Source organism: Carassius gibelio, chromosome A9, assembly GCF_023724105.1.
Source record: "Carassius gibelio isolate Cgi1373 ecotype wild population from Czech Republic chromosome A9, carGib1.2-hapl.c, whole genome shotgun sequence".
Lineage (NCBI taxonomy): Eukaryota > Metazoa > Chordata > Actinopteri > Cypriniformes > Cyprinidae > Carassius > Carassius gibelio.
The window spans coordinates 11,994,118-12,116,013 of record NC_068379.1 but is presented as its reverse complement, the minus strand read 5'-3'; the positions used below and the strand labels follow the sequence as shown (position 1 = coordinate 12,116,013).

The 121,896-nt window shown below is 38.7% G+C and overlaps 1 protein-coding gene across 2 annotated transcripts; it reads right to left on the bottom strand.

The window, feature by feature from the left end:
- Window positions 1-1,310: 1,310 nt before the first annotated feature.
- Window positions 1,311-67,677, bottom strand: LOC128019635 (neuropilin-2). 2 transcript variants are annotated; one of them, XM_052605718.1, is made up of 17 exons: window positions 66,812-67,673; window positions 58,344-58,518; window positions 48,600-48,781; window positions 39,671-39,898; window positions 37,868-38,023; window positions 37,420-37,589; window positions 34,685-34,840; window positions 25,983-26,127; window positions 24,320-24,669; window positions 23,502-23,646; window positions 14,911-14,988; window positions 13,579-13,722; window positions 11,137-11,402; window positions 10,925-11,021; window positions 9,386-9,418; window positions 3,747-3,809; window positions 1,311-3,202 (listed from the first exon to the last, which is right to left on the bottom strand). In XM_052605718.1, exons 1-17 carry the CDS (start codon window positions 66,879-66,881, stop codon window positions 2,898-2,900), a joined length of 2,763 nt encoding a protein of 920 aa, XP_052461678.1. In that variant the 5' UTR covers window positions 66,882-67,673; the 3' UTR covers window positions 1,311-2,897. The 2 variants fall into 2 exon arrangements, with proteins under 2 accessions (XP_052461678.1, XP_052461679.1); XM_052605719.1 differs by lacking the exons at window positions 1,311-3,202; window positions 3,747-3,809 and adding an exon at window positions 3,826-7,708 and having other exon boundaries at window positions 66,812-67,677.
- Between the last annotated feature and the right edge of the window lie 54,219 nt (window positions 67,678-121,896).

Here is a 121,896-nt window from a genome sequence, read left to right as displayed (position 1 = left end):
GAAAAAGATCAGCAAAATCATAAAAAAATAAAAGAAAAAAATAAATCATAGTTATACACAACACAACCCAGAAGGGTTTTTTTAATTAATGTGAAATGTTGCCTGCAGTGCCTATAGAGCATCTACGAATCAGATCATTTATTTTGTCTTTTGCAGTTTTGTTGAACAATTATTATATATTATAATATATATATTTTTTACGTATTTCATTGACCTTAGCAAGGTTGTTTAAACAGAGCCCAATGTGAGAGTGTCGGCCCAAGACAACTTTTCTTTCTAGAAAGACACATAAAATAGCAGAGGGAAGCAATCCCACCCAGTAACACTAGCTCTTGGGAGTCCGATTCAAGGCCTTCTCAACTATTATCAGAGAAACCACAAGACAGAGTCAGCAAGACTTCAGCCATGATCACTGACAAATTTTCCATTCTGTTCCCCTCTCTCCTTCTTAATTGTTGGTGAATTGCATTTCTCAGACGTGGCGTCGCTGTTAATGAGGAACGATAGCAGGCATCCACATGACGGCACATTCCTGAATAAGCCACATAGCTGACACTTCATGATATTACTTGGTCGGGGCTGTCAGGATTCAGAACAAAATAATTATGCACATGGACCATTAGTCAAGTCAACTTCAAACAGGAAACAAACAAATGTGCCCTTGTATCTGCAGGGATCTGGGTTTAGACGGAGACAGAGACCACTGCTACGCCGTGATGCCCAGCGAGCCACTCTACAATGAGAGTTTTGAATGTATGCAAAGCTGAATATCTTATTCATGTGGTGTGATGCTGTTTCTCTGTGTTAGTTATTTGCTATGTTAATGTTTAAAGTGAAATACAAGATCATGTGATATATTCAATGATACATTTTACTTCTGAGATTCTGTCCATGTATGGAGTTTACGTGTTTGGTTGGATCGTGTGGGGTCTAGTCTGAAGCTAACAGTGTTTTGGAGACAGTGGTGCTCACCTCTCGTCTCAATCCCTTGGAGGTTGTGACACTGAATTAAGATTGCAAACTGATTTCAATGGATCGTCTGTTCTCTCTCCACTTTCAATACCACGACTTAGGTGCCCTTGAGCAAGGCATCGAACCCCCAACTGCTCCCCGGGCGCCGCAGCATAAATGGCTGCCCACTGCTCAGGGTGTGTGTGTGTGTGTGTTCACTGCTCTGTGTGTGTGCATTTCGGATGGGTTAAATGCAGAGCACAAATTCTGAGTATGGGTCACCATACTTGGCTGAATCTCACGTCACTTTTTTTGTCACTTTTCACTATATATATCTAAAAATTCACAGCAGTCATAAGTATCGTTAATCATACTTTATTAAATAATAATAATAATAACAATAAAAAAGCATTTTTTTTCCTGTACAAAGTCTACAAATAACAATTTTTGAATGTTCTGACCAGTGCCGGGATCTCCATGTCTTTTGGTGTTGGCCTCCTGTCCCAGACAGTCGAGGTAATACTATCACAGCTCTGCAGCAAAGCCAAAACAGGCCAGAGCTCCAAGGCACTTGGAAAAGAGTCAACAGAGTCCAATGAAAACTGAACTGAATACACACAATCTCTCCCTCTTCATCACTCTGTCTCCCAACAACTGAACAATCCCGGTCTCCGGCTGCTTTCCGCACTCCTTAAGAAGACGAGCCCCTCCACCCCCCTCGCTTACCCACAAGTCAACAGAACTCGCAGTGTGGCTCTGGGGACCGAGAGGCCAGTCTGAGGTACAATAAAGACATTTACACACACTTCCCCCATGTGTGCACTCGTTCTCTCACTCTCTTCACCTTGAGGTGAAACGTTCTGTGAAATTCTCACCCTTTTCTCAGTCTTGCACCAAACCTGGTCTTGTCAGCCTTCATTTTCAGCAGCCCAAAATAAACCATGAAGTAAACAGACAGGTGAAATGAAAGAAAGCAAGCTCAAGGCCTGACCCCTCCGAGGCCCCAGTGGCTTCAAACCCAAGGACTGGTGTTTCAAAATGGCTCTCCTCCAAAACAGTTTGCTTAAGGCTCGATTGTTTGTACATGAAAGTGGCTTGGGGATTCTTCAGTTCCTTCACCATAGTCGCTCTGCCAGCTCGAGTCTTTGTTACTTCAGGAATAGAGTAAAGAGAGGAGGAGAGAACTGAAGATGCTCTCTCTCTTTCCACTCTCTCAACACTCTTTAGCTTAGTGGCTCTGAATCCTTAGCAATCCATAGGTTGCGATGAATTAGTTTGAACTGTCCGCACAGAGTCTTCAACGCTATGCTTGGAAATCAAACAGTAAAAAAACAAAAAAAAAAAAATCATAATACTTTAATCTAAAAGGATTTTTCAGAATGTAATACAGCATGTTTTCTTTTCCGCTGTCTAATAGCCACAACAAAAACATTATGCTACAAAATGACTGAACTGAAGTATAAAACCTTTATAAGAGGCATTGACGGTTCAAAACGATTGTGAAAAGTGGCAAAGATGGGAATGGGAACTTAAGTGGGTCAGCAAAGAGACACAAGTCTAAACTAAAGCAAATGTCCACAATATTCTAGGCCACAGCTTTCACACAATGGAGGCCGAAATTTCACAAGCAGTCTGTCTTCTAGTGCCTCTCTCTAACTTCCATCAAGCATTATTAGATTGCATTTTCTTTACAAATCTATAGCAATATACATTTGTTTGAAGTTATTTTCTTTTTTGAAGGGGGGAGAGTCATTAGGTTGATATGTGTTGATCACTATTCACTCCCATTGAGCTGTCAGCAGGAAGCCTCTATGCTCCCAGTGATCCTGTAACAATCCCAGTCAGAGATCAGCCCTATATTAGCGACATGGAGTCCATTCACAGTTTTGGATCAGGCCAGCACCCAGTTCACGAGCGGAAAGAGCACCTCTCCTGATTGGCTGCCGTCAGGCCTCGGAGCAGCAGCGCTGCTGGTTGATCTTCACCTTGTGCTTGATGCCATCGTACAGCTCGAAGTTGTAGTTCTCCAGTGTGGTGGTGCTGCGAGATGATAGGCCATTGTAGGAGCATGTGCAGTAGAGAAGAAGCCCGGCGCAAACCGCTCCCAACAGAACGCCCAGGGAGCTCATGACGATGATGGTGACCAGGATGGGATCAAGGGTGTACAGCCAGGCGTTGTCTTTCTCTGAAATCCGCGTCACTGGAGGTTCCTGTGGGGGGTTGGGTGTGGTCCAGGCAGGGAACGGGAACCCTGGAAACAGGAGAGACAAAACAATCCATTTTATATTGTGCTCTAATAGAATGTTTTTCAGTTATTGCATAGTTATTGAATGCAAGTACACTGAAAACAAAACGAATGTCTGTATAAAATACTGATAAATAAAACATGTATTGCACTGTTGTTTCAAAAGTCAGAATGATTGATGCAATAGTAGGTGGTATAGTATTATTGTAGTCAGTTTTCTCTTTTCAATCAGCTGCTATCATGGCAAAGCAATTGCTTTCTAGAAAGTTTGAAGTGAATCTTGCTGAGTGCGCTGTATTCTTGTATATGTCCCACTACATGAATAATATTACATTCTGTTATGGCACAGATATCTGAAGGTAACTCTATCGCCTGAGTAATGAAATTTGTTCCTGGCCGAATAATAAAGGGACTGTGCGCTTATAATGTATTGGCTAGGCATTCATGTCCACATTTGTGTGCTTGTGTACTTTCTGTTTCAGTCCCCCTTTGTGTTTATTATTAAAATACACCAGTCAATGCATGCATGTAGGTTGATGAATAGATTTACCTTGACCAATATGCTCTCTGCCATTGAATAAACGATTATTTCCAAGGACTTCGGGTCTTCGTTCTGTTTGGGAGACAAACACAATCCAAATGAAACTCAGTGTCAAAATGAGTATACAAATAAAGCTCTTTGGTATATTCAAACTAAAGAACATTATTTTTCAAGGAGCCAAAAACACCAGTATGATGTGAGAGCACAAAATGGCCAACAAAAACTGTCCAGTGGTGATCACACAGACTTGGTTACAAACAACTGGAGCTATGGAGGCATATTTTATTCATCATTAAATAGCCACAAAAAGGGTACAAACCACTTTGGCTGCAGTTTGTAGAAAAATATCATTTTATTGTAACATTCCATACAACATTTCCAAGACCACAAAATTCAACAAGCTAAAATATACCCCATACTGTATGTATCTGAACAGGCTGAAATGCTGTTGTAAAGAGAAACGAAAAAGCTTATATAGATGGCAAGGGACAAAAAAGTGCACACAACCACAAACCCATCAGAACTTGTATCTAACTGATGCAAATTAAGCATAATGTCGACATAATGAACATCCAAAAGCCATGTTCAGTAAACATGATTAAATAACTCAATAGACAAACTGTTTTAATCAAGTTCAAATTCTCTAGATGGAATATTTCACTTTTTTATGCAAAACATATACATCTTACAACCTGGAGTTTTTTGCACATTCAAATTCAGTTTCTCCAGACAGACACTTCAGACGTCTACTGCCTTTTCCGGTCTCTGTCTCTGAGGAGGGGTGAAAGCATATGCTGTTTTGTGCAGGTACTATCAGAGACAGACTCTTGGCATCATATGGGGCCCCTTTTGAGGGCTTTTGCTCATTAATATATTTTGAGACACAGCAAAGACAGATAAAAACAACAACAACAACAACAACAACAAAAAAAACCTCCCAGCAAGAATGCATACAATGGGTTTAATAAAATGTAATCTGGTCCATTACCTAATGAAAATTCAAACGAAGTCTCAGCCGCAGTAGATTTAAAAACATTTCATGATCAACTGAAGTCATTTATAAGCAACTCAGATTAAATAGTAAAGAGAAAAACTGAGAATGAAATTAAATTAATTAATATAGACAAAAAAAGAAAAAAGAAAAAAAGAAATACAGGATCACGACTGTTTAAAAGCATGATATAAATTCATACACTAATCATACAGGCATATGAACAACCAGGACTTTTCAGAAAAATGCACCTTGCTCAAAACAAATGTCAAAAGCAAGAAGTTAAATGATATAATTGCTCAAGACAAGACAAGACAGGCAAATCTGACACTGGTGTTAATATACATTCAACTGGGGGGCACAGAAACTCATAGAAATGTGTTGCATATCACAAATTCTGCCTTAAAAAAGCAAGACATTGCAAAATATGGCAGTGCAACAGAGAAGACATGACTCAAAATTGAGCTGAATTTATGTCTAGCATGAAAGCTGCCATGTGTCCCATCTCCCCAGAATACACTTTACTCTATAGAGGATTATGTCGGTAAAGAGGAGACAATGCTCTACAATGGGTCTGCCAGGTCAGGTGGTCTCTCATGCTGTCTACGAGGATCTTTCATGTGCTTTTGTGTTTTAAACAAACCCCTTCAGACCCTGGATTTTGCAGAGGAGGTCTTTATTTAGAACCGGGTTTTCTTTGATCTCGCCTTCCATCTCCCCACACATTCTTTCGCGAAGAACAGATAAACGAGTGAAAAAGAGCCAGCCCGTCCGTGATGAGGGATTATTTTCACCTATTGCCAGATGCAGGGCATAACAAGATATCAGGATTTACTTTCTCCTTTCATCCCAGTTGCTTCAGATGAAGCCAAAATCTGACGTGCCCGCCTGCCAGATGCTTTTAGCAATGGATGAAGCCTCAGATTCTTTATGTGTACAGAGGAAAATGTTTTGTTGGGGTAATTTCCACCCTGAGCTCTGATGGTGCCTATTTTTTGTGTTTGTTTAGCACAGAAGAGAACACTGAACACTATGTACTTGGACAAAACATCGCAGACCATAGCATGGTATTCTTTTCAGAGGTATACTGCTACGTTTCAAATGGCACACGAAAGAGATTAAGCAAATACTCGCAAAATGATACAGAGAAAATGATTCAGAAGTGCATTTTAAAACTTTCTCCTGCATATATATATAATATGTTTTGATATGTTAAATGATAAATAAACACAAATCTGCAACAAGATTGTCATATGCAAATAATGCTAATAAAACAAAATGCTGTTTATATTTTTCACTGTCTGCTAATTCGACTGATAGATTTGCAGAAAGCTTCCCAAAAAAATACAGATAAGAGGTTGGTTAGTAATTCAGTAAGACATCAGCAGGTGTACTGAGTGACACTATAGAAGGTGGACTTGGAAATGGGCTCCAACTACCATGCTAATGTGCCAACTGGCTCCCTGAAGCAAAATCAGCTAGCGAAGCGCTCTTGCACCGTCTGACATTTGGCAGATTTACAAAGCTCTCCGCTTCTGCTCTTTTACAAGACTATGTTTAATCAAAATCTCTGGGGAAACAACACACAAATACACACTGCTTTAGCATTAGCTATAAAAATAAAGTCAGCGCATCAGTAAGCTGCATGTGCACTTCGGTTCACTTCGGCTGAGTGTGAATACGAAAGGATTAAATAATAAATAAGAACAGTGATCGGCTTGAACTAGCCCAATGCCAATGAAGCGACCTAAGGCGGGGTCATGTGACCTTTGCATATAGGCAAAAAAACATTCTGTATCACTTCAGACATACTGTGAGTGCCAAAGCCCCAGTGACTTTCAGAAAAGAAGAGTTTATATATAGACACATATTGACAGATACTCAAAATGAACTCTCAGAGAAAAAAAAAAAAAAAAAAGCCTTCAAAATGCTTTTAAGAAGCTTCATTCAATAGTCAAAGGAGACCAAACAGATCACTGGAACGGACCGAATCCATTGCTCTGCTCAAGCTCTTAAAGAAAAATAAAAGGACCAGACCTCATAACTTTATAGAGGTACCAAGATTTTAACAATTCAGTACATTCCATGGTACCTAACCCTTCCACGCACATCCTGTGAAGAGACAGATTCTCTAGCAAGAACATGTGTGCTAGAGTGTCCAACGTTCATGCTTTTGTCTCTTTTAAACTTCTTGTCAAACTCCTCAAGCCTCAAAGCGTTCCTATGTGCACGAGATGCGGCTCACATGCAAGGAAAAGTTTCCTGGTTTTTCTTTTTTGCACCAATGCCTTCCTCCCGCCGCTGTTTGCAGGCTCTCCTCAGAGTTTGGCAATGCTGCTGAGTTCTCTTGACTGTACAATAGGATTGGTCATGAACAGGAGATTAGAGCTTTTCACAGTAAGGTTCCCGTCCACACAGAGAGAGAGATAGAGAGAGAGAGACAGAAGGGGAAAAGGGGTCCCTGCCAGTCAGGATTTTGGCAGGATGTGCATTCGGCACAGCAGATCTTCTCCTTCACTGCACTGGAGCTCCACATAAGAGTCACAGAAAACTCGTCAACTCTGGTGCTTGCACTTGTCTACATCTTCTTTACCTTATCCTAGACTTTAAAGGACACTACCTAGATGTCCTCTTGAAACAGCGGAAGTAAGTTGTTCATTGGTGTCATCTCAACACTGGGAGCAGGGTTCTTGCTTTTCTAACCTAATCGTTAGCATCGGCTCCACCCCAGGTCCGGAGAGACCCCTGGGGCCGCTGCCTGTGTACTGTCCCGTGAACGTGCTCTGGTAGGACACAGAGTGCTGACTCTTCTTGGTCGCCAGGTGGTAGCGATGGCAGCACAGCACCATGACCAACGTGACGCAGCCCAGGAGGAAAATGGCACCACCTCCGGCTATTAGGTAATACCAGTAGGTGGGCATGGGCTGCAGGGACACTGTGGTGTCAACAGTGGGGTCGCTCCAGCCAGGTGAGGCTCCCCCTGGTGGAGAGACACAGAAGAGTTGGCTTGGGGTAGAGAGGCATGCATACTGCATAGCTTCAAGCCATCTTGGATTGTACGTGAATGATTTTGCTCTGATTTGGTGCTGCATACAAACAAAACAAACACAGACACGCAAATGCACATGCACGTCGCCTGTTCGCGGGTGCTTGATAACTGTTCCAACTGATTTTAGAGTGAAGACATGTTTTATTGTTTGTGAACAGATAATACATCTCAGATAGGTTGTGCTAATTCTATGTGGAATCTGCGCCTAATTTCATATGCAACCAAATGCAAAGTTCATAAAAGCATATAGTGTCATAAGATACGGCTTATGTCATTCTTTTGTAATGCAGTAAACTGGCGACTGTGTGTTTGTGTGAGTTTATGTGTGTGTGTGTGCTCAGTAGTTTTTCTTTCTGAGGGAAAGTTCTGTTTTCTTGCATGCATGGATCTGTGCCAGCTTCATCTGCCTCAAGCCAAAGTCTTCCATGAACTCAACCCAGCAGTGCAGGAAACCTGCTCACCCATCACACATGTGTGTACACACACACATACCTCCACCAATCACTCTTTCTATTCCCTCCATTTCTTCTTTCTCTCATTTATACATAAGAACGCATGCAATCTAGGAATTCTGAATACTATAGGAAAATGAATCTACTTACACTGGGAATCATTTCCACTTCAGTTAAAAGAAATATGTTATTAGTGGGCTTGTGTGCTCCACAATCATTTAAAATGGAGTGTATGAGGATTATTCCACTGCAGCTGATTCTGATTAACTGCAATCATACAGCTGTTGGGGAATAAACATGACATCCATAGCAGCTCAGTAGCTCAAACACACCACCAATGCTATGCTCACACATTTGATATGTACCGTCGATATCAGAGTTTTGCTGTTCTCATTACAGTCTTTAACAATTGTTAGAATATAAACTTATGTATGCATATATTTAGTTGATAGTTTAAAATTTGATGAAGAACAACAGTAAGATGTCACCCAAGAGGAATGATATCATAGTTCAGGAGGCTGAAATAGTTTTAAAAGAGTTCTCATTGATGTTTTGTATCAACTTTGTCTCAGAAGATTCTAAAAATTCAGATGATGTGTCTATTTTGATCTGTGAAGCACCTTGAATAGCAATTTATTTAATTATGATGCAATACAAAATTATTATTATTAATATTACAGAATTTGGTGAGAAATCATAATGAAATCTCAGGGGTAGACATACATGCCAACTGAATCCACGGCCACATTTGATGATGTTTAGGCATGACATCGACACCATATAACACAGCATGTGATGTGGGGCTGCAGATGCATGCTGGGATATACACCATGCTCCAAATATCCAATAATAATAATAATAATAAATAATAACGGTGAGGACAATAATGATGACAGCAATGATTTGATATAAAGACACCAACGTCACTGAAATGCACAAATAAACACATAATCTGCACTGGTGCTAAATCTCACTTCACTTCAACTTTGTTGTGGGATTGGAAAAAGTCTCTACAGAATCTCTGTGCGCTGCTGGTGTGACGCTCAACCAAAAGTACAATGATTCTCAAAAGCCCTTCAGGTGATGCAAGCTGCTAGGCAACAAGCAGGAAGCACAAACATTGGCACAGGAAATGACAATATGCTAGAAAACTCACCAGTCATTTCAGGGGGGAATGCAGCAAAGGGTTCTGAAATGAGAGAAAAAAAGTAAGATTTAGTTAAAGAAACTGGCACAAATGAAATATATCCACATATATAACAATGGCGCAGATAGAATTCTGACACATGTGACTGAGTATGGTTAATATCATATGAATAAATGACTCTGAAGCTCCAATTCCTTGACCAAATGAATTCTGAGGTGCTGTGAGCGATGCTAACCATTTCACTAACTCTCCAAAATCCAACCTTTCAGCAGTCTGAATACATCCTGATATCCCAAGACTCCTATTTGAGTGATAACTGACATGTAGGAACATTTCCTGCATGACATTCATTAAAAAACGCTTACAGCCCCTTTGACTACATATGCAAAATGATTAACACAACTCCCCAGAAACCCTTTTGCTCATCATAAAGACTTGTGTCTTGTAGAGGGATTTGTAATTACAAACAAAGGTTAAGGAGAAACAGAAAATAGATAAAAAGTGAAGAAGGGAGGAGAACGGGTGTCATTTGGCGAACTGTGCTGTGAACACACTCAGAATGCCGGAGAAAGAATGTTTGGAATGCAGTCGCTTTAAAAAGGAACTCTGCAGAGAGACGGGACAGATTTGGCAGCTACGCGGGGCTGGCGCATATACATCGAACAGCTTTTATTAATAAGAGCAGTCCCAAAGCTGGGGGCCTGTGGCAGAAATGTGTACATGAGCAACTGGATGAAAGTGTTTGTGAGACCTCACATCAATTTTGATTCATAACTAATCCTACTTTTGCTGATCATAGTTTAAATATAATAAGTAATGGCATCCTCAGAGGGAACAGCAATGTTTTGCTCAGTAAATAACCTTCACCAGCATTGTGTGTGACTGGCTTTGTAGTTTTGTTCGACATTAATGTCTGTTCTGTGTTTGTGAACAGCTGCACCGTCGAGAGCAGGCCTGCCTGGTTATTCCCTGGCATGGCTCTGGAAAGCTCTGTTTACAAATAAAAGAGAAGAAGGAAACGAAACTAATGAAACATAGATTGGGATCAGAGCCCACAGGGTGAGTGCGGCCTAGTTTTCAGCTAGTTTTTGTGCGAGCTGAGCACTTTAAAAACACTTTCCATGTGAATTTTTTTTGTGAATAGGAAGAGTAGGGTGGGCATGGAAAGCAGAATGGATCATTAGGTGACATGCAAGGAACAAAATGAAGTTTTTTGTAAATTTCGAAATAAGTATGAACTTTTTTTTCTTCTTAAAATCTATAAATATTTTTAGTGGCCAAAAACAATATTTTCTATATTTCTATTCAAAAACAATAATGTAAACATATAAATAAATATATTATTACTTTTTTTTAATTATGTTTTTGCCAGGTTTACATTTTTTTTATTTCATTTAATTTTATAATTTATTGATATATTTTTTACTTGTCAAAGCAAATTTTACTTGCATTTGGTGCTTGGCAGATGCTAATTTGGTCCCTGGAGACAAATATGGCGGGTGACAGTGAAAGAAAGACAAGAAGGAAAGACCAGATGTTAATACTTACGTGTACACTGCTCGAGCTCGATGCTGGAGCTCATATGGATATTGTCGACCCAGATGTGCCCTCGACTGCCATGCTCGAAGAAGCCCTCGATGACAACCTTACAAATTAAAGAGAAAAGAAATAGAATTAAGGACCAACATTCAGATCGGCTGGTATCAGTTCATCCTGTCTTACTCTCAAGTCATTTTCTACCTTTATATAAACTGTCATACCTGATATTCTTTAGGAGACTGAGGCAGGATGGTGCGTCCTTCCCTCCACATGGGCCCCTGATCTCCTTTCAGCGCCCAGAGCAGCGTCTCCTCCTGGTCATCGTCCCGAAGCAGCACACGGAGGCTGTCCTGACCTTCACCCTGCAGCTGGTAGTAGAAGAGCAGACAGACGGGACGGCGCTCGGGTCCCACGGATGGGCTCATTAGCCGCGCACGCTGGGGCTCTGACTTAGGACTCGCCTCCACATACAGGAAATTTCCAAAATCTGTAGAAAAACAAGAGACAAATGGTGATGCTAAACATCTTTTGTTGGTCCTGGAACAACACTGCTGTCAAAGACGCATGTTCCTAACTCTCCAACACTAACCATTACCCTAAACCAAAACTTTAACCCTTAATCAACCAGGATGTAGATCCAGGAACATTAGGAAATCACTGATCAAGCCAATTTTCAAATCTCCCTTTTTCTGTTTCTTTCTCACTGTTACATTGCATTGAACATTCTGGTATGTCTTTATGTTTGCAAAGTGATAAATAATTGATTTACAATGTGTCCAGAGGAAAGAGTCCTTACAACACAATCTCTGTCACATCCCAATGTGGACATCTCAGTAAAGTGGAAGAAAAAGGAACGGGAGAAGAGCGGAAGAGCGGAAAGCGATGATCAGAGAGGAGGCTGGGAAACACTTTGTGAGTGATCTGACTGGACAGCATGGCACCAAAAATTATCATCATTACCCACCCTGCCTCAGCTATTCTACTACCTTCCACTGATGTACAGAGAAATGGCGTAGTCGTTTCTTTACGTTCGCCCTACTTTGACACATTTATCATCCCAAATATATTTAAAATAAAGCACTGAAATCAGAGATCAGATCAGGCAATCGCTGGTCCTCCTGAATGAGATGACTAAATAGATTATGCTTTTAATTAATGCCTAAGAGTTTCCTCTGTTTGATCTTGGGTATCCATATAAGAAAATTAATTACCCTTTTACAGGGAAAGTTCATCATAGCTCGGAGACTGTTTAGCTTAGGTTGCTGTGCCTGTGAAGTAACCAGAGGGCAGGGAAAGGTGCTTCTGGGTTTACTGATTTTAAGTGGAACCTTCTACATCTAGAGTTAATTAGGCTGACTGTGTATTAACCCTTTCTGGACCTCTGGTTTTCTGTTTCCTGGTTTAAACGCTGGGGTATAAACACTTTGGAGTGCTGCTCCAAGGGCCATAGACTATACACAGCTGAATGTGAAGTTTTATTGAATTGAGCTGTGCTATAAAGTGAATGAGTTGAGCAGTTTTTGTCCAGGGATGCTGGGAAGTGAAGCCAGCAACATACTCCACAAGTATGCAAAAAAAAAAAAAAAAAAAAAAAAAAAAAACCTTATAACAAGTTTTAACATACAATTGTGACTTTTTATCTCTTAATTGTGATTTTATATCTCACAATATTAGTTAATATAATTTTTTTACAGGCTTCTATACAAAACATCAACTCTAATAATATATAATTTGGATATATATATATATATATATATATGTATATATACATATATGCATATGTTTATATATAAAAACATATACATTTATGTATATATATACATATGACAATACACTCTGACACTTCAATAGAGAATACAATCAATGGAGAAGGTTACTTTTTGGCCCCAGATGATGTACTCTACACAGTTTGTTTGGAGAAGGTAAGAAATGTGAAGTCACACATCTGGTGTAAAAGAGATGGAAGAAACACAAGAGAAGGTCTTGGGCTTGGGGGTGCTCTTAATTTGGGAATGGTTAAAACAGGAGGGGATTTTTTTCATTTGACTCCTGGATCTCTCTTTAAAACCTGACATGTGGAAAACAGCAAAGATTGTTTTAACAGCCTCACTAGGCAGAGTTCTCCAAGAATTCATGGGGGATACATGGATAACTGTACATTTGTGTGTGTGTGTGTGTGTGTGTGTGTGTGTGTGCTCCGTGAAGCACTCAAAAAAAAAATTCAAGCGGGGTTGATAAAGGTCAGGGACATGAAGGAATGCACAAGAGGAAGAGTGAGGATGGACAGAGAGTGACAGATGCTGATCACATTAATTACACACCTGTAATGAGACGGATGGATGGAATATGATAGGTAAGAACATGTGCGTGTGTGCGTGTAATTGCTAGTATTGCTAAAGAGGACAAGGGCAAAGGAAGGTCTGAAAGCATCTTTCGTGCAGTGTTTTCACAGTAAGTCACCACAAGCACTTTCTACCACTGTCCCAGTTTATTTTCTCAACAATTCTTACTAGACAAGCACACTTGTCTTCTAAAGATTCCCTATATTCCCACTGCTATCCCTAGATTCCCAAAGTTTATGTTCATATTTGAAGAGATTAGTGTAAATATTTGTTTCTTTGTTTTATGCTATGTAATATAATGTATTAAGATTTGGGACTTACTGTCAGATCCCAATGTCAGGTCCAGGCTAGGACTAGAGGAACTATACAGAGACCACTTCAGATCAGACATGGGGTCGTGGGTCCATCCACACATACTATGCTCAAAGTCACACAGACCACCCAGAGACGAGAGAGTGGTGGGAGCTAGAGAGAGAGAAAGAGAGCAAACCAGATTATACTCATTTTCCTTGACCTCAGACTCTGCTGTAGGCTCTCCCATAACACACACATAACACAGACACTGTATGTGTCTCATGAAATCTATAGACACATTTGTCTAAATGCACAGCTGACTGAATTCAACCTACCCACTGCAGTTTATATCATTGCTATACTTTCTGAAAAAAATATCTTGGTGTGAAGCCTCCATATTCCTACTAAATATTTTTTGCACTTGTATATTTTATATACGTATTATACTGTGTATGAACATATGATTTGTCTAATTTACCATACACAGATTCCCATCTAACTGTACCTTTACAGATTTGTTGATGTATGTGACAGATTGCCTTTATGTAATAGATTCCTGATTCACTGTATGTTACAGATCCCAGTTTCATTGCACATAACATATTCCTACTGCATTGTATACAACAGATTCCCATACAGTATATATGACAGATTCTTGTATCACTGTACTTGACTGATTCCTGTCTCACTGTAAGTGACAGATTCCAGTTTTACTATAGGTGACAGTTTACAGCCTCACTGCATATGAAAGATTGCCATTTCAGTGGATATGCACAGATTCCTGTCTTACTGTACCAGACAGTTTCCAGTGTTCTGACTGCATGTGAAGGATCTCAGTCTCACTGCATATGCACTGACTGGTTCTGCTCCTGGTGATGCTGTTTTAACATGCAGACACCGACACATTCCAGCACAGCCTCATCTACATGGAGCACTGTGCCTCAGCATTTAGCAGGCCTCCATCAGCCATCCATCCAAAGGCATGCTGCTATGCTAGTTAGCATAATGTTAGTCTTCATGCTGCGAGCCTCTACTCATCAACACATAAGTGTGTACAAATGGAGGTGCGGCAATCTGTTATTAGAGCTCTGGGAAAAATAATGCTGCAATTACACTGCAGAGTACTGTAAATAAAAGTGTATGTGCGCATGTGTGATATACTGAAATGCTTGCTTATCTAAACACTCACGACTGAATAGAACAACATGCTATACTTGATATTCTCAATACATGTTAGTTAAGTTTTGAGTCTTCGTAATACACATAGATATGATTGAATTGATTGATTTCCACTCTGTAATGAGATCTGATCTCATTCACGACAGTAATATATTCATGTAAGGTGCCCTGTTTGATTACCTGGTGTCCTGTGGGCAGTATTCGTCTCCTCGTGAGGAGGGAGGGTAGGCGTGGCAGTGTCAGGAATGGTGGTAGATTCTAAAACAAAAGTAAAAAAAGAAAAACAAAATAGAATATTAGATATAAATTAGAATAAAGGCATTTACTGTGCACTGGAAAACATTGTAAGACAATATTAGTGTTCTCTAAAGAAGAGAAGACTTCTACCAGTGCTGATTTATACGCAAGTCTTACACACACAGGCAAACACTCCTTAAATATCAAATAACAGAATAATCACACATGATCGCACACAGGCATGCATGCACACCAGCATATGTCCTCTAAAAAGTGCCCACAACCACCAGACACACGCGAAACAGACTGAGTCAATTAAAAATGTGCACATGCACACATTGTGATTACATTAAGAGAAATATTGCAAAACCACAATTAGAAAAAAAAATTCTGAGCATCTGAGAACTACTTACTGGCTATTGGGTAGAATAAATGGTTCATTACTACTTCCATTACACCTCAGGCCACTGCAGTTACCGTACCAGTTACCCACAATGCCTTTTAATGTGAAACCACTGTTGCCACAGCTATTTTCCATGAGTCACCAAACTTTTAAGGAGGTTTCCACCTCTGACACTGTCTTTCACTGACTTTCATTTTATAAACAACAAAAAAGTTCATCCTTTTCAGCCTTTTTTCTCTTCTTTCTCTCCACATATCTCGTCTATGAATTCATGTTGAGTTTTGGCCAAGACAACACAAGCGAGACAACAACAAAAACGTCAGTGTCTGCGATTGCAACAGCGCTCCTGCATGGTTTCTGCCGTGATCATTTGTTATGACAGAAAATGTTGAATCAGCAGTTGCATCTCTCTTTCGTTCCCCGCGGGGGATCGAGCGAAAGAAGATTTAGAGACAACGAGGCGTAAATGAGTAATGATTGTCAGCTCTTAAAGTCATTAATGCCATTACTCTTAACAATTCCCAGCTTAATTGGCAACTATGTGAGTGGCGTAATACTAATCATGTAGCACAACATGAAAAGGAGAGGCCCACTGTAATATTAATTAATTAATTAATTAATTAATATTAATTTCTATAAGTGGGTGCGTACATGAAAGGAATGCACCATCTGGCTGCTTCTGACATTAAACTCTATTAATTTTCTGCCCTTTATAAATGCAATTAACTTCCTAGCAAGTCCTTGATATCTGGGAACTGAGCGCTCTCCCTCACCTAAAATACCTTTCATTCTTTAGTCTCACATGCATTAAGTGTGACACACTCCTGTCTCGACTAATAGACACCACCGTTCAAATGTTTGGTGTTGGTAAGACTTTTTTAAAAGTCTTGCTCACCAAGACTGCATTTACTTAATAAAAAATACAGTAAACACATTTATTTTATTCATTATTATCAAAACACTTGTGCTGCTTAATAAAAGATATTCAATATTGTTTAAGAAAATTTTAAGACTGGCAACTGATATTTCTCTTCAAATTACACTACTTTCTATTCACTCTATGTGAAATATGCTGCTGATTTCTCCTGATACCTGAAGCGCAAGCTATGGATAAGAGCAAGACATGGCAATAGATTTCCAATATGCTCCAAAGCTCTATTGACGCAGCCAATTGATCTGGATCCCAGAACTCTCTAGGCATCCTCTGAGATTTCCCCCGCAGCCTGACAACACATTAAAGCCATGAAATGTTTCCAGGTCTCAAAGACAGACCAGATATTTACAAGCAAGGGCTAGTTTTGGGGTCCCTCCTCCTCACCCTGAAGAATTACTTTTTTTAAGCTCTGTATTCAGAGCACAGAGTAGAGTTAGCTCTGTTTCCTCTCTCACGGGTCCTTCTGAGTCTCGGCAATCTCTGACTCAGCGTTTTCATAGCAAGACGGAAAAAATGTTCAATTATGTAGAAAGCCTTGGAGCAAATCTATGCCCCTGGCAGGCGGACCAGCTGTACTTCAGCGCCTGACTGAGATCTTGAGCAGACACTGCATTACAAGAGAAAACAAAGACTGATGTGCGTTTGGAAGATTGTGTGGCGTAACAAACAGAGGACAGGAGTCAAATCGGATGAAACAGAACAACAGTGAAAGTTATCATCAAAAGCTGATCTGAGTGTATTTAAACATTCTGTTCAAGTCACAAGAACATTAAACGAAATAGTAAACATGCACTGAAACACACGCACAAACACACATACTTCAACAATGATGCTTCTTCATAGGCAACCTAATTAAACATTTCCAACTTGAAAGATGAGGCTTCTGGCCTACAGAATTCAATATCAAAGCTTTTTTCCAGCAGGACTGAACTAATTAAAGCTTTTGTCTCCTTGTCTTTAGAACACAGAAAGTAATAGAAGGTTTATTGTGTTATCCCTCAGCCAGAAAATTCCCCAAATACACATGTACAGACACACACTGAGTTCAGACGGGCCTGTTTGCTTGGCCTCTGATAAGGACTTTCCTCGCAAGCTCAGTTAAACCAGCAAATCATCTCCAGGTGATGGATATCAAATATGCTTCGCTTGCCTAGAAATATATTCACATATATTCATATTCACATTGGATGTCCTCAGAAAGCCCTGCTTCAAAACAACAGCGGCAATTTATAAAACAAAAATTGATTTATAAAAATAATTTTCAACTGACTCAATGGAGAGTGAATACAAAATGTCAAATGTAAGAATATATAGTTACAAAAATGTAAAAGCATCATCTTCAAAACCATTTTTGAGGTTATATGCTGCACTTAATCCTGGCTAAAATGCTATAGTGGGTTGTTCAGACATCCAATCAAAACCTTCTTAATGCTTGTCTGATTAAATATTTATATGCAGATTTAAACAATGATAGCAAACCATTAATCTGAGTGATTAAGCTACAGTTTTATTTACTAGTATGTTTCAGTAAATTTTACCCAAAAAGTTTAGTCAAAAATGAAAATTCAAACTCGACCGCTTAAGAAATCAACTATTTTACGATTTGGTGTTTTCATATTAATTCATATGTTAGGGGCAGCTGTGGGCTAATGGTTAGAGAGTTGGACTTGTAACCTGAAGGATGCAGGATGAGTCTCAGTGCTGACATGAGATGTAGGTGGGGGGGAAGTTAATGAACAGTGCTCTCTTCCACCCTCAATTCCCCTGGCTGAAGTGTCCTTGAGCAAGGCACAGAACCCCCAGTTGCTCCCTGGGCACTGGATCTATAGCTGCCCACTGCTCTGGGTGTGTGTTCACTACTCACTGCTGTGTGTGTGTGCACTTGGATGGGTTAAATGGAGAGCACCAATTCTGAGTATTGGTTACCATACTTGGCAAATGTCATGACTTTCGTTATATATATATATATATATATATATATATATATATATATATATATATATATATATATATATATATATATATATATATATATATATAAATATATATATAAATACTAATCATAATGGTCCAGCCCTAAACATGGGGTGTAAGCAGACGAAACAAACACATACAAATCAGTACAAAAACAAATAACTGATTTGAATTAAAAAGAATAAACCAAAATATAAAATATTTACAACCATGAGCGTATGTAAAATAGATTATATTGGGTATTGCACATCTTTTGCAAAACACAGAAGATAATTGTGTTTTTTGTCTTTACAATGAAAGTTAAATTGGTCCAGTGTTGTTTAATACTCCACTGACTGCCATTGATTGGGCAAGAATAGATGAAACAGTTGATATACTCCTCAAATTTGTTTTATTTTTTGTGTTTCACAGCAAAAAAGAAAGTCATACAGGTTTTGACAGGATTATAATTTGTGGGTGAATTAAAAGTATACATGAGATTTCCAGTAGGAGAGCTGGACTGTACACTGGAAAGACCATAGTAGGCACACATTATATAAGGAAGAGCTGGGAAGATGTGCTGTATGGAAAAAGAGGAGTGGAGAACAACCTAAATATTTACAATGGGAGGATATGAAGAATGACATGGGGCTTTGTGGGTAAATGCCTGTGTGCAAACATGGATTGTGTAGGGGGACTACACTAAATAGAAACATGTGGTTGATAACATCAAAGAGTCAATTCAACTACTGCTAGATCACACGCTCACACTCATCCATACCAATAGAGAGATAGCAGTGAAATGGTGGGGCAGAGTCTCGGTTTTGGTAAGAGAGTGAGGTTGAGCCAGAAAAGCAGATAGAAGTGATTACACTCTCCTCGTCAAAGATCAGAAGAAGTGGAAACAATTTTCCATCACATCACCAAGCTGCCCATGCAAGGAACGTTGTGTCCTAAACCACACTGTTCCCTTGACGGACATCCACAGGCCACACCCACACATCTGAGAGTCATCAGTGAGCATTGCACATGCTGAGTCTCTTTCTCTCTCTTTAAGGTGTGTGGCATTCTTGTTCAGCCATGTACAGTATGGTGTGTTTGTACCGTGTGCGGGGAATAGGTTATGGCAAAACTGCAACTCAAAACTCAAGACATGTCAGCTCACACTCATTGACCATCGTGGCCTTTGACTGCTATTTAATGGAGAAGTATAATGCTATGTCATGCATTCCAACTTATTTACAATCCTAAAGAGTTGTATTCTCAAGCTAAACATTACCAAAGCAACAAAATCTAGTTGGATGTATGATGGAGTATTTCTGTGCCAAATACACTGCTTCAGGATTTGTATACGTTTCAGAAAGTTTCTTTCAAGTATGGCCCTGCATGACATCATAAAGGGCAGAATTCCTTATAAGGGCACTTCTCCTGAAAGAGCGCACCCGTGCACACATCAATCAGAATGAGAGCAAGAGCACGCCCGTCAACATGCTTCCTTCGGGTTACAGAAGTTGTTGGCAGCACTGCGCAGAACTTGCTAGAGAAGGATTTTACATTTTGTTTTTGACCACAAATTCAACACTGTCACCAAAGAAGTGTGTTTTTGGTTGTGAAGGAAAGATAACCCCATTCAGCGTCCCAGAGAAAACAGTGTTAGAGGAATTATTTGATGTTGATGTCACAGCTTGCAGAAGAGCAAGCTTTGCATGCTTGTGACTCTTTAGCTATGGCACACCTTGAGAACCTCGACTGTTTTCAGAGCTGTATCTGTCTTTTATAAATCTAATCAATCTAAAGACTCTTCAAAGACACGAAGTATGCAGTACTACACTATAGATATTTAAGATTAACATGAGATTGGGAGAAACCCTTTTATGTCTACAGTACACAATGGACATAAAATACAGCTCCTATATACTTGAATGGTATGTGGCACTGTAGTAATGTAGCACTGTACTGGTTATCTAGATAGATATTTTTACATTTTAACAAAACAATTATTTATAAAACTTTATTTATGTATCCATTAGATAAGCCTTGGTGAGAGAAGTCTACAGTAGGTGCTGTAGCTCCAGCAATTTTGAGATGCGTTGCACCCAGCAGAGGTCACTGTCCTCACTCTTTCTACCCCTCTCTTGTTCTCCCAAAGACAGGAACCTCTGGCTTGACGAAAGTCCAGTAATGAATAATAGACAAAGGTGACTGATTGAAATATCTAAAGTCCCTTGGTGTGTCTTTCACGGTCTTGCTCTCACAAGGTCTGTCTTCCACGCATCTGTTTATTTATTCATCAATTCATTATTTCTCTCCTCGTGACCCTCACTCCAAATGATCTTCCTCCGGGAGAGTGATGGGATTTGGGGACAAAATCATAGCTTAGCCACAGCTCAGGATAATGCAAGGAATACATGGTCTTAGTTTGTGTGTATTTGTACAGTATATAGGAGCTTTATGATATATTTAACAATATATAAATCCAGTTTGACATATGTAATTTAGTTAAATGGTAATTATCATCAAAAATGGACATTAAATGTAGATTTGGGTCTAAATTATTTTTGCATATGAGAAGGCAGATACTGTGGTATGAAACAAGAGAAATTGTTTGCTTGGGGACAATGGAAAATTTTACAGTTATGCCATCATTATACCACTCAGAATCAAGTATTCCAGAGCGATATGTAATAATAACTTGTAATACCTCACTTTTTATCAAATTAAATGTGTGTGTTCGGTCCGTAGACAACTATGCAGGCAGTGGCAGATGTGTGTGATTGGCGTAAACATCTCCGTGCAGTGGAGTGAGACTGATGTAGCCCTGTGAATATTTAACGTCTCTCTACGAATCCCCTTGGCCCTTCAAAATCAGAACAACAGCAGTCCCGGCCCCTGCGTCACTCACCCTCGCACTACAGCTGCAAACAACCACAATTTACTAAAGCAGAGTGTGCTTTAGAAAGCCGAATTAGGACAATCTCACTCAAATGAGATCTTTAACATACTGTAGGTCTGTATGTTTTTTGTTGTCAAATGGCTCCTTTGAGGACCGGTACTGGTAGTGATCACTGTGAATGTGCAGAACAGATGGTAGGAAACGAAACAGCCATAATATTATGCGAACGGTTGGAAGCAAAGAAAGTATAGAAGAAAAATACACACGGTTCAAAATCACACAAAAGTGTAATAGTGTATATAACACTGCTGTAGCTGGGGGCGTTGTGTTTATTTTTTATTAAAACTGATAACTCTGACTGTAAAATCTGGCTTTATGAGCAACGTTGAACTTGCTGCCAATAGCCAATGAATACACACATCTGTGATAACACATTTGTATCATATGAAGTTGCTAAAGGCATTGGCCTTCATGAATCGTTTAATGTTTATTGTGAATCCATTTGGTGTCATGCCCAAAGCCATGGTGTTAGAATTGTAAAAAACAAAACAAAACAAAACAAAACAAAACAAAACAAAAACACACAAACTCTGTGTCACTCACCCTGGAACCATAGCTGTAAACAATCACAAAAAGACAAAGACATAAAAACAAAAAACTAAATCAAAACAAAAATAAAATAAAAAAAACAAAACAAAACACGCACCATAACTGCAAACTGCAAAATTTACAAAAATAAAAACAAAACACACAAACTCTGTGTCACTCACCCTGGAACCATAGCTGTAAACAATCACAAAAAGACAAAGACATAAAAACAAAACAAAAAATCAAAACAAAAATAAAACACAAAACCCTCAAACCCTGCTTTCACTCACTCTCGTGCCACAGCTGCAACCAACCACAATTTATAAAAGTACAGTTTGCTTTTGCGAGCTGAATTAGGACGATCTCACTCAAAACGTAGGCCTGTTTGTTTTTTGTTGTCAAACGGCTCCTTTGAGGACCGGTACTGGTAGTGATCACCCTGGATGTGCAGAACAGATGGTAGGAAATGAAACAGTCATAATGTTGTGTATACGGGCGGAAACAAAGAAAGTACGAAAGAAAAATACACACAATTCAAAGTCACATGCAAGTATATATAACACACCAGTGTGTTTGTGTGTCTCGGGATCTGTACGTGATTAGATTTACTGTGGAGATTAGGAACTGGGGCTGTAGTTTCAACAGTGAGTGGGGTAGATTGAGCCCCCTGTGTCTCGAACATCTGGTGCACAGTTGTGCACTGCGGGGCCTCCCCGCACTGTCATTGCATTCCTTCACGCAAACATAACCATGTATACACAAACACAATCAACCGTCAGTCCATTTTTCGTCACTCTCAACTCACTGGCTTTGATCCCTCGTTTATTTCTTTCATCCGCTTTGATTATCGTCTCTTTCACTCTCTTGATCTTTTGCTCTCATTCATTTATGGCCCACAGGCTCCGTAAACCTGTGCCAGTAACGCACCAAGCTCCGCCGATGACACATGAAGCTTTCATCCCGGATCTCATCTTCTGCTTGCAAAGTGCCACCAACTAACCCCGAGCCAGCACCGGCTCTCTATCTGACTTTTCAACATGCCTTCCTCCTCCTGCAGTCTTGCCATGCTAATAAACCTGGGCACTGAGCCCTGAGGCTTCCCCTGTCCTCTACCCACATAGGCCTTTCTAGCAGCTCCTCTAATGCTCCTTCGCCCCCGGCACTCCTGCAGACACAGAGCCATGAAGACAGCCCGTTGATTACTGCCCCTTGGCCTGCCGCTTTATAGAGCCCAGGCCTGGTCCAGAGGGAGCAGCCGTGTGTTCTTTTGGCTGACTGTCATTCTGTGACAGGTAAAAGATTCAGGAGGAGGAGATATGAAGGACACCGTTGACAGAGAGCAAAGATGGAAGTGACAGAATTGTTCTATGACTGCTCTGCTTCTTTCAACTGCTGTAGCTAAGGGTGTTGTGTTTATTTTTAATAAAAACTGACCATCCCGACTGTAAAATCTGGATGATATGAGCCACATTGAACTTGTTGCCAATAGCCAATGAATACACACAGCTGTGACCGCACATCTTTTGCATTATATATTAATAAACGGCATACAGCTAAGCTAATTAACTTTTATTACTTAGCGGATTAACTGTTTATAATGACTACTATAAATCAGCTTTGTGTCAAGATACATAGTGTAAAAAGAGCATAAGCAATACAAAAAATAATAAAAATAAACAAATAACTAAAAAACTTACACAAAAACAAAAAATACAAATAAATAGATAAAAAACTAAACAAAAGAAACCATACAGAGGTCTTACCTGGCAAGTCACAACCCAGTATCTCCAGTCTCATTCCGATGCCGGCGGGAGACCACCGCTCAGGATACACTCGGATAAACTGGGCCACAATCTCGTCAAAGCGACGGATCTCTGGAGCGTCGTAATGCATGTTACCCTCAAAAATCTGGAGAAGCAGAATTCATAATAGCACTTTAGCCCAGCTGTGTGATTGAGAGAAGAAAGCTACTGTATATTCTCTGTATTTCTGAGTCTCTAATGCAGCTCTGCAGCTCAGGTTTTAATTAACACAACTGTGGATGATTTCACTGGAATGTTATCAAAGCTTGCAGCATAATTGAATTCTGCTCTCAGAGTGGGAGAATGAAATGCAGAGTCACTGAGATGAGCAGTAAAGAATGAAATGAGTCTGTTAATAATCTGATTCTGGTGAACTGTTCATTACTGTAGCCCTTTCACCAAACCACAATATTCAAATTTGCATGATTAACTAATTAACCTAATTCAACTCCAGTTATATTTTTTCCAGGTCAGTCCTTCTCTGCTGGAAAAAGATTATATATCATGCTTAAAGTGGTCAAGCTGGGTTTTTACTGGTCCAAGTTGGTTTAATTGGCATCAAGACCAGATCAAACCCCAGGTTCACCTAGATAATCAACTATTTCAGCTTGAAACAGACTGGGCCAATTACCACTTTAACTCTTTTAACTGTTTTATCGTCTCATTAAGAGACCTTAGTTTGGAAGCTTTCTAAAAATAAAATAAAACAACTATTAAAAAAATGAATGACTGTTGTGATTTTTCTAAGTATCATTAAAGAAATCCTGCGTCATTCTCACCTTTGGGAGATTGGTCTTGGAATCGATGATGTAGCTCCAGTCTTTTCCATTCAAACTATGGGAAAGTTTATACTTCCGCACAAAGGCCCGGTTCTCCGTGCTGCTACTGCCGTCCACCCCACGGGCCCCTTGTGTGATGATACCCCGTACAGTTTTGGGGACTCCCAGGTCCACCTGCAGCCATTCTTCACCAGCCACAGGCTGCGCTGGACTGGGGAACCACCCTGAGCGGCTGGCCACTAGCCGGGCCGCACCTGTGGCCCCGTGGATGTCCCTCATGGAGGAGGCCGAGATCTGCGAGTCTGGCAGGAGGCCAGATAGCATTCCCTGCATCTCAGAGCATGGAGCGTCTGGAAGGAGGATGGACACGCAGATGAGTTATGGTAAGGCAGAGAGGAATTGACATTTTAAGGCTGGAGAGATCAATGTGGTTTTGTCATGAGAGAGGGCTTAGGAGTAAATAATAAATAAACAGAGCATGTGTGGCTGAGTTTTTTATGTGTACATCCCCCCGGAGTGGGTGTTTGTGTAGGATTTATTACAGGAAAAATGTTGTGTTCCAGTATTTCTAGGTTCACCTCTACAGAGTTAAAAGCAAACCCACTCAGCCCAAAACAGCCATTCTCTGGCTCAGCCGGCACAAATACAAAAGGTACCAGAAATAAATGATTGATTTTGGCCTATGGCTTAAACACGGAACAAAGAACAGAAAAACAGGCTGGGGCATCTGGTTCAAGCCCATCCTAACAATCTCAGTTGAATTACACCCAGAGGTACACCCACACTCCTACTGAAAGAGCAGTAAAACACAGAACGAGGCTAACGGTGCAAACGTGATCGATGGCTTCACGGGCATCTTTATGGGCTCAGCTCTGCCAGATATCTCGCGGGCTGAAGCATCACTCTTCCATGGGAAAGACAGGAAGGGCAGCGACACGCCTCACTGAAAGCAGCTTGTTCTGGGCTGGATGCCCGAGGGACAACGGCCCCCGTGAGACTGCAGCAGGTCTAATATGGAGGCCAGCGGTGTGTCTGTGCATCGTTTGTGTCAGTGTTGAAAAAGACCCTATCTCTAAAAGCGCATTTTTCCTGCTCAGTGTCGATGAAAAAAGGAGTGAATCACTGTTTAATAGCGTAATGATGGAGTGTGATGTCTCTGATAACATCAGTGCAAAAGCAGCTCACCTCCTTCATCTGCTGCAGGACATGCTAACAGAATTAGGTGACTGCTATCTAAACATCTCCATAAATAGCAAATATTTAATCAGTACACTAAAGAACTGATAAATACACATCTGAGCTCACTTGACAGGGATTCAGTGGGCGTTTGGAACAGTATTTGTCACATGCAGTATCTATGGGCTTGCTGAGTATGAGTATATAGATCAATATATTTATATATATCTACATGTTTAGATAATATAGAGATAGAAAGATAAAGCTAAAGAAAGGTAAATATTGATAAATCTATTTTTATGTACCCATTTATATCTACCTTTCTATCAACGAACCAATTAAACACCCAACTTTTCAGCAAAATTGTACACAAACAAACATTCTAAGCTTGTCTTTTTCTGGCTCTTTTATTATTTATATCTATAAATCAGCTCCCTTAAGGGAAATGCAGACTTGGAGAAAGATGTGTGGTGTGAGTTTTACTGACCCGTGATTTGACAGCCGTAAAGTTCGAAGCGCAATGCGATTCCATTCTTCCATGTCTGAGGTCTTATCCGGACAAACCGAGCTAAGACAGGCTGGGGGATCCGGTTCAGGACCACCTCTGAGGGGTCTGCGTTTGCATGGAAAACCTAAGGAGGCAAAGAGAGAGGGAAAAAAAAGAGAGATTTACGACTATTCAGGAGCTGGTTTGGCTGAGGGCGCTCGTTCAAAAACAAACTAACCTTCCAAACAAGCACAACTCTCGCACAGTAAGAGCTTCCTTATAGGGGCCAAGTGAGATCGCAACCTTAATCGCTGTCAAAATACACACACCACTGAATACACACATAGACGCCAATGTTCGCATCGTAAATTCAAAAATGAAATGCTGTTTCCTCCAGAATGAGTTAAAGACCACAGACACTGGTGAGACAGTGTGAGAGTGTTTGAAGAATCAGTTGTGGAATGGAATTGGAACACATGGAATTGAATGTTATAACATAAAGACATTAAATCAGATGCAACCACATGTTTTGGGTGTTTTAATTGATTACAGCAGTATGTCAGATGGATCATTATATTTCAACAGGCAGGTCCCAGGGTATCAAAGAAATATGTCATGCTCTTCAGCCACTGCGTCATGGGATGGCAAGAATGGACAAGCTTTGATGGCAAATCTCCATCTCTCCTCCTTCCCCAGAGATGCAAGCCTCTGTCAGGGTCTTTGTCTCCAGAGAGAGGAAGCAGGAAAGAGGAGAAGGACTAGAAGAGGGCGAATCCTGCTTCACTGCACACAGAGAAACAAAGCTCGGACCCTTAGGACCTGACCCGTCTCAGGATCCAATGACATCCGGGCCAGGTGGCCTGGGTCAGGTCAGTGCTAGGCCGGCTCGTATTGAGAGTGAAGAAATAGATTAAAGACGTGTTAGGAAAATGTTCTGACATTTGGTAAATCACCCCAATATATCATGAAATAAAAGAAGAAAACTATGAACTGAGGACCTGTGGTCATTAATCACTGTGCGTATGGTTAGTTAAAAGCAGAGGAGACCCGGGGCAATTGTTAAATTTTCCACAAATTTCATCACGACTCTCAGATTACTACAAATCTACCCGCCATTTTTCGGTGTGTAAAACATTTATATGTGCCAATATTTATAATACTTTTAAAATATTAACACTGAGAAAACTTCAACCACAATATTGAATTTAATACAGTAAGTCAGAATTTTACACATCTCCTAAGTTAACAACAGATGGCAAATTTAGAAAAGACTAACATAAATAAATTGTGCCTTATTTAAATGGTATTTTTACATTAATATTATTATTATTTGTTTATATATTAATCATAATATTTATATATATATATATATATATATATATATATATATATATATATATATATATATATATATATATATATATATATATATATATATTCCCCATTTCAAATTGAAATTGAAACTGAGCAGAGCAATTTAGGTGGGGCTCAAACAGAAGAAAAGTGAAACCTTGGGAAAAAGTGGTTGTGTGTAAAGCTGATGTCAGTAGGAAGATTCAGACATGCATCACGGAAATCTGCTTTTGTTCAATGACCTTATGATGGAGTGTGTGACCTTGCCCCTTCACTGCCTGTGAAGTATTTCAACACAGCACAGTATGTGAGAGCCAAGTAGTGTGTGTGTGTGTGTGTCTGTGTGTGATGACTCGGGGTAAGAAGTGTGTGGGAGAGTTCTATTTCTCACAATTCACTGATATAACTCACCCTGCACTTCTGAGAAAAAAATACATCAAGAAGCTTGTGAAATATTCCAAAACTGTACTCTTGGCAGTGTTATTTTTTTTTTAAATATAGCCTACTATTATACACGTGTGTATGTGTAATAGTTTCATATATTAGCTTTATTATTTTATTCATACTTAAATGTAATAACTATTTAAATACATAAGTGTTTTCCTGTATTGTTGCCCATGGACGTCTCCTTTTCCTGGTTTCTGATTGGCCAATTTTTTTAATCCAAACCATCATGAAACAGATAAACAGACGTATATAATGGGATTTCAGACAGAAGACCCACTGATCATTATGGATGAAGTTCCAAGCACAGAGAGGAGAGTGTTAACCATGAAGATTCCAAAATGATAAAAAAGTACAGAAAAAAACAACAACAACTAAAAGGCATAGCAGGATTGAGAAGTCCAATTACTGTGAGGACGTTAGGGAGCAGGCTGAGATGAAGCTGAAGAATGGTGATTTCCCACTGGTCCTCTAAGGCAGAGGGAAAGCGAGAGGAATGACAGAAATGACAAAGTCCTGGACTCTGACAGCAGCGGTCAATCTGTAGAGGGGGCGGAGTCAAATATTGCCAAACATATATTAGCAAAATGAAACTATACCTTTATTGTTTCCTTCCCTCTTTCCCACACCCACAAGCACCTGCTAATGTTTTCTTTGCGTCCCTGAGATACAATGCCTCTGACTGGTGTTGTGTTGAAAGACACACAGGTGCTGGTAATGACACACTCCCACACACCGGAACAGGAGAACTGCTGTTAGCCCTGCTGTCTACTGATACAAGGCCAGCCTCGTACCCGTTACCCTCACACTGTCGGCTTTTCGCTGCTTCTCTTTCACTATGCAGTCTAGGCGTAATCTTTGATTGATGCACTCTCTGCGTGCCCATAGCCAGAGACATGACAAATGGACACAGCCGTCATCGGAAAGTTTATGCTAAATTACGATCATGAATCATGCATTTGCGTACGTTACTTATATCACGTTCCCTCAGGCATTGGTGCTAGTGTCTGTGGGGGGATCAGGTATCTGTTGTCTGTCTCAGTTGATGATGTTTTGTATGTGAGTGGGGGTCTGAATGTATCTGGTGTTAGATACAAGCGTACGTTTTCAGTTTCTTGTGGAAAAATCTGCTTTCATGTGGAGGGTATTTAAACATAAAGCTAAGGGGTACACTTACTGGCAGATGAAAGTATTGAATTAGCTAAATAATGGTATAAACAATATTATAAACTTACATACTAAGGGTATGGGAAGGATAATGTTTCACTAAACACAGAGAATGCTTCCCTATGGAAAAGCCAGGCTTTTTTTAAGAGACGAAAACTCAATATCCCATGTATAATCAAGCACAGCTGAAGCGAAAAGATGGTTCTGAAACTGATCACAGAAGAACCAACATCTCCACTGTCTGAAAGTGAGCACTCATTTCATTCCTCTACTCTCTTTCTGTTCCTGGCTCAGTCTCTATTAAGCTCTGACTCTGTGTCCACATGTGAAAAATGACTGACATGAGTAAGTGTTTCCTCATGCATGTTATATATGCCTGTGTATTGACCTGATGTCAGCAGAATGTGTCAGATTTTTTTCCGGATGCAATACAAATTGAGACATTTTCCAGAAATATATCCCCAAATCTCATGTGTGTTTTTATTTTATACATATCCAAAAAGACCCAATCCTTGCCAGATACCTGTGGAAAAACAGGAATTTGTTGTCTGTCTAGACACACACAGACAGATCAATGAGGGTGGACGTAGATTCGTTGTTATATTAATTATTACAAAAATCACATCTGATAGTCAAGAAGTAGTATGTATGTGTGAGGGAATATTCATGAGATGGGCAGGTTCCTGGGAAGGAGTCCCCAAAAAATGAGTTTGAATTATTCAAAATGTCTGGCAGTAGGACGGTCTACTTAAATAATAAACCACCCCAAAGCAGTCTCTCCATGAGTTTAAAGTGTGAGGACACACACATGACTCCTGTGAGATGTTATCACTGTTAATATAATAAAGAGACGGAAGAGAGAATTTGTGGTTGCATAAAAGTGGACACTCTCTCCCACAACTGCTCGGACTGGCTTACACAAAGCCACATGGCCACAACAGGGTCATGGGAGATGAAAGAGGTGTTGCGTTCCCTGCTCTGTCCATTTTTCTGCCTGTCAGACTTTTTGTCATTCATTCCCTCCATCTCTTGCTGCTTTGGATTGGCTCGCTGCCACATTTTTTTTTTCTCTCGGACTGATGGGGCCACTGGGAAATGTGGTCACCGTTCACAGCTCTGCTGGAGTCATTACTCTCTCTATCTCTCTCTGGCCTTCTCCTGCTCTCTCCCACACCTCTATGGCCCAGATGAAGATGTTGACAGAGCAGTCAGGCTCCAGTTGGCTGCAGGCCAGTGCAGGCTCAGCCTCAGAGGAGGAGAAACACGAAGGGAAAAAGGCAGACTCTGTGACAAATTATTTTATAAGTACAGATATTCCATGTAGCCTCTTGTTTAATATGAGTTCATAAAAAATGCATATAGAATAATTATAGAAGAATTAGAAAGTTTAGAAGAGCTTTAGATGAAGTACAGCTTGATGTATCAGTTTTTCCTTCATCAGTTTGGAGGCTGTGTGTTGGCTTTGGGCCCCTAGCAGCCCTTGGCTGTATGCTCTCCTGTCAAGGATGGTTATGACTGATAGTCTGCTGGTGGCACAGCAATGAGGGGCTCAGATACCTGCACACTGTGGCCAAATTTGGTGTGTTGCTGCCATTCACTGATTGCCATATGACAGAAGGCAGGTGTTTATTGTTTAGTAGGGCTTGTGATGTGTGATGAATTTTAAAAACTACTAAATACTTTCTGACCAATTTTAAGCATAAATCAAAACTTCAAGAGTGTGATTCTTCATGCTGTAAATATAAAACACAGAACTCCCTCTATAAAACTCCCTCTATAGTGTGGAAGCCCATCTTTTGGATTACAATGGCTGACAGACTAAATCCTGTTCAGAGGAGAGAAAAAAAAAAACAGTGAAAAGTGTTAATTTGGTTCCTGCTTTCCTCTTAATTCCCAGTTTGCATGTGACATTGAGTTGAAGGGATCAGAATGTGGAAGCCTTCCCTCCTTGCTTTACCCTGTGTTTCTGTTTACATCCTGACGCACGCTTTTTACTTCTTGTGATTGCATTATCTTGATTTTCAAAACCAACAAGTTTCATAAACCTATGTTGCTCACAGAGATTGTTTTCTGCAATAAGCTAAAAGCCAATGGACAAATCCTACTGTCTTTTCAAGGAAACTAGCAGATGTAGGAGTGTTTCCAAACAACTTTCTCAAACATGCATCATTTTAGCAATTCTGCTTCTATTTTGGTGAAACTAGGAGCATAAAAATGACACACTGCCGCTTTAAGCCAACTTGGAATCGGTACACACAGTAATTGGAAGAACAGACGATAAGTTTTATGACCCTCAGTGGTGTAGATGTTTCCTCTAAAATGACCATTTGTCACAGTGAATGAAAACCACATTTGCACGACCCCACTAAAGACAGGTAACTGTGTATTTTTGTTTGAGTATGTGTGAAACCATTTCCTCGCGTCACTGAACACATTCCACCGTCACACACTCTGGCTGTGCTTTATGCAGACAGCCCAACTCAAAGAGCATCTATTTCCTAGTCTATGACATCACTTAAGGTTAAACCCTCAGTGGTACATTCCTAAAGAACAGAGGAGTCCTCGCGGGATCTGGCAGCGGTCTTCCCTTATCCACATGCTCCATGTGAAGCGGAGGAATCTACAGAGATGGACAGATCTGTCAGGCTGCTGTTTTGAAGTCCGAGTTGATGTCATCTCCCATGACAGTGCTCTCTGTTACTTTGCCGTAGGATTTTACACGTTAACACACATACCATATGCTCTCTCGCTGTTTAACTCCCCTTGATGGTACTGTTAAACAGCAAGGAATTTACCAGACCTTCATGATGATTTCTGTCAATGACAAGACTACTTTAACATTGACCTTACGCGCAGGTGTAGGACCTTACATAAGGGATCCGCTCATTTTCCTCACCAGTGGAAATGGAATTAAAACCTTTTGACCACCTTGCGATTTGAAACAGTATGTTTGTGAAAATATTATCATTATTTTGATGCCTTTATCAGATAGTCTCAGGAGGGAGTATGTGGAAACGACACAGTTGTGGGATTGGCTGTACTGTATATGCATGTGTTTCTGTGTTCTGGGTTTACACTAAAAGGGAAGGGAATTTGTAATTCTGTTCAAAAAGAGCTAAACAGTATATTAAGACATTATAGCTGCCCTCACGATTATAAAGCTGTTTCAGTTAGTATAAATTGGCATAAATATGCTGCCTTTTTTGGTCAAATTCTAAGGCAACAGTCAATGTATCCTTACAAAAAGTTTCTTATTAAAAGTTTTGAACAAGGCTGTATTTATTGGATACAAAATTCAGTAAAAACAATTGCTAAATGTGATGGCAAAGCTGAATTTTTTGCAGTCTCAGTATTTATTTATTTCTTTTGTGGGAACCATGATACATTTCTTTTTCAGGATTATTTGATATATAGAAAGTTCAAAAGAACAGTATTTAAAGTAAATTCATCAGTTAAATGCACCTTTGTTGAATTAAATAATTCATTTCTTTAAAAAGAATCTTACTAAAAAGTCTCAAAAATTGTTCAAGCTAATTAAAAACGGAATATGTTTATGCTTATTAGTGTATTAGTAGTTAGCACAGCAATTTGATAATAGCAAAGTCTGTTTGAATCTTTCAATTATTTTTAATGAAAAAAAATAATAATTAATTTTCATAATTTTTTTCTGTGTATGTTGAAAATCAGTTATATGTAATGGAACCTAAATGGTTACATTTCAGTTAGGATGCTGTCTTCTACTGTAGCTTCCTATATATGCAGCACACAGGAAGGTTTTGAGCTGTGTGTGTGTGTGTGTGATCTTATCAGATCTGATTTAGTAGTGACTGAATGAGTGTGCTGCAGGTAATCAGTAGTGAACTGAAACCCTGCCACAGTAGCTGAGACAGTTTGAGAAGAAATTAGCCCCAGCTCTGCTGATATCACACTTACAACACACACTATCAGCCACCAGCCTACAGTGATCTCTTCAGCAGCTCTTCATGTTTGTCCATAAACACACACAATCAGTCAGTGTCCAGGGATACACACACCTCCACAATCATCATTTAAGACCAATGAGAGCCTGATGTGGTGCTGTCAACCCAAAACATCACCGCACAGCCCTGAAAAATAATAACCTGCCTGACTCAGAGTTCATTTACATGATACTCACATACAAAACAGTTTACAGTATTGCAGATTTACATTTCATTTCAATCCCAACATGCTATTTCCTGTTAATCTATAGGTGATATTAAAAAAGCTATGACTGGATGGATTTTGTCTGCATGAGTGAGGCATCTTGCTAGATAACTGCCAACTTATATATATATCTATATATATATATATATATATATATATATATATATATATATATATATGTTCCTTCCAGGCATATGAATAAACAGTACTTTACTAATAGTGCCATTTCTAAATGGACACTGACCGGTCACACCTCCCATAAGGCACGAATCTCCCATTCCGACATAGCCAGACATCTTAACAAAGCTTAGCTGAACTGAAACCAAAGCCGTAAAAACACTGAGCACATTAAGGGAGGACTGAGCTCGGAGATTTTCTGGAAGATTAAAGACAGAGGCTATTCCAGCAGGGGGTCCGGGGCTAAAGACCCAAATGCTAGTTAGTGCTGGATGGGGTTGTATCCGGCAGGTTATTCTCAGTGGAGGCTGATGTTTTTTACAAATTCTTCCAAAACCATCACACTAACATCAGAGCTTTCACATGTTCCCCTGTCAAGCAATCAACTCCATACAGGATTTCCAGGGGATTTGTTAATAAATGAAGATTAGAAGCATGTACCACATGGGACGATTAGTTTTACACAGGCCTTATCACCAATGTTCATCTTGTGTCGCGACCGCGCAGAAGAAATACTATGCCACGTACAGAACACACAACAAACTGAGTGGGGAAAGCCATTTGTTTGAATTTTAATAAAAACTAAATAATCGCATTGCTATGGAGTTGGTGTTGCTATAGAGTTAGAACCGGTGAATGCAGGTTTGCAGGTTTCATAGAAAGACAATGACATGTGCCAAATGAGTCGCTGCAAAAGTTGAATACTTTAATGCTTGCAGACAAAATTACAATGCAGAAAACTCATGTTTAAAAGAAGAGTGGCTTGATTAAGTGTTGGAAATAGCGGATTACTATTCTATTCTATTCTATTCTATTCTATTCTATTCTTTCAGTTTAAATATATATATATATATATATATATATATTATTATTATTTTTTTTTCAGGTAACTTAAAATGTGGATTATTTAATCACACCAAGGCCCAAATCAAATATAAATAGCACATTAAAGTTCAAAGTTACAAACTGTTTTTGTGTGCACTGTACAGGTCTAGAATAAAGAAGGTTTTTGCTCAAATTCACTTGGTTTCTAATAATGGAGTTCTGCCTCCTATCAGCCTACACCTTAATAATCTTCCAAAAAGAGCATTGGCATAAATTTTGATGACTTTCCAGTTTATGCTAGACCAGCATTGTCTTTCTTGTGGAAGTCTTAGCTGTTAAGCTAGGAGAGCCAGCATATCAACTTACCCTCCACAGAAACTACAGATACAAGTCAATTATGTCATCAGCTTTTGTCTTTTCAGATCTTTTCTGGCCCTCTGAATCTCACACACACAGCGTCTGACATTACTTGACACATCTCTATAACAGAGAACAACTGACTGCTTTATCTCTCACACATTCTCAAATGTGCCGTTCCCGATTGATCATACCTTGTGGTTCTTGCCATAGCGGTAGATCATCCAGTCCTCTCCGTTAGTGCTGACCTCCAGCTTAAAAGTGGTGACAAAGTAAGACTTGTGTGTCTCTTTGGAGACTGCACCCTGAGTGGCGATGCCCGTCAGGACCTTCAGGAAGTGCAGGTCCACCTAAGGAGAAAAAAAAAATTATTAAATGTGACAGGACATATTTTCGATCTCTTAGTTTCTCTTTCTGGGGGTTGTGCTAGGTAGCCCCATCCACCCAAAATCATGATCCACATTAAAGTGTTTTAACTGTCAAATATCTTCAGATTGGTTGTGATTTCATATCAAAGTTTGATGCCTAGTGTGGATGGACGAATTCACAAGTTTGACAAATGTCGCATACAAAATTTTTTAAATGTTTAGGAAAAGAAATTTGAACGAAGAATTAGTTGTAAATATGTTAACTAAGTTTTTAATATTTTGTATTTTTTCATATATATATATATATATATATATATATATATATATATAGAGAGAGAGAGAGAGAGAGAGAGAGAGAGATTATTAGTTGTCACTCTATGATTGTTTTTAAGTTTTTTAATAATTTCATATTATTTATTTTTTAATTTCAGTATTTTTGCCCTTTTAAAATTAAGTCACTGTGTTAAAGGATAGAATTTAACATTAAATTATACTAAAACTAAAGAAACACTTAAATAATGTTTAAATTATTTTAATTATCACATTTCTCAGAGCCATCTAGTGTAACACTATACTGTGTAAACTTTTAAACCAAAAATTGTTTCTGTTACATTTCAGTTTGTTTTGGAGTCATGAACATTATTTTAGTGTTTGATTTTCCAGTTATTTTACTTTTATTTATTTAAGGAAAACGTTTTTATATTGTTTTGGTTTCCTTAACAATCCCCACTAAAATCAAGATGATGAGAGAGTGAGATGAGTAATGAAGCAGAAGGAGAGAGCGATGTGAGAGAAATGAGATAGAGGGAAGAGCTGAAAGATGGATAGAACTGTGGGAATATGAGGCATCCCCTCTCTGCAGATCACGGGCGGCAGCGGAGGTGCTATCAGAGCCTTAAGATCAATCACCTGAGCACTGATCGATACTAACCACCTTCACTCAACTCTCTCTCACTCCACAGATTATCACCCTCCCTCGCTCCCTGGACCCCCCCCGCAACAATGATGATGATGATGATTGCGGTGCGAGAGCCGCCTCTCCGCCCCTCCGCCTCTAATGCAGTGAGCTCCTTAATCAGGCATTCAGCTCCTGTCCTAGAGGAGGGCTGTTACCCATGATCCTCGGCTCTCCCTGCTCAGTGGGATGTCATCTGAACATGAGCGGGAAAACTGCAGCGTTTGTTATCTGTCAGAGAGACAGGTGTATCTTTCACACACAAATACGTGCACACACACACACACACACACACACACACACACACACACACACACACACACACAAACACCTAGAACCTTCTATAAAGCTGCTTAGGGCCACAGAGAAACACACCTAGACAAAAAATCAATAGAACCCAGGAGTGCTGCTAACTATTTATTTCTACGAAAGGACCCTCATCAATCAAGTGGCTGTTACCATCAGAGTGGGCTGTGCATCATCAACCCTTGCATGCGCCCAGAGACCAGGAAGAGAGAGAGAGAGAGAAAGAGAGAGAAAGATGTAGCCTACCACGTCTGAGAAGTGAGTCCCTGATGAATAGTAATAAAGAGAGAGGGAGAGAAACAATGGGAAAAGACCATAAGAGAACATCTGATGAGATGTTAAATATTGTTTTGGGTTTAATACATTCAAGTTAAAAAGCCATTATTAGCATCTGTGGAATAATGTCGATTTTCTCAGTTACAAAAAAAAAAACTAAATCTAAAAAAAAAAAAAAAAACACTGGTTTAATTGGTCATAATACTGAACAGAAAAAAATATAATATAATATAATATAATATAATATAATATAATATAATATAATATAATATAATATAATATAATATAATATTGGCACTTGCAAGTGCCATACTGTAACCACTATTTTTTTTTAAATAAAATAAATTATTTAATTTATGTAAATTAAACTAAAATTTTGTAAAAGTTAAGAACAAATCTAAATAATCTTTAATTGTTAATAACATTATGCCACAGATGCTTTCAACAGAAGATCTTAACTCATATTGTGCCCACAGCATTCCTTTAAAGTAACTTCAGCAGTTAATTTACCCTGAAACCGTGGATGAATCGATGAATATCAATTGTATGCGGATCTCAGCTGCATGTTCACACCTAAAACAGAACAACCTCTCTTATTCTGAACACACACACAAAAGAGCCAAAGCGTCTGGGTGAAGTATGGTCCTTGGGCATGTTGGCATTTACGACAGCTGTTTGTCAAGATGGATGTCTGCGCCGTGGACCCTGAGAGCGAGACAGTGGTGTCAGGTGTTAACACAACACAACAGCTGCTCTACCAGAAGCCCACAACTCAGCAGCATCCTGACACAAATACGACACACCACTTAAAGTAACACCAAAAGTAATGAGTCTCATTCTGAAGGCATGGTGTAGTACCTAACCCGGGCCGACTTCCTGCCAGAACTAGACATCTCAAATCCACTTGTCCATTCACAAGACTTTTAAGATTCCACAATGCATGTAAGTAAGTTGAGAGCGATGGGAACTTGTTCCTTGTTCTCTCCCTTTTACCGAAACGCAAATGAAAGAGAGGAAACCTCACCTGGATGTATTCTTTATTGCTGTCCTCATTGGGCGTCCAAGCGTTATCTTCAAAGTTAAGCCGAGCCTGTCTTGGGGACCATCGGCCATCATAGAAGGAGGATGACGCAGAGATCTGGTCATCGCTGATCTTGTTTGACTCCATGCCAAGAGCATTACTGCAGTGGAAATCTGAGGAACACAAGAGTTTTTCTTATATTAAATATTAAATCTGAGATAAAAGACTGACATGCAAATAAACAGCAGTGTTGAACTTTGTACTCGGAGTCATTTTATTGAATCGTATTGAATTATTTTGTTAAGCTTATGCAAATGTATCTTTAAAAAGACATTCTTCTTAAGTAGCTTCCATTTAGTTTGCTACTTTTTTATTACTAGCAAACCACATTTTTGTATTGGTAGCTAGACCAACAGCTCAGTTTCCAAGCTAAAAGAAAAACATCACTTACTGTCATTGACCTCCTTGAGAGTCATGTTGTAGCGGGCAGAAAAGCCATCTTTGGCCACGGCCATATCCGTGTGAAAGGACAGAGAGAGGATACCAGTGGATGACTGTATTTCAGAGGGGATTTTGGTACCGCAATGCCGCCCAATCAGAGGTCCCACTGCAAAACACACAAGTGTAGATGGTTTCTCAGTGCTGGGATGTGAACAGGTCTCATTTTGATCCGGCCGGCCACTTGTAAGATAAGGCTGGTTATTCTGTTTATGTGCCTACAATCTATAGAACACCAGTTCTCTGAATTCTGGGGCATTTACCTTTCAACAAATGTATGTGATTTAGTTTGGTCAGGAAGTAATGCTGTAGAGAGGCTGCTGTCTCTCTGTAATGAATCCATCGTCCATCCTGACACACACATAGGCACTCTCACTCTCTCTCTCTCTCTCACACGCACACACACACACACACACACACACACACACACACTTTACCGGATGGATGAAATAGCCTTGTATCAATCAAGTACATTGATTTTCTTCTCTTTTGGAGAGGAAGGGGCTTAAATACCGCAAGTGCTCTCAAAGGGTAGCTTGAAATAACTCTTTCTCTCGCCTCTGATGGTGTTGATGATCGAATCAAATGGCTACCGTATACTACATTGATCAGGACGCTATCTGTGTGTGTGGGGGTGTGTGTGTGTGTGTGAATCTTGCTTTTCGAATGTTGCTTACAGCCCTCCTCAAAAATCACTTTTCATAAATAAAGGTAAATACAATCAGGCCCAAGTCTCGCACATTCACAGAAAACGCTTTACTTCTGAGTCGAAAAATAAGAAAAGTAAAAAATAAGAATATATTACCCAAATGAATATAATTATATATATATTTTTAAAGGAAAATTCATATGTTCTTCATAATAATGAATGAAAATATAGTGGAAAATATGTCAGAGAAATAAAAAAAAATACTACTAGCTGGTGAACCTGATGGTCTTGGCCAAGCTTGTTAGATTTATTTGACCACCTTGAATATACTGTTGTGTTTTAGTGTCTACAGTTATTGTTTGTCTGATTATATTTGCGTGTGCAGTGCTACAATATGAAGCCTAACCCAGAGGCAGAAGGGCGAGGGTGGGGGCAGAATGGGGGTCTCAGGGCTGAAGCATTAATAAGACAGCTGGGGGTAAAGAGTGTATTCAACAGCGCTCTGTTCCAGACAAAGATTAAATCCTATTGCAGTGTTATTCACGCCCCATTTTCACTCTCCTGATAAAGGCTACCATGGCTGCTGTTACCCCATCCTCCATCTCCTCCAACCTTGTGTGCAGAAGAATATGGGTTCTGTATCTTTTTGGCCCCGCCTGGGCTAGATAAGGCAAAACAAGGCCCTGGGCTCCACTTTCATCTGCCAACGCTTGCTACTAAAATAGCTCCAGCGGCAGCCGCAGTAACAGTATGACGGCAATGTGCCTGAGCTTCATACCGGTGGAGCTGCAAGCACAGCGGCCAACAGACGGGTGGTGCATGTCACAGGGCAAGAGCGAACAGCTGTATAGACTGGTGGATAAACCAACCAGATGGCCCATAGTGTGATAGTGAATGGTATGTGGATTAGAAATCATTAAGTGACCAAATTACGGATGGCAGACATGCAACATACTGATCTCAAAGCAGACAATGAGGTCAGAGGGAATGGGAAATGCAATCCTCTTAAAGTCACGGGTGGTCTGGACTTTGGAATACCGCGGTCTAATCCAAACCCCGACTGTAAATCCAAACAGAATTCTTCAGGATTACAACATCTAGACTCACCCTGCGGGAGGCCGTCCCACACCTCCAGCCAGTCGTACTTGCACTCGCCCTCTGAGCCTTGCAAGGGGTCGTTCTCCAGATCGAAAGTCAGGAAGGTGAGGGTGACGTCCATGTGAGGAGGGACGATGATGATGAAGGTGCACTCCAGATTGTGGGGGTATTTGTCAGGGAATCCAGGCGACTCGATCACACCTGATGGACTTGTGAAGTTTCTGGAACAGTCGGAGCCTGGAAGAAAAGATACAAAATATGTGATTACAGCAGCTGAAACACACCATAGTGTGCATATGTAAGACATGATGTGTTTGTATTGACCAAAATCTCAGAGAGTGGACTTGTTCTAGGTCAACGGTTCTCAATTGCAGTCCTTGCGCCACCCTGCTCTGCACATTTTGTATGTTTCTCTTAAGACTTTGTTTTATTTGAACGTAAGTGCCCTGCGAAGTGGACATCCCAGGATATTCTGTCATGATTCCAGTTTGAAGTGAACATATAAGTTCCATTCAAAGTGTAATGTAGGGTGTAAGATGTAAATTTAAATTGCATTTATTTACAGAGGTATATGATGGCACACTTGTCCGTGTGTGAAGACATTGCGAAGCGCAAATCCATGAATGAATGTTCCGAAGTGATGTAAACTTCAACAGATTTCCCCCGCTCAGGGAGTAGGGAGCAGTGAACACTGTTTGGGACCATGTCAATGGGAACACAGTTCATGCACAGAGCTCACTTCTAAAGAGCTGACTATCTTAATCAGGTTTGTTAACAGAGAGATGTGCAAAATATGCAGAGCTGGGGGGCGCGAGGACTGGAATTGAGAACCACTGTTCTAGAGGGACAGAGGAGACACATTAGTTGCTTTCTTTTGTCTTTCACACACAGAGAAACAGACACACTCAGTTAGCTTTCTGACAAAAAAGATATTGATGTAAATAAAAAAGCGGAAAATTCATCAAAGTGAAGCTTTAAATTTGCACGGAAAAATCCTTCATCTACAAAGTGTTGAATTAGAATGATTTTCCATCCTTGCAACTGCTGTCAATATTCAGCTCCTGGGACGGCACTCAGCGATTCTCATGCTGCATGTTTGTGTCCAATGTAAGAGAGATTTCGGTGACATAGACAGTCATACTGTATGTTAAGGTGTCATTTTAGGACATGATGTTGTATGATATGCATCTCAGTTTAACTTTGTGATAGAACTGTAAAAGCAAATACACTTTTTCACTCTCTTCAATTTTAGCATTGAAAAGTCTGATTCATTTCAGCGAAACGTTAATTCAATTAAACGGTAATTGAATTGTTAATTCAAATGGTTCTTGTAATGAACATATTCATAAAAAGGTTAACCGAAAGGAGTCCCATAGACAGCATTCTTTATAACAGAACATCCCTTTATTTTAGACTTTTATATAATTTGGATTTATTAATGCATTTTGATTAATGCACCTGTATAGTTTCAAGCTGTTATTAAGCCTATGCTGGATAGTGTTTGGCCTTGTATAACAGAGTTAGTGTTCCTTGTATGCTAACACATGCTTCACCTTCAGCCGTGACACACGTCCTACACACCAGCCTTTGACACGATGCACAGCATCTTTACGTGTAGAGGCATGACGAGTCACACTGCTCATACTAATGCACAGAAGGGCAAACACATGCACACATATCGACACACCACACATGAAGTCCCTTGGTATTTTCCTGTAATCTCAAAGGATCTAAGTTTAAGGCTCAGGAAGTGCCACTCGCATTATTTAAAATAAAAGTACAGATGAGAGACAGTAAGAGAGATAGTTTGAGGAGCTGTCAGGGACTGAGGGGGTAAAATATCAATGGATCAGAGAACAAACGCTCTGTGATCTGTGACTCTCAACTCTTCAATAACTGAAATGCTTTAACTATATCTGTGCTCGCCAAGCAGCTTTGTGGGAACTCTGTGTACAACCGTACAGCCTGGGAATGACAACTGTGCTTCACACAACCTCATATCACCTATAACACATACTGGGACTGATTTCTTCATTCCAGAATGTCACATTGCTACACGAATAGTCCCGTTTCAAAATTAACAGAGCACTATTTAAAGTACTACAGCCGTAGACTGCAGTATAATGTCTGAGGTTTCAATAACAGGTCAGTGACCCCATGTGGATGGGTTCAGACCTGCCCTTGAGACTCACAAACATGATCACTCACAGAGATGCTCTCACGGCCAATAGTCTGCAGAGACTTTAGAATGTGGCAGTTTAGAGGTCCTTTTTTGAGGTCGAAAGGTTATGAGTTTTGAACATTTTTAATAAACCAGAAGTAAACAAACCAAACCTCGACACCCTTGGTGGAACTTTACCTATACCCCTATACCATGTTCAGTCCAATCTGTGCCATGTTTTGGACTCGATGAGTGTATACAGAGACACTTTTCAGTAAACATCAGATAAAGATCACATAAGTGCAAACTTTAATTAAGGGTCTGACATGATCACAGATGGATGCATCAAAGCCACCTCAGAGTAAAAAAGAAATAAAATAAAAATTGACTATTAGTAATTGCAAATATTTTTCTAGAAGGAACTGAGAAATTAAAATGAAACTGTTTTTATTTATGTATTATTAACTACGAATTGTTATGTAATAGCTTATTTTTGTTAATAGCATTTTATTTTATAATTATTGGTTTATTATATTTTATTTGTATTATTATGAATTAATCTCAAAGGTGAATTTTCCCTTTGTCACTGCATTAATTTCCCTCTTTAATACACTTTAATACCACAAACATTTATTTTTCAAAATTGGAATTTTAACTCTCACTATCGTGGCTTTATATCTTGTAAATATGACTTTATATCTCACAATGTGAATTTATTTTATTAAGTGCATTCCTATAGCTCAAATATTTATGAATGGAGCTAGAAACGTCAAGGTCAAAGTTTCAATTCCCAGGGAATACACAGACTGAATACACTGCCAAACGCATAAATGTTTATTTGTTTTAAACTTTAGCTTACATTTTCCTTTATATTATTTCTTCTAAGGCTGTAACCAGCTTCCATAGAGTTTGGTGGTGACAGCTGCGTTAATCACATATTTTTAGGGATGCTAATATGTCAGACATAGGGGGCCTGAAGCCCCCTTAAATAGGGTGTAGAATCACTTCGGCTCGTGCACCCAGGAACACACAGGACACCAGGACCTGTCTGGCACCCAAACAGCTGAGAGAGTCAGGTCCCTCAGAGACAGCAGGCCAGGGTTAATATTACACCCTCCTGCATTGATACAGCACACTACATCTGTTCAAGGCCCCCATGTGTATGTGTGTGCGTGTATGAATGTGTCCGACTCACATCCTTGGCTAATGATCATGCATTTCCACTAGCACCTGCTTGCAGACATCTCATGTTTGAATGTAACAGTATTTCTCTGTTACACACATGTGCTCTCTTTCCTTATTGTTTCTCCCATTTGCAGTGATCAGTGATATAAATAGCTCATTACACACAGTATGTTTACATGGGTGAAACACAGCTCTAAAACAATTCCCAGCACAATGACAGGGACTGATCTTATTCCTGTCCACACAGCTTCTCTTTAGCAATGTTACATTTTGCAAAGTGTACTTTGGCTTACTTATAATTCTTCTTTTGGAAATGGGGATCAAATTAATTTCAATCACAGACATTAAGTAAATCTAAAACCAAAATTAATTGCCCTTTCATGCCTTGGGTAAAATTACATTCATATTTAATTTAATATAAAGTTTGTACCAGATGTCAATTCAAGAATTTGATATGAAATGTTTGAGTTCATATTTAGACTTTTGGTCGCACTGTGAAAATCGAATGATTTTGAGATCACATTGTTTACTAGAATTGTGATACTAATACTACTACTTCTCCTACTACTACTAGTAATAATAAATTATTAATAATTATTCAGTAAACAAATATAAAAAATAACCTTCTATTTGAATAAATAGTTATTTATCTAACTTTATTTGTATTATTAATTGAAAATTAATCCCATTTGTGAATTGTCTCTTCCTTTTATCGTTGCATTTTATTTCCCCTCTTTCACTGTCACTTTAATACCACATAAACACAGTTGTGTGAAAACAGCCAGACGGGCACGTTCCCTCCATTACTGGGTCAGTTGTGCTGTCACACGCCTTTACCCTGCAGTGGTGACGTTATGCTTTACTACAGCTTACTTCTCAGATGGGCTGTCTGTATGTGTGTGCATTTATCAGAGCGTATATTTGAGCGTATGAGACCCTGCCAGTCATGCGCTGACCCCTCATACTCACGCCATCTCAGACAGGTAGACAGTATGCCAGACCCCCGCTGAGCTGCTAGTGTACTTGCCTGAAGTATGCATGAGTAACCCCGACGCCATCAGCTTTTTTATTGGCTCTCATTAATTCATGTTAGTGAGCATGGTAAAAACAGCCCGTCTGCAGTAAGATGGGGAAACTCTCCCCCCATCCCTCTTCCAGCAAGGGAAAGCTGCGTCTTGGCTGTGCGTCGGAGGCTTAGCGCCGGGATTGGCGTGTGTGGCTGGGTCTGTCTGTGGCCAGAGCGAAAAGGGGGGCTGTTATTAAGAAATGTTGCTGGGTAGAATAGGAATGTTTGTCATGGATGAGTGAATTGTGTGTATGTGTGTAAGAGATTACAGTATATTATATGTGTGAGGTATGCTGGCACGATTTTGGCCTAAGCCATACAACATACAGTACATGTACAGTACATACAGAGCAATAATGCAGATGTGCACATTTGTTTATGAATATGTGTATGGGGATTCCTAGCAATTAAAAATCACTTGCACTTAAGCAAAGTTTGCCATCATCTTAATATTTGAAAATTTTGTTCAGCATTTGTTTCATTTCATTCCATGGACAAAACGCAAAGCGAGAAATGTCACAAACTCCTTTTCCACAACAACAACGATTCATAGTGACCATGTCTGTCTATGAATATATTTTAAAATGTCATTTATTCCTGTGATGACAATTTTATTAGATTTTTCAGCATCATCACTCGGTTGCATGATCCTTCATAAATAATTTATTATGCTGATTTGCTGCTCAAGAACCAATTCTTAATAAATCTTATCAATTTAATCAACATTGAAAACGACTGTGCTAAATATTTTTTTCCAAGATTCTTTGATGAAAAAAAAAATAAAATACACAATTGATTTGAAATAGAAATCTTTTGTAACATTATAAAAAGTCTTCACAATTTGATTCATCTTTTTTTTTTATAATAAAAAAAAAAAAAAAAAAAAACATTTAATTGGTGAATGTACCAGGGCATCAAACATCCATTAGCTCTTTATAATTCTAATAGTGAAAGTGATGCAGTGACTACTAGATGAGCATCACTATGACTGTAGGACGGTTGTGTTGTGAGCTGTAATTGGCTATTCTAGAACTCCACTGATGAAGACTTGATTGGCTGAGAGTTTTTATATTGTAACTGTGGCAACAGAACCATGTGGTTAAGTGTATGGTTGAGTAAGCTAATTGTTTATCATGAATGAAGTTCAGATGTAAGTCAGAATGTAAGGTCGCTGGGCTTTCTAACACTCTGAATGCAGGAACTAAACAGAATAATAAGGATGCCTGATGTTGACCATTTGAAAATAAATGTTTGTTTCGGGGTGTTTCCCATGAGCTCTTCCTACTGCGCACATTAATTCTGCAAGATAGGAGCTGGCCAAGCTTCAGACAGCTGAAGAAATAACACATCATTTTACTCTCAAGGGCAGCGGCTGAATCCCCAAGCGTGGTGGTACAGGTAGCTGTCGGGCAGCTCAAGGGCAACAGGGTACTGATTTCCTGTGTGCATCAGGCGCTGGGGAATTGATGTGGTGTTTCCACCCAGAAGGCTGTGCAACACAAGGCGGACACACCTCCAGGCTGTGTATTTACCCAAGATCCCTATCACTGCTAGAGAAAACTTTCCTAGCCAAGCCAGGACATGTCCAGTACACTCACCACCAATACAAATAAACAACAGTTGCACAACAGTTGGATTCTGGGATGTGTTTCAGTTGCTGCTGTTGTTTTGTATTTTCCTTTTTTATATCATTTCTCCTCTCTCTTTTACAAAATTTCTTTCTTTCTTATATTAATATACAATTAGAATATACATTTACATACAAACAGTATATATCTATGTGAGCATGTACAGTAGGCCTATATTATATACAGTACATACACAAGTGCTGCATTTATTTGATCAAAATATTGTAAAAAACAAACAAACTGAAATATAATGAAATATGAAACGATGATTAAACTATTTTAAAATGTAATTTATTCCTGTATTGGCAGGAATTTCAGCATCATTACTTTAGTCTTGACTGAGTGTCACATGATTCTTCAGAAATCATTCTAATATGCTGATTTGCTGCTCAAGAAACATTTATTATTATTATTATTATTATTGTAGAAAATCAGTTTTCACGATTATTCGATGAATAGAAAGCTCAAAAGAAAAGATTAGAAAATTTAATATTTTGTAACATTATAATTATCTTTACTTTTTAAAAGTCGAATAGTATTAATTTATTTTTAAAAACTGACCATAAACTTTTGAATGGTATATATACACATTTACACTTTTTAAACAAAAATACAAATCTTTATATAACACCAAATCATTAAGTCATAAACAAAAGGACTTCTTCAAATTCATCAAAATTCAGTCAAAAAAAAAAAAAAAAAAAAAGATCTCTTTGTCTTAGTGTTTGATCACGCAGACATCCACACACACGCTCCCACACATTTTCACATGCATCCTCTGAATATAATGAGATCTTGTTAATGCCATGGCAACTGCAAGCTTCCACAAGCCAACGGGTCTCATCATTATTGCTTGTTTATGATTTAAAAAACCTGCGACCTGCCGTTGTTATAGTGTTCATCACTGTCTCCATTCGTACCTCTGCGCGGTGTTAGCCAGGTTGCTATGGAGCTCTCACACTATCAGATCACACTCAACGGATTGTGTCATCACTTCCTCCGTGCAGCGGGAGGTGTGGGGGCTCTGTTCGCAATAAAACGTTCTGAGATCTCTCAACATCGGGTGTCCACACTGAGTTAGTTTAGCTTGTCGTCCATCTGGTGGATCTCATTAAGGACTTGCTTTTGTGTTTCAGTCCCTCAGAAGCAAATCTCCTCTGAAGACCTGAACCCACCAACTGCAAAGTACTAACTACTCATCTCCGACCAATGCCTTCCTCCAGCTTCATGACAGCTGCTCTGCACGGCTGTCCCAGTACACTACTGTGGGGAGCTAAGAGGAAAGACCATCACACATGTTTGTTAGTAACCCCAGCTGCCCTGCCCCAGCCGACCTCAGGGGAGGGTAGATCAGGAGTCAATTAAAGAGGCATTCCCGGAATGCTTTCAGAAGATTGAAAAAGGAACACGGGATGTCTCCATGCTGTTTATTTAGCCTGCCAGCAGCCGCCTTGATCTGAATTTGTGCCGGTGCGTGTCGATCAGGCTCCGTGAAGGAGAGAGAAATCGTACAGTGTAAGAAGTCACCAGAGGTCAGCTACAGTAAATCTGGCTGCCTAGAGGGCATTCATACATGCAGTAGCGACAAAACAACCCAAAATAATACCACTGCAAAAAAATTTGCAGAAAAAAATAGAAACATTATATATACAGTATATATATATATATAGAATATCCAAATAATCAAAACAAAATAAAATGGGCAGTTGCATGGACCATCAATAACATCTGGGCATCTTACATTTGGAGTGATCAGGGTTTAGAATTAGAATTGTTCCTTTTTAATTTGTAAAATAAAAGTCGTCACCCTACAGGAAGTTTAATTGGAGTTTGAATTCAAACAAAATAAAACAATTTAATTGCATTCTGTAAAAACAAAATGTTCCTTCACCCTAGAAGAAATAAATAAACTATATTTTTCTATAGACTTATAATACAATATCAATCGACTCAATCCAATCCACCTACCAATCCATCTATCCACCAATCTTCCATTTATCTACCCCTTTATTTATCCGTCCACCTATTCATCCACTCATCCATCCAAACTTGAAGGTTTACTTTCTTACTTTAGTCAACTTTTCTCTTAAAACTTCCAAATGAGACTCGAGAAAAAATATAAAGTCTAGATAAACTTCATTTTAATTTTACTTATATTCATATTCAAATTGCAAGTATGCATCCTGTTTGCTAACTCAATTCGAATTAAATTCAAATGAAATAACTCAATTGCAATTTGGAAGGCATTCTGAATTTAGTTCTGAACGATGCATAACCTTGCAATGACCTCCAGCGAGAAAAATACTCCAGAGGAAAGAAGCTTATGCTGACCACCACACTTGATCCAATAACAGGTTTTCCCTCAAATCCTTAAAAGCCATTTGGAACTTGTCATAAATGGTAATCCTGTCTTCCTGCTTCAGAATTCCCCAATCAGAGCCTTTCCCTCCAGTTTGAAAAAGCAAATCTACACTTCTACACCACAAGTAATAAAATAGGTGGGCTATCAATGACACCACACTGACCAATAGGGACTCTTCCCTCCTACTGACACAAGCCAATCAACACTTCTCAGGCAGGTGGGATTTGACACATAGCAGCCCATGCTGTAAGGAGTGGTGGGAAGATAAAGGAAAAGGTGAGGCATGTGTTTCCTGTGTGAAAGGAAGAATTTGTGATACGTGCTAAGAGAGACAGTTGCATCGACACAGAATCCTGCTTTCTTTACAGACTCAATTGACCCATGTGAACTCTCCCCACAGTTTAAATACTTTGTTAGTACAAGCGCTTGAACAGAAGACTCTTGCTTTAAGCACACAGGAGAGATGCATGAACAGCAGGTGAGGCATTGACACTGCATTGCTTATGATAAACGACACCAGGTTAGCACACACTTACCTGTCTTATAGATTTCATAACGCAGTGAAAACCCTGCCCCTTGGTGGGCATAGTCAGAGACGAATTTGATGAGCAGAACTGGGCCTGATGAGATGATTGCAGGGGGTGCGATGTTACTGCAGTGTCTCCCCAACAGATCAGCACTCTCTGAGTTCCCATCCCGGATCTCAATGAAGTCATACCTATGGAGAAGAACAGACACAGGGACGTTTATACAAGAGGTTAAGGGCATTAGGCTACCATCAAATCATTCCCCATGTCCCCAAGCTGTGTGACTCTAACTGGGATTGATCTTAGAGCTTAAGAGCGTTTTCTACAAGTCATTTTGCGATAGTTCGTTATTGTTTCACGTGCGTTTCCCAACAATGCACTTAACACAGTCACAGGTAGTTGTGCTTTGAGAGCTACTTAGAGTCGCTGTCCATTTATCAAGTGCTGAAATGTCAAGTTATAGAATGGCTCTTAATTGTAGTACACTATCGTTTATTGATGTTAACCTAATGCTGCGTTCCAGACAGACAACTTGGATATAATAACTATAACACAATACAATATTATAGTCTATAATTGTATACTTTACATAATAATATATAATATACTTAATATATTTATATATTATGTTAGGTAAAAAAATGTTAGCCTGAATGCACTGTAAGTCGCTTTGGATAAAAGCATCAACTAAATGCATAAAATTATTTAAATTAATTAATTTATACACAGTATAGAGAAAGAGAGTGAGACGTTATTTCAGATCAAACAAATAGCTGGTTTTCTTGCACTTCAGCAAGACATTGACATATTTTTTCCCCTAGTCTTTGAAACATTTCATTACTTATTTTATTCTTTTTTTTCAGGCATTTAATTTAAATGTGTATTTTTATATTTCTGACCTTTTTTTTACGAAACCCGGCCACGGCCAGTTACTGAAATTTTTTTTATTTAACATTTAAGTTTACATTTAGTGTTAATAAAATATTTTATAGCTTCAAGTGATGACAAAGGCAATATAAAAAAAAGAAAAAGAAAAAAAATGTTAATAAAATATTTTATAGCTTCAAGTGATGACAAAGGCAATATAAAAAAAAAGAAAAAGAAAAAAAATAGAAGAACGGGCGTATACTCAACATTAACTGATGCCAATAAATAAAAACACTTTAATACTGGCAGCAATATTTTGTGCATACTCAATTTGAAGGCAGTCCATAATAAGAGTTCCTCATAGAAACAAATTTAAATATTTTTTTCATGACTGTAAGCTCAACATCATGTGTTAGAGGTCTGTCTGTTCTGCTGCCTCTACATAATGAGTTTGATCTTTTCTTGTTTTGTTTTTTCCCCTCCTAAGTGTCAAGATACAAACAGCCTTGCAAGAAGAAATTAGAATGGGATTGTGTTTAAAAGGTGTTTGATCTCATTTAACTATGAAGCTATGTCACGCCTAACACGCTCTGCCTGCTTACTAAAATAGATTTTTCCTCTGAAAAGCTTTAAAAATTGACCTGATGGCAGGTAAATTAAAAACGAGAAAACGAGGGAACTAAAAAGAAAGCCAATAAAAGGTGTATTATCTCTCTTTTGAAATTGTGAATCAAAGAGTTTCTGTTTAAAAATAACACATCAGACAGAAGTGATTCTGGGTCCAGCTGGCAGGCAGCGAGGGTAAAAAGCGCTGTTACTTAGCACAGTGCTGTCGTGTTAATAAGGCTGAGGTTTATGTAGCTGTAGTAGCAGAAGAGCGTGACTCCACAGAACAATTTGAGCCTCAATTAACTACCAATTCAGCAAGCCTGTGGATCCTCCAAACATCTGTACACTTCAGCGCCAGAGAGTCATTGTCTAAAACACTGATCCAACTCAAGAGACAAGTGCACAGACAGAGAAATCAATGAGCCTTGAGTTGAAGAAACTATACTTTCTCTGCTCTGACATATTTATTCAGCATATTCTTAGAGGACAAATGCATTAATCTGTCATAGTTTAGTAGACTTAAGGGAGTTCTCAGTAATGATTCACCGACGTGCCAACTGAAGTCTCATAGGTTTCTCTTAAAATTTATTAAAAGAGATAAAAACAGACACAAATGAAACACAAAATAATGTGGTCAAATGTAAGTGGACTTCCTTGCTTGCTTGCTGAATGCTTTTGAAACATTTTAGGGTGATAAAGTCTTTCTTTTTCTTTCTTATAGGTTCATATACAGTACACTAAAAGTTTGTGGTTGATAAGACTTTACATTTTTTTTTTAAATAAGTTTCTTATGCTCATCAATGTAGCATTTACTTTGCAGAAAACACATTAAACATTAATGTTATGAAATATTAATGAAATATATTAATTTAAAATGACTGTTTTCTATTTGAAACTATTAAAATTTGTTCTGTGATGGTAAAGCGGAATTTTCATGCTCAGTATGAATCTTTTTTTTTTTTTTTTTGGAAACATTGATGCAGTTTTTAAGAATAGAACATTTAAAAGAACAGCATTTAGAATTAAATGAAGTGGAATTTACTGAATTCAACAGGCTGGGAATAAAGCGTTCCTCCATCATGGTGCATAATTTACATATAAATTCTTTGAATGTATCAAATTCCTATTTCTACAGCCTGTAGAGCCTACAAACTTTCAGCATTCAGTTAGTCTTGAGCACACTAGCATCTTAATTCCTTCAACCCTGTCTGTTTGTCTTGCATTTGTCAGGTTCTGGGATTCACAGATTCTGTAAGAGTAAAGACGGATATCTCAGGAGCCGAAGGCACCAGACACCCTCCGATCAAACATTTGTACAGCCCTCCTCAGTGCCTTTGAAAACACATCCCACCTCAACCCGCACTTCTGTCTCTTTCCTCAAAATGACAGGACACTCTGTTATAAAGGATGAAAACATGACAGCCAGAGAGATGAAAGTACAGGGGAACCATCTGACAGATGCCAGCAGCTGTCTTTAACCAGCCTTAAACACACACAAACACTCTCAAATCAGCTCTCATGCCACACACACACCATTCTGTTCTCTTTTGAACATTTTAATGCTTTTCATTTCAAATCAGTACAGAGTTCAAAGTTACTCTCACTTTTCTAAATTTCATCACAGTCACCAATGAGCTAAGACATAAACCCTCCCACTAAAACAGCATTCACCTTATGTAAAAAATGGCTTTGGCACCCTGAGCTTGTGAATGTAAGTGTATGTGTTTGACTTGATATCAGCAGAGTAATTATCTGTAGATGTTCCCATCCTCTACCATCAGTGCCACATGTTAATTGCCTTTCACGTGGACACTTTTTCCACATGCGCAAACCTATCAACTATCAAACGTCCCCTGCAGATCCAGGCATCTAGCAAGGCAAGTGCACAAATTTTTATATCATGATGATTGTACATTTTGACCCCAGTTTCTTTGAGTTTTAGATGAACACATTCAGATTTACTTCAGGTGAAAGACTCACCCCTTTGATTGAAAGTAAATAATCACAGGCTTTGCCTAAAAACCTCAATCTTACCCAGTGGAAGAATTAAACTACTAAACTGCCTCTAAAACATTAACTGCTTGTTCGAGAGTATTTTCAGACCGTGTTCAAATAGACCACTTATTTAGTCATAAACCAGGAAAGGTATGAAGAAAGGAACAGAGGTAGAGTTGTTACTGCAATCTGAAATATCAGAGAGCAATCTGTATTGAAGGCTACTGAACCTAATAAAGAATTAACATTTTCTGTTATATACCCGTTTATAACTGACCACTTTATGTTGTTATGTTTTATGTTGTCATTCTCATATCTGTTCTGTAAGCCCTTATGAAACAAAAATATATTGCAGTATATTGGAAAATATCATGTAATATATTAGCATATATTCTTATATATATTAATTTTTTTCCAATATATTAAAATATATTGAAAGTGGCAATCATTTGTATATTTTGCAATATATTATATAATATATGTATCATCAATATATTATTAAATGTATTCAAAAATATAAAATATTAGAAAATAAAAAGGGTAAATAATATATTACAATATATCACAATATATTTTAAGAAATATATTGGTAAATATATTTTCCTTTTGTAAGGGAGTGTATAGCAAGCCAATAATGGTCATAACAGATATGCCTGTACTCTGAGAATGATGTGATATGTGTGGGAGACCTGTGTGTCCCCCTTGAGTCCTGTCCGGCTTCACACAATCCATCGATTCTTCATTACAAGCGGAAAACTGGCATTGATCAGAAGTACCCCTGGGGAGCCGCACGGAGTGATGATATCATTCGCTAATGTTGACCTCACTCGAGAAGAAATCTAGCTGTGAGTTTAGACGTGTTCATTTGTCAAATCTATCACGGATAAAGCCCCACGCCGAGAGACAGTGGGGGGAACTGCTGTGTAAAATTGTTCCTTTCATAGACGTTCAACGTCAGTCATGAGCAACTAAGAGGCTAGTCTGTACACACGGCTAGCGTACTGTAGTAGTATCACTACCGTCCCCTGTGAGGTTACTACAGAAACAAAGGCAGCTGTCTCCACTCCCCAGCTGGAGACAGTGGGGTGTCCCGGGGTCTGTGATCATGGCTCTGCATGTGGCTGGAGTTGAGACGTCTAAAAATGCTCTCGGGCGATCGTCAGTTCATATATCCCTCATCACAGAAGATAATACAGAGATGTCACCGAACACGAGGCCTCGGCTCCCCTAGTTGTAGTCAGAGTGTGAAGTGTGTCACTGTAAATATACTATTTATATACTATATATATATATATATATATAAAACATGTAGAACGATGTTTGATGAATGATGACAGTCTGGAAGCCTCAGGATTGTTATTGCTGAATTTGTAAAATCCCCAGGATGAAGGAGAACAGAACAGCCATTCCTTGTGCATTAATATGTTGTTTAGATAATATCAAAAACTGGAATACTGTGCCAGAGGGAGGAAACGAAAGTGTAAAGAGTGGGGAAGAAGAAAAACAGATAAAGATGAAAGAGAGGGATAGAGTAAGAGAGTGGTAAAGGAGAGAGAGAGAACCATGACTTCAGTCTGCTCAACCCTGTTTCTTTAACCATGTCATTCAGACGAGCAGCTTTGCTGATTGCATTACAGATATATCATGATAAATCATCCAATGCTTATTATATTTATTTCACAATAATCTATTTATAACTTTTAGGAGCAGGACACATCTGATGCTGTGCCAAGAAGCTGTGGAACACTCTGGTGAATTCAAATGAAGCTGGTACGACAAGTGAAACTAGTGTCTTTCGTTTAAGTGCTGAGACAGGCTGGACCTGTAACCTTTGATAGATTTACTTTTTCTTTTGCATTGCATTGCATCTGGTCATTGTCATCCAACTGATATACCAGAGTGCTCTGGATTTCATCGAGTATAAATGGTGCACTTCTCTCCTCTCATCTTTACTCATCCTTTTCTTGACCTAATGGCTGTGTTCCAAAACAATTTAAAGATGAGCTACAGACACAAGGTCTTTTCCAAAAAGTAGGCAAGATAATTAGTGCACTCATGATGAAATGATGATGAAAAACATCTCTGAAAAAAAAATTGTGCTTTCCTCTATAATATCTTCTTTTGGCCAAATTCCTTGGTACCACTGCATGTATCCATAACAGAAAAGTGCACAGCAATAATTATTAATTTCTATCTATTATATCTGAAATATACCTAAATTACATTTAATACAATACGAATGATTTAATAAGCAATAAACAGAATACACAATACAACAACAAATTTTATTTAAAAATTTTAAAAGCACAGATGAAAATGAATACGTTTTTTTTGTATGTATATTGTGTGCTCTTTATTGCAATGCTTATTAGAGGATCACAATGTTAGCTTAGCAACATGCTAATTTCAGATTGTGAGTTGAGTGTCCCATGCTGATCTAAACACTGGATGCCTGGCCAGGTTTTAGAAAGAGGTACTGGCTCCAAAGTGGCATCGTTTGCTTTAGTAAAAACTGTTTGAGAGCCCACCTTCAGTCTCCCTGAAGAGCACTGGAAGATCTGTGGAGGAAGTGTTTGCAGTGACAGTGTGGCTGGATTATCAGCACTCTTTACTTCATCTATGTGTGATGAGAGAGGGAGCTGAATAGGAAATGTGGAATAAAGCAATGCTGAGAATGGGACGTGCCTTGGGAGATGAGTCACTTTAATCAGACACAATGTATGTGTGAGCGAGAAAATGGAAGGAGAGAGAAACCAACATCAGTGGATCTCATTGTGTTTTGCTTGTGGACTAACAAGTCCTCAGTTGACTAGCTTTGCTAGAAAAACAATGTTTGTATACCAACTTCGAGTTAACCAAAACTGATTAACCAGTACCAAACCAGCCTAGACCAATATGGAAATTCATATAAGAGCTGCCCTTTTGAAATTGGAGGAGGAGGAGTGAGAATTACATACCAATGAGGAAACAATGGATAAAAAAGGGAGATTATGATAGAGTTGAAGGAGAAATGAGTCGAAAGAGGAAACATAAGGGTGTGGTGGCAGTTGAGCAGACTAAACTTCATGAGGTCAAAGGGGAAACCTTGTAGCACAGCCAGTTTTCACACTTTTGTGCATATAAACGTCTGTCAGCTAGGAATGAGATGCCTGGATATGATCCCTGAGCTGCATAATCATATCTGACAGGGAAAACACTTCAGGTTAAATAAATTAAGCCAGTTTGGTGTCCAGTGGAAAGATACTGAGTTGTTACTACCTCAGGATCAACATAGATCAAATGAATAGCCTATACCACACTTCACCCAGCCCTGCGTCTGTAAGTCTCCACATCACAATTAAATGATCTGTCTGCTTCACAAATATGTGAGCTATGTGACAGTTTTGTTTTGCAAAGCTAATGCGAGAATCAGATGTGGCTGTGCTTAAGCATGTTAATGGATAGATCATTTTACAACTTATTAAAGAAGTGCTTGTGTTTACTAGGCATTTACAATTCCCCAACAGAACTCAACAGTCCCAACTTTGTCCTTAATTAATCTGCCGGCAATAATCGCTAGAAAAAAACAGCAGGGAACAAGTCAGGGAGTTTAAAGAAACAAAAGACCTAGGGTGATGATTTTAGCCGAGAGAAGTCTGGCTTTAAGTTAAACAGAAGAGACTGATGTATAACTTGTGAATTTATGAGGCCTACAGATCAGGCTTAACAGTTGATTTCATCATCTTTGTGTGCTAGACTGAAATCCTGGCTGTAAATAACCATACTTAACCTTAATGTGGTTTAAATGGTCACAAGGATTCAGAGAGAGATATAGAGGAGGAGAAAAGGGTCAGGATGATGATCAGCTTAAAATAACACTTTACAATCACATAACATATTATTAGGGCCGGGACTCGATTAAAAAAAAAAATAATCTAATTAATTAGAGGCTTTGTAATTAATTAATCGAAATTAATCGCATTTTAATCGCATATAAATATTTGACCTGAGAACAATGAGAAGTAATTTTTTTTCACATGGATTTATAGTATACCATTGAATAATAACTGAATACATAAGCTTAAGTAACAAAATATTGTTTATTTTTGTTCAACCAAGTCTAGCAGACCAGTGCAATTTTTGCCATTAAGTGTAGCAATAGCATATTTAGAAACAATTTAGAAATAGTATATTTCAGAAATTCAGGAAGCTTATAGGTGCTGGAACTTTCTGTAAACTGTTTTTTAAGTAAAACACAATACTGTCAAGTACATTCAGAACATTGAAAACCTCTCTCTGTTGCTTCAGAGGTCCAACACTCTTTAACCTTGGCCAAAACAATAAAGAGTTCAACATAAACTGTTGCACCAACAAAATAATACATAGTTCAACATAAAGTGTAAAGTCCACGCTAGCTGCTATATGTTTCGCGTTTAGGTGATACTTGAGACTCGATGAGCTGCGGTGATATGCGAACGCTAGTTGGTGCTTCAGTATAATCGGTCCGCCGAAACTCATCCAGTGAGAAACGTTCCGCGGTGCAAAAATAAGTTATTAAAGATGCGGGAATTTTTTTTTCTGTAATTAATTAATCTTAATTAACGCGTTATTTTTTGTGTAATTAATTAATCTCGAATAACGCGTTAAAATCCCGGCCCTACATATTATACATTTTGAATATATATGTTTTTAGATATTTAAATATAATTAAATATAAAAATGTATTTGAGTATATACTTTTTTAAATATAATAATGTATGCATTACTATTTTTGCAAACATATATTTTTTTTTATAATTTAAACATTTACATAGATTAATACACATTCTAAAAATATTTGTGCATAATAACTAACACAACCAATATAGCAATCACAAGGCAACGTGCTATAAACCACGCAGAATACCTTAGCAACCACATAACGACACCCTGGTAACCACCCATAACACCCTAGTATCTACTTTGGCCCGCACAAACAGCGCTCACATTGTCTACAAAAAACATAAAAATCTTGACTGAACATTTGTAGCGGAGCAGCAGATGGGAGCGAAGATGGAAGGTTAAAAAAAGAGACATCTGTTTCAAGTCTTAGAACTGGTTGTGTTAACCTGAGAACTACGGGAGACCGTCCACTTTCCTCTTTTCCAAATGTAGCAATGTGTCTTATTCAATGTGGAGTTCTGTTTACTAATGGACACGCAAATAAATCCTCTGCGGGAGGAAAGCACGGAAAAGGATGTGTGATGTAATGGAACGTGCCGCATCTTCTGTCAATCAAGCCAAGGGTGGAGGGAGAAAGAGAGACGAAAATTACAACAGTACTATCCCGTGCACAAACCACTAAGGAGTAAGCAGAGTGCTGGAATGAAACACATATCAGACTTTCCTGTCTCTCTCCTATGATCTCTCTCTCTCTCTCTCTCTCTCTGTTGATGTGCTCACTGGAAGTGCTCAGTGAAGACACTTTCAACAAAAGCGTCTGAAAAATTAATGCTCCGATTTCAACAAAGGAAAGTCAAAAGCCATCCCATAAATCTCTCTTTAAAAACACTGCTATGTATAATTAATAGTTCCAAAATGTTAATAAATGTCAAAAGGACAAAGGGCAATATTCAGCGATAAGAGTGAGAGAGCTGGAAGTGGCAGGTTGTGACAGGCTTTGTGGCTCTGCCGAGAAAGGGTTGTAAAACATGACTCATGAATGTCAAAGTCTTCACTAGCGACTGCTAATTCCCCTCGAATTCGTCCCACTTTACGAATCATGCTTTAAAACAAATCCACCCAAACTGTGAAAATACAGTGAAACTCCATGCACCATGCAATCCTGACCACGCTCTGTGCATTTCTGCTGCCATCCAACAGAGGGAGGAGTCAGCACAGCTGCTGGTGAAGCACATGCAAGTTTTCATGATCCCCAGAAATGTGTGTCAAAGCTTTGTTTATTGGATTTTTAATTAAAGTGAAGAGAGTGTGTATATAATGTCAACTACAGCCAGACTCATTAGGGCATCACAGGACGGCTCCAATAATCACTAGGCAAGAAACATCAGCAGTCTTTTCCGGATCAACTTATTTTTTAAAAGAGGCATATTAAACAGCAGAATTAATAAAATACTATTCATTATATAAAAGAAAGTAAACGAGATTGCCTTGTCGCTTCTTGGGTGTATGAAATACAGACTTGTCAGTTTTGATATACTCCTCTTTATTTCTGTTTCTTCCTCATCATATGGTTATGAATATATAGTTTCTTTATACATAGAGCTTCTTAATCAATCTTCAGCCTCAACATTTTCTACTCACCTGCAGTCCAGTTTCTCCAGCTCAAAGTGCGGGTTGAAGTTTAGGACGATACGCTGGGACGGTTCGGGTGCTGTGATCACCCATCGGCAGTTCTGGTGGGGCGGGTACTCCAGCGGGTAACCGGGTGTGGTGATGTATCCTGCGTCACTGGCATCCAAATGCCCACCACATGGCTCTGTGACAAAGAGATATGAAATATGATTCAGCTTCACGCAAATTTTCCAGCTGCTCTCTGAAAATGTGTCTAATCACATCAGTTGGTATAACCTAGTGAATTTATATTAACTGAATAATAATAAATAAAACATTGGACTTCCAACCAGTTAATTTAGATGCTACTCAATGGCCATTTTTTAGCTGATTGAAGTGATTCGGTACACATGAATCAATATGACACAAACGATTCTAATTGAGTAAAAAGGAAAAAGCTGACCTCTGCTAGTCAATAAGTGAAGCAGTCATGACTCCGCAACTAAAGGCTTTTGTTCTGTGTCCCGATGTTTAATACGAATCAACACAAACCGGGAAATCAAAGAATCTGCTGTGTCCAGTGTCAAACGCGCTTGTCCCAGCTGTCATCTGGTATACAACTATATCACTGACAAGCAATCTAAAAACATTAAGACACAATCTTCAAAATAAAAACCACTCTATCAAACATGACAAGCTATTCAGTGACAGGAAGTGTGTCTGAATGGGGTCAAAGGTCAACCCAATGCTGCAAGGAGCACCGTGATCATTCACAAAGATGCCTTTCTGTGTAGAAAGCGCAGAGATAGTGCACTCATTCTCTGTCTCCCATGCCTGTGTTTACCATTCTCTTCCTGAACAAGCCCTCGGCTCCAACAGCTCAAATAATTGATATAGCTCTCATTCATTATTGCTCTTATCATAGTATTGAGGCACAGCTGTTTAACCTCGGCTAGAGTGATACGATGTCAGCGTGCACCGAACACACATGTTTGAGGAGAGGCAGTGTATAAATGTTTTAAGGTGTGGAGGCACAGAATGATTCACGGTGGCTTCAGGAACTTGCCTAAAGAAGATATTTTGAAGAATGCTTCTTGAACTGTTCTTGAGGACACAAATAAAGTCATTGGGGTCCAATGATGTTTTGGACAAAAGCATTTGAAACATTCTTCAGAGCATCTTCTTTGGTTTCTGCAGGCATTAGAAAGTCAAACAGGCTTGAAATGACATGTGGTTGAGTAAACAATATATAATATATATATATATATATATATATATATATATATATATATATATATATATATATATATATATATATATATATATATATATATATATAATGATTTCAGGGTTGACGGTTCCTTTAAAAATAAAACTTTCTATAATCGGAACGCACTACAATCAATACAAATAGCAGTTGAAAGCAGTGTCCCCCAAATGTGTAGAACTCAGATCACAGGCGTTCCAATTCTGTGGAACTCTGTGGTGGTGGATTCTGTGTGGTCCTGCTCGTCATACACCAGCAGTGGCCCTGCAAGGATGGACATACAGCACGCACTTTGCTGCTGTTACTTATAATTCACAACAAACACACCGCAACCAAAATGCACAGAGCTGATGTTCTAGCGTCACACATAGTGGCCCAGTGGGGACGCTGGAAGGAGTTCAGAGAAAGTGAGAGCTTTGATTGACAGTTTGAGGTCTGTGGCTGGTTTCCACAGCACTTTCTGTGAACAATTACAACTCATCTGTATTGTACACTTGATCTCTCACACTCAGTCACTGACTTTCTCACCGATGGAAAACAAGATTGATGGGATAGGATGCGACCTCTTCATACCTTCCAGATTTACACTGCTTTCAAAGGATGCTGCAACTAAACCAGGCAAAATGCATCCTGAAACCAGCAGACCACTCACCTCTACTACGATGATACATCAAATACTGATAGGGTGATGAAATCAGGTGATTGCAACACAACAGAACTTCAGGTGGTGACATTTGGAAAGTTATGACTACAGTGCTAAAGTGGTTTCAAAACCAAAAGGAAACAAAACTTCAGGAAATAACAATAAATTATTGTTTCTTGCACCACCAATCATGAACAAATTACAAAAGGCAACCTTACAGTAGTACCTAATAGCCACACAACAGCTGAATTTAATATATATATATTTTTTTTTTGCATGTGCAATTTTTTTTTTATATTAGAGACTAGATGTCTGACATACCAATTTATCTAGAATATTATATATTATTTTTTTAAATATTAATATTTTTATTTATATGATTACATTTGGTATATATATATATATATATATATATATATATATATATATATATATATGTTTTTTTTTTTTGTTTTTTGTTTTTTCAGTAGTTTTATTTTTTTCATATATATTTGAAAGATTTATATTTTCAGTGGTGCTGTGCTTTAGCTGTTAAACCTAAACCGTTTGCATAAAAAAAAAAAAAAAAAAAAACATAAAAAAAACATCTTGGAAGTCTTTAGATTCTTCCATTCTAAAGCACCATTGCTAGAGAGAAACATGCAGATGGCCGTCTTTGTCAGATGAATCAGATTTCATGCTGTTTCCGAGTGTCCCATTTCTAACACTGCATTTTTAAGACAGCATGTCAAATAAAAAATAGCCCAAGTTTTAAGCCGCATCTTGAGCCCCCTGTGTTCTGTTGCATGCTGTTGCGCTCCGTCCAGCTGTTTTCCAACACTACAGTGTGCCTTTACGTAAATGCATCTCATCAACCTGAAACTTTCTGACTAGTCGTTCAGTCAACACACTGACTAGTTGAATTTGGAAATATGTAGTTTTGAACTAAACACAGTCCTTTAGGATGCATCGGAACAATCCCAGCATCATCAATTTCTCATATGTTAAAGGTCAATTCGTTTGTGTCTGTGTGTGCTTGTAGAAAGGAGGGTCGAAAGGCTGGCCCTCATTAGGAGGTGTTCTTCCTCCCTAAGCTCTGACAGTGCAGAGATTCATTTCCACTCGGAGCAGAGAGAACGACAGACACTGCAGTAGTGTTATGTTGCGGTATGTGGTGGCCTCATGAATTATTGTGTCTGTACTGCTAAAGGAGTCTATCCATCTACAGTCTCTGCCACATGCTATCACAGCAGTATGCAGCCCTGTATGCAGTGTGAATGACTTTGGCTGTATTTGCCATTCTTGTGGATGATTTGCTGTGCACCAAGTACAGATGAAAGTTATGTGTTGGGGAATGGAAACGTTGCTGAAAACATTAAAAATGATTTTGTTCCCAGAACTTTTTAAAGGTGCACAACTAAAAAGTTTTTAAAAAGCATACAGAAATGAACGGTTCTTGTGTTTAAAATCCTGTCCACTCACATGAGATTAATAATACAAGCTAATAATAGCATTTTTAATTTTACATGGAACAGATCGCCTTATGGAAAGACATTTTGAGATCACAATGTAATATAAAAATATATTTTTAAATAACAAAAATGTATTATACATATAGCGCATTTCTAAAATTGCATCAACAACGCGCAAATCCAACATCCAGACCACTAGATGTCAGTATAAGTATGTGCGCAGGTAAAATTACTTAATTGGATCACAAAATTATAAACTGTGCAAAGTTGTACTTGCAGTGTCGGCATGCCAAATTATATCACACTGTTCAATAGGAACGGAATCTACAAATAGATCTAAAAAATGTCTTTAACCCAAAACGTTGGTGCATATTCTACATCCACACCACTATGTGTACAGTAAGTCTAAGACAACAGACTAACCAGCTAGTGCAACAAACAAAAATGACTGTGTGCACCTGGAAACTGACCTGTATTATTTGGGTCAAAACATCACACTGTTCAAACTGAATAGCCTATACTAACAGAGCCCCTACAATTCACAAAATCAAATCTTGGCTGAACCAATCAATGGCTTGGGCAAATCAATAGTATCTTCCATCCTCACTAAGCATAAGACTCAGCACATGAATGCTCACTATTCGGCACAACGTGTTCTGCGGAGTACACACAACAACATCCACAGATCTCATCCTGTCAGTGCTTTCGGTGATGGCACCCTGTTCCCCTCCTCTCTCCGCCTGACTTCCTGCAGGATTGAGGATGCTGCCGGTAGGTAGGCCTGCCGCCGGGCCCCTCGCTTTAAGGCCATAAGTAACTGTAAACGGTGCTAAGCAGGTGGGTGGGAGAACGAGATTGGAGCTTTATTATTTATGGGTTTCTTGCTTGTTTTGAATTTCATCCCAATAGCACTGTTTCAGCACTTTTCCAGCGCCTGCCACACGAGAGTGAGTGAACGAGTGCCGGCGCATTTCCTGGAGCGAATACAAAGATCTGACCTTCTTTTAGTTGATTTACAGGTGCATTTTCTGCTGAGGGAGTGCTAATATTACCCATTACACGAGACGGAAAAGAGAAGAAAACAGTGCAGTGAGCAAACATGACAACAAACTGCAGTGATTTACATAATGGCCAAGGTTGGAGGAGAATCCGGTGTGTTTATCAGTTCAAACTGTTTAGAAATTGTCCCATCATTCAAACTGAAGAATTTGATTCTGTTTAAACTCTGCGCTTCATGGGTCGCTGATCAAGAAACTTTACGGGTGAGGTTACATTTACTTTTGGTCTGCAGAATTTTGAGGGCAAGTCAGGTCAGTCCATCAGGAATCTGTGCGATTGGGAGTTTCACATGAGGGCAGATTTTGCAGAAGTTGTTCATGTGAATTCGCAACAGCAACCAACCGAAAGCTGCTCGGTTTGAAAGTGATTTCCATGTGAGCTATGCTTCAGATATAACTTCATTGTTAACAATAGCCAATAGACCTTTTTTTTCAAATGAAATGTGACTGTACCTTATTCAAAAGGAATGTTTTTCTGCAAAAAGGCTCTGTGATATATATATGTAATCTGAAGAGATTAGACATGAAATGCACCCTGCTGGTCTCATCTGTAGCACTGGTAACAAACTCAGGCCCCGTCCACACGGAAACCCGTTTCTGTGAATATGCACAAATTTTTTATTGGATAGGCGTTTCATCCACACGGATCCGGCGTTTTCATAAGGTGAAACCGCTATTTTTTGAAACCGGGTACCAGAGTGGATACATTTGAAAACGCCGTCTTTGCGTATTCATCTGGACGGCTAATCCGTATATTTTCTGAAACAATGACGTCATCAGCCCACGTCTCCCCCCTAGTCAGACACCTCTACGTCACGTAACAGCAACAAAAACATGAACAAACACTGAACGATTGTCTTTATATTAACTAACATTAACACTGATTAATAAATGTATTGTTCCATGGTCGTTTGTGTACCACGCGCAAGGTTTATGAGCATAGTCCAAGTCTTCTTCTCTGTTTTTAGTGTATCTATGTGGCAGAATTACAGTGCCACATACTGGTCTGGCATGTATACTACATCATTTTGCGGTTTCGTGTGGACGCGGATATTTCTTGAGACGAGGAAAAAAAAGATCGGATTGGGGTAAACTCCGTCTCCATGTGGACGGGGCCTCAGTGTTAGAACAGTGGATTGTAGTACACTTAAAGTACCTTAAACACACACAAAGACATTGCCAGAAGTCCACATCTGCTTTTCATCAGCATCAACAGTATAAAGGGATCAGAAGAGGTGCTGCTGGACGAAACTTAATGCTACACACACACATATAAAGTGAAGCTGTAACAGGACTAAAAGCAGGTGACTGCCATTAAGAGCTGGATGAACAACTCAAAAGTGAAGCTCAGAACCAATCGCCTATAAAACCAAAGATGTGCGCATGGAAAATGAAATAAACTCGGGGCCATCAAACAGCAGAAAACGAACATGACAAATGGGCTTAGCAGGGATCCGATGAATCTTTAAAGAGATCCTATTCACTCCATACGCTCATATTCCCTTGGAAATTTGGCACCACACATCGCAGTCTCTCTTATGCGTACTAAACTGGGATTTTAAAGCGGCTACCCATTGAGTTTGCTCTGGTAGCTGCAGTTTATATGGAGCGTGTTGGGGATCTGCAGGTGGTCAGGTGTATCTGCACAGCTGCAAAAGCATGTAATCAATCGCAGCGTTGCCTCCAGGCGCAGACGACCAAGGCTTTGCCAACAACATGCTCTTTGCACTCATACCAGTAAGTACAATGGAAAAATATTGAAAAGCATCCGGACATGCTGTCTTTCAGGCTCAAACATGTAGACTCACATGCATCTGCATGCTAACACACACACTCATCTGCTCGGCAGCCATGACCGCCGCCACGGGAGAGGAGCTGGAAAATATCAGCAGCTGCCTCGCGAAAGTCAATAAGGTTTCTCATTTTCAGGAAGTGAAAGGAAGGAATCACAGTGATGAGAAACTTAGAGCGGCGCTGTTCTGTCTTATTACATTCTATCTGTACTAGAACAAGAGGCTTCAGCCCCCTATCGTTTAGTGTGTGCTTCATCAGCTGCTAAGTCCAGCTCACTTCAGCAGGGCTTCGCGTCCCAGCAGTAGATGGTTAAGCCATTCTCCCTCTCTCAAATCCATTCATCCATCTGATTCAGACCATCTGAAGCTTAACAGGGCTAATTAAGGCACTGTTGTTGTGTTGGAAAGATAGCTGGGCTTTTAGAAGGACCCCTGTGGAGAGCTCTCTCTTGGATCAGGTGCAGATCCCAACACAGATCTGCTGGGTCTGGCAGCACTGCCATCGACATTTGGTTGGAAAGTACTGCTAATGCTAGTCCAAAAAAACATTACTGGAGGAAAAATGTTAAAAGAGACCTAACAAAAACTTAAAAGGAATTCTGTCTCAATGTATTCACCCTAATGAGTTTCTTCCATGAAACACAAAAGGACACTTTAGCAGTCTCAGTTCTCTTCCACCGTATGAAATAAAGATGCAACAGAAGTAAATGGTGACTGACACTGTCATTCCCTACCGTTCTACCTAACATCTCCTTTTGTGTTGCAAAGAGGGCTGTTTGAAACAATGTGAGAGTGAGTAAATGATGACACAATATTTCTTTTTTAGTGAACTAATCATCTAAGTAGATTATCTCATTTCTTCCTGCAGAAAAATGACTCAATTTTTATTGTATTGTTCATGTTACTATGTATTTGTATACTTAGTAATACTAAAGAAAACTTTATATTTTGTGAGGCTGCTTGCAATTCCATATTGTTATATTTACAGTAGAGTATAACAACATGCAAAAAACAAACAAACAAACCATGAGAAATATATAAATATTTGAGACGTAAATGATCGCGTGGTACGTAAGATTACACCCAAAAGCGTAAACTACAACAGCAAAAATCCCTGTTTAAAAATCCCCTTCAAACTATTTGGCATTAGTTTTCACGCACGACAGAGATAAACTCAAGAAACCACGTCCACTCTGTGAAAGCAAAGATCTTTTACACGTATGTCTATTCATAAAACAAAATTTCGAGGTTAATCATGTCATTCTATATATTGTTTTTTGTGATTTGTGAAAATGTTACATTTACAGTACTTTTTAAAGGTTTACCTTACATATATTTCAATGTATTAGTGGTTGAAGTGAGTTTTATCAGTCTGGTAGGTTAATAAAACTCGCTAAAGTCTCTCAAATCGAGAAACACCAGCGAGGAGTGTAAATGTCAAATAAAGGCGAGCATATTAAAATATGAAAAATACAAAATCTAATCGTGTATACACATAATTATGTGCACAGATACAAAGACAACATATCGCCTATAAATTCTGTATTTCAGCTGATATTCTCCATGAGAGTCGCTGGAGGTGCACAAATACAGTCGTCAAGAATAAAGTAAACATGACACGGGAACACTATGACTGGAACAACACCGTGCATGATGGGTTACGACTTTGTAGGTCAAAAATACATTTATGGCGTGCTTAAGGCGGCCTAATTTAGGATCCCGTTCGTGGCATGAAGAGATCTGCTGCGTAATTTACTCTAGAGTTTAAGCGTTTGTGAGAAAAAAATAAATGAAAAATAAATAAAAATAAAAACAATGAACTGTATTACGCGGCTAAATAAACAAACAAACAAACAAACAAACACAAAGTAGTGTCGTGAAAACGTGCTGTGGAGTCCAGTATGAAGCACGACGTTTATCGGAGCTCATCCCGGGTGCGCGTCACCTCCAGCGGCCAGGAGACTGCCAGCGCGCGAGGTGAGCTTTCACACACCACACTAAAACCTTCTGAGAGACTCAACATCTTAGTGTTGACGTTTTGAATTTGTTTTCTGTTTTGACACTCTTTCGTTCTCTCTCTTTTATTAATTTATTAATTTATTGATAAGGTCCGTTTTATCTGGTAGTTGTAGGGTACGATAACAAACCTAAGCAGAATTCAATGAAAATACCCCAAATGGCATCGAAAGCTTAATATATAAATAATTTGTTTGCAGTGCCTTGTACAATATCACACGATAGCATACGCGTAAAAGGGAAACAAATGGCAAAACAATGAAAACTTACCCTCCTCTCCATAAACTAATGTCGCGCACAAGACAAGTAAAGATCCACAGAGCTTTGTGAATAAATCCATCTTTTCCGGGTGATAGTCACCCAGTGCTAGCAGTGGAAATGCTGAAGTTCTTGTGATGTTCTTTGAAAATGTTCTTGTCCGCTGATGATGTATCCACTGAGTCTTGAGTCTGATAACAATTTCTTCCGCCTGCTTTCTCAATGTGCTTCAAAATGCTGGATGCGTAAATTCAACCCAGACTTGGCTGTTTAACATCTCCAGTTATATCCTAAGCAAAAGCAACTTAACAAAAGAAATATAAAACGGCTGAATAAAACTAAACAACTTTCTCTTTCAGGCCGAAAACATGTTTTGGCTTGATTTCCTCGAGCTATAGCAACGAGTGAGTGAGTGAGGTGAGCGGAGCGTTCTCTCGCCTTCAAATCCAACTGACGTGAAGCGTTTTCCCGGTCTAGTCCCCACAGAATCCACCACCAAACGCTCTCGAATGGGAAACACTGCCACAGCGGAAAACTGTCAGAAAAGGGCAGTTCGGATATGGTCTTCTGTGCAGAGGGTGTGTAACTGAAGTCTTGTGATAGAGATACTCCGCGCGCTGTCTCTTTGGCACTGCGCGTCTCTTCGTTTGAGCGCTGAGTCTCGCGCGGCAGCAGCATGTGGATGTAATAACATTAAGGACGGGCGCAGCTATCGCATTACAGTCAGCACCACGGCCCGCCTCTCCAGTCTCTGATTAAAGACCAGCCACTAGTACCGCAGTTACGCTATAAAAAGACGAGCGAGAGAAACACAAGCGCCCACAGCCACACGGGCTCGACAAACGCTCGTGGCTGTGCGAAACCACAGGCTGGTTTGGAAGGCTTCTTCAAGTAGACGATGTATGTATGCTGCTAACAATGGATCACTGACCAATAATAATGTCCAAAATGATAGAATCCTTTAAACGTTTAGTTTTAATCATGTGTGCCAAGTTCTTAGAAAAGCAATCATTGTATTCGTTTTGGTTTTATACAGTTAAAAAAAATGTAGATAATACTGCATATGTAATTTCAAACAACCATCATGTAAACATAAGTAAATACTAGTACTGAACTACATTCCTCGTGAGCAAATTTGAGAATACACAAGTTAATCATTATTATTATTTTTTAGTTTATTTTATATTTTAGTAAAACTTGACTTTTTTAGTAAAAACTAAATTTACTAATGTAAATGCAAGAATATTTTTTTATGTGTATTAATACATTTTTAGAGTGGTTACTCCATTTGTGGTTAACAAAATATGCCTTCAAATAAATAAATAAAGTCCTAGTAAACTAATGATGTTAAATTGTCATTGTTTTATGGTTTACATCATGTTGGTTGCACCACACTGATTTTGGTGAACAAAAGTGAACAACGGAAGGATAACTATGATAATTATGTATAAGCTGCTATTATCTTTGACTGCTCAATACATGGTTGATGATGGAAACCTAACAGTTTTGACGCCCTCCAGTTGACTTTAGGCAGAAAAGTGAAAATGCTGAGTTGAGCCATGCATTAGGTAAGGGAATGTGCATGGTAATATGAGGCTGAGGTTGGATTAATGCAAATGTTTTGACAGCAGGCCAAGGAAAGATGAACAAGGGTATAGGGGTCAAACTTTTAGTAAAAATACAAGAAACTGAACAATCCAATGGTAAAAATTCCATGACGACAGATGTTTGACGGAAACTAAAAACATCTGTTTTTTCTTTCCTTGTGACTGAAGCACTGTTGAAAACACACACACACACACACGCACACACAGTTAAAATAGAACAACAAGCAGAAGTTTGTGGTAGGATGTGTGGGACACTGAGAAAAGGAGAAGAGAAAGCAGAACTTGGGAAAAGCAATGTCCCTCTGGCTCTGCACATCCAGAGTCCTTTAATTTAGGACCCCTGCACTCAAAAAACATATGAAGACAGAAATAAGACACTAAGGCACAGAAAGAGTTTGGGGTTTAGAAAGAACGGCTAGAGTAGACCTCACCAACCACACTGTGCACATCAAAGCTTCGACATCCATGCGAGGAGCCCAAACTTTCAGATATGTTCTTGTGCACAGATCTCTTTAGATCCACCCAATACAAGGCCAATGAGGCCCCCATTCCGCCACTAAATACAGTGGCTTTAATAACACAGCATTTCCTCGCAGTTCCCAAAATAAACTTCTCTTTCCCCAACCACCCTGAAGACATTCTGCACATGCTCGACACAATGACAGCAGGCAGCTGGGGAAGCACGGGGAAGTTTTTCTTAGCTTTTGATGCCTTGTCAGTTTCAGGTCATGTCTCATTGAAGTCAGATGATTAGTCATGTGTGGTGTTGTGCGTGAGCTGTTAATTCTGAGAATCATATTCACTCCTCAAGACCTATTCAAGACCTCAATGACAGGCTCCTCTGCTCTTATCTCTCTAAGACTACTGACTCCATCTTTCACCTCATGACACCAATGCACTATTTGACCTGGGGGCTTGGGACTGTCAACAGCAGTGCTTGATAAAGGATGCTCTTTTACACTGTCTTCAGATCAGTCCTGTGGTGTGTCCTATCACGGATGAGGTCAGAGTTTGGGTATAGTGAGGGCTGGTCCTGAAATAACAGCTTCCCTTTGAAGTGATGACAGTCCTGGGTTGTGCTGTCCACACACACCTCGACCCACAGCAGACCTGTGATCATCCATCTTACTGGCTAATGCCAGGCTGATGTCTGTAGAACAGTGAAGCTTCTGTGCATGGTAGCGGGGCTATCCACACTCTCAGCCTCAGGGGGGAAGTGTTGAGTGTGTGTGCGTGTGTGTGAACTCTGAGGTCCCTGACGGCCATACAGGGAGGAAAGTGTTGTTTGAGCCAAAAAGCAGCCAATGCTGACACTTCTGCTTGTTTACAGCTACCACTGTTGGCTTTATGTCCGGAAAGAAGAAAGTACAAGAAGAAGGTTACTGAAGACAAATACAGCCAAGTATAGTGAACCATACTCAGAATTTGTGCTCTGCGTTTAACCCATCCAAAGTGAACACACACACACACACACACACTGTGAACACACACCCAGAGCAGTGGGCAGCCATTTATGCTGCGGCACCCAGGAAGCATTTGGGGATTCAGTGCTTTGCTCAAGGGCACCTCAGTCATGGTATTGAGGGTGAAGAGAGCACTGTACATTCACTCCCCCCACCCACAATCCCTGCTGGCCCGAGACTCGAACTCACAACCCTTGGATTGCAAGTCCAACACTCTAACCGTTAGGCCACAACTTCCCCCATAAACAAGAAAAGTGAATAAATAAATAAAAATGAATACAGAAAACACAATAAAATAAATTCAACTGTCAGTTGGTATAACTATCAAGTAAAAAACACACAAATAATTTTCTTGCACCATGAATCATGCAAGTGTACACAACTTGAGTCATAATATAATCAAAGGAATTAAGTTAAGGAATTGTTCTAAAACACAAACCTGTCAGGTGGTGCAACCATTAAATAAAGAGAACTGAAATACTGTATTACGTGTGAGTCATGAAAAACCAAGAATATTTTATATAAGAAATCATGAATATAAAGAAGTTTAAGTTTACTGCACTTGACCTGAACAAAACAAGCCTTATCATAAAAATAAAATATCATAAAATAAATAAATAAAAATAAAAACCTGTGATATTTCAAACAAATAAATAATTTTGAGCATTTTAAAAAAAATTAAGAAAATGCTTTAAAACATAAAACTGTCAACTGGAGTAACCAACTAAAAAGCACATAAATATTTTTCTTGCACATTTGAACCATGTTTATTCAACTTTCGTCATGATAAAAATCATATGAATATCAAGTCATGAATAAACAAGTTTTCTTAGGATTAATCAGCTTGACTTAGACATAATTAACCAAAATTTGTGATATATATATGAATTAAGTTAAGGATCCTCAAAATCACAAAACTGTCAAGTGGTGCAGCCATCAAGTATGCTAAACCTTGACCTCTTCAATATATCTGAAAGTGTGCTTTCATGTACTTAAAAAATTGTTAAAAGCTGATTTTCTACTTTTTTATCCAAATAGCAGTTGGATGAACCCAGTGATCTATCATTAGTGTATTTTGCAATAATTTGCTAGGGTATGTAAGGCTAGCACCAAGAAGTCATTTAAAAATGAAAACATCAATCTTGAAATCAATCCAAAAAATATAAGTAGCCAAAAATGGAATTTAAATGCCAGAGTTATGTGATTCCTCAGTCTGGTACGAGTCAGCATTTGACAGGGTAAGCCAGCCAAAACACTCCTGCAGCAGTCACATGACTGAATGAGTTTCTCTCTGTCAGTGGGACAGTGGACTGCTCTAGATGTATCCCACAGATTAACACCCAGATCCAATTACCCTTTCTAAGCAAGCCCTGGGGCTAAATAGTGTTCCACAGCTGGAACGGGCAACAGCGCTTTGCCCACATCAAACCTGGAGGAGAAACTCCCAAAGTGGGGCAAACAGCCTACACACAGGCCTAAAGCAGAACCAGAGTGGAATCAGAGTCAAATCTGTTTACTGGATATGAGCATCAACACAGAGAAGCTACCAGTATTTGCATGGAAGATGAATAGCAAATATGATGTCCCTCACAAGGTTCACTCCTTTGAATGGATCCATTTTACTGTGACCAAAAATGAAACTAGAAAAGCAATATAATAAAATTTGTTTGGCTGAAGAACTTTCACTGGGTTATCCAAATTTTAGTAAAGAAACTTTTTTTTTTTTTCATTTATTTATCTATTTTGGCTATCTCCCTAACCTAATCTCCAGTTGACTCTCTTAAGCAAACTTTGGAGCAGGATTTAGGTCTGGGGACCAGTGGAAGGACAATCTTAGTTTAATTCATTCTTCTTCTATCTGTTCTAGACATGCTCTAATACAAATGTAAAGTGCTTCACAGAGCTCACTTCACTAATGCTAAACAGAAGTGATGTCTGCAGCAGAGGTAAACAATCTCCAGCTGACCATCTTCATAATGTTCTGATCCTGGCCAATTGTGGGTGTTTATTTATTTATTTGTTTGTTTTGTTGTGTTTTCAGTTTTTCCTCTTACCAGACATACTTTCTCATTTGGTAACCGATATAATACCCTTTACATGTCTGCAAACATTTTATAAAAAAATAATAATAATATTTTCAGTTTCATTCATTCATACCAAGTACATAATAAATGTTTTCATATTCATATTGTTTAAAACTAAATCGCAGCCTTGCATTACTCATTCTTCCTAAGTGATTAATACAGCCATACACATACAAAAACAAACTCATTGATATTCTCGCTCCTTGGGCTCCTCAATAAAATTACCTTTACACAGAAGAAGAGTAAATTATTTTATCAGCAGTACATATGCACGGGTGACTCTTTAATGTGGCTCAGCTGAAACATAGCTTTGCCTGTTTACTGGGGACAAACACACAGCCCATCAGCATGTCATGTTCAGACGACTCTTTGAGTTATATCTGCTTCTCTATTTCACCCAGTGCCCACACACAAACATCCACATCCAGTAATCACACATTTATGCTCTCTGATCTGCCTGTTTGTGTACAGAAGTTGCGCTGGGTGCAGTAAGCCTAAATCTGAACACTATAGATCTTAGGTCTGGGTGTCTGCAGGCGCGGACTTTTATTCCCCTATTTACTGCTGTGTGTCAGCTGTGGCCGCCTCCGGCATGATTATCACTGCAGGTTGAAGCGGTGTCCTGGGGTTCATACAGAAGAATAGTGGTGGAGGAAACTGTAGTTCTCATTATCCACAAAGCCATCTAACTCCCACAAGGCCTTTTCGTCACCATGCGCTCACATTCATTTAAACCTGACTCAAGAAATACCTACTGTGTGTTGGTACTCCAAATAGTGTAACCTGTAAACAAGGCAGAACTGAATCGGTGTAATGTCTATATAATGTCTAATGTTCAAGAGGTCTCAGAAAATTATGTAATCAATGCAGTTGTTTTTATCAGAATTCAGGACATCCTTACTTACATCAGCACAACCGTCCAGCTTTGGTGTACAGTACAGAAGTATTTGGTGCAGTTCACCTTTGAACCGTTAGGGGGCAGATGTCTGCCAAGGGAGACGGATGAAAGCATGGAAGGATCAGGGAACAAACAGGAGAATTTATTGTCTATTGATAAAACACTCACATCAAATTAAACGATAGCTTGAGTTTATGCTGAAACAAAAGCATATGAATGGTGGGAAGGCTTAAATTCAGCACGGCTTCAACAAACAGCCTGCTGAATTTCAGTCAATTCACAGCAGACCGGATGAACCAAAGAAGTCATTATTAATAACAATATAATATCTAAACCTGATGAATCACAATGACAAAGGATATTCAGTCGTCTCTAATTATCTTCACAAAGCTCATTCCTCTAGGATGCGGTAACAACTGATAGTCTACTGTATATCTGTAAACACAACTTCCTCTTTTTGATTTGGGATTTAATTTTGCAATAACTGCATACGTCCATGTCTCACATACATATATGACATAAACTGCAGGCAGTGACTGAATGAGCTATCAAAAAAAACCAGGAACAACTTGTAAAGTGCCTTTCTTGCTAATTGTTGTATACTTCTTAATCTTAGCTTTAATTATACAGCTTCAAAACTGCAGTTATCTTGGAGCCATGAAACCGACATTCACACAGATGCTGTAATTGAAATGCCAGGGGTAAGTGCAATCACTGATGGGTTTCTCCCCTCACCTCAAACACTGGTCACCGATAAGCCTGAGGGTCAGAGATCAGGGTTTCTAACACTGATAAGGCCGTCTGTGGGATCCCATGAAGCTGATTGGGATCTAAGCAAGCATGAAGGCCAGGGAATGTAAAGGAACAATGATCAAATACGGAGGTCTCCTCCTTCTCACTCTGCTCTGTCCATAGTGAGGTCTCCAATAGCACTGCTTATCTACAACTTGGCATTAATGAGATGTTTGGCCCTCGAACACATTTTTGCCGATTGAGTTTCTCTCTAATTACATGAATGGAACTAACGTTCCCATCTGTGTTGAGGTCTTTCAATTGTTTACTGTAAATAAGCCGGCCCAGCAGAAACCATCAGGGTGGACAAATGACTGTCCTCGGTGAAGAACGTCTTCAGGCTTTTCCCCGTTCATTTCCTCTGTGTCTCATCAGAAGCAGACCTCAATAAACACAATCTGAAGTCATGACACAAAACATCTGATTGTTTGATTGGTAAATTTTGGGGTTCCTGTGCATGAGGAAGGGGTACTTATCAGACTCTTAAGATTTCATTGGCTGGAGGAATATGGAGTGAAGCTATTTGGGCAGAAAAAGCCTTGACAGCAAAGTCTTATATATATATGATCCACAGAGTGCTTTGATATCAGCACTTTTGTAATATTTTCTTTGAGTTATGAGTATAAATGAGGGGAGTTGATGATTGTGCGTTACTGTTTGACATTAATATTTGCAGCCGCACCCCAGGCACAGCAAGCTTGCAAATCTGTACTTTCCCAGTAAGAAGCCTTGTGATTGTAAACATTTGATTAATCAAAGTAAACACGTAAAACAATGCAGTATAAATGGAGACAGTAATCATACAATTGCATAATAAATGGCATGCCATATGAATGGTTGACTGATGCAGTGAGGACATTTCTGCTGTGTGTTCATTGCATGCAATCGAAGCGATTCACCGTTTGGGTAATTAATTTGAGTGATGAACACAAAAACTCACACATCTGCATTTTTCTCTTGTTGGGTCATTTTTCTCTGGTCTTATGTGACGCAGTATAAGGAAATGTAATTGAAACACATGGAGTTTCACCCTGTTCTCATCTGTAGGCTTTACATGACTGCATTATCTGATAGATTACAAAACAGTTTGTCTCTTCTAACAGACAAATCTAAAATAAAATAAATGGAATTAAGATGATATTTCTAATATGATTGTGTTGGTTCTGCCAAATGTTGCTGTAATTCTTACTTTTGGAAATTAAAAACACCATATTTCACTCACAGATACTCAAATAAATTTCAAGTGAAAAGGAAGTCTAGCTGTGAAAGTTGGCAAACATTTATAAATGCAAATTACGTAGAATTTTGGATTTAAAAAGTGTAAGTATAAAAAAGGAATAAATAAACCAAGTTTTAAAATAAAGCTTTACTGTTCAGAAATACGATTTTCACCAAAGCACTAAAATTAAAAAACTAAATTTTCTTTTTTTTTTTTACATTTTTTTTTTAGAGCTAAAATTACATTTAAAAAGTCTCTAGTGTTTCACAAGCCTTATTTTCTGTGGAACAGGAACTCTCTATTGAGGGTTAGAAAGACTGCCAAAGACAATAAGACAACAAAAGATGCATGATAAAAGAGCACTTTAAAGTAATGAATCACTAAACAGTATTGTTTAAACTGAGCAGGGTGCAATGGTTCTCTGAGCACAAACACAGAATGGATAAAGACAGGAAAAGGAATAGATTGAGGAAATACTGTGTTTAAGATAAGATTAATGAATGATACATTTTTTTCAATTTATTTATTAATTTATTTTTTATATGAAAACAGAGTTAATGAAGTAATACTGAGTAACACTGATTTTTGAATTTTGGACTTCAGGGAGAGATTTATGGTGAGACATTAGTGTGGACTTGAGCCTGAAAAAAATAAAATAAATAAAAACCTGAGATGATGATGGTGATTGTGTGTGTGTGTGTGTGTGTGTGCGCGCGTCCGTGTGCGTGCGTGCGTGCATGCGTCCCTCTGATTCAATTTGGCATTGGAGTGTCAAAGAGATGGTTCACTGAGCATCTGATATGAGTGACTGATTAACTCAAGCTAATTGATTGAGAAGCATCACACCGGCGAACTTAGATGGAGACAAGGGGGTCAACATCTGCTACTTTCCCAGAAACCCCCCTGTTCTACCTTATCCCATTAACTCTAAAAACCCTCTTCCCTAATACCCCCCCCCCCCCCAAAAAAAAAAAAAAAAACACATACACACACATGCACGCACACATAACACAGGGAATCCAGCAGTCACAAGAAATGATGTGAAAAGAACTGAATGGAATGATGAAAATTGAATGCTAGCATTAATTTGTAATTATACATGATTAATTGTTGTTTCTTCATCTGGTTTTGATCCATCCAAACAGACTGTGATTAATGTGACCCACTGAGGAAAACACAGCCTCTGTGAAATGAAGAGCTATTGATTATTGACTTCAGCTAAACTAACAAAATTGAACAAAATGACCTTCATTGAGTGTCAGACTCATGGATAGGTGGGCTGGATTACTCTGTAGGGATTATTAGACTAATACAGGTTTGTAGAGAGACTTTAGAGGTTCACTTTGAAGCACAAATAATACCGCACTAAGTGATGGTGGATATTCAGTGCACGCTCAAAAAGCTATTTTAAAAAATTCATGAATTTCAATATGAGCAACACGTTTCAGAGTGATTTTTTTGTGAGGATACAAACAAGCAAGGACAGCAACTCTGGCTTCAGCCTCGCTGTATATTATGAAAGAGTCTACTCTGGACCTTTTGTTCAACCTATTCACTGATATCTTCACAAACCCATGTAATCACTCACTAACCCTTGCACCCAAACACATACTCAAACTCACCTCACACCATCATTATCCACAAGCAGCGCTTGCCTGTCATTCTTCAAACAGACCTGGGAGGATTTGAGTATTAGGGAGAATATAGCTTCTGCATTGATTTCACATATACACAAAAACAGTTTCACAATGAAGCTCACACAACAACAACAACACCACACACACAGACACACACACACACACACACACACACACACACACACACACACACACACACACACACACACACACACACACACACACACACACACACACACACACACACACAGAGATCCCAATATAATTCCATTTAAATCCTCATTGCTTTTGTGCTCTTTTGCAAGGAAGCATAATAGTCACATTATTAGCTAAAGGATCTTTGATGTGTGGACGGAGGCTCAGTGAATGGATTCAGGAACAATCAGTGTGGTGAGCAGGGAACCTGGGGAGGTACTGAATGCACACTTTGATGTCCCTCTATTAGTTTAGTGTTTAGTGGGGTGAGGGTTTTAGTGGTTTCCATAGTAATGTTGGGAAAGGGAAATGTCTATTTAAGTTTTCAAAAACAAACAAACAAACAAAAAAAAATATGCTTTCAGGAATAATTCAGGTCAGTTTCTAAATATTGTGCTCTCTCTTCAGTATAATGCTTTCTTCAATATAATGCTCTATTCAATGTAATGGTCTAAACAAATTGTGCATTGCATTCAAAGTCTTTCTAAACCATATAATGCTTTAACATGAGGAACTAAACATCACTGGCATATCCAAAGAAAGAAAGAAAGAAATAAAGAATAACTCAGTAAATCTAGTTAACAAAACAAGTCTGACTGATTCATTCCCAAATCAGACAATCAATGATTCCCAGATCAGAGTCAATGAACCAGTTCCAAACAGTTAACAGCTCATTGGATTGTAAGAAAATCAGTGAATAACATATTGTTCCTCACATAAAGCTGTCACGTGGCTTCAAAATACTCGGAACATAGAGCACATATTTATGATATACTTTTATTGAGCTTTTTGAAGCTTTAAAGTTTAAGTTTACACATTTGCATGGAAAAATACAACCAACTGCATTATTACTTCTCCTTTTGTGTTCCACAGATGAAAGTCAGTCATTCAGGTCTGAAACGACATGAGGTTGAGTAAAAGATAAACAGGCTCTGTGTTAACTGCAAATTCCAATAAAAGCAAACGATAGCAAAATATCGAACAAAAGACGTAGATGCAAGAACTCTAGTACTGTTTGTCACGAAAGTAAAAGTAAAGCTCATTTTCCATAAGAAAAGGTGGCAGCAGAGAGGGAGGTACTTGACAGGTAGCTGATACACCGAATGAAAGAGGTCTGATTTATTTGAAGGAAGGAATGAGAGTTTGATGAGCTCAGGAAACCAACAGCACACAGTTATTCCATCCCATCTTTGTCTTTTACCACAGTGTCCAAACATGCTTCTCGAAATGGCACAATAGATTTAATGAAGCACCTCAGTACACTCTCAGTCTATTCTTTTATGGCAGAAGCAACACCACAAGTTTTATAACAGCACTGTAAAAGGCAGACAAAAGACAAATGGCCATCGGTAAATTACTGTGGTCCTGTGGGCTGAAAGCTCTGTAAACCCCAAAAAGATGACAGCAGCCGCATCCAAGCGTGTCCCCCTCCTCACCCCCAAAATCCCACATGGACACACATTGCTTTCCAACTCCATCAGCTTTAATTCATCCTGATTGGATGGCATGCCAAAGCTTTTTGATCAAACATCAGTCTATCTTCCCACCCCCCCCCTCTGAGCTTCATTATTCTCAATAAAACAAAATTCAGTGGAAATGCATTTCCAGGCATCTCTTCTAAAAAGAGTTATTAGAGTGTGAAATAATGGTGCAGATGCCCAAATACAGTGTTTTGACAGTACTGCCCACTGAGAGTGAGATGTTTTGGGTTTCAGCATTAACTGGAATTTGAAATGCACTGCCAGAGGAAAATATTATTGCTCAGAGGTTGCTATGGAAGATTTAATGGTCTTCTCTGTTGAGTTTAATTGAAGTACCAACTTTATCTCTACTTTATCTATTTTTTTTAGGAGAATTTAAGGAGCCACTCTACAAAAATGTTCAATTTGGCAACATAAGTACACTGGCTACTAACAGACTTAAGTAAATATATGCATTTTAATGATTAAATACAATAGTGTAAGCGGTAAATTCATTTTTATTTGGCCTTGTATCAAAATTGACCTTTGGCTCTTTGTAGTAAAAAGTTTGGGCACCTCTGTTTAAGTTTAATAAATAGTGTAAAATAGCCTCCTACACTGCTGTATAGGAGAAACAATAGCAATATTAAAGATATCTCTTGTGTGAGTTTGCTTTCATGTAGTATTCCACATAGAGGTTAAGCCCATGGAATTGTGTTTCCAGATTTAAGCAAGCTGGGGACTTCACCGCCTCCCCACTAATCTGAGCACCCAGGGCGCAGGGTCAAAAAAATAAACATCACCCACCTTCCCTTATCAGTGATCAGAATCATCTCCAAACACACTCTAACAGTAATCAGATTAAGCAGCACACACACCTCCTACTGCATCAACACTGAGGGGGACTGTTAGACACGCCCCTTAACTGTAAAACTAGCAGATCATTTCGATATCATGCAGCCTGTGATGATGTCTTTAACATGATTAATTGTTCGAGCCTTTGTCTCAAGATCACCTGTAGTCGCAGAGATACACGAACACATGAACAAACTAACACACACACACATCAATGGCATAACAAACAGACAAACCCCTACAGTTTGCACGTCTGAGCAAATGGCTGTTAATTGATGCACACTTTGTTTGATAATGTAAGTGCCTCCGTCATTATTGTGCCATTCTGAGCACAGAGTGCATCCACTCCGCCATAAATATCAAAATGGGCACCTTGAATAGCCTCATTTTATTATCCTGGCAAGCTGTGCATGTGCGCGTGCATTGAGTATTGATGTACATATTCACAAAGCGTTTATGTATAAATAATTCATGAACTTTAAACAAATGTACGTGGGAATCAGTCTGACTTTAAGTGTTGGGGATTAGAGATTTTGGACAGAACATTTTCCTGTTGTTTCTTGCTGCATTGGGTAGCACTGATTCACAACAGATGTGCTGTTCATGTATGGTATTTATCGGCCGCGTGTGTTTTATTTATAATCCTGCTAAAATTGTGTGTGATGCATGCCAGACTCTCAGACAAGGGATTTGGATGGTGGAGACCTGCAAATTTGACCCTTTCCAAGTGAACACCTGTGTAACTGACAGCAACTTTAACAAGTCAATTGAAGTCCCATGTGAGAAAATGTCACGGTGGCGTTTGTTTCGGACCGAAACGTAGCTACGAAATATCAATATGCACTTGACATTCAGCCGATTTGTCTGAGATTCGGCCGAGAGCGACAGAGAAATGGCTTTCCCTTAAACACATAACCAGACAGAGCAATTGATCTGTGGCTAAAGAAGAGTGTCTCAGTAAACAACAAAAAAAAAAACTAATAATTTAAAAAGAGAAGATTTACTGCTAAAGCTCTTTGTTCTCCAGAGTAGAGGAAGGAGAGATAGAGTGAAAGAGAGGAGGACAGGAAATGGGGTGAATAGATGCTGCCGACTCCACCGCTAAGAGGATTTTGTTGGTTGGGAATGAGAGAAGATATTTGAGGAGAATTACCCTGGAATATTAAAGCGCTGACACACTCCCTCAGACTGGAGCTTCAAGGGAACCAACACACACCTTTAAGAAGCTTAGAGACTGCCAAATGCCAACAAACACATGCACAAACACTCTCAAACATCTCACAAGACTGCATTAAAGTGTCTACGGAGAGATTTGAGGTCTTTTATAGCAGTCCTGATGTGTTATTTTATGTGGCACATACATCCCGGACCACCGAGACAACACGGAGGGGGAAAGCCAAATCTCTCACCTCTGTCAGAACGGGGCTGTTGTCCTTGTGCACAGCCAGATGCACCCTCACATGCACTTATCTTGATCCAAGGCACGGAGGGGGAAATACTGCATGTTATTTGTGACAAAAGCCAAAGGTAGCAATAAAAGACGTTTTTCATGCACCACTCGAAAGACCTGATGCCAAACATGTGTGCCTTAAGTCTTTTTCTGTGCGGTGGGGATCTTTGAACAACATCAGCTTGTGTTTTGTTATCAATGGCTGTATTCATGCTGACTACAGTGCTCAGTGTAACTGGCCACTACTGGTGTGCATGACGTAGGGTTTGGCTGCTCTGGAGAGGGTGGGCTTGGATGGAGAATCAGATAAGAGAAGCATGAAAAGACCAGTTTTAAGCCACATTTGCCAGGCAGGTCAAAGATGCTGTTTGTTTGTGGGAGAGGAAATTCGTGTGGACACAGGAACACGAAACAGAGTCGTCTGTGTCCTCGAGTGTTTGGAAAAGATCTCTCATCTCTCCTGAGTTTCACAGTTTGTCCAAGCCCGATTAGTCCCAACTGGATGACCACCTCATAATAGAAAGGACATGAAATTTATTCTCACCGCTCTATGCCAAGTCTCTGAAATAAAGTCTTTGAAACCCACAGTCCAAAAACTTGATTGCTAAGAGGTGCCCAGATCAAATGAATGGTCACATTTGGCAAACTTTTGCTTCTCTTCAGTGTCAGCATATAAACGATGATCGATCAATCTGTCAGGGTCTTTGGGTTTTCCTGCAGTCGTTCCAAAAAATAAAAAAGCTGTTTTAATCTTCCCCTCTCTCTAGTAAGTAGCATTAGCTTACTGTTAGTTTACTGAACTTGAAACAGGTCAGCAATTGGAAAAGCATCTATCATGCATCGGTTTGTTTCGGCCATACAGGTTCTGATTCTCCCAATGTCTCTGCTGGTATAGCATGATAATAAGTCTGTTTTATCAATGAACATTGCTCATTTACAGTATAATCAAATTTTTGTGTACATATCTTTGTAAGTCTGATTTCACAAAAATCTAACAAAATACAGCAACAACAAAAATAAAGTTTATATGCCTTATTCTAAACTAAATTCAAACTTTTAAAGCATGTGCGTAAAAATACTTAATGTACTGTATAGTGCTTTATGGGTTTAGTATTACAGTTTGACCTGTGTTTGTTTTGAGCAACACATAAAAAAAGTAACACAACAACATACAGAGAAGGCTTAGGTTATTTGAGGTGTCTTGGAGAAATGTCATGGGTGCTACACAACTGTAAGATTAGCCACTTAGTGGTTGATGTGAGGCTTATTAAAATGGCGGTGAATATGAGGCAGATTTTTAATATAATTTTTATAATTTGATTGGTGTTGCCATGGGGAACTCTGGAAAACCTGGGAGCAATCATACATTTGCTTTCAGCTATTAAAACTAAACATGTTCACACGCACACACACACACACACACACACACACACACACACACACACTGAACCACCAAGGGCTAACCCTCCCCTTTTCTTTAATAAACGTCATCAAGAAGGAAGAGGAATGCCAATAATTTTAAAGGTCTTTTAAACAGTTCTATCTCCTGTTGAATGTGATTAGCTGTAATTAGCTTATGCAGATTGTTGTGTGGCTGCATGCAGATGTTTGGATGTGTGTGGGAGCTGCTAAGACGGAGGTGCTGTGTTATTAGATAATAGAATGACACATCTGGGTCATATTCTTATTCTAAGAGGACAGGGCCTTAAATCAGGTGATTAACCCCACAAATGTTTTTGGCTGGTTCTAAATAACTCGACAGAGCAACTTAGGTGCCATAGGCTCCATTCTGAACTCAAGGATGATTGCCTTACCACACTTCCCTGGTGTCAACACCTTTCCCAACGGGGTTTGAACCAGTGGTCCTCTGTTATTGCTGGCGATTCAGTGAAGCTGGTCTGACAATGGGCCCAGCTGGACTTAAATTAGTCCAAACTGGTCACAGCCCAGTACATTTTACTGCCTCTACAACTCATCACCTGTGGGGGATTTACACAGAAAGTTTTGAAATGAGCTACAGAAGACCATGTGGGAAACAACTATGGAAGCCAACAAGGTTCATTATGTGAGATGAGGAAAACAGCCTGTTTGTATGGGAACTGACCACCACATATGGCTGCTTGTGTTGATGTCTATGTTACTGAATGCTTGATTTGGCCATCCAGAAGGGTTCAGAAATTTCCCATGCAACATGACTGATTATCTTTCAATCACTGTTTATATTGTCAACAATATAAACAACATGCGATTTGTTCATGAGTCTCTTGTTTGTCCTAAACAGTTCAAATACCTGTTGTTTTTCTGAAAAATCCTCCAGCTCCTGCACATTCTTTGGTTTTCCAGCATCTTCTGCATTTCTAAACCCTTTCCAACAGTGACTGTATATTTTTGAGATCCATCTTTTCTAACTGAGGACAACTGAGGGACTCATACATAACAATTACAAAAGGTAAAAGTTTTTCAATTTGATGATCAGGGTAAATTGTCCTTATTTTGTCTTCTGGGAAACATGTATGTATTTATGTAGTTTCTGAAGTGCAAGTACTAAATGAAAGATTTTCAAAATTCAAATATATTGACTATTTGAATAACAATTTTATTTCAGTCAACATTTATTTTTTATTTTTTTATTAGAGTAAAACAAACTGAAATATATTAATATATTAAAAGACTAAGATTACATTTAAATATATATTTAAAGAACATGTCCATCAGACTAAAAGCTGTCATAAGTTTCCCATGAACTTAGACAAAATGTACCATCTCCTTCTGTAGGGTGGCACAGATAGTCTACGTTAGAAAAGTAAACTTTCAGTCAAGTGTGTCTTTTCTAGCTCTTCCTTGGAAACTCAAATGGGACAGAGCGCTTTGTGTGTCTGAGGCTGTGACTGGGCTGAGAGATAAGAGAGACAGAAAGAGAAAGAGACCTACCCGTCTGATGGCTACAGAAGAGTGAAGTGTCACAGTACGGCTTGGTTCTCTCAGGACAGAAAATGAGGACGGGAGGGATCTGAGACATTAGCACGCAGAGTGCTGATTCATGGCAAATATCACTGCTGTCTTCCTCTAGTGCTGATAGCACCACAGAATAAAAGTACTTCCCTGACAGTCTGCAGGCAAAGCGGTTTGATCCAGAGAACACAACCTATAGAAGGGTTTTTGGACAGAGGCCAAGTAAGCCTCAGACATTCGTCTCTGGCTTGAAATCATAAGCAGTGTGTGATTCAAATGCAAAAGTCTAAATCAAAACTTTATTCATCAATGTGGCTGCCCCCAAGTCCTCCTCCACCCTTCTTAAAAAAGTAATTAATTAAAAATCCAGTGTGTCAAATAGCAGACCACTATTCTACTTCAATCATCTGCATAAAGGATGCCAAGCTGAAAAAGTGAAAACAGGGAAAGACCTTCAGCATATATCGGAAAATCCCTTCACGCTTTGAACTGGAGCAAGACATTGTGAATGATGCAGGGTGTGTTTTTCCAAGCATCACAGATGATGAAGCTATCACTCATTTGGCTGGTAAAGAATAATTCAGTCTCTCAGTAAAGGTATACATGTGAAAGGGCCACTCAGGCAAGGAAAACACACTCAAGAAGGAAATCCAATTGAGAAAACTGGTGAGGACTGAAAAAAAATCTCTGAGGTGAGAGTAAAATAATAAACATGACCCTATCATTTATTTTTACTTTAGACATCAATTAAGTCTAATTGCATTTTTAACTAGGGTGACATTTTTTAGCATTAAAGAGACTCTGAGAGGTGACGGCCCAGCGCCTCAGGAACTCTCAGTGTGTTTGCTGTTGGAAACCTCATATATCTCCACTTTCTAAAAGGATTGTGCCTCTCTTTAGCTCTCTCTCTCACTTTGTGTTTGTTTAAAGCTCCAAACCTGGAATGTTTCAAGGGCATTAGGGATGGCTTGTAGAGTAACCAAACACCCAGCAATACAGATCAGAAGACTGTCTATGCATTGATAAAAACAGAGAGAGGGATTTTAGACATTCTTGAGACTGTGAAACTAGTGAAAGAAACCAGCATTAGGAGTTAAACTGCTCATAAATGAAGAATCTGCGATGATGAAATGCAATCTGTGTCCAGGTGATAATCATTTCTCACAGCTCAGGCGTAATTACTCACATCACAGAAGGGCCATACGATCCAGTCCTTTGAGGAACACCACATGGGCATTATACTGAAACATAAAAAACCCAAACCACGACTATGAGCTGCTAGGGAGACATTACCCATTTAATTAATGACTGGAGAGAGGACAGACAGCTCTGTGTGAGTGAGTGTAATTCTGACAGAGATAATCAGACAAATAACACTCTTGCTTTCTGCACAGCCCACAGGAACATGTATTACTGAGAAATGTATTTTTCTGTTCTGTTCTAGAACATCGGGAACTAGTCACCAATAAGACACATTAAACACTTGCTACAACCCTGCTGCATTGCGTAACCATAGTTTGTGTTCCTGTCAAGTGCAAGCAAAGCGTGCTCGGCATCTGTTTTCAAGCACATTGAAGCTCTCGGCTCGCTCCAGTGATGAACAGCTGTACATATGTTCGCTTCTGTCTTTCTGCTTGTTAGGTTGCATTATTTTCCTTTTAGGACATGTCTGTGTACTGGAACATTCACATAAAGCTCAAGATGCAAAGCAGTGGAGTGGAAAGTAATCAAAACTTTATTTCACTCATCCAAGCTCTGCACAACATTATTTTCACAATCAATACAGTCCGCTGATGTCTGTGCACACTTTCTTGCTTGCATCCGGTATTCTTGTGTCCATGCAAACTTGTGAATGTGCAGAGTGCTTAAAAAGAAAGGTCCACTAGGCCTCTCATGGTCTCAAGACACATTCCTTGACACAGTGTCAAGACACTTGACATGAGCGAGTTGTGGCACAACAGCAAAAGACGTTCATTTTTACAAAGAAGAGAATAGTTTTGTTTTAACCGACACTAAGAAGTTGTTGACATGGGAAACTGTGATTATTACATACCGTCAAAACTAATGAAACAAGCTCCCAATTCATCTATCACACTCTCAGAGTTGAATCACTTTTTTTATTGTATCAAATACATTTTCACCAAATTTATACAAAGACTAATGCCATCACAAAGACCTAAATGGTATCTCAGTTGTTTATTAAACCTTCTGAGACTTGTTTAAATCTGTTTTAAGACTTTTAGGAGACTTGTGAGATTACTACAGTCCTTCTCTTGGGAGAAAAATCTGAGAAGCAGGAGAATGAGCCTTAATCTCCAATGATTAAATTACTGTCTGCGAGAAAAAACTGAGATAAAAAAGATATCTTATTTGCGATTGCAGTTTCACAACAGGAATTTCTATCCATCCTGTGACAGATTTGCCAGAGCTTTCAGACCAAAACAAGATCATAAATATGTATGCCCAAGTTCGGCAAACTTACAGTACAGCGACATATGGGCCCTCTCCGGGGATCCAGGATAAACTGGGCTGCAATGCATCCTACTCAGACCTGCTAACTGAAACATACACGTTAACAGCAGGGGAGACGGGTGGCGTAAGTATGAAAGAGTGCGAGCCAGAGGAAAAGGAACGCCAGCGAGTCTAAACTATGCAGTGCTAGGTGTCGTGTTGTTCACATTCGCTCGGACTTGATTCTGCATGTTCTCGCCACTCAACAACAAGATGGAGCGGTCCCACGTCCTGCTGTGTTTCACTTCAACTGGGCAATTGATTAAAATGGCCATTTTACTTCTCTGAACACGTATATTAATCACTCTGAACAGGTTTATGAGAGATGAGCTCTGAAATACACTCGGCTAAATGGACTAGAACTCTTGAATGCCCATTATGGTAAAATTCCACCAGTGAGGTTATGAAACCGATTGACTCTAGTTTCTCCAATATTTGTGTCCGCAACCTATTTTCAGCTTTATTTCACTGGCATTGACAGCAAATGGATACCACAATACATAAATAATCTGTCTGTTTTGTTTTGCTGAAAGGAATGTGTCTCAATTTGCCAGGTTGTAAACATTTTTGAGTTTCAGATTGAGCTAAGTGAGTGTTTAGTTAAGCAGGAACAAATTATAATTTGCTGTTATAATATAAACACATAGAGTGGAATAGTTCACACTGGTGTTCTGTTCATCAGACACTTTGGACTCACCAAAACTGCATTCAGACACCAATTATATTGTATTTCTGTTTCCACAGCGTGTTCCAACATGAGCTCACCACACTATTTGGAGGAGGACCGGAGAAGGCCACTATTCCTGGTCCTCTCATCCGCCAATCGGGCCAGAGAGATCTGACCCGTGTTACTGTGTGGGAGGTTGCCATAGCAACTGTTTGTATCATGTTGGCAATTGCTGTTAATGATATTCCTGAGGACACCCCGCTAGAAACCCCCCAAACCCCAGCTCAGGAAGTGTATCTGTATGCATTTAACCGAAGAGGATTTGAATTTACACCCTGTTAACAAGCAGGATAAGACTCTCCAACAGAGCGGATTAATGCGGCGAGTGTGTGAGAGCAACGAATGGCAGAGACTCGTGCCGTCTGGCTCCCGCATGACAACTTGTCAATGCCACCGGTTACTAGAGCGACTCCATCTCCTGCTCTCGGTGTGGTTTGAACTGTGCCAAACCGGTGGAAGGCATTTCCCCCTTTATTTTGCATATTTATACATTTAAATATTTATTCATTCCGTTATCATGAGGCACCACAAAACAACACATGTTGGTAATCTAGGCTGGAAATTATGTGTGGTGGAAAATCCCTTTTCTGCATTTTCTCACTCAAATAGCTGTGTGAAGAATGTAAGCGATCTTCCAGTGGCGTAAATTGTGAGTTCTCTGAGGGCTGCTCAACAGCTCAGTATCTGTAAGGAGCAGATCTAAATGGCTTTGCCTTTCCAAATCACTCCGCTTGGACACTTCAGTGGTTTTGGATTAGACTTCAACTTCCCTAATGCAAAACCATTTAAATACAAGCACATGTAGACGAGGTCTATTTACACCATCACTGGTAGCTGAAGAAATTCCAAGTGTTTCTCAAAGAAAATTTTCTCTTTGGAAATGAATGCCTTCTTGACAGTAATTGTGAGATCCAAGTACAGGACGCAGACAGAATGCTCCCTAGACAGCAGTAATGGGGTGCAAAAACAAAGCAATTAGCTTGCATAGTGTTGTTCTAGTTGCAGCGTGACTTGCGTTATGCAGAATGGAGCAGAGAAGAGTTCTGTGATTGTGATGGGTTTGTCCACTCAGCCCCTAAACAAAGAAGATTCTTTGTCCTGTTTCAAGAGCCCAAACCACTTTCTACACATACACAAAAACTAGGTGGTTTTGAGGCCAACCATATGTTCATCTAGATCAAATTACCAGAGCATACTGTATAACATCAATATTATTATATATGTATAAAAAATGAAAAAAAAAAAAATTAAATACTATTTTTCTTTATAAGAAAATTGGCCAAAAACACTGTACACAAATTTGTCCAATTTGCTCAGAAAATACTCCTCTTCATGCTACCACTTGCCATTGCCATGCAAAATTCAGTCCACTGATGATTCCATTAGCTAAAAAAAAAAACTTATCTGATCAGACATAAATGCTTCATGATGTACCCAGTTAGCATAGCATTAACTGCTATTTCACAGATCATGCAACTCAAATCTTACATAAGTTCCTATATTCATAGCAGTATTTAATGTTCATATAAAAAGTAAAACTTGCTACATGATGCAGTAAAGTAGGTAAATTAAGCTAGTGCTAACTGCTAACAGAGTTTACAGATTAAAAAAAAAAAAAAAAGAGTGTTAATATATAAGGTAACCGGAAATGCATTTTATTATTATTATTATTATTATTATTATTTTTTTTTTTTTTTTTTATTATATAGAGCAGGATATTGTTATAATGGAATAATCTTTACATAATGTATTAAAAAACTGGATTCCCTTGAGTATGTCTCACTCCAACATCCTGTTTCAATCAAACTACTAGGGCTGTCCAATAGATATCTATATTAATAACTGTTTTATAGTTTTGATGAATGCTACTTTAAATGCTTGAGCTCTTTCAAGTCAAGTACGTTTTATCGTTCCCATACTGCAAAGAAAAACGTTTTTGCATTTAGAAAAGGTTGTAATGCCAAACACTAATCCAAAAATCCAGTAGGCAAATAACATTAGGTGTGTAGATCCAAAATATACAAAAATATGAAGATGAAAGAGATCCGTACTCATCCAAATCCAGCCAAAAAGCATTATAACATTTATTGCTCAGAGGTCACAAAACTATGTACAAGAAAAGTGCAAATGTTAATTAATTAAATTAATTACATTTAATTAATCAACTGTTAATGGACAAGTGCAGATCTCTTTCAACTTCATGTTTCTGAAAGAGATTCCAGCAATATTGTTCCTCTCTCTCTCATTATCATTATATCTGTATGTGGACTTCCCTATTCTCATATAGTTAGAATGATTATTAGTTAGGTTATTATTATCGGTAAGAGATCATGTACATCCAGACAGTTGTTTATGTGGTAAACAGCCGTGTAGTAAGCGGGTAATGTACATCTAGACAGTTCTTTCAGAATAAAGCCCAACAAGGTAATCAGGACCCCGATGCAAAGCTGTGTATTCCACAGAGCCGTGTGATAATTATTGCTAAAGTTAAGATAACATAACTATATCAGGTGATAGTAACAACATTATGGGGGTAAAGCTCCAGTTTCTCCACTGACAGGCATTCTTGAGGCACGCAGTCAAGATTTTCATTCGTGAAATACATCAAACTGGTTGTCTAACCATTGAACTGGGTATTTTTTTTAATTAATTGGCTGAGTTTGCACCAACTGTTTCCAGCACATTCTGTCTTTAATTAATTGAGGAAGTCACCACTTTGACGTTTAAAATGTATGAGAAAGATTGTGGGCTTGCCATTTTGAGAAGAGCAAAGAACAGAAACACTTCTCAAATCACAAAAACAGGAAAATGGAGGGATTACCGGTCCAACAATCAGGAAGAGAGCGAGGTGAAGAAAAGCGTGATCTAAGTGATTGAGTGAATGAATCAGGTGAGAACAAACTGGATGAGATCAGGCTTGATTTCTGAATACAGGTCAATTTGTTCCTGTTTCTTTGCATTTTGAGTGAATGAAGAAACAGAGGCTGTGACGCTTTTGCAATCAACTCACAAATTCCCTTACAAATAGCATTATCCTTGATGAAAGAGTGAGGCGTGATGGAAAACTTGCTCGGTTTATATGCAGAACATCATGCATCCAAAATAAGATGTCACATTCATACTTCTCTTTCTTCTTCTGATTTAAAGAACATTTCCAATCACTAATTACTGGCTTATCATATAAAACAGTGCGTTGTCAAATACTGTGTCTTTTTTGTTTTTTTTACAGCCCCAGCCATGACCCTAGGGATGCTTTGGGTGAACCTGTATCATAAGACGCCTGGCAGTTAGCCTGACCAAAGGAAGTAAAAAGCACAACAGCCTTCAGCAACTCCAGGAACGTGGGTCAACCTCAAGGGACAAAGGGAATATTGTATTCCTGAAGGCCCAATAGAGGGAAATTAAACTATGCCAGAAACCTCTTTCCCAAGCTCTTATTCATTCTTGCTTTCTGGCCATTCCTCTGATCTCTGCACAATATGTATGGGTCAAGAGTGGGTATGGCAGGGAACCTCAGCGAGAAGGGAAACAGCTGCTCCGGTGTTTGCAAGCACCATTAGACTGATAGGAGGACAGGAAATGGAATTTATACCGGCCAGATGCAACTGTTAACAGAGCTGAGCCAGGCATCTTAATACTCTGCCTGTGACCTTCATGGGGAATTCATTTTCAGGGCTGTGGTATCAGTGATACTGTCGTCAGCACTGGTTTACACTCATGTGAGCCTTAAACTGGCTCGCTATCAGGGCCAATGGCGTGACTGTGTGTCATCCATATCTCCAGAATTTTTTGGGTCTAAATCCAGAGGAAGGAGAAATGTGCATCAAGAAAGAAAAACTGTGGTTAATATTTAGACCAAGTATGTGCCACAATTTTATCTACCATTCGTCATCATCATTCCTCTACCTTCACAATTAAATATGAAATTCAATAAAGATTAATATTATAAACATATTATTATATTAACATATTATTTGATAAAAAAAAGAAAAGTCATTGTCACTGACCTGACTACCTGTCGACAGACCAAAACTCATATATATATATATATATATATATATATATATATATATATATATATATATATATATATATATATATATATATAAAAAAAATAATATGTATTTTCATCACTATATCCTGACATAAAGTTATTTATTAATTTAAATTATATAAAAAAACTATAAGGTTTCACAGATGACTGTCAACACAGAGATAATAATAGATAAATGAATGTAATTATTTTTTTCTGTAAATACATTTTTCTGTCATAACCATGTCATGTTATCCCTATCAAACAAATTGTAAAGAAATATTTTTAGATATAATTTTTAGATAACTTTTCTCATGTTAAATATGTCCGGTAATCAGTTAGCAATACCAGAATCCAAAATAGCCCCTACATATAATATATGTGTTATAAAATTCAAAATTATATTATTTTGTAAACCTTATATGCTGCCGAAACGTTGTATCTGACTCTAGTGACAATTCAAGAGATGGGAATGAAAATCAGTCTGTGAGCATGTTGTAGTGTCAATTCAATCTTTCACTGAAGTAAATACTAGATTTATAAACATACTGTATGACACATTATTTTGTCACGGGAACAGGCAAACAAAACAATCAAACAAACACCTATCCTGTGACAAAATGGAAGAAGAAGGAGGATTCACCCAAATATGAGTGAATAAAACTGTTCAAGATGAACGGATTGAAAATAATTCCCTTATGTACATAATCTGTTATTTTATCAGTTTTGTAGGCTGTTTTGTCACCATACTCAAGAATCAGTGTCTAGTCAATGTGTCTCGAGCTTTTGAAAGCGTCTGTAGTTACTGAAATCTCACAAAAGACAAATGCAAGGTTTAAAAAAACAGTAAGTACAGTATAAAAGCACTGCTGGAGACACTGAACATTCAGCTCAGAGTCGTGGAAAAGTTCAAATGAGTCTATATGCTGCTGTTAAGCTATAAAGCTTGAACAGAAGGACGAGAGGAAACAACTCCAGACCGTCTGTTACAGCTGTCATAAATCAGATCCCCATCCTGCATTCACATATAGACAAAAAGAAGAGAACATTCATATGCTTGCTTCCAATTTAAACTACATTTCCACAGGCGCATTTGAACAGTTCTCCACAAAATTTCCCTTTTGCACTGTTCGGGAAGATAGAAATCTTCAAACCAAAGAACTGCTTGAGTTGCAAATAATTCAACCAGAGTATTTCTGATATTGAATTAGAAGAGAAGAGAGAGAGAGACAGACTGTGAGGAAGGAGGAGAGATGAACAGAACATAATAAAAACAAAGCTTTAGTCTAACAACGTCTCTATCATTATGCATAGGCCTAATCACCTGTCCTTTTTGCTTTATCAAATTGAATTAATATCAAGTTAATGACTCGTTTTAAAGAAATGATCCATAAGCCTCTGAACGTGTGGCACGAATGACAGCACAATAATTTGATCGCAGTGTTTCAGAGTCATTCAGCATATCTATGGGAGACGCTTATTCACCAACAAAACAAGCACCTCGGTCCCTCTCTCCCTTTTCTTCCTGTCAGCAATGACAGTGCGTGCAGCCACACAAAATGGAAATGTATAATTACTACGGCCTCAAATGCTAATTAAAACTTAGGCTAATAATAATTTTCAATAATTGCACATCCCAAACGTATTCTGGAAGAGAAAAATGTCTCGGTAATTATGGCGGCATACTTTCTGCCTCTGAGAGAAATGAGCCATCGATATACAAGAATAAAGAAAATGCATAGTAAACCACATACAAACCTCGAGAGGATGAGTAGAAGGAAAAGGATTTTGTTAAAAAGAAATATAAAAAAGACAATTAGTGGGGACGAAAACCAGATGAATCAAAGAACAAAATATCATTGTAAATCAACTAGAAAAGCAAATCAGTTAGAAAGTACACAAAAAGCTGATAGCGAAAAATACACAGACACACAACACAATCAAACACAACATATAGCCAATCACTGACCAAAAAAGAAAAGAAAAAAAGGTCTATGTCAGATTTTAGTAATGACTATCTATTTGGGGAACACGACAATTTAAAATGCTCAGGTTACTTGTGTTACCTCGGCTTCTTGAGGTAAGGGACCGAGCATTGCGTTAACAAGGTATGGGAAAACTATTTGATCTGTTACTGAAGCCCGATTTGTTCACGTCTGTGTAGCTGCACAAACCAATGGTGCTCAACGGCTGCACACTAATAGAAATCGCACTGGACCGAGCACAGGAGGAGGCCATTCCTCTGGTAGAGTGTTTCAGAGTTGTTAGCTGAACAATAGCAGAAATGTTTGAAGAAAACAGATTGAAAACAGTCAGAATTTTAAGTCAAGTGATTTGGCGCTGCTAGTGGTCTGAAATGACACACCTTTTGAATGCCTTTACATACAATAATGTCTCTTTCTCTCCCAGTGAAAAAGTGTTGAACAGTGCTCTAATTAATTCTTAACAGATAATGTGGTGAGCGGCCTTTGTAATTATCACAAAAAATTCTTAATTCTCCAATAGCCCAAATTTTATCTCAAATGTAAAAACTGGACCATAATCACAGATGCATATCAGCCCTTCATCTTAACTGATAATTACTGCAGTGTTAATTTGCAGCCATCCATTTCCACACACGCTGGTAGAGTGTTTATCAGGATGCTGGGAGATAAAATAGAATTGTACTAAAAGAATGTTTGTCTAGAGCAGTGATTCTTCTCCACCAAAACTTAGGTAAAGAGATGTTTCAAAGTTTTAATATAACAAATAATGATTGTTTCAAATGCATATTCACTGAAAATGTGTTATATAAAAGACAACATTTTGTACATAGTATTAATGTATGCAGTGATACTAGGTGCACAGATCATTCTGTTTTGTAAAAAGCTACATGTGTTTCACATGATTATCACATACTACAATTAGTAATACTTTTATTTATCATGTTACCTGAAATCTGAATGCAAAGAGTCTTTCATACCAAAATACATGTAAAATCATTAAACATGAATGAAATATTAAAAAAAAAAAAAAAAAAAAAAGTAGGAAAAAAAAATTAAATAAATGAAAGGCAGCTCATTCATGCAAATAGATTCAGGTGGGAATGCTGTAAGCCAAGAAAGACAAGCGATTCTCCTCCTTCCTTCCTCTGTGTCAGAGTTTTTTTAGGCTCTCCTTTCCTCTTCCATTAAAACAACCTCTTTTTCTTAATCTTCGTCTGTTGATTTAACTTCACATACAGGATGATTGTACTGTGGTATTTTTACAAAATATTCAAGACTAAGATTTTCAGTACTAAATTGTTGTACTGTTTTGTTATACATGACCAAATCTGTGTAAAAATAAATATGTTTGCAGATGTTTGCAAAATGAAACAATGTTGATTTGAATCTCGTAAAGTCGCTTAATATCCCTCCATCATAGAAAAGTTAAATTCAAACAGTATATTGAGTGCTCTTAAATATTTCACTTAAGCAAAAGCAGACACACATTAGTACACCCTTACCAGAGTTGCAGATGATCATTGTAAATATCGTACAATAATGTGCTAATAAAAGTGGTGCTGGAATGTGTTTATGGATCTGAGGGCCAACATTAATCTTACAGACACACAAATATATGGATGGACTGTCTGAGTGGGACTGAGTAACATGTGGATCATTGTACCTGCCAACGCTGTGCCACAGTGTCACATCAGAAATCCTTCAGAAATCATTCTAAAATGCCGATTTGCTGCTCAAGAAATATTTCTTACTATCAGTACTGAAAACAGTTGCTTAATATTGCTTAATCGCTTGGTTTTGAAATGGTGAAATTGTTTTCCCCATGATTCTTTGATCATTTTTTATTTCATTTCGATTTTGACAAAGCATTTATTTAAAACAGAAATCTTAACATATTGTCTTTACTGTCATTTTCTATCAACTTAATTAATCCTTGCTGAATAAAACAAATAATTTATGTAAAAGTGTATAAATACTTTATATATACTGTAATATATAATAATTATATTATTATTATTATTATTATTATTATTATGTAAATATATCATAATAAAATTACATTTTATTCAGCACTTATAGTATTAATATAAAATAGTTAATGTCTGTCTTACATGTTCTTATGATTTTTAAAGAGCTGTTAGCTTAGCAGCATGCTAATGTCTCACTCTAATTGAATCAAGTATGTATGCTCGTATGAAGATCACTATTTGTGTTAAGGAAGAGAGTCATTGTTCCCCAAGTTGCTACTGTAACTATAAAGAGTGCTTCAAATTAGTCACTTGGGGGTCTCTTTCAGTTCAGATGCTACCTTAGAAACTAGCTACCCCTGTATACAGTAGACTAAGTGTCCGTTCACTACAGAAGCGTGAGGAATTGGTCTGTAGGTTGTACACTATAATGTTGTAGGGATCGGGAGCCTGAGGAGCAACAGATAACAGAATACAGTAAACCCCTAATCCAACCAGTGCCATTCTGTGGAGAGTAAGAGGAAGGGAGGGCGAGCATGAGTCCTGGTATCATGATCCTGTGTTACATGTGCTGAGGCAAGCGTGACATACCAAGGACCTGCAACATAAACATTTTAACACGTCTCAAGCACAAAGTCTGGGACAGGGACTGACATGCGGTCAGGGTCCCTGGAGAGGGTAGACAGTTGGCCATCTCTGGTTTCCTCACGCTGGCTGATTAGGGTATAATCTCCGCTGTAAGGTGAGACACCGCACGCTAATTCGGCATGGATCACCTTTCATAGCACAGTTTGCATTTTTCCGGAACCTGCACTGCTGTGCTCTGAATGCACAGTTCCAGAGGCTTTAGCCAGCAGTTATATTACACCTCAGCTCAAAGGCTACCAGAAAGAGGTTAATGAGAATGAGAGTGAAGACAAAACCGGACAAGAGTGCAGTATGATCATTCGCTTTCGCCAGACTGCCGAATCAGCTGTCTTCCTTCCCCTCCTTCTCATTCCGGTCATAGCTCAGGCTAGTATCAATGACAGCCTCAGCATGCCACATGTCTTAAGGAGCCTGGATCGTTGCATTTGACTTTCCAGACCATCTCCATTAACTTATTTACGTGCAAGACGTGTCTGCGAACAAGCTTCCCATCTGATGGCAGTATCAGTTAGCTGCTTTAATGCAAGACGGTCTGTGTATGTGTTTCACACATATCTCATTACTGAAGGCCCTCAACAGAAAGCACACCCTTTCACTGTGGTCTCGTTCCCCTTAAGGGAGGGATTCCTTAAGACCTGGAGGGCAAGAAAACAGGCATTCCAAAAATCATCAGCATCCTCTTAATCTCTCCAAAGCTGTGACCACCCATCCAGTGGGGCAATCAGGCATCTGGCTGCACACGCTCCCTTCCTGACCATCTCAATCAGTCATTTGATATATCATTGGCTATGACATCACAACCTCAACAGTCCCAGATAAGCAGAGTGTGTCTGCAAAGTGAAGGCCAAAATCATCATTACTGTTGGAGTTTATCAGCTTTGCGGTGGCTGCCTGCACCTGGTTCTTCTAGCTTATTACAGACCTCACCACAAGACCAGAACGTTAACAATTAATCTTTCTTGTTCTCAAACCAATAGTCCTCCAACAGGCTAATACAAAACACAAAACGCTTACACTTCTGCTCTGGTTGAATCTTTCCTTGATGTTGAGTCTTACAGTTTCGTCTACAGGGTTGGTAAACAGGAAAACAGGAGAGTGAAGAATGTTCCACAGTGAAAACAGTCAACAGCTGGGGAAACCAGAGGAAGCAACAGGATTGGCACTTTCCATGAACAGGATACAAAATAATATCCAAAAGACTTACACAAATATTGGTTGTTAACCTCAGGAGGACAACCTATTCCTTTTCTATAGGTTGTGCCATTTTTAAAAACCTTAAAATGTTAATCATGATGGTGATTTATTATAGAAATGAACATTAAGCAACTACAATAAAATAACAAAAACTGTGTGTTTAAAATGTATTACATTTCTGGTCAAATTTAAAATTAGTTCTGTAGAACTGAGATTTTTTATTTTTTTCATTTTAAAATGATTTCTAGCATTTAATTTTAGATAAACATTACATAAACAACAAAATCAAATTTAATAATAAAACAACTGTGTTTTAAATGCGTGCCATTTCTGAGAAAATTGACATTACTTAATATTATGTTAAGATATATAGATATTTGAATAAATACAGAATTGAAAAAATATATATATTAGGACCACTGATTTTATTTGAACACTTTAACAGTGAAGATGGTTAAGACAGTGCAGTAAAATTCTTTTAGTAAAGAGTTTAGTACAGTAAAATTTAAATTCTTTTAAAAGACTGCATTTAATGTACTGCATTCCAGTATGTGTCAACAGTGTTCTAATGACCCCCTCTTATCACTTTTGACCCCTCTTGCCCTCTCTTTAAAAAAAGAAGAAGAAAAAAAGATAGTAAAGCTGGGAAACCAGGAAGTTGCAGAAAGTTATTTAGAACAGTCATGCAGTTTGAGGATCAGTGATCAAGATAAGAACTTTAGAAACTTTACGCCCATTCTTTTGTAAGTACAGTATCTCATGGCAGTGAATTTAGTATCCAGTCCATGAAATCCTGATTTTTCAAACTAAATGTGCTATAGTGGTATGTGGTCCACTGGGACAGATTTCCCTCCTGGTTTAAAGACTCTGTGCAACTGGCTTTGGGGCTTGGTTGGGAATTACAAGACATTCCTGATGTACAGTTATTTAAATGGTTTTGTGGGCTCAACAGCTGGGAGCAGCTGTTTGAGCACCCATGGACCTCAGTAAGGGTGAAGGCATATTTAATCACTTGAAATGAGGCTATGAGGGATAGAAGAACAGGATTTTTCAATGGGATGCACTGTGGTGCGCAGATTGATCAGCTGACAGATAAAATAATCATTGATTTCAAAGCCAGTGAAAAAAAAAAAGAAAAAAAAGAAGCAAAATATGTTAAAAATATGCCATCCAAATAAGCTCCACAGAAAAAAAGACAAGCAATTAGACAAGCTACCACATACAGTACCTACAAACATTCTGAGGTTTACAAAGTCATTCAAAATGATTATGGCATGATTCCCTTTTGATAGCCACATGGCTAAACAGTGCAGAATAAATTAGTCCCATGAGAAACTCCAGCAATGGAAACTGCTAAAAAGCCAAATGATCCTCTTTCAGCGAATGAACAATGAAAGGTATATTAAAAATCTGCCTCCAGTTCTCCATCATGTAGTGAGCAGATGCAGAAACAAATTATATTCTGGGCTGTTTTACCATTACTTTCAAATGGTGATCACAGAAATAAGCCAGTGTGTTATACATGAAGACATCTTCACTTTCTCAGGCTCTTCATATTAGCCAAATTCCAAAGCGAGTAAGAGACTGCTCTCTTCATTTGGGTTTCCTAACCGGGTTAAGCACTTATGAAACTCAAGGTAACAAAGTTTCCCTCTTAAAATGAGATTTCATTACCAACTCAATGACTCTTTAATGACAGAGAAACCAAAACAAAAGAGCAATATAGGCAAAGTGAGAAATAATGAAAGATAAACACTTCGGTCGTCCATCACCACAGAGAGAAGAGAGAAAAAAAAAAAAAGAAAAGAAGGTGCCAGCTGTTAGCTCCTCAAACTTTCATCCTGGAACATCAACTCCAGAGTCTGATTGGTGAATGTTGTCTGGTGAACGTCTGTTATCTCGTGTTTGGTGTTGTCAGTGAGGACTGTCATGTTCTGGTGTCTGTAAAGCTTTTCGCTCGAGGAGTTTGTAGCTGACAATCATTTTTTGACACGTGAACATTCAAACCAGAGTCTCCTAGCTATCCTAGACAGGAGCTGCTCTGAAATAAGTGCAATGTTTTCGAGATTACATCAGAGCTCCCATGTGAACCTGGTTGAAAAAGTAACACCGTGGACCATCTGAAGGCCAGGCTGTTTATTCAGCTGCCCTCGGGAACCATGCACCTTACCCTCACACACACAGACACATACACAAAAACATGGCCTACTGACCCCTGGCCGTCATATAACACCGGGTAGGATCCCACCGAGAGGACAAATCCAGGCAGGATCATTTGGTTAGCATTCCAGACTTATATTGGGAGCAGAGAAACTGAACAAAAAATTCAGCTCTTATAACAAACTTAGTTAACAAGATAGGTGTCTATCCATCAGAAATGTTACTGTATGACCTAAAATGTAAATATACAAATTAGGAGTGGTATTAGACTTGAAACTCTGATTATTTTGCCACATCTAAGTGAATTTCATCCTCAAACTGACTGCTTCAATATCGGTGGTAACTAAAGCTTCGCATTGCAGATGGTTTTGACAAAAGGCAAGTGAAAATGAGCAACTGAACTTGCTCTTTCACAACACTCAGCCTTCAGAGTGTTAAATGAATAGGCGTCCGTGTGCATGTGTGAGAACTGTATGAAAGGTATGTGATGGGTACTACACATTTTCAAAGATGAGTCAGGCGGTTAAGTGGTCTCATTCTCGTCAAGTCTGAAATAGATCCATGGATTTTTCTTTTCGCGGATCCTGCATATCAGGCTGAGAATGCCAAAGGACGAATAATACCTCCTTGAAATGGTGCCAAATGCCCAGCTATTCCAAAACCTTGAAGCAAAATCCGAGCATTGAATGAGTAATGATTGACCACATTTGCTGCAGCAAGTGAAACCATCAAAAAATGTCCGCCTGCTTCATTTAATCATTAGCCTAATATTCTCCATCTGCTAGCTGACGGTGTGGTAATGGACACCGGGGTTGAACGGTGCTAAATGAGGTTTGCTCTGTAGAAGTCACGCTTGTGTGCTTGTCCTACTATTGGATGGGAAATGCTCTGGGCAGAAGCTTGCAGTTCACAGCTTGTGGGACACCTATGAGCTCACCTGCGGGAGACTCCGAACAGCAATCAGCCATCATGTCTTTTTGACACCAGTGACAATTTACAAACCTGACGCGCCTCACAGGAGGGCGCAAATTTCACGAATTACAAAGGGAGTGGAAAATGAAAACCAGAGAAGGAAAAGAAAAAGGAGGGGAAAAAAGTGAGAAATCGGAGGACAGGGTGAGGAGGTCCAGCCTAGCGCAGATGGTGGGTGTTGGTTGCCAGGGCAACATTGAACAGGCAGAACAATGAAAATATGGCATTATTTTCAGAGCTCTCGTCAAATGTAACCTTCTTCCCTCATCACAAGCTCTTTTCTGGCATTTGCGGTGTGGAAACTGACAGCTCGCTGGCTAATCTAAAAGATACGAGAACAACTGACATTTGTACAAACAGCTTTAACAGAGACTTTTAAGCTCTCCTAAGGTTCGACAGCAAACAATTTTACACTCATTTAGACTGCAAAGACACATTAAGAGGTCTTTTAACACAGGAAATTCTGGATGAGGAGGAATAAACAATAAAACCATTGTGACCAGTCTTAAGAAGTCTGGGAATGCCCACTAGCAGAAAAGCCAAAGAGTGTGGGATTAGGCTGGGGGGTCTTTTGAGATATTTAGTGGGGTGTTTCTTGGTTTCTAATGAAAGGAATTGGTTAGTCTTAAAGTGAGGGATAGGGTGAGGAAGAATGAGTGATTATGATTGATTTGTGCACTAAAGAACAGCTCCAAAAATGTGCCTCTTGAGCAGAGTTCATCGAAATGGGCCGCCATCTGTGCATTCATCACCCAGTTATCACTAAAACGTTCTAATGAAAGCCCTAACACAATGAATCACAACTTTGACTTGCCCAGTTAATCCAATAATCTGGAGGCAGGTGGCGAACGGCCCTTCTGATTGGCTGACACCGAGCTGAGCACACTGGGTAATAAGTGGGTGTATCAATGCACTAATGGTTATAATTAGACACACATGGAAGAGCTGCATGTATTCAAGACCAGGCCAACCTTCAGCCGACTGCGAAACCAGTGTGGGCCCGACACAGATTTGAAACTCTTCCAGTTCGTAATGGTGTAATAATGGAAGCGAGAGTCTGCCACGGGCGTTTTTGGCCCATGTTTGGTCCCCTTTATGCGTCAGCACAAAAAACACATTGTAACCTGATTAATCTAGAGACTAGCAGAGGTGAGGAGTGTTATTTAGAAGGGAAATGGCTTTGAATGTAGACCTCGGGCTAGTTGATACTAAAAATCTGTTGCGATAAGCCTTTTTGAAATTTTTGTTCACCCCTGTAATGATGCTGCAGGGAAAGTGATAAATACTTTATAAGTGTTTTAGTGCTTTATTTCAATTCAGTGAGTGCTAAGCCAACAGAATGCCTCGCCAACACTTTCAAAAGTTCATCACTTTCAAGTTTTAGATTTCTTAATGTGTCTCATTTGTTATCAGTTATCCATTTATAGTCATCTGCAATCATGTGATGACAGATCCACACTTACACGTGCCAAACTCATAAACCATGACCCTCACACCAGCACCAGCACTGTTTACACAGACCGGAGAGGGCAAACAGGCTGTGGACTTTATGAGCCAACATTCACGCCTGTGCGCTTGCCTGTTTGTTTGCGCTGGCCATCATGGTCGGTCAGGCTCAGCAAACATGGCAATACGTGATTGAGAACCATAGAAACAACAGAGGAGAAAAAGACAGACATGAAAGAGGCAGTCATAACTTTAGGCGGCTCCAGAAATGCGCTCAGTGATCGGGTTACAGAGCTGCGACCGCATGGCCATCTCCCCCAAGAGGATCAGGTGAATTCCCAGGATAGGAGGGCCTCAGAAGGCAGACACTCCAGATTTAATTATACGCTTTAAAGAGGATTATTCAGCTCAGCATGAGAGAGACAGATGATTACCTGCTCTCTCTCTCTCTTCCTTTCCATCTTTTTCTTTTCTAGCTCTCCATCTCTTTTTGTTTTGTCACGAAGAATGCGTGATAAACGAGTGGACGTTCTTACCTGGGAAGGGAGGCATACTGTCGCTCGACGTCCTTATAGTGGGGTGTCACTCTAGGGTCAGGGTTTTTCATTGGCATCTGGTAAAAGGCAAAAAGAGAGCAGAGTGAAAAAGAGCCGCGGCGGTTTACATGACACACCATATAATACTGGACAGCAATATAGTTACAGTATTGCGATATTCACATGAGTGTGTGGAAGTGTCAACAGGACAGCATACACACAAAGCATGTCATGCATAAACAACTGTAAAAATACAATTTACCAGGTCCCACTTTATATTAGGTTGCCTTAACTACTATGTACTTACATAAAAAATAAGTACCATGTACTTACTGTGTTCATATTGTATTGTAAAACACTTTTGCTGCTATTGTGGTTGGATAGGGGTAAGGTTACGGAGAGGGTTGGAGGTGTGGGTAAGTTTAAGGGTGGGTTAAGGTGTAAAGTATGGGTCAACAGTGTAATTATAAATATAATTACAGAAATTAAATACAGATGTAATTACACGTATATATGTTTTAAATATAAGTACAATGTAAAAACATGTATGTACACAATAAGTACATTGTACTAAATTATTAATTAAAATGTAAGTACATAGTAGTTAAGGCCACTTAATATAAAGTGGGTCCATTTACCATGAGCATTTAAGCAGCTGTAAATAATGTTCAAGGTATCACAACACTGGAGTCCTTTTTAAATAACTGACCATCATTTAAAAAACCTACAATGAACAGTGACCTTATATTTTAACTTACGTGATTTATATTTTAAAATATTACACGTTTCCTTATGTGGCCTTTTGCTCAACAAATCTGCATTTATTTGATTAGAAATACTGTGTAAACTGCAATGTTGTGAAGTATTATTACAATTTAAAAAGACTGCATCCTATTTTCACAGCATATAACATATTTTAGAATATATTTAAAGATATTTTACATTTATTTCTGTGCTGCAAAGCTGAATTTTCAGCATCATTACACCAGCCTTCAGTGTCACATTAGAAATCATTCTAATATGCTGATTTTCATATTATTATCAATGTTAAGGCTCCTTAATATTTTAATAACTGCTCCTTAATATTTTCATTGAAACAGTAATGCATTTAACACAGTGTACTCAAATGAATGTAGAATAAACTATTAATAATTTAAATATTTAATATAATAATTTCATTATTTAAAAAAATAATTATTAAATAATATTTGTTTAACATAAATGACATTTAGTTTTAATATATAAAAAAACAACAACATTATAGTAGCTACAGACATTCAACATCACACACCTTCATAAAGGTGAACACTGATATCTGTCATTTACAGATCACGATGGTGTCTGTAGAGTCACTAAACCTAAAATTAGATCGATGTAATAGAACATAATGAAACACTATATTCTAATTTCAGTTGTGTCCCCCAGATTTTAAATACCATTTTTGCCATGACCCCTAGATAATTTCTCAACTTCACTTGAGGACACCTACTCCACCTAGGCAGACACCCTTATTGGTCTTTTCACATTACTGTAGAGTTCATAGTGAAACATGAATTGACATGAGCGATTCATTCAATGCCACATTTTAGATCGGCACTGGCCCTGTCACTCTCTCTCACTCTCTCTCTCTCCACATTCATCACAGAGTCACCTTCCACCTGAAATACCTGCTGTGCCGTATAATCAAGCCATGAAAGGTAGTGTGAGTTGCTCACAAAGGCTGCTAATTGGGGGACTTAGCACTGGGAGTCTTCGGGAGGGGGTAAAAAGCCAGATCCCAGATTACATTTCCTAATACAGGATGGAGTCTAGCAGTCCTCCAACCCTCCTGGACTAAGCCTGACTTGAGCCCAAGGAAGAGCCAGATGAACTGTGCACATTACATTGGGAGGATGAGCAATCTCTTAAAAGACAGGCTAAACCTCCCCTCATTCAGCATGCAGATTTGGGAGCATCTCATGTTTCCTTCCTCTAAAGATCGGCACTTTCAATAGGATTTGTGCAGTCACGCCATTTAGAGCCTGTATAAAACATTCAAAAGATTTCAGAGTTCATTTTGGTAAGATTTCCCCCATTTGTCTTCTTGTCCCTGTCCACCCGAAAAAGCAAAAAGATGACAGAGGATTAAGACTGTGCGAACTGTACCCTGACACATACAGGCAACTTAATAAATGATAAATACTGACATATAATCCATGAGGAAATTATTCCAGTAGATTTACCAGGGCCTGACAGATGACGGTTGGAGCCATTATGGAAAACTGGCTGCTTTTCCGAGGGCAATATGTGTGAAATTGTGTCATCTGTCTCAATGAGCTGATTTTAAATACACAGCTCGCTGTGCTACCACCTCTCTCTCCACCGTCCTCATAACGGCTGCCCTCATGCCTGCATATTAGCCACATTTTTCCTCTCAGTCTTCAGAAATATCTTCAGGGCTTCAATATATACAGTATGATGAAAGGACGGGTGCACATTACCTGGGGAATAAAAGGCTAGTTGAGCGAGGGGTCGGAGAGGAAGTGCTTCTGAATGAAAGAAGAAATGTCCTCGGTTTCAATCTTCCTCGCTCTATCTTTGCCTCCCCTTCACAAGATGCAATGAACTCCATGAGTAACAGAAGTGGGCGTCTTTGAATGTTGATGATGGTGAAATTCAGAATGGTGAAGATAACCATCATATGCCTGGAGGGTTAAAGAGGAGAACTTATCTTCAAATGGAGCAGATATCACTATCTCACACAGTAAGACCTCAGTGTTCAACACTCAATTTTTGGTATAGGAAAATTTAAATGATCCTTCCCCAAAAGAGATCGATATCTTTCTGGATCTGTCCTGCTGTAATGACGGCAGTGATTTGCTTCATTATTTGGCTGTGCCCTCACATTCACACCATGATGCTAACTGTGTCCACACTCTGCCCTCTCACCATCTGTGCTTTCAACTCTGACAGAAGCTGCCAATCCATGCTGACCGAAAACCAGCCAATCAGGAGGAAACGGACAAACTGAGGAGCATGAAACGAACACCCTGTAACCATGAAACTGATAACAGTGCATACGAGGATAAAACCAACTTTTCAGAGACCTAGCCTGTGGCTAGAAAGGAGGCAACAAGATCAATGATGACTTCCCACATTTAAGGGCTGATCAGATATAGAAGTTGTGTGGCACAGCAGTTAAGGCTGCTAACCGGAAGGCCGCTGATTCGATTGAAGCAAGAAGTGAGTCATCACCACTGTGCTCGAAGAGGTCTATAAGACCTGGAGTGAGATCTCCGTTAGCATTCCCATTCACCTCAATGACACTGGCTCGGCATGTGATTTGAAATCTGCCATCTTTCCACAGAGGTATTTGAGCCAATCATCTGGGCAAATGTTTTGTGACTAATCAAGCAGTACAACACTGATTAACTGAAGGTACTATGCTTTGAAATGCTCTCAAAAGAAAAGTAGCGCACACTTGTAAAACATTTGCTATAGAATAGAGAGCAACAGTCAGGTTCCGGAAATAAAAACACCATTCATTTTCTCCATGTACTGACTTTTAATGATAACTTTTAAAACTTTAAAGACCGACTTGATGTGATGTATCAGGTTGTTAATCAATGGGATGTGTCTTTGTTAAAGCCGTCAGTGCACATCTTTTTCAACGTATTCTTAAATGATTCTGTTTAACAGCTGAATTTATAGTGAAAACTATATTATAGAGTACATGATTATGAAATCACTGTTGAGAAAATCACAGCACATACTGTAGTACTAACTACACACAGTGTATGCACATTTAGTTATAAACATGAAGTACTGTATATTGAATTCATACACACAGCATACATGCCAACCCTCCCGATTTTTCCGGGAGACTCCCAAATTTCAAAGCCCCTCCCGAAAATCTCCCGGGTCGACCTTTCTCCTGAATTTCTCCCGATTTCCACCCGGACAACAACATTTCTACACCATCCGTCACTTGGCGCCATTTCAGACCGAACAATAGGGACTTAGCAACAGCCTCTGGTGGAACGGCAACGCCATTCTGGTGTTATATTGCACATGCGCGAAAAATATTTTATTTTAACATGATACGTAAAAAAAAAAATAGATAGCTTGAATGCACTGTAAGTCGCTTTGGATAAAAGCGTAGCTATGCTAAATGCATATATAAAAAAAAAATCTACCAGAATTGATAGGTCACATTTTCTGACACGGAATGAATTTAAGCATTTGTCTTCCTCCATGTAATCAAGATTAAAAGGCAAGTATTGCTTACATGGTAAATCTAGCTTTTTTCTTATTTACATCATACAATATTAAAAACTCATTTTCTGACAAAAGATTGTGATAAATGGTGGGTTTGGGTTGTGATGGGTTGTTGTTACTGTACCTAATATGTATGTATAAACTATGTACAGATAAATGAATTATATTCTTCTTTACGTTTGTTTGTGTGTGTGATTATATATGATTATATATATGATAAAATGATGAGATGCTAACAACAACAACGATGAAGTTGATGAGAGCATACTGACCAGTGAAACACTGACCACTTGATAGCACTCTTCAGTAAACCAGATAACCCTAGGATAATAAGTTCTTTACGAAAATCTAGGGTGAAATTACATCAGATTTGCGACATGGAGGTGTGGAAATGTGTAATGTTTTGATTCTATTCAGAACGCCTAAAAATATGCGGCAGAATTTTGAATGTGATACACATCATGTTCTGCTGTGTATAAAGAGCTAGCTAGCTCTTTATACACAGCAGAACATGATGTGTATCACATGTAGCCTCGGTACCTACATAGACAGCTACCTTTTAAGGCAGCATCCCAACTAACATGAAACCTCAAAAGTGAAATATTTGGAAAGCTGAACAAAGCCAAATCTCACTTTTGACATTAGCACACTTGGCAAAGCTTAATGTTAGCATGTTGCTATCCTACTGCAGTATTATTTACACAAATATTAGGTGAAATAGTCAATTTTAGATTCGATAAGAGATATTTTTACTGGGGCTCTGAATAAAAGTACATGAATTATGTACATTACTCCTGACTTCGTCTGTCATTTTAGATTTTTACTGAACTAAAACCATCACAACAACAAACTTGTTAAATACATGTTTACAGTATGTATCTGTGAGAACCCCTTTCTGACATCTGAATGTAAAAGTAGGTGTCTATGACTAAGTTAATTGTGATTGTGTGTGTGTGTGTGTGTGTGTGTGTGTGTGTGTGTAGGAACAGAGGTCAGTGTTTGTGTGGGGTATGTATGTGAGTGTGTTTTGGCTCAGAGGGTACCACAGGTTTCTCTGGAGAGTGTGTATTCATCCCTCTGCTCTGAGCTGCACAGGGCTCATGCATATGTAAAATGCAGAGATGAAATCAGTCTGATTTAACATTTCACTGTGGACTAGGTAAACAAATTAATGCGAAGAGGTGAGAGGTGGAGTATGGTGTGCTGGAAGGGCAGGGCAGGGTGTGCTGACTCACACCCTCAAATAGGCAGCACCCTTGCCTCATTAGAGTCGCGTCACCTGTAGGAGCCACTAATGAAATCTTTTGATCTGACCATGCAAACTCTCATCCGCGAGATTTTCGAGAATTTGCTCAAGCTGGCCAGACTCGCAGGGCTGCAAATGGCACTTGTTAAATGTTAATAATCCATAAATGAGTTTATTCATGAAGAAACCTTTAGAGGTCCGGATTAATTAAGTGATGTTGAACAATATGCTTTTCTTTCTTTTATTTAAAATTTGGTTAGGTTTTTACTGATTATTAAATGACAGCAATAAATTATATATATTGCTATTTTGTCTTTTGGAAGCTGTAGTCCAAATCCACTTGGATTAAAAATCTGAGGGGGCATTGGTTTGAATGGGCATGATTAAGTTGTGTACATTTTTGGACTTCACGTCTGAAAGAGATTTGTCTCTAAATGGAATCCAAAACTTTGAAGCTAAATATCTTGAAACTGCTCAGGATGCAGATAGAACCTTATAATTCCAAAATGATGATATACACATATATACAACTTGTATTGTTCTTTTCTTCATGAAATTTCTCTTTCCTTCATGATCAAATTTGACTGCACAAATAAATTTGCAAACTTTGCTTGCAATCCATGTCTATTTAAACAAACATTGGAAGTTCACGCATGACCCTGCATGATTATGTTTGAGTCATTTGCTACAAGCATCATCCAGCACAACAAAACCAAGTCCAAAAATAATTTCAAAGCCTCTAATCACTTGTAGCTTTGTAATCCTTGTCAAAATCACCTTTTTCACCTTAACAAGACATCAAAAAAAGTGCAGAAAGTGAGTCATGACAGTAAAGAAATAGGGCCTTGCAAACTGTTCAAGAATCTGTCCTCGCTGTACTCCACCTGGGGTGACAATGGGCAGCAATAAACTCAGTGGCATCTGACTGACAGACATGCTGGCTGATGTGTGTCAGAGTTAAGCTTCGTAATGAAGACCATTGGGATGGCATGGTGGGAGAGCAGGCCGATGCTGTATCCTCCATCCCACACGTCCCTGCTCCTTCAGAGCTAATGGCCTACAGAAAGCCATTTCACGGCATGCCGAGCAGAGGAGAGGAGAGATGAGAGGGTAATTCAGGCGGAAGAGACTGACACAGCCAGTCGTAAAGCGTCCTCCCCATCCCTTCATGCCGTGCACAATCCATGAGCCATCAGCACCATTACCTGGACCACCTTTTGGTATTATTTTGATGTATTCATTGCCGATGAAAGACCAAAAATGGCAGGCCAATGCCTGTAAAGTCAACATGAAATAACATCCATCCATTTTCTCCCATAATGAAACATATTTCAGAGTGAAGAAGAAGAATATTCAAAAAGAAAATAAATATACAACAAACCTTTATTTCAAGAATTAATTTTAAATCAGAAATTTATTGGATCATAATCAGAAGTCTGATGAAAATCAGTTGGGTTCAGTGTTATTTTTGTATAATTGAGATGCTACTAGATATTTTTTTAAGTAATATTTTGAATTAGTTTATATTTGTATATTTTCATTTAAATCACAGTTTTAGTTGTTTAGTTTTTGTCATTTTGTGTCAGTTTTATAATCTTTTTTTTTGTGTGTGTGTTTGGGGTAATTTTAGTTTCAGTTATTCAGTTATATTGTAGTTAATTACTCAACATTGTTTTGCCAAAATTGCTGCATTTATTAATTACAAATTTTTTTTTATTTCTTTGGTTATTGTATTCATTTAAAGTTTACCCTCAAGAGCATCTACACATTATCCAAATTATTCAGACCATTAATTTATGTTATTACTGTAACCTGTTATATTAATTAGCATTAAATTTATTACAGGAGTAACTGTTGGCAAGACTTCAGAAAACTTGTGTTGCCTAAACTGACACCTATATTACCATTTGACTACTGATTTTCATAAACGAATGTCTTGGTTATATTAACTAAAATAAAAGGTTGTGGTGGAATAATGCATTAACATTACAAATCTTTTTTTTTATTTTTTGGAACAACATGCACAATATTGTTCACTTGTATTTGAATGAGTAAATAGATTATTTTTTTATTTTTTTTATTGTCATGTTGGGTTCAATATGTTGCCCACGACAGTACAGTGTAAATGACTTCAGAAAATGGCAAGTGTTGTGAACTCTGTAGGTAGAGACTGTTTGAAATGTCCTAAAAGTGAGGGTAGAGAATATGCTGATGTTTTGTGACAGGACATATTTAAACTAAGATGCACGGATGTGTCATGTAATATTAATATCTGCATTGATAAATAGGCTCCATTACTCCATCATGTTCAGCACTGATAAAACGCAGTCAGTGATGGGTAACATACAAATCTGGGCAAGAAAAAAAATCTACACTGCAGACAGCTAATAACATTCAGCTCCTTTGCAATTTGTAAAGATCTGGCTTTCACTTTGCAAAACGACAGGCTGCAGTGAAAAAATGAAAAGCCCAGAGTTTTGGCTACTTTTCCAGCTGGCTCAAGAGTTTTGTCAACCATCAGCACCCTGTGCACGAGCGCGCCTGTCAATACTTACGCTCAGACATGTGATCAGGACCAAAGGACTTAAATAACCAGACATGTCAATTCTAATCGAAGAGCATTTATTTTTCTGAGCTGAAGGTTATATGAATACTGACAGTAGTCCGCACAGGCAGTACTTCCTCTTCTGGGAGTACGGGAGCAAGATGAGCAGGGAAGGATATGTCTCAGTCTGTGATTGTACATGAGAACAGAGTCTGGCATAATGATGCAAGCATAACCAAAGCCCTCACTGGAACAAGCTGGTTCCCTTGGGCCGCAGTGGCAGAGCTTGCCTTCAGTGAGAGCAAGTGAGAAATCCTGGGTTAGGCGCAAATTACAGAAATGAAAATACCTTCAATTGCTTAAAATGAGCTAAAAATGAAAATTCTGTCATAATTTACTCATCCTCATGTTGCTGAAATGAAATGCAAAATCACTTTAAGATTTTCACTGCAAAAACTCTTTAAATTATTTGACCAAAACAAGGTTATCTTTTAAAATGTATCAAATAATCCTGAAAAAAAAATGTTTTTAATATTGATGATATGAAATGTTTCTTCGGCACCAAATCTGTTTATTATAATGGTAGTATAATATCATACTGAAGTAATGACTGATGCCATTATAAGAATACATTACAAATGAACAAATATTTAAATAGAAAAGAGTGATTTGAAAGAGTAATACTATATCACAATATTTTTTTAGTTTAGTTTAATCCAATAAATGCAGCCTTGATGAGCATAGAATTATTTCAATATCATTAAAAAAGGTCCCACTTTATATTCTGTCCCTAATACGCGTGTACTGAAATAGTAGCTAGATGTGTATTGAATGGTATGTGTAAGTACAAATGCATAACAGGACATTGGTAGCAAAACTTTTTGGTAATGAAAGTACAAATGTGAAACAGGATTAGCAGCACTTTTCGCTAAAGAAAGTGTTAAAGATATCTTACAGTTGTAGATACTATGTACATATGTGTACTTACACAGTGGTTACATACTAAACACACATTAATTACTATATAAGTACACAGGTATTAGGGACACAATATAAAGTGGGACCTAAAAATCTTACCAACCTAAACTTTTGAATAGTTTTGTAAATTTTTATGTAAATTTAAAAGGAAGAATAATGACAAATCCAAGTAATACAGAGTCACTGGGTCTGTAAAAGTTGAAAACTCCGTCAAACTCCATAAGCGTTTGGCTTGAAAAATGTGTAATCTCGAACACCAATCTCCTTCCACATACACCTACACCTTTATGTGTGAACACAGTCCTCATTTATAAACACACATACTCCAACACAACCACCCATATCCAATCAGCCAAAACCACAGTCCCTCTTCTGCCTGTTAATTGAGTTTAGCCAAAGTGCTGCCATTGCACAAGTGATGTGAATTATAGATTATAAGAACCTCTCACACGGCCATCGATTCCACGCAGGGGAAATGGCCCAGTGCAGGGCAAGAGAGAGCTGATGTGAGCTGAACACTACTTTGAGGATCTCTGCCATTTAATTAAGAGGAGGAGAAGGTCAAGGGGCAACTGTGCATCTATAACACTTAATGCAGGGAGGAGAATATGTTTATGAATTAAGAAAAAGAATACCAAAAGGTTATACTGAGCTAAGCTGTGCTTCAGACAACAGAATTCCTCAGTTGCAAATGATCAGGTTCCTTTAATGTACAATGACCAACACACCCTCATGGCAACATGTAACTCGTTCAGATTTTGGCAAATTATTAGCAAATTTGTATGTTTTAATACAATGTACTTATGCTAAATGTGGATGGATTCATAGTCTGAAGTTAAAAGAATCGGAATCTGTGTCCATCATACACTACCTGATTGTCTGTGAAATTGGTCAAATCTGACTGCCCAAAATGTGCAAACTCTCTGGCTCTAGTATTCAATAACTAGCATCACTAATCCAGACTGCATATTGTGGCAAAAATCTGTTGTATATTGCAATTGTATGTATGTATATTATATATATATATATATATATATAAGGACCGGGACTCGATTAAAGGCTTTGTCATTAATAAATCAAAATTAATCGCATTTTAATCGCATATAAATATTTGACCTGAGAACAGTGAGAAGTAATTTTTTTTTCACATGGATTTATATACTAACAATGAAAGATGACTGAATACATAAGCTTAAGCAACAAAATATTGTTTATTTTTGTTCAACCAAGTCTAGCAGACCAGTGCAATTTTTGCCATTAAGTGTATCAATAGCATATTTAGAAACAATTTAGAAATAGTATATTTCAGAAATCCAGGAAGCTTATAGGTGCTGGAACCTTCTGTAAAGTGTTTTTTAAGTAAAACACAATACTGTCAATTACATTCAGAACATTGGAAACCCTGAAACATATCTCTGTTGCTTCAGAGGCCATAACATACTAAGTCCAACTCTCAATAACCTTGGCCAAAACAATAAAGAGTTCAACATATAGTGCCAGTTGCACCAACAAAATAATACATAGTTCAACATAAAGTGTAAAGTCCACGCTAGCTGCTATATGTTTTGTGTTGAGGTGATACTCTCGGCTAGATATGCTGCGGTGATGTGCGAACGCTAGTTGGTGCTCCAGTATAATCGGTCCGCTGAAACTCATCCAGTGAGAAACGTTCCGCGTTGCAAAAATAAGTTATTACAAATGCGGGAAATTTTTTTCTGTAATTAATTAATCTTAATTTACGTGTTATTTTTTGTGTAATTAATTAATCTCAATTAACGCGTTAAAGTCCCGGACCTAATATATATATATATATATATATATATATATATATATATATTCGTACCGGACCATTTTGGTACAGGGCTGTAATAATATTCAAATCTCCATATTCATCGGGAAGAAGGAGGCGGGAACCGGTGTACAATCAAAATTAACTTTAATGACAAAAATAAACACAAAACAGCTCACCAGCCCCTCACGGACGACTGGTCCTCTCTCGTCCTCTCTCGTCCTTCACTATAGTTGCTCCAGTTTTATATCCTTCCATCTCCTACGTGGGACTCGATACCGGCAGTGAGGTGCAGGTGCAGCTCATCTCCAATCACTACACCTGGCCTCACTCCTCGTTCCCACGCCTCTTGGCCCTGCCCCACTCGCCACATACCCTCTACTCCCCCCCCCCCCCCCCCCTTCCCTCAGGGGACCTGTGGGACCTGGGAGTAGGACAGACGAGGCGAGAGAAAAGGAGATGGAAGGAGGAGCGACAGAGATGAGAGAGGAAAAAAAAAAAAAAAAAATCCGGTTCCCAGACGCACTGCTGCTCGGCCCTCCTCCAGCTGGGTGATCTCCTCCGCGGGACTCGATACCGGCGGTGTGGCGCAGGTGCAGCTTATCTCCAATCACTACACCTGGCCTCACTCCTCGTTCCCACACCTCTCGGCCCCACCCTACTCGCACAAGGGCTTCCGGATATATATATATATATATATATATATATATATATATATATATATATATATATATATATATATATATATATATATATATATATATATATATATATATATATATATATATATATATATATATATACAGTGGGTACGGAAAGTATTTAGACACTTTGCTGTGACACTCATATACAGTACAGACCAAAAGTTTGGACACACCTTCTCATTCAAAGAGTTTTCTTTATTTTCATGACTATGACAATTTTATATTCACACTGAAGGCATCAAAACTATGAATTAACACATGTGGAATTATATATGGAATTATATACATAACAAAAAAGTATGAAACAACTGAAAATATGTCATATTCTAGGTTCTTCAAAGTAGCCACCTTTTGCTTTGATTACTGCTTTGCACACTCTTGGCATTCTCTTGATGAGCTTCAAAAGGTAGTCACCTGAAATGGTCTTCTAACAGTCTTGAAGGAGTTCCCCGAGAGATGCTTAGCACTTGATGGCCCTTTTGCCTTCTGTCTGTGGTCCAGCTCACCCTTAAACCATCTCGATTGGGTTCAGGTCCGGTGACTGTGGAGGCCAGGTCATCTTCCTAGAGCTGGCCGCCTGGCCAAACTGAGCTATCAGGGGAGAAGAGCCTTGGTGAGAGAGGTAAAGAACCCAAAGATCACTGTGGCTGAGCTCCAGAGATGCAGTCGAGAGATGGGAGAATGTTGTAGAAAGTCAACCATCACTGCAGCCCTCCACCAGTCAGGGCTTTATAGCAGAGTGGCCCGACGGAAGCCTGTCCTCAGTGCAAGACACATGAAAGCCCCCATGAAGTTTGCTAAAAATCACCTGAAGGATTCTCTGGTCTGATGAGACCAAGATAGAAATTTTTGGCCTTAATTCAAAGCGGTATGTGTGGAGAAAACCAGGCACTGCTCATCACCTATCCAATACAGTCCCAACAGTGAAGCATGGTGGTAGCAGCATCATGCTGTGGGGGTGTTTTTCAGCTGCAGGGACAGGACGACTGGTTGCAATTGAGGGAAAGATGAATGCGACCAAATGCAGGGATATCCTGGACGAAAACCTTCTTCAGAGTGCTCAGCACCTCAGACTGGGCCGAAGGTTCACCTTCCAACAAGAAAATGACCCTAAGCACACAGTTAAAATAATGAAGGAGTGGCTTCAGAACAACTCCGTGACTGTTCTTGAATGGCTCAGCCAGAGCCCTGACTTAAACCCAATTGAGCATCTCTGGAGAGACTTGGAAATGGCTGTCCACCAACGTTTAGCATCCAACCTGACAGAACTGAAGAGGATCTGCAAAGAGGAATGACAGAGGATCCCCAAATCCAGGTGTGAAAAACTTGTTGCATCTTTCTCAAAAAGACTCATGGCTGCATTAGATCAAAAGGGAGCTTCTACTAAATACTGAGCAAAGGGCCTGAATACTTAGGACCAAAGTTTATGTTTTGCTACTTTTTATTTGGTAATCAAAAAATAACTTTGCAAAGAAACCCTGTTCTCAATTTCGACAGAAATGTCAATGCAAAGGCAAATGAGACACACCCGAAACAACCTCCTCGGCTCTGATGGAAGAGTTACTTACTATGTCCATTCATGTGGAAGAACTTGGGAGGAACCCTAACAGACTGTCTATAGTACTGAAGACGACCTGCGAGATTTCACTGGAAAACTCACTAGCACCTATCTGAACAGCTATGGAATTCATTAATGCAAATTTCAAGTGACTTGGCATCCGGATTCTGTGCAGTAACTGCTAGGTCATGGCCCCGAAAGTTAGTCACATCTGAAAGTTAGTAATAACTTAAATTTCAGTCTGTCGCATGTCTAGGTAGAGCACGGCATACAATTTCTGCTTTCTACAGTTCACAGCACTTTTTTGTTGTAATGATACTATGTATTAAATAAATCAGAATGTGGTGAGAGAATATTCAGTTTGCCCTCTCTATGTACCCAGGTAGACAAAAAAAGACTTTTGTCACATGCAATTCTCTCAGCGTTGGAAAAACAAAGCTCATGTAGGGTAGGTGTTTTGTGTATCAGCAGTTGAATCTCAATTGTGAATGTGTCTCTTGTTATACAAAATCCAACATTACGAGGTCACAGTGTTTTAGACCGGGCTGATAAAATGGAGCTGGTGAACAAAAGTATCCTTCCTGCTGTTGTGTCAGCCTGGGTCATCCTCTCTGTAAAGAGCACCTGGCCCTTAAGAACAGACAATGTGAAACACGCACAAAGCTAAATCAAGACTAATTCAAGTAAGGTACTAAATGCTGTGGCATTCACGTCTGTCTTCAGTAAAGGAAATCACACTTTTTGAATTTAACCTTTGGTCTTATTTATTTCTCTCTTGCTCTCATTCATCAGCCAAGAACAACTCTCAAATTTGTTCAAAATTTTAGAAGTCAAAAGAACAACAACAACAAAAAAAAAAAAAAACTCATTCATTCAAGTCCACTTCTATCTGCTGCTCTCCTTTACTGCAGTAATTTCTGTGGCTTGTGAAAAGACATCAGTTTCCAACCCTAATTAGTGAAGGCTCTTTACAAAGTCTCTCCAGCCGTGCCTGAATGCTGTTCCCACTGGCAGCCACTGTGACTGCCAATAGACTCTTACCCGGCAACAAAAAGATCTATTTGATAGCTTTAATTTTTCATGATTTTCTCTAATGAGGGTGCATTGATTTTAACTAGGACATGAACACTGCGAGGGGAGAACGGGAGCTAACGCAGTGTCTTCCCGCACACTGAGAATCCATCGGTAGAGCTCAGCATTTTGTTGCATATGCACTTTTCCTGAGTTTGTTTTATCTTTTTTTTTTGGTTTTGCTAGATAATGCATTCTGGGTACCACGGATTAATTGTCTTCAAATACATGGCGGAACGTGAAAATTATTTTCTGTATTATGTTCCCGTTTGTTTCGAAAAGTAATCGTTCACTCAGTGGCAGAACTAGTCTTCTATATGAAGTTCCTCCTCCTCCTGAAGTGAAATGTCAGGCGTACCTCAGGGATGTCCATATGAGTAGAAGCAAGTGTGTGGATTTGTGAAAGGATGCAATGGAATATGGATGCGAATATGACTGTTCATGAAAATATGTGTGTTATTGTGTGTGTGTGTGTAGCAGTGGGGAAATGGATGTATCTTTAAGTCCTCTCTGTGAAGTTTGCTGAAGCTCCCACATGTAATTAAAATGGTTTTCCTCCTACTTTACTTTCTTCCACATTTACTTAATTTTAGCAGCCGGGGTTTGTTATGTAAAACCTGGGAGAGCTTCTCAACACTGTCAGCTGTAGAAACGTTCTCTCTCTTAACTGCGCACAAGAGGATGAATCTGAAAATTATAATTACTTCAAATCTGGTATCCGTATTCTAGTGCGATAACAAAAGAGTGCGTGTGGACCAGACGGGCTGTTTGTTTGAATTTCCACTGCAGTGCTGATCTTCAATCGCTATCCACGCTCTTGAGTTGATGCTTAATTCGAAATGTCAAATCCTTTCAGGATAAAGCCGGATAAACATGAAAAAAAGAAATGTCACATACTCACTTCCCCAAACACTCAGGCAATTAACCACATTAAAGGTCAATAACCAAATGCATGCTGCTGTTAATGACTACGGCCTCTTCACACATCACGTCTTTTAATAGCTTCCCATGTCTATTTTTATCTAGCTTTTCTTTCCAAAAATGGCAACTCAAGGTTCTGAATTGGAAATGTTATGTTGGGGCAAGCAAAGCTCAGTGCCACTGGATACCTGAAACAAACTAAATGACCTTTTATGTGTCAATTCTAATGTTCTTAACAAAAGGTTCCTTTAAGATAAATTATAAAGCCAAAAATAAAAAGTAGGTGCTGACATTCTCTAAAAGTTGGACCAATTTTCTGCTCTTCCTGGAAATGTACCTTCCTTTGTTCTCTTAATCCCTGCCAAGAACTTTTAAGATGGGAAGTCTGGAAAATGGGGGTCCTATCTGGGTGGCAATGGCTTATAGAAATTATCTCCAGTCCTTAACCCCCCTTTTCTGTTCCACTTTCCACTTTCTCATCGTTTCTCCCTTATCGCTCGCCCACCTTGAGTATTTTCAAGGACGACCCACAATCTAAAAAAAAAAAAAAAAAAAACTTCTAAAAGCCCTTTGAAATCTGATTGGCCCAGTGAAATACATCTTCTTTAAATCACAGAGTTTCTCCAGTGTGTGTATTTTTATTATTATTATTTTTTTTTTTTACAAATTGAAACAGCTATTTATACACATATGGATTTGGTAGAGTGTGATAGCGCTATCATGTTTGCACACAGATCACTGTGTAAACGGTTCTGTACAGAAATGTCTTAACTCATGGGTAGTCATGGATAGATTACAGAACTTAAAGAAGGATAAAGCTGGTCTGCTTTTGAGTGTGCTAGTGATTTTACTATAAGGGGAATGAAAATGCTGTCATCATTTATTAATAGAAAACTTGTATGAGTGACTCTTTTTTTTATATTACACAACATGACAAATTGTGAAAAATGTGCTGGCTGCTCTTTTCCATGCTGATACTACGGCTGCAGACTGGAACTTTCCAGCTTCAAATGTAATGCAGAAGCATCATACAAATATCATAAATGCAGTTCATTAGACTTGCAATATATTGCAATTCTTCTGAAGCCATACATGCAAGATTTCAGTGAGAAAAGGACTGAAATTAAGGTTAGTGAGCTGAACTTGAAAACTGACTCATGAATGGTTCTTAATGATTCATTCATTCACAATACAATATTGCTACTTCTCTGCTGAACTCTGATTGACGCAGCAAGGAAATCCAAAGCAGATGTCAAGATCTTCAGTAATAATTTCAAGCTGTTCATCATTCATTTTGGGAGTAACCAAAAAATACTACTACAGATATCTAAACATTCTTAAATCAAAAGTCAGTTTGAGCTTTGAACAAAAAAAAATACTACTACAATGTGTTTTCCTTGCTTTCAGCAAAATGCCTTATATCTTATGGCATTTAGCTTTTAAAAATATCTTGATTTAAGAATGTTTAGGTGTTTTTGTACTGGAAAACAAGAGTATGAAAATATTATTTTGCAGTGTATAAATTCAGAGGACTTGCATGGATTTTTCTGATAGATTTGTGTTGCTTTTTTTCATCATTGTTGGCATTTAAAACTTCCAAACCCCAATAATTATAATAGTATAGAAAAGTGCAACCAGCACAGTATTCAGAATTCATCCTTTTGTATTCCACACAAAAAAAAAAAAAAAAAAAAAAAAAAAAAACGAGAAAATGATACAGGATTTTCATTTTTAGCTGAACTATAACTCAGTCTCTTTTTTCCTATTCATTGCTGCCTGCAATTTTCATAAGCTTGCTACTCTCCAGGTGGATTTCTTCTGTAACCGAGTCTAAACATTAATTATATTCTCCGTTGTATATGTTGTCACACAAATGTTTGTGAATATTGTTTGAACTTCAGGCTGTGAGTGACACTGTGAGGGCTCTATGTCATCTTGTGTCTAAACATACATTTGGATGTGTGTGTGTGTGTGTGTGTGAGTGTGCATGCTGGTCATGTGTCCAGACGCGTTGTGTGTCTGATAGGGGAGCAGCTGGCTTGGCAGGCAGCTTCAGATGAGGGTATAATGGGATGGAGGCTCTGCCTCGCTCTCTCCTTCATGAAGATGATTGCTAGAGAACACTTGGTTTCGAACCAGCACCCCGTGCAACACCAATTCCCACAGCTGCCCACCGCTGCAGCCATCAACCACAGAGCCCTAACTGTCAGCCTGTGCACCTCTGAAAATCTGAATGGCATATGCATGGAACACAGCCTGGTCCTACAAATCACGAGTATATATTAAAGCAAGAGAGGTCATACTTTTACATTTTTAATTTATAATATATGAATAGATAATACTGATGTCTTATCTCTCTCTCTCTCTCTCTATTAATGTGGCTTCATATATACAGTTTATTAATGGCTCATCCAATCAGATTTAACATACAGGAAGATATAAATATCAATCATGTGTGATATATTACTAATAGACTAAAGAAGCAAAAACAAACATATTTGTTTAATAAAGAGCTGTTTGGTTTTCCTTTTTGACACATGCAGCAATGCAAAGCTAAAAGTTCACGTTTTTAATGTGTCAGGGGCATCAGGGGAAATACTGGGGTCCTTAAGGATAATTGCTGCATGTTCTCTTGCCGTGTGAATTTGTGCAGTTCTGACACTAAGCGTGGTTAGGCGCTGACATTCAGCTGTGCTGTAATCAGCAGCATAACGTTAAGGTGCATTACTGTCCATTACCGAGAGCCATTTAGTGCTGAATGCAGGCAGAGAGAGTTACTGTCATTCTGAATGCTAGAGAAGAGCAGTTTCACAACTGTTCCCACCGAGATGGCCATTTCTGAGGAAGAGGGATGCAATGACATCTAAATTAGAGCGGGTCTTTTGACATGCTGAACAAAACTCTTATCTGATGTGAAAGAAAATAGACAGTAATAACTTTTGAAATAACTCATGACTCATGTCATGTTTTCACACTTTCTACATGGAAATCTAACTGAAAATGGCTGAAGATGTCTACAGTCCTAGCAAGCTGACTGGTGTCTTTAACACACTGTTAGACAAAAATAGGCTAAAGATTCTACTCAAGTTCCCATGGACTTTTTAGGGGTAAATGAGGTACAGATGTTCACCTCTGAAGACACATCGAAATGTCCCGCCATCACAAAAAAAAAAAAAAAACCTCTTTCAAAAAAATACACTTGAAAAAACTTGATACACTGATCACTGAACTTACTGTATGATTTATATAAATGATATATATATAGTGCTGTCAATCGATTAAAAACAATTTTTTTAAATTAATCGCGATTAATCACGATTAATCGCAATTAAAAGACTGAAACTTTTTGGATATGTAAATGTAAAATGTAAATAATTAATGTAAACTCAAGACAAATAAACTATTTAAATTCAAAATATGATTGTTTATTGGAATTTTTGTTTAACTTGTAACACAGATTTTCTCATGTAAACAACATACCTGCAATAAACCATCAATATCCTCCAAATTAACTGTTGGCTTGAAAGCCATATTTATTACAGAAATAAAAACACAGGCATGTAAGTACCATTTGAATTTCAAAACAATCAATGCCATAAAAAACAAAAATGATTTCCATGTTGAATTCTAAGTGGACTGCAAAAAAATTCCAAAGTATAGTCATTGCCAGTGCTTTAAGTGGGCCAGTACGCACTGGTACTCAGTACCGCCACTTCCAAATATAGCTCTTGAGCGTACCGCCACCTCTCCGTGCGCCCAGAACGTGCTTGTAGCGTACCGGTACGCTCATTTGGACATCTGTTTTAATATAGGTTTTAATCTTTTACCTGCACTGCCAATTTTCAGAGCGCCCTTCACGATGCAAGCTTCCTAATTCATCCCACCCAGAGCAGAAACTACATTACCCATTCACCCTTAAGTTATACAAGTGAATAGCATGTGTCGCTTTTCCCACTGTTAAGTGTCAACAACTCAACGTGGCCGGAGAAGGTGTGTGAAACTCATTGTGAGTTATACTAAAGCAAAATCTTGAGTATTTATTGTCTGATAAACATTAAAAACTGTCTGCGGAGGTTGAGTCGTCCTGCAGCCCCCGCTTGCTGTTTATTGGCTGCAGCATCTTTTTTCTAAGTTCTAAAAAAATACCGTAGACGGCAAGGCACAAATTTAGATATTCATTTATCTAATTAATCTATAGCCTATGCACAAAGACAATATGATCTTTTTGTCCCTTTTTTGTTTTAAAGCTTGATGAAGAGAGAGAGCGCAAGTTGCTGCAGCTGAGGAGGACAGTGATGCACGCGTACAGGAGTGATTGACAGTTCGCGGCACTGTGTACAAAAAATACTCCGCTACACAATTATTTCGTTATTTTCGTTTAAGCTTATTAACGTTAGCATTACAGGTCTGATTTACGCACTGTTACAGTCATTTTTTTTTTTTTTTTTTTTTTTTAACAATGATATTTGAGTTCATGATTTTAATGTTGCTGTTTCTTGTGGCAGACTAAATGAAGAGTAATGTTTCTTGTGGCAGACTGAAGAGTAATCCGGCAGAGTTTTATACTGAAACTTTCCGTCTAAAAGTCCTTCCTTGGTCTTAACCATATTTCTTTGCACGTTGAACACACATAGGCCACAACTGGAAATAAAAAAAACTGCAACCGCGTTAATTGCGTTATTTTTTTTTAACGCGTTAAATATTTCAAATTAATCGAATGCGTTAACGCGCTAATTTTGAAAGCACTAATATATATATATATATATATATATATATATATATATATATATATATATATATATATATATATATATATATATATATATAATATAATATATATATCAATGATATATATAAAACAACAGCAGCGACAAAAAGGTGGCCCTATTTTCTAAGACAGAGACTGCAAAAGGGTCGCAGCAACCAAACCAAACTTGGAGTAAAACCTTTGGCATTATCTTGTTTCCTAATTTGGCAAAAGTATTACATGAATCTAGAAAGATTAAGGCATTCTTAATCTGAAATATTTTGATGTTACTGATCTGGACTTAAAAATCTGAGTTAAATGAAGATTTGTTCTGTCCGACAGTGGAGTGGAATGGTACCTGAAGAAGAAATTCCTTGTGTACTGACTTTCATGATTTCTTAAACTTTGGGTGGCATTAGACTCTTTGAAGATCTTAAGCAGTAACCCATGGATGCATCCTACACCCCTCATTTCTCCCTAACACTCATTA

Bases quoted from the DNA above. Each gene is read 5' to 3' on its own strand.
- LOC128019635 (XM_052605718.1), bottom strand. From the start codon at position 66,881: ATGGATTTATTCACAAAGCTCTGTGGATCTTTACTTGTCTTGTGCGCG. The intron at 58,519-66,811 runs GTAAGTTTTCAT...TCTTTGTCACAG, and splicing joins ATTAGTTTATGGAGAGGAGG to AGCCATGTGGTGGGCATTTG. The intron at 48,782-58,343 runs GTGAGTAGAAAA...TCTTCTCCATAG, and splicing joins CTGGAGAAACTGGACTGCAG to GTATGACTTCATTGAGATCC.